Source organism: Pipra filicauda, unplaced genomic scaffold (assembly GCF_003945595.2).
Source record: "Pipra filicauda isolate LSUMZ 115617 unplaced genomic scaffold, ASM394559v2 scaffold92_size2517590_pilon, whole genome shotgun sequence".
Classification (NCBI taxonomy): domain Eukaryota; kingdom Metazoa; phylum Chordata; class Aves; order Passeriformes; family Pipridae; genus Pipra; species Pipra filicauda.
This window is the reverse complement of record NW_024105120.1, coordinates 1214285-1358463: the sequence shown is the minus strand read 5'-3', so window position 1 is coordinate 1358463 and position 144179 is coordinate 1214285. Positions and strand designations below refer to the sequence as shown.

The following is a 144179-nucleotide window of genomic DNA, read 5'->3' as shown; positions in this document are numbered from 1 at the left end:
GAGGATGAAACTTGGAAAGATTTAATTCTTTCAGCTGGACCATGCTCTGACACTGGACTACCATCCTTTTTCTTAGCTCTCATAGGAGAATACCTAAATCAAATCCCTCCTCTCAGGACATGCAGACTGGATGCATATGACACAGCTTGGGATGCCGAGACAAGACTGCTGGGGTGGTGGTAGCATCAGTGTTACTAATTTGTGAATAATTTTGTATTTCATGCACTGAGAATTTCAGTATCACCAGACTCTGACAGATAAATATCTAGAAATAGTAAGGAAGGGACATCCTCTATATGTAGGGGAAGCACGCATGCCCTCGTTACAACAGGAGAACCTTAGGAAGACAACACAGGGACAAAGATCAGATGGCGCTGTCTTGAAGGAGGTTTGCCTTTCCCCTATGTTCCAATTAAAATCTTGTTGTTCTGACCCTGTGTAAGTTGGGTCAGGATACATTGTATTTTATTTAGAAGGGCAAAGTTGAGGCAATAAAGCCACAGTTCTGTGGTTTTGCTCAGACCTGCTTAAATGAGAAGCTCCTAGGGATGCGGAAAAGCTGGCGTGGGAGCATTGTCTTCAGAGTGGCCTGATTTCTGTTGGAGGAAAGGTCAAAAGAGCTTTCAAAAGTGATGATTTTTATTATTTTCTGTCATTTACACAAGAATGTATCAAGGTATAAGTCAGCATCTGTTTTCACGGCACTTGACTGAAATGACTTAATTCACCTTCTCACCTGCTACCATTTTACCATGAGTTAACTAGTTGTTTTCACTTAGCAAGTTTACTTTTTTTTTTTTTTTTTGGGGTCTAGGAATTCTAACAACAATAATATAGTTGCCCATTTGTCTTGTGATAGAATAATTGAATGTTCGGTGGCTGAGTTATGAAGCTGGAGAAGAAATTGTTCATCACGAGTGAATTGCGCTGCCGCTTTGCAAAGCACAGGGGCAATGGTGTTATCGCTTAATTATATACTTCTAAGGTAACCTTCTCAGCCTTTCTTCCTTACCCTTCCTTAGCACAGGGCCAAATGTGGCCTTGAGATCCGTTGCTTGAGAGCAGCACTTCCAGCTCTCTGAGCTTTGTATCACTTTCGAGAAACACAGCTCGTCCACAGCAAATAACAGTCACTTATTTCCATTGTTTTATTGCTGGAAGCACATAAGAAAGTGCTGCATGCTCCCAAAACTATTATTCAATAGGAGAAAAGTAAATGCTGAGATGGATTTGCTTGCTTTCAAAATCCAGAAACATTTAAGATCTCTTGTAATTACAGTATTTTGAATGGGAAGAATATTGGAAACTCCTGCACTGACAATCAGAATTAATGATGGAAGAAAACATAAAGTTTTTCTAGGCTATTAGCACTGTCATTTTTTATGAAGAATTATGGACACAGATGCACACACACAAAGACACCCCCACACCTCCCCATGTAAATGAATAGGCAAATGATTATTAAAACTAACAGCTTTAATAGCCATGGTTGGTGGGACACAGACACTTTTAATGTTTTCCCTGAACGTTTAGCTGCCTTTTACTAAGACTACACACTCAAATACTCCCCCTACACACGCAAATATTTGAGATATTTTTGTCATCCTGAAGAAAGTGGCTGTCTATTACAAAATATATATCTTGCAGAATATAATAAATAGATTTCTATTTTTGACTAGATGTGGTAAAATAATATGGCAAAATCAGTTTGGGAGGAGATGTCATGTTTTCATGTACACCATAGGGACTGATGCGGTCTTGATGTGCAATGGGAGGAAATGTTTGCTGCCTTCCTGCTTCTGCCTCTTGGCAAATTGTTTCTGCTTTCTTGGTCGAGGTTCTCCTTAGTGTGGTGTAATAACTCAGGATTCTGCCTGAAATATGTACACACAGGTTTGGTAGTTCACATGGTTGTACTGGTATCATGAGGACCTTACAGAGTGTGTGGTGGTTCACAGTCATGGGTCTGTTTTGGAAGGAGAAGAAAAGCTGAAGGATAAGGAACTTGCCATAAGCATATCCTGCTATTCCTTTGAGAAGGTAAATCTTCAAAGGGCAGATTAACCCTTTTGATGGCAGAAGTTTTTGAAAATTCCTTTTTGATCTTTTGGTGCATTTTTGGGGCTGCAGGTCTTAAACCTTTCCCTGTGTAGAGGCTGAAATGTAGTGGAAGGATTTAGTACCTATTGTAACTGTTACTTAAATTGTACTTTATACAAATATTATATTACACTAGAAAAAACAGATCAGATTATATTTGTGCATATAAACCCTAGTTAAATCTTCTTTTGAACAATGCAAACCTGGTGTCATTTTTTCTGGGTATTTCTTTTGTGTTGGTTTTTTTTCTTTGCTTTTTCTCGCCTAAGCGTTAATGGATTGCCTGGTTAATAGTACCTGGAACTCTGCCAATCTCAAATATAAACCACACATTCCTTTTAACTAGCAAATTTATAAAGATTTACAAACTTGTTAGCTGACAGCTAGAAGAATTTTCAACAAATGATACTGTTTTGAATTCTTTCTGCTGCATAGAATTAATTTGAAAGGAATTCAGAAGGAAACATTTTCATCTTATTTAATTCCTGGAATATTTCAGCTGGCAGTTACTCTATTCAGTTTATTCCTTACTTTATATTCTAATAGGCTCTATGGCTTTTCTGACTTTAAAGAGCAGACTTCAAGGGGGGAAGTTGCTTAAAGAGGTACAGTTGTAGAGATGTTCAAAATTATGAGCTTGCTGTAAGCTTCAATGCTTCTTTTCCTCAAAATAAATGAAAAAGAATGCAGAAAGCCTTAATGGGTGTTTAAATAGAGTACCAAACTGAAGAGTATGAGCAATGCCATGTGGAACTTAAAAATAAAATATTAATTTAAGTGATTGTTACTCCTATCACCACTAACATGTTCCATTTTTTCATGTTTAAAAGACCCCAAAACAAGTCATAAACCAGTCTCAACAATGACTGAGCACTGAATGAAATATATGGGAAGAGGGATAAACTCATTAATGACAGTTCCATTACAGGAGGTTAAAAGGTTAAATGCTTGTGCGTGCAGCATCACATAATGTCAGTGGCTCGGGAAGGGCAGAAGTTAGGGGTTTTGATATGGGTCCTTTCACTCAGCCCTTTACTGCTCAGTCCTGCCTTCCCATCCTGCCACCCCATCCCTGAAAGTGTTCAGTGCCAGGTTGGAAGGGCCTCTGAACAACCTTTTCTAGTGAAAGGTGTCTCTGTTAAAGCTTGTTGGTTTTTAAAAAAAAAACAACAGCTGTTTCCTACCTTATAAATCAGGTTCATTTTCTAAAAAAAACCCTGTCACTTCACTCTTAGAGTAACAAAGTTAAACTCATGTAAAGCAGTAAAATCTGAAACTTTTAATATTGATAGAGAAAGAAAGTTCAGGTTTGCTTTAATTATGAGAGGATAGAATTATTATCCATCTGTAGTCTGTAAAGTGGCTCTGCAGATTGATGTTACCAACATGCATACCAACCCAGTAATAATCGTTCTTAATGCAAATATAACACTGTTCCTCTGTAATCTAGTCTTAGAATTCCCAAATTCGTGTGTTTAAGATGATATTGGCCATTTTGGCACATTGGCTGCTCCCCTAAATGTGCTTGTGCTTGACTGATTCTTTCCTACAAGTCTTGTAGGTCCTGGCATAGAAGCCAACCCCAAGTGATTCAGGGATGTTACCATCGTGTTGTGCAAAGGCACTGTGTCCCTCAGCACCCAGAGGACAGTGCCCTACCTTTCCCCAAGGAAAATTCCACTTCTGCATTGAATGTGCTTGGAGACTGAAACTTGCTCAGTGACAAGCTGTGAAAATTAGGCTACGGGAAGATTACACAAGAAAATGTTTGTTGTTGTTGTCAAAACTTTCTCAAGGAATATTCAGTGCGTGGCAGTCTCTCCTATGCTCATTGTAATAATTTTTAAGTTTCCTAATTTCAGAGAGCAAGCATGACTTTTGTTTTGTCATATATATTAGGACACTAATATTGCCTTACAAGAACTGACTTACATTTTTCTTGTTGCTAATTAGGAAAAAACAATTCCAATTACTTTGGTTTTTAGTTACCCAGCAATTAAGCAGCAAAATATTTGTTGCTTTAGTGCTTGTTCTTAGAAGCTGGAGAGCTTGAAAACCTGAAGATGGATATTAATCTTTTCTGTTATTTGTGAAATACATTGTATCTACCCCCACCATTTGATCTTTTTCTGGATGATGTTGTTTTTATTTTACTTTTTTTTTTAGTTGGACTGCTGGTTCTATGCTTTGAGACATAGCAAATAGACAGATGTGTTGTGCTGACTAGCATTTGTCTTCAGACCACATCCCTTAATCTGTATGGAAGAATGTGTTTTGCATGGAAAAGTATTTGTGTAACACTTCCAAGGCCTCTTTCCTTTTACCGTGCTTGCTGCCACTTGGTTTTGAGTGTATGTTTTGGATCATTGATCAAAAGATTGAAAATACTAAATCAACACTTGAAAGAAGAAGGTAAAGCCGTGAGTGGAAGATTGTTTGGTTTTTTCTGGATAGTATTCAAATTGGCAAAGCTCCAGTTCCAGTGCATATACTTCTCTCTGTCATCCAGTCCACAGAAGAAATGTCCTTGAATGGACTGGTTTGACTTACCTAGTATAAACTATACTAGTCAGCTTTCTCAAAGTGAAGCAAAATGTTTATGGCAGCCTGCTGAGAGGACAGTTTCAAATCCTGTTAAAGATCTTATGGCACAGTACTGCTGGCTGCCTAAATAAAAATTTGACAGGACAGCTCGGTTTATTTTTTTCTGGGGATTAGTATTGTGTCCCTGTCCCTGATGAGTTAATGTAAGTGATAAATGCACTTGGAAATCCCATGGTACTTTTCAAGTGGTTGAGCTCGGTCTTTGCAAGGCTAGGATTATGCTGAGATGATGGCTGAAGATGCTTTCTGGTCATTATTGGAATTAGGGAAAATTTCAGAAGGGTAATTCACACTGCCTTGAGTTCCCCTAGCTAATCCTGTAGTTCATGTGCCTGCTTTTGAACTTCTCTTTGCATTACTTTCCTTCTGACTTAGGTAAGGTGCCCACTCTGTGTGCTAAAGAGAAATCAGGAACCCAAAATTGTATGACAAATATACAGGAATGCTTTTAGTATTATGGGCAAGATATTCATACAGATTGGGAATGGAGAGGGGTTTGGTTAATGTGGTCTCCATTATAGGTCAGATAGTACCAAAACTGTGAGCCTGAAAAAACACCTGTGTGCAGCTCCAGCCTCTGCCTCTCTGGGCTGGATCCCTGGAGGTCACACGATTTATGACCCTGGAGGTCACACAGTTTATGACCCCAGCTGGCTATAATCTGTACATATGATTGAAAGCCCCTTTATTCCTGTTGCTTTTTGGCAGCTTGTGCCTAAGACCTGTCTCCTTGAAGGTATTTAATGTGTTTAGTTTTATCTGTTAGGTAGATTAAACACATCAGCACCTACCCAAGCTCAGTAGCCTTGGCTATTTCGGTACACAGCCAAAGGAGCAGCAGGTGTACTGTGGGAATACCTCACCTGAACAGTGGGAGTTAACAGCTGAAGTAATTACTAAAGATGTGGGAGAGCTGCTATGCTGGAAATGGGCTAAAACTTACTCCTTGGCACAAAGTCTTAACACGGTAAGGTTAGGAAATTAGAAGGAGCCTTCTATGTATGTGACTTGGGGAAACTGTTACAGCCGTAATTTCATTAGAGGGATGACAGCAAGCAAGAGTGGAGAAGAATCCCTTGTTATATTGTCTGGCACACCCTCCTGGGAGTCACTGGATAACCTCAGTACCAGGTTGTGCCTGTAATAAAGGTAGCTGTAGAGCTAATATTTTTCCTTTCCTGCTGAACTGCTTTGAGGTTTTGTTTTTGCTCACAGACACAGGACAGGGATCTGTAGCATGCATGTTTTCCAAAGCTGATCATTCATCTACATGCTTTCAGAATGAGGTATCTTCACCATTCTTCCCCTTGGGCGGATCCTGAATTTTTTGTATGGAGAGCAAACCTACTTATTATAAAACCACTGGTGCTGACAGAGGGGCTAACACTGGCTCACGGTGACAGAGTGGCATTTATTTTGGGTCACTGTGTTAGCTTGTTCATGTCTTTTCGAGTGCATTGTAAGCAAAACCTGCTTGATTAAATCTAGCCTTGCTGTTGCAAAAAAATTGTTCAGAGGCAAAAGAATTATTTGTTGTTACTCTTTGGACAGTACTGTGTACAATATCTCAGTTGAGTAAAGAATGCTCTGGTTGTACAAGGTTGTTTTGCACTGCTAGTGCCTTTGCTTTCTTACGTTTCAATTGTGAACAGAGTGAGTCCCACATACTGGACATAGCTGCTGTTATTGGTTTAAAATTGACTAGCATTTAGATTTCTTCTTTATGAAAGGCATTATAAAAGCCAGATTGCTGCTATTAATAACAGATGTGATCTACCTCTGGCACAATTCAGGGATTTGGTTCAGTAATCCGTGACATTACACTCTCTTATGTTGTATTATTCTTCAAGTGGAAGAATAAAGCACAAGTTGCACTTTATATTATGATTACTTAAATACAGGAAGCTTAACTCAAATGGTTTTTATATATATTAAAATACATGTTCAATGTATATATTAACAGGGATACATAGATATAGTAGGAGATATCTATAATAATAAAATATATATAGTATATATCTCCCACTATTGGGAGATACATATATGCCCATTTTTGTGATATGAAACAATGCCATATTATATACACTGGTGGTTATATCTCATTCTAAACAGTACAGAATCATATTTCTCTGAGGAAGAGTATTTTTAACTTGCCAAATGTTGAAGATTTCTGCTACTAAATATTTGTTATGAAATTGATCTCTTCATCATTTTCATTGGGAAAATGTTAAAACAAATGTCCGCCGAAAAATCTTAATGCTTACCCTATAACTATTGGCTTATATACCATAAATTACAGAGGAATATGTATTTCATAATAACACAGAAAGTGCCTTAAGATAAAATCTTAAGTGTGTCATTTGCACATACTGTAAAGTAGCATGGATTAAATTTGCATAGTATCACTGTGTAAAATTAGGGTAAAGATTTATTTTAGGCATCATCTTCTTTTACAATGTTTTCAGCGACCTGATTTTTCATTAAGGTAAGATTTTATTTTTTTTTGTCCAGGTCCTCCGAGTTTGAGGAATACAATAAATTATTTCTTGTAATCCATATAAACCACTTGACTTTTAGCACACTTTGAAATGTGTATTTTCTGATAATGCAATAAAGGCACATCCACTCATTTCCCACAAGATCTATAGATATGAATTGCATTTATGGGCAGAAAATTTCCAGTGGCAAGAAAAGAAAGAGATTTTCTTGGTTATCTCAAGATGTGGTGTCAAAGAATTATTTCTTTGTGAAGTTAATATCCAGTATAAAGGTCAGTGGTATCTGCACTAGGAACTGTATTTTGTGAAAACTATAACTGAGCAGTTCATTTCCAGATGCAAATCCTTATTTAGTAGTGTCATCTATGATATGAAACTGCACATGATTGGGGTTACCCAGTTCTTCGTTCCCTTTTTTTTTTTCCTGGCTTTTCAGTGCTGGATTTTATACACCCGTTCTTGTAAATTGTAATGCTGACCAGCATGCCTGTGCCATGACCTGGCGAGAGTGGGAACATGGTGGTGTGAGATGGTTATTCATGATGACACACTGCCACAGATGGCACTGGGACACGAGGGGACAAAGAGGGACTAGACTCTTTCCACCAAACTTTTAAAACCCTGCTCTCTACAGAAAGAGAAAAAGTTACAACATTGTGGTCTAGAGCAGAAAGTCATGGATAATGTGACCTTAGAGGAAAGAAGCAGAAAGCCAGGAGTCACCACTGTGCTCAGAAGAGCAGAATCAGAGGAATCCCATGGAGACAGTATGGGAAGGACTGACTTATCTGAATCCCAGCTGAGGGGTGAATTGTCTTGATAATCTAAAACTTAGTTGCATTATGTCTAGTTGACTTAGGTCTGTATTTTCGGGTCCAAGCAAGAGGTCTTTCTTCCTATGTTGATTCAGTTAGTTGTAAGGATGTCTCTTGAAAACTAGCTCAAAAAGTGAGTCACTTTATTTCCTACTGATGGGTCTTTGAACAATATGGTCTAGTGGAAGATGTTCCTGCCCATGGCAGGGGGGTAGGAACTAGATCATCTTAAAACTCCCCTCCAACCCAAATCATTCTGCGATTCTGTCTCCAGCATGAATTTAATTTTCAACATCATCCCAAGATAGATTTTGCAGATATATATTTGTGTCTGTGGGTACACAGTTTAAGAAGACATTACCCCCACTGGAAATTAAGCTATTGAATACTCTCAAAATGTGGAGTCAAATGTCTGAAAAGCAGAGTGATTTGTTCTTATTTACTAGATAGGGTGCAAATGAAGCATTTTAGATTAAGTGGTTTCTTTACCATTGAAATGTGAATGAAGTACAACTCATTGCACTGGAATTCTACATCCGGGTGTTACCTAGAATTAGAATTAGCCTTTACTGTGCTTTTTTGATATCATGGGAGAACAGAGGGAATGGAATTTTTTTCTTTAATCTGTTTTTCCTGCAGAGATCTACACTGAGGCTTTTTGACAAGCTTCACTACTGAAGCAGTATTCTCAGACATGGGCATAGTGTCTGAAAATATGCCTTGATCTAGGAAAGAAGTGAAGATTTGAAGTTTAACTCATTGACATTGAGTTATTTGGGAACTAAGCTACAAGATCCATCAAAGGTTTAGTTAGCATCCTTGGCATTTGCATTTTTAATAGCTAAAGTGACACAGATCAAGGAGTAGAGGGAACAACAGGATAAATCAGAGGAAGGAATGGAGAGCATGGTGCACTGCTTGTACTTTCTTTTGAAAATGATTTGCATTGTCTGTAAAAGAGTTTGGTGAGAAACTAAACAGACTGCTGAGAGATGTATGCAACAGTGACATTTGCTTTCCTAGAAAGATTAGAAATGCAATACAAAAAGGGATCTCAAGGACTATCAAGTAAAGTTCCTTGTCACCACAGGCTCTGTCACTTAATTCTTTCTAATCCTGTAATTAGGTTTCTTTTGTATTTAGAAGTTTCATTTTCCCACTAATTTGCTTAATTCATTGTTTGTCTCCCTGTCTGTAACACATTTATTAATGTCTTTTTAATATCATAGATACCATTTGATTGTAAATGGCATCAGGCTGCTGGGGTTTATCCTCAGAGATCTACACTTAATTTTTATTCAGCATTTTTATTTCTGTAGCATAGCAGTCATTCCTAGGAGGTATATGGAAAAGAATTCTAATGTCAAATGAAAAGAAGTGATTAAAATACGAGTTCTTTGTGCTCTCAAAGTTCTGCATATTATGAAACAATTCTGTTTAATTTGCTGAATTGCTTTGGAGAAAATTTAAATTTATAATATTTTCTCTTGATACTTAGAGCTCTTATATTATGCTTATCAGTTGCTGCTTCATCCCATCACAAAGTTGTGTGTACTTGCCAAACTCTTTTATTTTGTTAGCTGTCATTTTAAGGGCACTTAAACACAAAGCTATAATGGACAAGACAGTATCTAGAAAATCTTATTTCTGTTCTTTTGAGCAACATTTCTGACATTGTGTCCACTTGACACCATTTTCACTTGTGGTTACTATTTGGCAGGCACAGATAATTTCCATTTTTTGCTACTTGAAACTTATAATTGCTTCCTGGCTGGTTTTCTACACATCCTGCACTTATTTTGATATTGTAGGGGAACTTAAAGCCTGAGCAGAAAAATATCTGTGTTGAAAGCTCTTTCATCTTTTCTTTTCGTTGTTCAGTTAGTGAGCAGAGAGGCGCTAATGATTTGATGCTGATGATTACTAGAAATGCTTTCAAACGGAACAGAATATCACAGGAAAGTATCCACCAGTAAGGAAAGCAAGGAAAGAAGCAAGCAGTGAGGGTTCAGAAGGGTAAACAATAATGTGAACTGGCTGGGGCGAGGTCAGATGTCTCTACTTAGCGATGTCCTAATTAGAAAAGCTGCTGGTGAACTATGAGAGCAATACTGCCAGTCTGGTGTTAATCACATGAACCTAACTCACTTAATTGGATTGCATTTTGCCACTTCGCAAATCCTAATTATACAAAGAGGCTATTTAGCAGCAAGCATGCTTTAGCTCTACAGAAGGGTTTCTTTTTCCCCTGTCATATTCTTCTTCGCCAAAGTAAGTCTTTCTTGAGAAGTGTGTTTCTGCTCAGGTTGCATGGCTTTAGTGGACGGTGGTTACTGAGATTTTGTTGGTTTTCCTTTTTTTCATCCTAAATCAATGTTTACAGGTAAAATCTGGTCAATGGAGTGTTTCTAGAGAGGTGAGATTTAAATGGAAGAACGTTGTCACAAGGTAATGGCCTCCTGCCAGTTCAGAAAAACCAAAGCAGAGCACAGTTATTGATTGCAAGGCAGGGAGAGATTGTAAGATACTCTTCATTTTTATTAGTTCAAACAAATAATATGGATTTATCCATTTTGTTATGGGGGTGTTTGTGCAGAAGTGATTACTGCATCATTAGTGTTTGTATTCCCTTTGGGCTATAAAATTGACTGATTTGGGTTTGCAAAGGCAGAGGACCTAAGACTCTCCATTTTCAGTGTGTCACTCAGCAAATCAGGCTACCTCCTCCATAAGGTTGTTTTAAGAAATATATTATCATCTTATCTCTTTAGAATGTACATTTTGTGGCATTCAAGGATCAGAGGAAATTTAATGGACTTTCTTCTGGGTCCCTGAGCTTGTTTCCTCTCCTGCTTTGGATTTCTTATTGATCTGCATATCTTAACTTTTTGTTTCTGATCATTCTTCCCAGCATCTCTCACACAGAAACCAGTCCAGTGACAGCCTGTGGACTTTTTCTTTTTGATGATGGATAAAGCAATTTGGAGGGTATTCCCAGAGCCTGGTGTATAGAGACTACTTTCCTGACACTCAATGTGAAATCTCGTCTGCCAAAGTACTTCAATTTTTTTTTGTTCAAACAAATGTCCTACCTGGTGATTGTTACCTGTAAGGTACTTGAGTTGGAGCTGTCCTTTCCATCTTCTATTTTAAATTTTTATTTGCTCATGCTGAGTGTTTGGTCCAAAATGTTTGTGTTTGTAGGTTGTGCTGATTAAAAGCTGCAAGTGTTGGTATAAACCGGCTCCCACCAAAACATCCCACAGTGATGAAGCTTCCATAGTGGCACTGATGGAAACAGTTAAAGCTGCCTGGTAAATCATCCTAGTTCAGCTTCTCCTCTGACCATGTTTTCTGTGAAGTGACTACTCCATGCAATGCACCATGCATGTATGTGCTTACTGCTGAGCCAGAATAATTAGTTCAGCTCATCAACACCGTTTTACTGACTGATTTTAAGGAATCGTATGATTTTAGGGAAACCTCTGTACATACCTTACTGTGTCAGTGTGAACTTGCCCCAGAAAGCCAAGTTTCACCACTTTGATACCTGTTTGTTTCTGAATGGTATGTTTATTTCCACAAAAGGCAAATGCCTTTTTTTCTTTTCCAGAAAGAAGACTGAAGATGACAGCTGCCATAGACAGCACTCTTGATAGGCCTCTTCTGTTCTCTATAGTATCCAAATCTATCTTTTTCATACGCAAACCCCAGAATTCCTCTCTTAGATCTACAAAGAGAGCTTTAGTGGATTATGAATATTTATGAAAAAAAGCAAGCAACTGTCAGCAGGTAGAGAACCACAAAACCACTTCTGTTTCATTCCTAGCTGGTCAACACACTTTTTTTTCTCCCCCCAAAAGTAAAAAAATATTCTCTATGTTCAAAAAGTATCTCTAAAGTATTTTAAAACAAAATCCATTAAAAAATAATCTGATGATTTTTCCAGAACAGGAGTTCCCCATAAAAAAAATAAAAATTTGTAGAAGAATCAAAAATAGATGAAGAATTCCACCAGTTCCTTTATTAATAATTTAGCTTCATTCTTCCATAATTTTTGAAGGAGGTCCAAATGGTGCTTTTCAATGTGGTTCTTTCTCCATAAAGAAAGTGGCCCTGTACACACCTGTCTGCTTTTTCTTAGGTTCCTCTTTACTCGTCCTTGCTCACCAAGCTGCTTCTAATGGGATTGTTCAGGCTTTTGCTGCTGGAGATCCATAGCCACAGACACATCCCTAACTGTACCCTCCAGGTACCTTAGGCTAAAACAAAACTGCGAGTAATCTAAGGGAAGAGGAGAAAATAGTAAATGGTGGATCCCCAGTGTGCTCTGAAGTCTCTTTCCTGACCATGTACATCAGTCAGTCTTGCCAGGGAGTGCCTCTGCTTATTTCTAAGCCAAGAGTCTTGATTTCCTGTCCCTGAAACCTGAGCAAAGTGAGGATGTAGGGGAGAAGAAAAGTGTTTTCAGTACAGTGAGTCATTCACATCTCATCCTGATGGAAGGGTTTAGATGTTGCTTTGCTGTCTACTGTGTCTTAGTCCTCAGGCAGCTGCTGGGCACATGTGTCTTAATTTGATTTTTTTTCTCTTTACGCATCTACCTGTTATCTTTCATTACATATTACAAATCTAAACCAGTCCATGGCATTTCAAAAGAATTTCACACTGAAGCATTTGAAACACTTTACAGAACTAGATGTGAGTAACTGCCATGAGAGCTAACAGTGGAATGAGGTCAAGAACTTGCACTTCCTTTTTTTTTCATTTGTTTTATTCCATTTGTTATGTAGAGTCTGGTCTCTGAGAGTGAAGTGCAATAGAGCCCAGTGTGATCCTTACTGGCAGATTGCTCCATAGCTAAGGTCCTGCTTTTGCAAGTGGTCTGTTATCAGGTGATGAACATGTGATCATCTCCAGCTGTGGGATCTCTGATATGTATGGTGTGTCTGAAAAGCTGTTTCAAAAATACCAGAGTAACCTCTCCTCCAAATCCCCTCCTGAGGAGAGGAATTAAAAAAAAAAAGGTTTTGAAATTTAAAAAATATGTATTTGTGTGTGACAGTTTTATTGTAATACTACTTGGAAAGTCTTCTGGCCTTTTGAAAAGTGGCCAGTGTCAAGGAACTTCAGGTCCACATGGACTGGATGAGACTAGCTATGAATCCAGTGGTCAGGCTGGGGGGAAGCTGCTACAGCTGATATCATTTCCACCCTCAAGTTCAGTGCTGGGTTTGCTGCTAGATAGACCTTACTGATCTTTTAGGCTATTCCTTAAACTCTGGAGCAGGTTTAAGAGCAGTGGTGTGCTGAATGTAAATACTATGCCATAATACCTTTAACAGAGAAGCAAAAAATGCTGTGAAAGTATTGGATTTCTTTGATTAAATCTGAGTTGAAAATTACTGACATGACATAAGCTGCTCCTTCACTAGGTAAACAACCCTGTTTTCATACCCCCAAAGCAAAGAGTGAGAAATGACTTTTGGCAGAGAAGCTATAATCATTGGTAACATTTTTGCCTTATTAGTGTAAAAAAGGTAACTTATAGATAAGAGAAATGGGCACCCACGTAAGAGACATGTCCCATACTTTAGGAAGTGATGCAAATAAACTGGAGCATAGGAAAAGACAATTCAAAATTGTGGAACAGAAATAACTATGACCCTCACCCCAGCAGGCATCAAAAGACAGATATAACCTAGTTCTTGGGAACATGTATGTTTAGAAGTACTTGCCTAGGCAGAGTCTGGGTTTCCAGTGCCTCCAGGGTGAAGTAACAGCCTTTGTCTGGTGATGTCCAGGGACCACAGCCATGGGCTCTCTGAGGGTGGAGTGGTACAACATGAAGTACAAGAGACAGAACTGGAGTGTTTTGTTCAGTTTTCATCTCTCGACTGAATTCACTAAAATACATTGACTTACTGAAGTGTGACATGGGATATGAGGCAGCTAGGCTTAGCTCACTAAGGATGGGGACAGGGTTTGCAGTAGCAATGAGAGCAAGTGAAGTAGTGGGATATATTAGACAGTGACACAAAACAACACAGGAAATATTTAACTGCCATTATCAAAACAGATCTTTCTCTTAACTTTGAATGCTACACTCAATTCCAGTTGCATTACAGCAGCAGGACCTGGCAGAAATAGAAGCAATGCAGAAGGCTGTGGAAATTATTAGAGGCTAAGGGACTACCAGAGATTTCTAGGGCTTGCCTGACCTAGTTAAGGAAGGAGGATGCAATAAAAGACATTGGAAGTGTATGAAAAATGAACTGGTATGGAGAGGCTCAATCAAACGCTCAGCTTTTGCTCTTTCTCACAACAAAAGAACAAAGGGATATTGAAATTAAAAGGCAACAAATTTAAAACAGATAAAAACATCTTCTTGCAACATTTATTTAATCTATAGAAATTGCCAAGGCAGGACAATGCTGTTGCCAGTAGCTTGGTTTAGGTAATAAAAATGATGAGACACACATGAAAAGGAGTTCAGTTACACAGGCCAGGAAAAAAATTACATTATATGAACAATTAATCAGGCTTCAAGGGAAAAATAATGATCAATTGCTGGGTGTAGGAAAAAGTATCCGAGTCTTGAGTTTTAAAGAGACAAACTTCCTCTTAAATTCAGGAGAATTTGGTCTAATTAAGGCCTGTCTGTTTGGCTTCATGGCCCCTCCCCACAGGATGGTATAATTATGAACAAAAGCATATTTAAATAAATACTGCTTGGTGCCTAAACACAGGATTTGATGCTAAAATCTGCCTCTTTTTCTTCCATTCTTTAGGAAAATATTCTTATGAAAAAGTCAGCTAATGCTTGGCTTGACATGCCAGAGTTATGCTGCCCTGTGATGTTAAAGCCAGTTTACAGTCACAGCTTCGGGACAGTTTTGGGCAAGGATCTGGATATATAGTCCAGTGTTGATTCCTGCTGCTAGATGAGGCTTCCTGCAGGAATGCAAAGACACAGGGATTGTGTGGTAGAAGGAGAGTATTTATGAGCATATTTTTGCTCCTGGGCTGCACAAGCTCTGTCATGTTGATATGAAACCAACATTTTAATTACAAAATCCCAGAACGGAGGCTTTTAGCAGTTATAGACTGTTGTACTATGCTTTTATTAATATATATAAAAAATACATTTACAATTACCTACCCATGATGTAAAATACAGTGAAATTACATTGGAAGAATATAGACCTGCCTGCAATATGTTATTAATAGCTAGTGTTAAAAATTATTTTGAATGGAAAGCTTCAATATTCCAGTTTTTCACAATATGATTGGAACAAGCCCCTAAGTCAAAAAGACTGTCTCTTACTGTCTCAGATCTCCTTTATATTACCCTGCCTAATACATGTTTAAAACGTAGTTCCTTCATATGGTAGAGTATTTTTGAATTTAAGCTTACATCTGTAAATCATCTTGAAAGTTTTTAAGCATTTTTCTCAAGAGGATATCATTCTGGCTGTTTTGTATGCTGTAATGGTCAGTAGCAATTTAGCTTTCTTCCTTTAAAAAGATTTTTCAGGACCTCATTTTGCCTATACTTGTGAAATGAATGGATATGAAAGTTGTTTTGATTGCTTGTGTGTGAATATATCTCAAAGATAAAACAGTCACCACTGGATTTTCTGTGTCTGTAAAACAAGAAGTCTCACATTTGACAGGCTGCTTATTTGCATCTGATAACTGGCAGTTTCTTCTCCCAGCTCAGTCATGTCCTGAAGCTTTTATTATCCTGCTATTGTCTTGCAGGTCAGAGGCTATGGAACAAATTATTGTGATAAATGTCAATAGTTAATTTACCTTCCATTAAAATTTTCTGTGTCGTAAACCTTAAATTAGAGACTAATGGCCTCTCTTTTATTATTCTCCATGGCAGTAAAAACAGGATTATATCTGGCTTTGGCTCACAGGGAAAGAATGATGTGACCTGAAAAACTCCTGCAAAAATATAATGGCAGGGCATGGTGGCCTTCTGCTTTTTCATGATTACCTGATGCTCTGCCCAAACTCGAATTCATATTGGAGTCACTTAATTCCTACTGGAATTCTAACTCATTCACTGAGGCTGGACTGGAATCAATGTTTTAAATCGTTATTATCCATTGCCTCTGTGCAGTACCTGCCTCTGTTTGTAAGAACTCTTCGAGCTCTTTCATTCTTTAAAGGAAATGTGCTCTAAAAGAGCAATCCACAAAAACTGTGCAGAATACAGACTAGAATGCTTGTGTGGAGGAAAGGAATCTATAAAAAAACCCCACCTAAATTAAGGGAGCTTGAGGAGGTGGACAGGGAGCATGTTTTCCCATTGACACCTCTGATTTTGTGACCTCCCAGTAACTATAGAAAATTAGGAGTTTCCCAGAGAATGAGAGGTGCTTTTCTCAGTTGAATAGGTAATGTGTTAAAGAACAACATTAGGGTCTATCTGGTTTTATTGTTACTCGCTTAGAAAACGTGAATTTAAGTACGTGAGCAAGTAATTGTCTAAAAAAGTGCTTATTTTTCACTAAGTTTCCCTCACAGTATGTACTGTGGAAGACACATCAGTCTATGATTCAGACTGATCATGAAGCGTGGTCACAGGGCACTTTCTTTGATTAAGAAAGTGTTGTATGCTACTGGGAATGCAAGCATACAAAGGTGGATATTTGATGATCATCTGTCACGCTTACGGATTAAAGGACCAAATGGCTGTACAAGTAATGCAAATATTTCTCTATCATCTTTTGATTAGGTCATTAGGGTAGAGGTGAGAAGGCTTGTAATTAAGTTTCTGGGAAGTTATATTCACTTACTGTTAATTGTTGACAGATGCAAGTATTTTTGTTAGCAATTAACTGTCATCCAAAAGGAAATTTAAAGTTATCTATTTCTAGTTCTCTATTTTTCTAATGTGAAAGTAATTTTAGGATTTTATTTTTGTAATTAAAGGTTTCAGGTTGCCTACATTGACTTAAGGTCTTACTGGTTATGCTGTGCTTTATTTTTCTGCCTATCTTGATAAATAAATACTAGGTATAGACAAATATGCTATACCTAATATGTTTATGTGTTTAACGTTAAACTCACTAAAAATTTTGAGAATCCTTTGAGGCTTTACTTTTTAGAAGATAATAATTAAAACAAATGGATGAAAGCTAAGCAATGTTCTGCATTAAACCATCTGTCATATTAGCCTTTAAAGTGAATATTATTTTTTAGCAGGATGATTATTTTGGTAGAACTATCTCTCTGTACTAATAATGTTTTTACAAAGTTTGATTAGCTTCTTGAGGAAATCATACATATTTGATGTTACTGGGTTCAACTCAGTAACATACAATCTTGAATTTTCTTCTCTGTTGAGAAAGCTCACTTGTTAAAACACTGAACTTCAGAGATAAAGGTCAGCAAAAAGGAAAGAATACTGTTGTGAATGGTTTTAATGCCGCAAATTTGCTATAGCTGATGATCTGTTGTTTTCTTGTTGCCTCTGCAAATGCCCTGTGACAATGCAGGGTTTCATTTTTCTATTCTCCAAACCCACACATTCATTTTTTGTCAGACTGCAGCACACTGGTGAAATGAGGATGAAGCTCTTGGTGGAGTATTGATGCAAATTCATTTTGTGAACCCAGAAGGTCTGAAAGAGAGGAGCTTTATTTGGCTCCTTCCAACATGTCTCTATTGAGTTGCCAACAGGTCTTTAGTCAGTGTTTTTCCATGTCTTTTTCCGCCTTCAGTCTGTTCAGAAGTTCAGGGTAACCAGAGTACTCCAATTGATTCATCGTAGAGTCCAGGAAGGGTTGAAGAAAACATGAGCAGAAATCCATCCAAGAAAAATAATTACGGGATTTGGAGGAGACAGGTAGGGGGACCTTGTTTCCTGTATGTGTGCATCCCTATGCCTGCATCCCATTACCACCTTGGCTTTCTGCATTTTCCCTGCTCTACACGGAAAGCCTCATCAGTTGAGTCTCTTTAACTCTGGAAAGATTTTATTCTTAAGCTTATTACATGTGTAGCCCCTGTGTCACAAAGCCAAACTGATCTCAAACTGGTAACCTGGTCAGCTGTCTGCGGTTTGGATTTCATTTTGTTTTATTGGCATACAGGAAGAATTCTTACAAGGTGGAAAAAACATCAGTGGACTCAATGATATTTTTTTCTCCGTGTTTTAAAATGCAGCATTACGGTGCTATTAAATTTTCAGGATGCTTTAAATGTTTGATCTGAAAAGGGGAAAAACTCATAGGCTTCGGAATGAAAGTAACTGATACTGGAAGGGAATGAAAAAATAAATACTGCAGAAATTTTGTAATACATTTTAATATTCTGGATGAAATATATGTATGAGTAATAAGTAGGACTATAGGTATCTTGGGGTTTGAGCCTTTCATTTATAATGCATCAATTCTTTCTTCTTTTGAAATATACAGGGAAAGTGCTAAGGTAGCCACCTTCCTCCACAATCTATTATTTGAAAATAGGCAATTAGGAGAGCAAATAATTTAATATTAGTTGACAGATCATTAGCCTGTAAGACGAAAAGTAAGACAAGGCAGGAGCCTAAGGAAGTGGTAGTTATATTTGGAGTTGAGGAAGAAAAAAGGTCTTAATAGTGAAGCATGGTAATAGCTAGAGGATAGGCATAAGAAAGCAGAAAATTGCTGGTACACAAAAAATTTGGATTCTGTCTTGTCCCTGAAGCTGAGTCAGCTGCAATCTGAACACTAATTGGCACTCGTAGGCTGCTCTCTCTGCTATTCCTTCATGACCTGGACCTGTCTCGGGTGATGGTGTGTGCTGAGTACCTGAGTGAATGACAGCTGCAATGGGCAAATTTGAGCCTCATTTCCCAGAGGGCTGGGTCTTCATCAGGAAAAACGTGTTTTGAATGGTTGAAAATAGGGTCAAGTCCTGGTAAAGATAAAGTAGCTGGAAGATTTAATATGCGAAGATTGGATTTATATGTTCTCCCATTTCAGGAGGGAGGAACTGGGGGAATGTGTTGCAGTGAGAAGGTACAGACTGGAGCTTGAGGTTGAAATGACAATTTCATGGAACTGAAATAGGAAGCTGGACAGCCTCATGAGCCTCTTTTTAAAACTGAGGTTTTCTTTGAGAGAGTTACTTAGGGTGGGTTGTCACACCATCACAAATCTACAGTCAAACTTTTGGGGCTTTCTGGATCACGTAATTTATAGTATGAGACAAATCTTACTACAGATCTTTCATAACAAAGAAGAAAAGGTATGAGAAACACCTGTCCTGCATGTCAAACTACTGCCAGACCTGTGTGTGTCAACACCTACCACCTGTGTGAAAAACATTCCAGTAGGTAAGAGCACTAGCAGCAAGGGGATGGATCTCCTAGGACAGGGAAGAGCAAATTCAGCAGGAAGAAAAGGGGTTTATGTTCTTCTTTCAGGATTTATAATGAGATCCCAGCAAAGACTGGTCTGGAACTAACATGTCAGTCTAGGCAAATCAGTGCAATATATTCTGCTGTTAATTTTAGGAGGGTTAATATTATGTACGATAAATCCCCAGCTAAACAGTCACTACCTGAAATGCAGTTCACTAAATAATACCTTGTGGCTTTGGATGGCTTTTAATTATAATTAAATATAGTTAGAATAATAATTTTTCAAAGTTGGGTGTTTTGTACTTCCCCCCCCTTTTTTTTACGCAAAGGCAAAAAACTTTTTAATGAAATTAAACAGAAGAAAAGTTTGTTCTTCCCTTTTTAATGTTCATTCATTTAATGCTTACCTTTTGTCAGATTTTCTTTTCTTCTCTCCTCTCCCAGTACTAAAGGTTGTCTTTAATTACTTTCCATTTCTTCATGGGAAATTATTAGGAAGTAGAATCTGTAGTGGTGATTAAAACAAATGTAAAGTTTTCTGTATTCCCTAAGAAACCTGGATTCGGAATAGCTTAGAATAATATGCAGTTCTTGAATATTATCTAATTATATGTGTTGGGTTTTTTTTAACAAATCCCTAGGAGAATAAAATCACTGCTCTCTTTCTTTATCATTTAAAGTCCCCATTCTGCAAAGACATTTGCATAACAGTTTAATAGCTGCTCACAATTTATGAACTATATACCCTTCTGAGTTTGAAGAGCATTTTTAGACAGGCCATTTAAGATATCTTTTAGATTGCTGGTTAGATATCTAGTTATGTGAGATCATTTTATAGGACACAGTTTAGCATAGATCTCCTAAAAAATTATAACACACATCCTTCATTTAAAAATAAGGATATAGAATTTCAATGACATGCTTAGATGACTTTGAATTGAAAAATGGAGGTAAATAATAAACAGATTTATGGAGGAAAGACATCTTTCCTGCTGGAGAACAAGTAAAACAAACTTGATTAAGTTTTGGAGGGAGCCTGTCCCTCTAAAATCTGAATGTATTGTAAATATAATACAGTATTTGTAAAAAAAAAAAATGAGACTGATCTTTTAAGTCAAATGACAGCTGACAAGGCTAGGAGCTCTCAGCAACACTGTTCCATCTGCTTATTCTGATTTTTTTCCTTTGTTTTATCTTCTCTGTGTATATGTTTATGATTTCTGGAATCTGGGACTTTTCTCATACAAGTCTGTGATTCCCCTGATCTGTTTTCACTTCCTTCTGACCTATGCCCTGTTTCTATCCATCAACTCTAAAGTCCAGGAGCATATGGGATACCAGATATAGGTATATCCTTCTAGCCAGAGGAATGATGTGTTGCTGTATAGCAATTGACATTTTTAAAGGCTATTGTCCATGCATATTTCACAAACTGCTTTCCTTCACTAATACAGGAGAGTGGAGTAGAGGAGGAGAGATCTTGTAACGCTGGTTTTGGAGGAAATGAAATAATCTAAATAAATAGGTAAAGCAATAGTTTCCCCAAGATTTTAATTTGAAATTGAACTTTTAACACAATTAACTTGGATTGTGCTGCTTCTCAGTGGAGTGTTGCTTCTGTACGCATGTACAAACATATTAATGTATACAAAAATGGCATAAAAGATAAAATCCTACAAGTTCAATTTTTATGTGTGTCTGTTGGCCAGATTTTCTACATTATTTTGGGTTTTCTCAGCTACAAAGTATGGGTTGAGAGAAGTTCTGAAATTCAGGGTATGAACTGTAGCCACAAAACAGGGAACTGAGTTGGGATGGCTGAAATTTTCTAGTGAATGCAAATGAACAGAGATGCTCTGTACTTTTTAGTTTCAGTTAAGGGTACTCCAAACTTCTTTGCCTGTTAATTTGTGAGCTGTAGAACTATCTTATTTTTTTTTTCTGTAAAGAAAGGGAAATCAGACAACTTTGCTGAAACACTGTCTCAGTGCTGAAACTTCCTGACTTAATCTAAATGGTAAATATTAATCATGTGAGTTTTTTAATTTATAAAATTGATATTTCAGGTGTACAGATATTTACCTTTTGCGCCTGCAATGAACCCTGTAGTTTGTATTGAACTTAAAGACCCCTGGAGGGTACTAAAATTGTGGCTGTTTCTGGATGGCTTATGGCAGACTCCCTTAGAGATGCAATTCTCTACAATTCTCCACTTTTTTTTTTTCCTGTTGTACAGAATAACCAATTTCTCATGTTTTAAACATGGATTCATATAAAACTAAGAAACTATAGGCTAATTAAGGCTTATTGTAAATATCATTCATTGTGGCATCTTGTGTCCAAAGTAGCTTCACCACTGGTTTCTCTCTACCACATCAGAGAATTTCCTGGGCTGTTGACTAGTCCCAACATTTCATCAGAAACCTTCGCAGCTTTCTGCAAGCCCTGACTTCTGGAGGGAAGACACTCATTTTTGGTTAAAAAAAGAGAAGAATGTGTTTTAGATCTCTTGGCTCATCTGATCTGCATGGAAAAGCCTGAAAATATGAGCTTAATTCCTCCCCAGTGCCTAGACTACACAAATCAAAGGGATCTATCATGAGAAAAAGATGTTTTTAAAAGGCATGTGAGGAAGGGGATTGTTTCAGGAGAGTTAAAGGCTGACTAATGAATTTATAACGCCAGGAACTGGCAAGACTGTCTGTGTTCTGGAACTGAACTCAACCTGTGCAGCTGGAGGCACAGAAATGACTTCTCCCTTTTATCTTGCCTTTGACAGCTAACAATTTAATCTTCTCTGTTTGCTGTGCAGGTCTGATGCTTTTCCTGGTTAGTGGATTATGGGAACAGAAAGCTCCTGTGTGCTTGCAAGACAATTACTCTGATCCTCCTATTGTTTGTGTGTTATGAATCAAGATAACCTTTCAGATATTAAACATATGCAATTAGATACTGAATAATTTGATGCTGTTTTAATAATTGTGTGCTGTTCTAATCACTCAGTTGTGCACCCACATTTCGTTTGGAGGTCACCTTAACACAAGGAGGTGTCATTTGAACAATAACTCGGTGTGCCTCTTTGATCAGTCAGTTATGCAAAGTTTCTTTATTTCCTTTTTCAAAGAAAATTCAAGATATGAGAGGTTTGCAGGAGTCTTGGCTGATTCAGGGCTGGCTAATGTGTAAAACAGCCTTGGGCACAACCATAGTCTCTTCTGATTCTTGTCTCTCTTATACCAGCATGAAAAACTTGGGCAGGAATGCGTGAGAGGGGAGGAGTGGACTGGGAGGGATGGTATCTGCATTTTCTTCAGTGCCTGCTTGTCCCTGGATGACTGTTTGCAAAATGAGCATTATCTTCTCCCCTTTGACAAAGTGGAGATGGTAACTCCTTCTGTAATAAACACTAGTTTGTTTATTCACAGTGACATTCTCTTTGTCGCTTCAGTTGCCCCTTTCTCATCACATCTGTTGTTTTACAGGAGCTTCTTTTTCCAGTTTGGTGGTTAGTGGATAAAGGAGAGGAAATGACCTCTCATATCAGGGAGGGAGGCCCAGGCTGGCAGATGTGCAGCACCGCCAGCAGTGCAGATTGTCCAGGCACCATCAGATACTGCTTGAACTGCTGGAAGGTTTAGAGAGGCTGGTCCTGCTGAGAAGGACTTGTGGGGTGCTGGTGGGTGAGAGGCTGGGCAGGAGCTGCAATGTGCACTCACAGCCCAGAAACCAAATGTGTCCTGGGCTGCATCCAAAGCATCGTGGGCAGCACGGAGGGAGGTGATTCTGCCCCTCTGCTCCCCTGTGGTGAGACCCCACCTGCAGTGCTGCATCCAGCAATGGGGTCCCCAGCACAGGAAGGCCCCCGACCTGTTGGAGGAGGGTGACCACATTGATCAGAGGGATGGAGCACCTCTCCTATGAGGAAAGGCTGAGAGAATTGGGATTGTTCAGCCTGGAAAAGAGAAGGCTTCAGGGTGACCTAATTGCAGCCTTCCCGTATCTGAAGGGAACTTACAGGAAAGATGGGACACGACTGTTTGCAAGAGCATGTAGTGACAGGGCAAGGGGGAATGGGTTCAAATTGAAAGAGAGTAGGTTTAGATTAGATAGTATGAAAAAAGCCTTTTCAGAGGGTGGTGAGGCACTAGAACAAGTTGCCCAGAGAAGCTGTGGATCCCCCATCCCTGGGGGTGTTCAAGGCCAGACTGGGTGGGGCTCTGAGCAACCAGGTCTGGTTGAAGCTGTCCCTGCCCATGGCAGGGGAGTTGGAACTAAATGATCTTCAAGGTCCCCTTCCAACCCAAACCATTTTATGTTTCTATGATGATTCCATGGTGGTGTTTTACTTTAGTCCAGATGAAGGCTTAATATTCAGCGAGATGTGTGTTGGGGTGGTAGCTGAGGCTGTTCCTGACCTGCCCTCCTGCTACTTGAAGAGCCCTCAGGGCTGCTGTCACATGTCCCCAGTTTCCCCCACTACTCCCTGGTCCCTACAGAACACCTGCTCACATTGACTTGCACAGATGTGTGCTTGTGAAGGAGTGCAGGCCTCCTCTGTACCCCATCACCCTGTTTGTTTGGATTAGGTGCTTTAAAGGTAGGTGTGTTAGTATTCATTCACTGGCTTGTCCTCTCTGCATCTCATTTTCTTGCTTTTCTAAGGGTATCAACTTCTATGAGAAGAGGAAGTAGACAACTGGCCCCACTAGAATTGCTACACAAATTGGCACCATATCATTTCCTTGTTTATGCTCAGATAAACTTTGATTTCTTTCAGTCTTATTGCTCAGATTGTGTGAGTAAAATCTGACAGTGTAACAGAGCACTCAAGACACAAATAGTATGCTTTAACCTAGCTTGAATTCACTTGTCCGTTAAATAAAGGATCAAAAGAGCATGCCAGTCCAAAATCGAATTGCCATGTTTGTAGACCCTTGGTTGCTCTGTTGCTTATCTCTCTGTGTCCTTTAAGTCACAGGAAAACCTGTGCAACTTTTACTTGCACACAGTTTGGCTTCCTCATTGCTTTGGATTTCTAACCCCAAGGTAGCTGGAGCTCATACACACCAAGTCTAGGAAAACTCATTGTCTTTGTACCCTTGTTTATTCTCATTAGTATGTCTCTGATACAGAGATCAAATACTCAGATGGTTAGAAAGAGGCTCAGCTTTATGCAAAACTGTTTAATGGATTAATATTGTCTAGCTCCTTGGCTGGAACTATCTCTTTCTCCATCTTTTCTCCTCTGATATTGCACTGTCAGAAGAAAGAGTGCAGTGGGAACATCACTGATAGAGAATGCTTAGTCCAGATAATTTTGGTTTTGTGGCTTAACATACAGTGGTTTTAAGTCTCTGTATAAAACCAGTGAGGTATATAGACTGTTAAAGATTCCCAAGGTCTTGGGGTATGGCTTAATTATTCTAGAAAAGAATCAGTTTGAGTGTAAATCTCATTGGTCTCTTTGGTGTAGTTCTTGTGCTTCTGAGGAAAATATTTGACATTTCGGAGAAGAAAAAAGTAATAGGAAATGCAGGAAAGCTGTGTCTGCATATTATCTAGAGGATGTTGCAGATAAAGCAGCAACACAATCTATTTATATGTGTATGTTGTCATATTCATGTTAATTTTTTATCACTTTTGAAGTGGTTATATCCTTAAAACAAGTGTAATTGTTTCCAATCTGTTTGTGTTTTTTTTTTTTTAAACTGTGTTCAGTTCTTCTCTTCAGCTTTCATGCTTACACCTCAGACACGTTGCAGTGAAGAAACTTGCTTTGCCTTTGTTCTTCAGTTATGGTCAATTCAACATCAATTACAGCCAGGATAGATTTCTGACCTCACCCAGCATATATGATAGCTCTTGAAAAAGTACATAACACTCAGCTGCTTTTAGGAAGTCCCACTTATAGTTCCATTAAGTCTTTATTTCAGTAGCCTGCAATGAAGATCAACAGAAATCATAAGACTGGGATCAGCATTAGAAAGAATATTAGGAAATGGAAACTTTTGTTGTCTCTCTCAGTTGTACAGAGCTTGCAGGGAAGGATACCTTGCTGAGGCTGCTTTTCCTACCTACCTCACCAAAAGCAGTTCTAAAATAATTTTAATTGTTTTTGTACTTGGAGAGAGTGATTGAAAGCCTCTTAGCAAGTATATTTTTGTTAAGCAGGCAAAAGACAAGGCAAAGACACTCTGAAACTGCTTTCCATTTTACCATGGTAGGAGATGGAGTTGTTTAGCAATAAAGACTACTAAACAGGCAGCTTACCTTCACACTGTCTCTATCTTAGATGGCTGCAACTCATGGGAATTCACTGAAGTTATTCGAGGTTTACAGTACTGTAAGAGAAGAGTCAGAGAATACTTAGCTTTAAGAAAATGGAACAGGTTTGCAGTTCTCTAATACCTGGCATTACGTATTCTTAGAACCTTAAAATTATGTGTGTCTTGTAGGAAGGCATTTTCTTGGTCAGAATGCTGCTAATGAAATTCGTTTTAGAAATCAGGAATCCACACCATTCATAGAATCATAGAATCAGCTGGGTTAAAGGGACCTCCGAGATCATCAAGTCCAACCCTTGATCCAACACCGCCGTGGTTACTAGACCATGGCACTGAGTGCCACCTCCAGTCTCATCTGAAAAACCTCCAGGGACGGTGAATCCACCACCTCCCTGAGCAGCCCGTTCCAGTGTCTGATTACCCTCTCTGTAAAGAAATTCTTTCTAATATCTAACCTAAACCTCCCCTGGCACAGCTTAAGCCCATACCCTCTTGTCTTACTGAGAGCTGCCTGGGAGAAGAGACCAATCCCCACCTGGCTACAACCTCCTGTCAGGTAGTTGTAGAGAGTGATAAGGTCTTCCCTGAGCCTCCTCTTCTCCAGGCTGAACAACCCCAGCTCCCTCAGCCTCTCCTCATAGGACTTGGTAAGCTTCCAAGTCTCTGCCACATAAGTGCAGTGATGTCTGGACAAGAGTACATTTTTTTTTTTTCCAGCCTGTACTGTTTGCTTTTGGAGCTTTTGGATTTCCACTACCATGGCTTCCATGACACTGTTCATAGAAAAGAAACAGAGACATGCAGATGATATCCAAACTAGATGCAAAGTTGTTATGTGCCAATACTACTTATGAGAATGAAACTGTATGTGTTTTGTACAGTACTCAGTTCTTTATAGGTCTGGAAATGGTGGGATATAGTCTTTTCTCAACTACCATTAAAGCTGACTTTGTTAGTGGACATAAGCTTCCTTCAGAAATCCTCTATGAATCTTTTTGGTAATATCAGTATATATCTGGTAAACCAAAGATTGAATCAGACTGGAAAAAACTGTTTGGGATTACTGAATGGGATGGGCGGAATCATCTGCTGACCTGCCACTGCTTGTGCTGTTACTGCCACAGACAGAGAATCCTCTGCTCCAGATCTGCCTGAGCAACACAGTACAGATGCTCCCCTTACTTTTCTCTTTTCCTTTTTCTCAAGTTGTCTGGTTTGATTGCACAAGTTGGGGGGCCTTAAGGAAAGTCACCTGGCGAGATCATCAAAGCTCTGACTTACATTAATAACAAAGTAAGAACATTAGAAGATCTGTATTTTCTACCTCTGAAGGAAATGCATAGGGAGCAGAAGTTACTGAACACTTGGAAGGATGTTTAGCTAACAAAATTGCATCCTTTTCAGAAACTTGCTTCTCTGACTAGCATCTAGTAATTTCTTGCATGTCCCCAGTGTCCTACTGGTTATCTTGGTGTGTTTTTCCTACATTACTTGTCCACACAGTGCTCTTCTGTTGCACTGTTAATGGAAACCTTTTCCCTGTATGCTCTCTTGTTAGCCAGCATTAGTTTTTACCTCCTGGTCTGGGTTATCCAGGAGGAAATTGTCAGTGGACAAACTTGTAGCTTGTTTGGTGCCCCTTCGAGAATGCTGCTGTTGTTTTCTGATTATTTTGTTTTTCTACCTGTGGTAATTTACAACAACTGCTGCCCTTGAAAGTAGAGAACACAAAGGTGAGCCTATAATTATGGCTAAAGGCAGATCCCTGGAATGTTGAGCTTTGGCATAGTGCTGTGGTTTGCATCAGAATTTCAAACGAGGCAAGTTCATGATATAGGAGAAACAAGGCAGGACCAGGAGCCCATAACCAATCGACTAACCAGCACAAACCCCTGCTTGATCCAAAAAGGGTTCAGAGAAATGCAAACACAAAAGCTTTCTCTGGAAAAATATTTGTGGATGACAGCTAGAAATTTTCTTGTGCCATTGTATCTAAGCATAACTGGTTGATTGAAGTTTGCTTTTTTTTCTGTAGGAAGTGTATGACTACCTGTTCACCAGAGTTTCTTGAAAGGTAGCTGTCAACCTACTGGGAATTACAGATCAGAATAATAATTTCAGAATTATCTGATCTTTGCTAGATGATGTTCCTTTCCTAATGTTTCCCCTGAGCTTTGTTTGAAGTCTTTTGTGAGTCTTTTTCTTAGATGGAGAAAGGGAAAGAAATACTTGTTTTGCTCTTTGAGCAATCCCTAGATAGGAAAAGGGTTATGAGTATTAAATGTTCTATCTGGACATATTTTCACTTGTTTACTGTTGCTGTTTTCCAATAAACACTTCATTGTAATGACTGTTATTGAAAGCTCTGGCGTGGGATCTCTAGAATTGGCAATAAATATTTGGAGCTTAATGTTAAGCCAGTCTAATGGAAGACAGTGTTTCTTGTAGACTCCAGGAAGTACTGTCTCAGACTTTTGATATCTGCTCATCTTTCCAATGAAATCTGATGATCTCAGTGTAACTGAGATGCTGAAAGTGTTTGAAAAGTGAGAATAAAAGTGGGAACTGGGTTATAGATCTGATAGAGAAGGAAAAGAATAATGTTGTAGGAAAGAAGATGTAATCTTAAATATTTACTGCTCTGTCATCATTGTCTCTGGAGTGATTTAATATGGCATAAAAAATAAAATAAAAAAGGTGGGCCAGACACTTCCATTTTATATGAAAGAATTAATTCAGTTGCAATCTAGTAAATGTTTTGGAAAGTAACAGATATTGTCTTGTATAAAGGATCTAAGCTCAATATCACTAACTTTTTTATAAGGACCTAAATTTGTGCTTTTATTATATGTTATAAATAATTTTGTTCTTAGTATTGGGTCCACATACAAACAGAAGAGGAACACTTTAAGGAGCAGAATTTGAGATCAGTGTGCTCAGGGTATCAGTTCCACATACTTCCATATCCTTACTGTGTTTGAGTTTTTCTTCCCTAAAATGTTTAGTTCCTTTTTTTTTGGGATGTCTGCCTTTTCTAGGGTTACTTCTTTGGCTCTCATTCAGATAGATATAACTAAAGAACAGTCTATTGCCTTCAGAATATTCCTTTTAGAGCTCAGCAAGGATACAGTACCTGGGATACCTACAAAAGTTGTTCAGTTGTTTTGGTGGAAGAACAAAGTGTAAAATAATTCTTGTAATTTTATGTGTAAATGATATTATTTTGTGAGTGAAATCACATTGCAGTCCAGCCTTTTCCTGCTAAGCACACAGCTGTAGAAATGAATGGGTAGGTTGTAGTTTCTGTACTGCTCATGTACGATTGGAAGCATGTTTGTGTTCCAGCATTCTCTGTAGTTCAGTACAGAATTCATACTGAGGCAGAAGTGGGTCCTGAGTGGCTTTACAGCCACCAAGACTGTAAAACCAAGAGTTTTAATTCTGGCCAGTGAGTGGTGAAGAGCTCACAGCTATTACCACCTCCTTGGACCTGGGATTAGAGATTTTGGGCAAATAGTACCAGCCTGCCCACCAGTTTTTGGGCAGGACAAAAGTGAAGAAGTTGTGATTTGTTCCACATAAACCTGTTTCAGATGTTGAAACTTTTCACAAGGCAGTGGCCAGTCTAATTCAGTGTGCTGTCCCAAGAGCTACCACTGTCCAAGGCACCCACCAAACCCACTCTACCACTCCCCACAGCAACTAGACAGAGGAGAGATAATATAACAAAAGGTTCATGATTTGAGATAATGACTGGGAGAGATCACAAACCAGTTACCATCAAGGGCAAACCACACTGAACTAGGGGATATTAACTGAATGTATTACCAATCAAAATCAGAGCAGGATAATGAGAAGTAAAATAAATCTTAAAAAAACACCTTCCCCCCCACTCCTCCTTCCTTCTCAGGCTCTACCTCCTCCCCCCGAGTGGCACAGGGGACACAAGGAAGTGGAGTTATGGTCAGTTAGTTCATCACATGTTGTTTCTGCTGCTCAGGGAGCGGAGTCCTTCCCCTACTCCAGTGTGGGGTCCCTCCCAAGGGAAGGAGTGCTCCATGAACTTCTCCAGGGTGAGTCCTTCCTATGGGCTACAGTTCTTCATGAACTGCTCTGGTGTGGGTCGCTTTTCCATGGGATGCAGTCCTTCAAGAAGAGCCTGCTCCAGCGTGGGTCCCCAAGAGGGACACAAGTCGTACCAGGAAACCTACTCTAGTGTGGACTCCACTCTTGATGGGTCCAGAGGTCCCTGCCAGGAGCCTGTTCCAGCATGGGCTTCCCACGGGTTCACAGCCTTCCTTCAGGCATCCACCTGCTCCAGTGTGGGCTCCTCCCTGGTCTGCAGGTGGATCTCTGCATCCCCATGGTCTTCATGGGCTCCAGGGGCACAGCTGCCTCACCATGGGCTGCACCACGGGCTGCAGGGGAACCTCAGCCCTGGCGCCTGGAGCACCTCCTCCCCTTCCTTCTCCACTGACCTTGGTGTCTGCAGAGGAAAGGAGTGTAATGTTTTTTGCCAACTTTTGTTTCCATTTTGTTCCAAAGCATATTACTGTGCAAACTTTGCCCAAGCTCCTGCACATGTAAAGAAGACCTCATGTGTGCACATACAGACAAATACAAATTGGGGGGAAAAAGAAAAGCCCCTACTGTAGTTATTTTGAATAGCCTAATAATAACGTAAATAATCTGTGAATTTGTAGTAGAAATATAAAAAAATAACTATTAATATCTCGAAGATGCTTATTGAGACTCTAGTTGATGTGTGGATATAGATCAGTAAACATTAAATTTATTATTTCTGGTTAGACTTAGAAACACACCAAAACACTGCTATTGCATAAAACGACTTATGTTTAGGGGTGAGTTTGTGCTTGAAGGAAGGACTCAGCCTTTGTGTGGAGCTTAAATCTCCCTGTGCCCATGAATTCTCCCCCAAATCTCTGACCTTTTTGAAGCCTGGAGGAAATTTGCAGGTGAGACACAAATTGGACCTTAGACAGAGAGAGCCAAACCACCCCACTCTGCTGGGGCTTGCTTCCAGGATGGACCACTGCCATCCTGGTCCTTCAGCTGGCAGCTCAGGCTTTGTCAGGAATGCAGAGGTGAATTAGCATTGTACCCCTAAAGCTGCTACTGCCTGTATCTCTCTGCCCCATCCTGATTTTATAAACTAACTTTGATGTCAGGCTACCTTAAGTGCGGGGCTGGAAAGTGGGATGAGTTAGGAGTTGATTCATGAGTGGATCAGACATCCCTGCCTTGGGGGCAGCAACATCTGTTAGGCAGGTGGGGAGGAAGGCAGGGAGTGGTAGCAGCTTCAGCTGTCTAATTTTCATCTGCTGCTGCATGTCTTGTTGGAACCCTGCGGTCACAGGTTACCCTTCATTAAAATGTCCTTCCCAGACTGAGAGTTGCTGCTCGTTGTTCTCAATGAGGTTGAGGTTTACAGGATCAAAGGTTCTGGCTTTGCTTGACATGTGGCCACAGGCCATATTTGCTTATTGCAAAAGCAAACTCTTCCTACTAGATGAGCTTGAGCTGGGTGATGCTTTCTTCAGCCCTCAGCACATGAAACAGCTGCCTTTTCCTCCTGCATTTTCAGTTTTTCTGACATCTTCCCCACCTTACTGGGTTGGCACTACAGTTTTCTAACATGTTTCAGGAAATCTTTTCCCTGTTCATATCTTGAAGACAGCGCTCATTCAGCTGCAGGCAGCAGTGACCCATCCAAATGCTACAAGATGAGCCTGGTCACCTCTTTTAGGGTATCCCTATTGTTCGCAATGTAAGGATCAACTATCATGGACAAAAATCCACTGTATGCCAAATAGCTAACTTAAAAAAAATTAGCTGTAATTTGAATTTGTCTGGTGACTGGCTTCTATTTGTAGGAGTCTCTATGTGGTTTTATTAAAAACGATAACTGCCATTTATGAATGGTTTCCTGATGTCCTGTAGTCTACAGGCTGAGGAATGCCAATCATCTGAAAAGTCTTGCCAGCCTCTTAGAAATTTCAGTCACAGCCAAAGTCTTTATTGGTAAGGGAGAAGTTGCTGAACTTTGTGAGTTGTGCTTGTATTTTTCTTGATCAGCTTCCCAAATTCAAGTAAGATTGAAGTTGATTTGCCTGATGAAATTTATCTGGTGGCACACTTCAGGACTTTACCTCAGCTACATCTAGACTGTGTGCTGGGGTCAACTATGGTGTCCTTTGTACAGAAGCTAGATTTTGGGAGTAAAAGATGGCTTGGGACACGTGCAAATGCAGAACTGGGAGAGGGCATGCACTCCTGCCAGGCCTGGTAATACAGATGTAGCTCAAACCTCTTCTGTTTCTGCTTATGGTGACAAAAATAGCACTGCTAAATAGTACTGCCTGTCCTCCTGGTATGAAATCCATTAAAAAGAAAAGACAGATGCTTGTTCTTGTCTTTTATGCTGAAGAAGCTAGTTGTATTGGAAGTGGACCTGAAAGAACCTTGCTGTAGAATGTTGTGGCAGTACATGCTCAGCAAACATGAATAATAAGAAAGAACGTCAGAAAATGGAGGAGATATGGGTAAGTGGGACAAACTATATTGTGGAAGGTTTCATCAGAAACTGAAATTTTTCTCCTTGGTTCTCTTCATATTTTTTTTATTGTTTTCCAGCCATTGCATCTTATTTTTATGTATTAGCTAGTGAGAAGCACAGAGGTAGTACTACTGGTACTCAGCTCCTACCGGAGAGTAAAATCTGGAGTGCAGCTCCTGTTAACTCCCAGTCATTCTGAGCACTGGAAAAATAAAGATGCAGATGGCCAGAATGGTGCAAGGGGCGGAGGGGGGGGGGGTAGGGAAACAGCAGCAGTGCCAGTGAAGCACATCCTTATACTCTAAAACTTTATTCCATCAAAATCCCTATGCTTTTCTTACAGCTAATTCATATCCCAATATTTTAAAGTTATGAGATGCCATAAAGTTCTAAGTTCTAAGATGCCAGATCTCAAGTTCTAGGATGCCAAATCAGATATTCCTTGGCACAGAAAAATATTAGCCCTGATGTATCTCTTCACTCATTTTAGTCTGCCAAGAATGAGCCAAGTGGAAGTACAGGGCTAGATTCAGAGTAATTATGCACTAAGTACACTTGCACGATAGTTAGGAAAAATCTGTTCAAATCCCCCAGAAGAATTTGCTAATCTTTGAAATAACATGTTCCACTTCTCTATTTGGATCTGCTCACTTTCTCTTCTTTCTTTTGTAGAACTCCCTGAAGGAATAAGGGGTTATTTGTTGTCAGTTAATTTAAACTACTAGCTAGATTATTTCATTGTCCCAAATTTATTCAATCACTTGGCTTCTAGAGTAAGAAATATTTGATCAGGTTAGTAACTCAGGAAAGTCTCCATTTAATGTAGGAGTTGGCGTGGGTTTGGGCCAAATTTTATTTTAGATTGCTTTTTTTTTTTTAGTATGACAGGTGTGAATATAGGTCATCAGATATTCAGTCTGTTTCTCTCTCTGAAGTGAGTGTTAGACACTGCATTAGTCAGGTGTGGTGTCGGGGGTGTTCTTACTCCTTCCAGTGCTTTCCTTATTCCTATCCTTCCAACTAGGGTGTCTCTTTCTTGTTCTGCCTAAGATTAATGGATGAAGATAACCAAAACATCTGGTGCCTCCCATGGGCTTGCATAGTGTTTAGGGTGGAAAAGGCACCACAGCCATGGACAGGCTTGCACTAGACTCCCAGCAGACTCCTCCAAACCTCTTTTCCACATAACCCTTGTTACACAGCGAGTCCCAGCGTGTCTAATTACTGTACCAAGGGATTACAATCCACAATAATGACCTGCCTTGGAAGGAGAGTGGGGAAGAGGGAAGGCAATGCTATTCCCAAGTCCTGAACTTCCCAGCAATTCTGACTCGTTTTCTCCTATCAGTGTTCCCCAACTTTTGTTTTCATACATTCAGCTTTATATTTTTTCAGCTTCTTCTGTAAGAACTGAAGGGCTGCAAGTGAAGTTGTCAACTAAATGTTTTCTTTATCACCTCTGAAGCTTTGTTATTTCTATGCTCCATCCTTTTCCCCATTCAGATCTGTTATTCTGAGCACGTGCCTCAGGGAAGCGTTACAATAACATATTGACTTCTGCAGCTCCTGCCTCTCTCCTTTCTCTAACAAGCACGTACATAAGTGTGAGACCCAGAGCTGTCAAATTTTTGGCTGTAAACTGAAAGAGGGCTGGTTTCAGTTAGATACTGCGAAGAGGGTGGTAAAACACTGGCACAGGTTGCCCAGAGAAGTTGTGGATGACCCAACTCTGGAAGTGTTCAAGTCCAGGTTGGATGGGGCTTTGAGTAACCTTATATATTTGAAGATGTCCCAGCTCATTGCAGGGGAGTTGGACTAGGTGACCTTTAAACCCACCTTTCTAACCCAGACTATTCTCTGATTCCAATATGATTAAGCAGGAGGAATTTGGATTGTGTTTGTCTTATTCAGGAAAGAAGTTGTGAGCGTAGTGCTTTCAAAAGTCATGAAGGAACAATTATATCCTGTGCAGGCAGAACAGCAAAACTCTCAGTCTCTGATGGTTTAGTCTCTGTTGTGGTGTTTTGGAAATAGCATGGGTATTTCTGCTAAGCACTTTGCATCGTTAAATACTGTAAGCTCTTTGCGTTATTAATTGTCCTTGCATTCCGTAAAGCAGGAAAGCAGCCAAAGGTGCATAATCTTAATTCCCAGTCCTTTTATATAATTTAAATAGTATTCAGTGACCTTTAGCTGGAGAATGATTTTTCAAAAGCCTTTTCAAAGTCTATTTTTACATGACATCCATACTTTCAACTGAGATTTTACCAAGCTTATGGGAAGGTCAGGACATTATATAAAAGAGATCATCTTGCTTCGAGCCACACTCCAATAAAGAAATAAAGTAGATCAATAAAGCATGTTGAAACCATTATAATCCAGATTTTGGAAATTCCTGTTAGCAGAGCACTTGTGGGTATTAACAGAAAATATGTTTTCTTTAAGGATGAGTGGCTGCAATATCTGCTGTCACTCAGTGACTGAGAGCTTCCTCTGAATGCAGATATCATGCCCAACTCAAAAATGTGTCGTTCAGGTGGCAACCTTGATATGTGCTGTATTATGGACACACTGGTAAAAGGAGAAGTATGTCAAAACTCGAGTTGCCCTTCAACTAAGCTAACCCTGTTTTGGAAACTTGGAGATTTTTCACTCAGCTGTTTGTATCTATGTAGTCCTGATTAGAAAAACACATTTTCCCCTCTCTTAAGATAAAATGGCAAATTATTTAAACTCTATTTGCTTGAACATACCGATGGACAATAGGGGATACATAAATAAGAATAAAATCATCAAATTTGGTAATATGTTTTCAGTGATCCAAACAACAAAATCAACTTCTCTTCTTAATAAAACCAAAATCCTTTGTGTATTCCAGGAGCAAGGGAATTACCCAGGGAAAAGGAAAATCCATAAAGTGCTTAATGCTTGACTTGTTGTGGCGTATTTCCTATTATGATAATAAAAAAATTCCAATTTCCACCCGCTGTATTTTCTAGCTGTTCACCTTTTATAGACATAAATCTTCAAGAGTAACTTCAGGAAATTGATAGAAGCAACAAAAAAACATCAATATTTGCTTGCTTTTTTTTTTTAAGTTTTACTGAGTTTGAGTGGATCCTGTATAAAATATGGTCCATAAGTTGGACATATTGAACTACATCCTAGGCTGATCATCCATATTTCAAAGAAATGGAGAAGAGCATAGAAATGTGGATAAAAGTAATTGATTTACTGTTTTTTAGGAAAACTATTCTATCATGCGTTGCTCAGTAAGAAAGAGAATCCCAGGTGTGAAACAGTCGCAATACAGTGAAATTTCTTATCTAAAATAATTCTCGGGTTTTAAATGAGCTTAATTTTTTCTATAGAAGGTACTCTTTAAATTCCTCCCCTTGAGATGCTCACAGAAGCAAAACAAATGACTAATATCTGATTAATTCTAAAGTAGGTAGACAAAGCTGTTATAGCACTATACATTTATTTGTTTACAATGTTACTAGCCCAGAGTGTTTTGCTGAGCACTGGCCTGTTGGGTACCTTGTGTTGTAGGGCAGGTATTAGCTTCCTATAGCTCCGATAATTATAAGGGCATGAGGTCTATAAAGCAATAAAATTACTCCTCCTGCCAGGTGGGGGTTTTTTCTCCAGGGCAGATGTTACAGTTTGTTATGGTATTTAATAGCTGAAGGATCGAAGCTTCCAGAAGAGACCATTGGAAGTCTGTGAGTGGGGTCTCTGTGAGAACAGAAGGAACTCAGCAAATTGAAGTCAGCCAGCCCCACTTGAGCAGGTGGGCTATGGGCAGGAAGTTTAATGTATTTTTCTCTTCTCCAATTCATCCCATTATTCTCTCTCATTTTTCATTACTTCTTGAAATTTAACCATTACACGTAGGAGTAGTTAATCCTAGTGGACATCTCAAGGGTCAGGCGTTATATGATGTGCGATGTCAGACCTTGACAAGTGTCATTCTGTCCTTCCTCAGGAGACAAGAAGCACACGCAGTCCTTTTCTTTTTGGTGGTGTGCTGGGAACAAAATACATGACCTGTATGTTTGAGTTCTAATGCTAAATTTACAGGACTGACAGTTATTATGGAAGTAGTGCTGTTTGCAGAGTGATCAGACTTGTTCTGGAAACTACTGTCATGGATCTCTAGCTCAACAGTTTCTGAAGTTAATTTTCTGAGTAAAGTCTCAACATAACTGCAGCAGCCATTAACTTCCGAGGGGATTTTAACTGCCAGTGAATTTGTTACAGCTTGGAGACATTCCTAAAGTAAATGCAGTCTGATTTCACATGATGGCACATCCAAAATATATTCCCCGAAAATGGTCAGACTTTAAGTAGAGGAAACAAATACAGAGAACTGTTTTTTGTTCACCAGTTATTAATAATTTTAAACTCAAATCTCAGGTACTTAAAAAAAAAATCTGTTGAAGATCTCCAACAAAGATCCTCAAATAAGTATTTCTTAATAACTATTTTTCCTACCCCCATTAGCACCTAAAGGAGATAGAAATTAAGCTCATAAATGCCACAGAGAGAAGATCAGCAAAACCTTTCCTGTTTAAGTCACCAGTTATAAAATGTTTCCCTTTGAAATTGCATCCAAGCATGACAGCAGTTCCTTTCTCAATGGGTTAAGTAATCTTTTGTTATTTGAAAGACTTTATTTCACTGCATACTGTTAGAAGGTGATTTGTTACTTGGATTTTTTTTGGGTAGGATTTTGGGGGTTTTTGTATTATTTTTTAAAATTCATTTCCAGAAATCTTTAAATGTGAGGTCTTGTAAATTAACCTGTGTTTTCATAAACTGATAATTAGGATTGCAGACCTCTGTTTTAGAAGTGAGGTATAATGATCTATACCTGTGAAGTTAACAAGCTACCAAGCTTGTTAAAAAAATGAAACAGTAATTTACCTTTAAGTATCCAGAGATACCGAAATACAAGCTTTGCACCAGGTTTTAAAAAGTGCAATTCTGCAATCCAAGGGACATTTATCTACTTTTTATTGTAGAATATGTTTTTAGTGTTATGAATAATATCTTTTTTCTAGGTATTTAAAATATAATTGAAACTCAAATATACACCTGTAAGCATTCTGAGAGCAATTAGTCACTATAAATAGTACATTAGTGGGCCTCACTTGAAGTTGAATAGTATGAGGTTATTTATGTTCAACAAGTAGGAATAAGATGTTATTTTTTTCCTCCGGAGGAGTATTCCTTGTGATGGTGGCTTTGCAAGCAGAGCTGTCTGGAAAGGAGAATTTACTGTCCTGAGTGCAGCACTCTGCTGCTCTTGGGTCCCAGACTAATTTTGCTCTATGTCTCTCTGTCCAGCTTGGTAACTACTGGCTCAGGGACCTCCACCCAGCCCTCCACGGGGCAGTGGAACTTTGCCCTTTGCCTCTTTGGCTGCGATTGATTTGCTCAAACATAGAGCTTGGTGTGTACCTGAGTAAACCAAGAGACTCCATTTGCAGGCAGCAGAAAAAAGGATGAATGTCTGGGGCATGACTGATCTCATTGTAAAGGTAGATGTGTGAAAAAGATCAAATGGCCATGGCCCTAAAAAGGTCTTTTTTTCTCTGCTGTCTGTTTAACAGAGCCTATGATGCAATCTACAGTTGAATATTACGAAGCCTACCTTTTGTGACCCGCCAAAGCTTAGTCATCTAAGCTGAAATGTTGACAGATAAATATATGTTTTGGGGAAATTCAGAATGGTCATAAACCCAGGAGAAGTAGTAGCCTGAGGAACCAAAAGATGTGAATATGAACGTTCACTTACTTGATGTCCAGGCTTGCTTGAAAATGCTGGCCTTTCTTGGCTCGTCGTATTGCAAACAATTTGTGCTCTCCATAAGAAAAACCAGGTTTACAGCCACAGTCCTGTAAGAAGCAAACATGAAGGTATGGAATTAAAGGCAATTGGATACAAAACCTGACATATCCCAATTTTCCTGTGTGTCACTGTCTATACCTAGGAGACAAGTGAATATTAATTACTACGATAGCTACTTCTGAATATACCCTATTCTTTAAAAAGCATATTTGGTCCCTCTTTCCCTTCACTCTCTTTGAAAGCATGTATGTGTATTGGTCATAAATAGCTCCAACTACAGAAAAAGGCAGTGGGATACTCTGTTTTAGGATGCATCTGTGGAATAAGATTTACCTCTGTGTGTTATTTGTGTTATAATGCAGCTCCAATGTATTGACCTTTTGGCTCTAGGCAAGGTTAAAGATGTCTAAGAGGCTGAAATAAAAGAGGCATAAAAATGTCTAGGAGGCTGAATTGCCTCTTAGGTGCAAAACAGCAGCAGTGTCTCAAGCTGAAAGCACATCACTAATAAATGATCAACTGTTCCCTGTTAATAGAAGCAGTTTGAAGCCCTTTGTCCAATTTGATACCTGTAATAGAAGTTCTCAGTTTGGCCCTTGGTATCTAGATCGTGCAGGATGAAAACATGTTAAAAAATGGTGAACTAATACAGCTGCTTGGGATGGTGAGAAGGAAAAATTAATAAGAGAGTATGGGATCAAGGATGCCTCGCTGTGATTGAAAATTAGAAGTGTTGAGCACTGTGATTTCTTTGGTGGAAATGAAACAAAAGCAATTTTGAAATCTTAACAAGTCTGTCTCCCTGATGCTCTTTGTAATTCAAAGCAAATGTCTTTGCTGGTAATTTCTGCCAGTCTCTTGAAACCCCAGTAGTTAGGGAGAATAATTCTGTTTGTTTTCTAAATTCTAATCTTTTTCTCTTCTCACTTCTTCTGTACACAGGAGTCAGGGATAATTTTAGGCAGGAAATGCACTTTGAATGTTATAAGCAGTGGCATCTAGGTAACTTGCAGAGGAACTTTGCAGTGTGCCTTGGAGTCATGGATCTCCTTTCCAGATGCCTGGGGGAACATGCCACAGCTGCTGTCTAGTCCAGGTGCCTGGATTTCCTTTTGTTGGACGAGATGCAGTTGGAACACTGCCATGGAAGCTGCAATTCGGTTCTTTAAATTATGCCTTGTTCTGAAGCACTTTGCAATGAGATGTGTCCTTTTGATTCATAAATTTGAGGAACAAATACACTTACCTCAAGGACACTGCTGAAATGCTGCGTGCCCTTTTGGTAATACTGCATTATACAAGTGGAAGAAGAGGAAATCTCACATTTTTCTAAGACAAAATATTGAGTGTCCCAGTGCCAATGGACTGTGATGGATGATGCAGTATCAGGAGTAGTACTGCCACAAGGAATGTTTTTACAAGCTTGCAGTTTGCAGGCAGTGAAAGAGATAAAAGGGAAGTGATTCAGGTACTTAACTGTAGTAGACACCTATACTTGCTGATAAAACCTCTGTATGGTTGGCAGATGTGATACAGGATCTATGGGATACCCATGCACAGCTGGAACATCAGCTGAGGCAGAAAGATACCTGAAAGCATTGCATATGGATGAGACATTAGTGTCTAGGCCCAGGAATTCCTCTTAAAGCTGTGAGAATTTAACAGTGACCTCCCGGCCCTTCTTCTGCTTTATTAAGATCTTTTGTATGACAGGTTCTGATCTCCTCTTCCCTTACTGAAAGAGTAGTCCTTTATGTCTGCTAACGCTTTTGAAAAAGTTTTAAAACATCAGCAAGGCCAAATTTGGGGATAACATTTTGGCTATCACCATTATAAGGGAGGAATACCTCAGTTAACACACTTTAACTGTAGCCCACTTCAAACTCAGAACTCTAATTTCTGTAATAAATAGAAGATATTAATTTTGTATTGGTTTTCAGTTTACAAAGAGGGGCTATGTGTTCTTTAAATTGTTACGTGGGTTTTCTTAAGATGAGCCTAAGTGAATAAATAGGAAAAAATTACAGTAAGGTTTTGAGAAGTTGTTTAAATGGGCATCTCTTTGGTTCCATGTTGTATCAAAACTGTCTTAAAATATGACAGCTTCTACAACTGATAAAAATAGCAAAAGCTATGGTACAGAAAAAGGATGATAAGTTACCTTAGTACCTATACAGTAGTTAACTACTGGCCAAGAAGTACTGTCTGCCACAGGTGAGTAATAGATTAAGTGCATGGCCAACACAATCATTTATGCCTTTGTGTAGTCAAAGCAAATAATTCCATTTTATTTTCAGAAAAAAAAATGCACACATTTATGCCAGTTTTCAAATTAATTGTTTCACACTGGATTGTGTGTTTCAAACTGTATTGTTTCCCTGGATACAACATATTTTTCCCTCTCAGGACATCAGGATTTAGTCTTGCAAGACTGTAAAGCTTGGTGAAATTTTTCCATGAAAATGGGGGAATAAAGGGAATATGTGACAGAAATAATTCCTGGTTTTAAACAAACTCTTCATGTGAGGACTCCTGTTAGGCACAATGTAACCTGAAGTTATCACACAGGAAATTTAGATGTGTGAGGGCCTGATGAAAATACGGTAAGAACTCTCTTCCAGACCATTTCAGGAAAGGCAGAATTACTCAGGTAAGTGAATACTGCTTGGAATAATACCTCAATAACTCTGCTTGCTGATGAGGTGTAAGTTTATTGGTAATTATTGTTGTTGTGCTCTCAGCCCCCCCATTTCGAATCTTCTTTGTACTTCCCAGTTTTTCTTTTTAATTATTTCTCTTCTTTGGTCCTAACATGTAGAAGAATTAAACTAGGCTCTCCAGGCTGCTAGTAAGATCAAAATCTCTAAAATGAAATGAAAGATGGAAACAAAACTCAGTTTGAACAATAAAAAAAGAAAAATAATTATGAAGAAGATCATACAAAGAAGATGAATCCTCAATTACCACAGCGGTCTGGCCACGAAACTGTAATAACGGGAGGGAAATCCACCCTAGCATCTCATATTTTAATTAAACTGTGCCATTTTTAAGTGCTGCCATAAATTTTACAACCAGATTTGTAAATCCTGACTTCATGCCTAAGTCTGATTCCAGATTAGGTGGTGCTGTGTCCTCACAAGTTTCTGTGGATTTATTCAGAATAATTTTGATGTAGGAAAGGACTTTTTTCTCTTGTTCAAACCAAACCAAATATAATACAAAAAAGCACTGCAGTTGAAAGAAAGCAACTGCAGAACAACAGAGTATCAGTGAGTATCACAGGTGCTACTTTTTCACTTTATGCACCTTTCTTTAGTGTGTCTGTGGTGATATTTTGTTGGTAGGGAGGAGGAGGTATGTAGACATGAGTAATTTATGCTACCTCCTGGAACTGGGATGTGCTAGGAGCTCATGAGCTCTTCTGTCTGGAGCCCAAGAAAGGCTATTTGTAAAATTAGAATATTTTATTTATCTAATATTACATTACATATTCTATTAGAATATTAGAAAAAAACACACAGTAAAAATTTATGCAAGTTATCCTATTGGGAAATTGTCTTAGTTTACTGAAAGCTTTGATTTGAGAAAGAGAACAGTTGTCTACAGGACAGTCTGAAGATAATAAAGTGCCTTCTGAGAGAAAAAACTCATACTGATGTGCTTGCTTTAACTTAATGAGTCTCCACAGCACAGGGAAGGACTGAGCTGTACAAAGTCAACTTTGCCCACCCCTGAAATGCAATAGTCTCTTAAGAGTGTGTTAAGAAACTTGCATTGGCAAGCTTCACAGAAGAAATGGAGAAGGTAGGGAGGAAGGTGGGGGAGCAGGGGGCCTGCAGGAACTGCTGGTCATTGAGCCACAATTATCTTAGCAGAAACATAATTATGACGCTGTCACTGACACAGTTAATTTTATGAAGTTGCTACCTGATCTTTAGTGATCCTAACTGGACTTTGAATTTATTGTTTATTTGAAAGAATCGTAGAATCATTTAAGTTGCAAAAAGACCTTTAAGATCATAGAATTCAACCATTAACCTAACACTGCCTTCTACGCTATTAAACCACACTTTTATCCTGAGATCTGCTTTCAGGATGGCAGAACACGAATAGTCAAGGAGATTTCTAGAGGGCATCAAGAATAACTTCTTGCTCTAAGCACTGGAATGATCAGCCAGGGTGATGCACAGATGGATCTGCTCACCATTAACATGGAAGACGTGGCTTTGGGAACATGGTAATCAATCATAGAATGGTTTGGATTGGCAGGGACTTTAAAAATCACCTAGTTCCACCCCTCCTGCCACAGGCAGGGACACCTTCCACTAGACCAGATTGCTTAAAGCCCCATCCAAGCTGGTCTTGAACAGTTCCAGGGATGGGGCATCCAAAACTTCTCTGGACCATAGCTGTGGGGTCCACAAAACAGTGGCATTCAAGATCTTGAAAAGAGGGAGGAAGGAAAGCAGCAGAGAACAGATCTTGGACTCTGTATTAACTTTTTCATCAATTACTTGGATGAGGGGGTAGATTCCTTCTCAGCAAGTTTGCTGATGACACAAAGCTGAGAGGAGTGCCTGGTACCCCAGAGAGCTGTGCTGCCCTTCAGAAGGACCTCAGCGGGTTGGAGAGATGGGCAGAGAATTGTCTGAAATTCAACAAAGGCAAATGCAGGATCCTGCACCCGGGGAAGAATAAACTCATGCACCAGGACAGGCTAGGGGTGGACGTGCTGGAAAGCAGATCTGTGGAGAAAGACTTGGGGGTCCTGGTGGACAACAAGCTGTCTGTGAGCCAGCAGTGTGCCCTTGTGGCCAAGAAAGCCAATGGTATCCTGGGGTGCATTAGGAAGAGCATTGCCAGCAGGTCGAGGGTGGTGATCCTGCCCCTCTAATCAGCCCTGGTGAGGTGCATCTGGAGTGTTGTGTCCAGTTCTGGGCTCCTCAGTACAAGGGAGACGTGGAGTTCCTGGAGCAGGTCCAGCAGAAGACAACAAAGATAATTAAGAGACTGGAGCATTTCTCTTATAAGGAAAGGTTGAGAGAGTTGGGCCTGTTCAGCCTTGAAAAGAGATGACTGAGAGGGAACCTCATCAATGTCTATAAGTATCTGAAGGGAGGGTGCCAAGAAGATGGAGCCAGGCTAATCTCAGGGGTGCCAAGCAAAAGGACGAGAGGCAAAGGGCAAAAACTGGTACACTGGAAGTTTCATCTGAACATGAAGAAGAACTTCTTTACTGTGAGGGTGATCACGCACTGGAACAGATTGCCCAGACAGGTTGTGGAGTCTCCCTCGCTGGAGATACTCAAGGACAGTCTGGATACAATACTGTGCCATGTACTCTGGGCTGACCCTGCTTCAGGAGGGAGGTTGGACCAGATATCCCACTATGGTCACTTCCAGCCTTACCCATTCTGTGATTATGTGACTTCAGGAAAGCACCCAGCTTCTGCAGGAAAATGACAGCTGGGATGCCTTGGGAAGTAGCTAGAGGGGCAGAGGAGGTCAGGAAGAGAAGCAGAACCTGTCAGGAGATGTGTGTGTGTGGAGACATGCAACCCAACACTACTTCTCTTACATTTTTGCTTACGGATGAATGCACTGAATTGATACAGAGCAAACAGAGCTGGATGTCCAGTCTGTTCCTCCAGAGATTTGAAAAGGACATGATGTACCAGCAGCTGCCCCAGGACTGCGATCTAGATGTTTCCATAGCAGACAGGGCTGTACATGTCTCTTCCAAAGTGGTGCCTTGCCTGGACGAGGGAGGCAGGACAGCAGACAGGTTGAGGGCAGGCAGCTGGAGCCAGAGCTGTGATGCCCAGAGCATGCCCAGGGCTGGATTTGTGGTGAATCAGGTCTTTGCAGAGCTATGCTGGCTGTGGCTCCCAAAGCAACTAGCTGTACAGGGTGGAAATTTTCCGTCTTTCTCCATTGGATTTGAAAAGTGACACCATCTCTCCCTTGCATCAGTGATGAAAAAGCATGTTATAACTGAAGTGCAACTGCAGGCTTGAGCAATGACTTAATGAACCACCCTCATCTCCTGTTATATTCTTATTATTCTTCTCCAGAAGAATAATGTAATTGAACTATAACATAATTTTGGAAACTTATCAATGGGATTAAAGGGAAACCAGACATATTTTGGCTAGCGTGTGACTTTCAGAGATACTCCACACATTGCAGAAAGTTCTTCACAGGTTGTAGCAGCTATGGAATGCATTTTGAAGGAAAGCTAACTGTATAATTACTTGGCTTTTGTGAAACTGCTGCTGCTGTGAACTGTCTCACAGTAATCTCGATACTGCATTGAAACACAATGTAAATGGCTTTACAGTCCTACAACTTGAAATAGTGGTACCAGTATTGCCTGATATTACTCTTAACACAAAAAAATTACTGCCTGACATGGTTAAAAAAAAAAAAAAAACAGGCTGAATGTGTTAGACACTTCATTGTCAAAAGCTATCCACAGGATACAGGATTAGAAGTGCTTATTGCCATGCCCTCGTTGCAATGGTCATGCCTTAGCAGTTTCCTGTTCAGCCAAAAACCTAGCCTTGGCATCCCCTGCCAGAGCAGCAAGGTGACTGCACAGCTTAGCCTTTACTCTGGTTGCTCATACGTAGCTATTCCCTTGTACGGTGGATTTTTCTGTATCTTTTCTCACTGTATTTATTACACTTTTAGAAGTTGCTGAATGTTTTGACCTCAGTTGCAGCCTAAGCTGATCCTCTTTCTTTACATTCAGTTCTGGTAATATTTACTCTTATTTTGGTGTACTTTTGGGTTGAGGGAGACAATTTTAAGTACCAAAGGATCAAGAGCTGGGAATGTGACAGTGACAATTAAATGCTCTTTAGATTTTTCTCCTACTATTCTTTAAACTATCAAAGACATTTTTTTGAAATTGAAAATATTAATCCTAACATGACATGGAAGTAAAACTAAAAACTGCATGTACAGTATTGTTATCCATAAAGATGATGAATAACTCCGTAACATCATCATTTTGATTTTAAGTATGTTTGAGTGTGTGATGGACAAAGCACTGCTAGAAGCAAAGCTGGAAGAGGTAGAAATGCTTGCTCATGGACCTCAAATCTTTTTGACCTGGCATTCATGACATGCAGTGATAAGCAATTTCCAGAAAGAGGACCCGAGTATGAGGCAGTTAGGGGAAAGTGAGGAATGTATCACGTTATTCTCCCACCTTACAAAATGTCTGTCTCTCATACTTATTCATTTATAGAGCTTTCAGCAGAGGAGCAGTACAGAAGCTATGCAGTGACCAGTAGACTTTAAAAGAGAAATGTTAACTGCTGGTCTGTTTTATGTGTATTTTTGAAAGCAGACTTTAAACACAGGATGAACCAAGCTTTTAGCAGAAGATCTGTTCTGCAAAGTCATTCTTTAAAATCCTGAGGAATATGGTGCAAAGTTGTCTCAGTTTCTGTTAGTGTGTGATTGTGTATTCAAGATCAAAAGTAGGTGTGCAGTAGACATGGAACGCCACATCTTCATAAAGCTGCAAATGGTAATAGAAAGTGTATTTTTGGAGATGTTCAGTAATGACATTTTAAAGTGTGTTATTGAATATTCTTCCTCTGACCTCTTTTATGCATTGAGTAGAAGTTCCACTACTGCTCATCCGCAGTAACAGCGCAATTTTTCTCATGTATTTTGTCCTGAGGTGTTGAAAACATGGTAATTCATAAGAGAGCTGTGTTCATAGATGGCTTTCACTTAGATAGGTTTTATCTGGCACTGTAATGTCTCCTACTTTAGTACTGCTGTGACTTTGGAATTTGTTTTTTCTTATAATTTGTACTACTTCTGTGCTGTCAGCAATTTCCCCATTTTACTCCATTTCTCAATTCAGCAGTAAAGACAGCAAAGAGCATCAGTGCTATTACAACTGTATTGAGTTTATTGTAACTCAGTGATCTTCTGCCTTAAAAACTACTCTTTTTCAATTTTTAATCTGTGGCAGAACTTTCCTTTTATTTTTCTTAATTACCGAACTTACTTTATTGCATTGAATGGACAAAATCTGTAAAAGTCTTTTGGAAACTCTGAGTCTATATTCCAGCTTCTGCTCCTGTTTTAGGAATTTCTTGCAGTTTTCTAGTGGAGGAGGACAAATCTCATGCTCAGAAATTTCTAGTGAGAATTCTCACTTAGGAATTTTCGTGCTGTCTACAGCTAAAATGGTTGTCATCCTACTAATTTCAAGTAGTGTACAGTTGTGTTTTTATGTATATGTATATATCCTGTATTAAATACCAAGGATAGAGAGTTTGGATAGAATTTTGTGCACATGCTGGGTTCATACTCTAAAAAGAAAATATAGAGGATTCATTGCAACAAATTAATTGTCTCAGCATCTACCCACAGGTGAAAACCCTGCAGTTTTCTGATACATTACAAGTTTTCTCACTGTCACCTCTTGTTTTTCTGAATACATCTATGGCTGTTGTGAAACTAGCAGTGCTTATATGGGTAATGATGTTTTGGGGTTTTCTGCCACCAAGAGTAGCTTCTTGCATTTTTATTCCTTAAACAAGATCTGCCAAATTTTGTCCATCACAGTGTCATAGTAATACACAGTGATACTTTTGTGTTGCTAGAGGAGCTTGCCATAGACTTGATCTAGCATAACAGTGTCTTGACATACTCTAGAGTACACACAATTACTTCCACTGATAGTTAACAAACCAAAGCTTTTCCTAGAGGAGGTGGAGCTTAAAAATAACCAATGACTTCTGACTGTCCATATGGATGTACTTGGTTTAAAGCTGGGCTGTGTAACGATAGATAAGCAGAGGAACTGCTCCACCTTTTGTTGTGAGAGCTTTATGTGGCCCAGAAGGATTATACAGATGTGTCTGAAAAGCAGAGGAGCTCAGGGATAGGTCAGAAAGACAAGCACAAGAGGGGAAAATGATGACATTTTTCCAAGTTCCTCTTTTCCCTGGATTAGGTGTGCCCTTCAAACTCTCCACTTCTTCCAGTGTCTGTTTCTTCAGTTATCAATATTCTCTCCACCCAGAGATATGCCCATGCCAGTCTGTTTGCCAGACTGCTGGATTCATTTTAAAGTTAGGAGTTCTTATGTGGATTGGTGGTTCTGTTTCTTGTTTTTCCATTATCTGATGCTGAAGCTATGCAGTGGTTATACTTTACTTTTACCCTCCTTGAAGTGTTAAGGGGTAGTTCATCTGGCAAAAACCTCATTCTGCTGCCTCTTCTTCTGGAGCTTGCAATTTATCCCTCTCATTGATGCACATACACGAGTCTTAAATGGGTTGCTAGCTAATTGTTATCTTGAAGTGGCAGGTGGTAATTGCTATATTAAAATTCTGTGTAACTTATTTGCCGTGCAGGACTGCAGCAGAATTGTATGTACCTCACCATCAAGTTGATTAGAGATGCCTTAGGCATCATCTTTTCCAAGTTTTAAAAAATTAATCACACGTAGTTTTCATATTAAATTAGAAGAGGGCAAAGGTTGAAAATGAGACAGTTCTTGCAGCACGCTCTACAAGTTCTGCCTCTTTTTATGAGCCCAGTCTAACCTCTGTCTGCCTCTGGTGACCCATACCTGAAAGAAGAAAAGGAGAAATATTGTAATGAATCCACTTTCTCCAGGCAGGGTTTCTATTTCTTGTAAAAAAGATGCAAATGAAAAAAAAAAAAAAAAACATATACTGGAATTGCTGTGCGTTCGTGCTGACCTTGCCAGCACTGGAATGGCTTAGGTAACATATGCTGGCATGTGTCATGGTTTGAACATGGTGGAGGTGGTGATGCCATCTAGCAGAGGTGCAGAGTATCTGCATAATACAAAAAATGACAAGTGACATAACCTAAGCCTGCAAAAGTACTCGCCTGTTAGTGAATCTCTTTCTACACCAGAGAGTTTGCTATCTATATTTGGGCTGACAAAGTGATATATTCTGCCCTCCACTGCCAATGGGTGTGGTTGTAACAAAAAAACCTTTTTGTATAGACAGTGTCCTCTCAAAAGAACTGGAATACCTCTCAGAAGTACACAAATTACAGTGGTCTAAAGACTGCTTTTGTACATTAGTAATCATCACTCTTTACATAGCTGGTTGCACCAATTTCAGTGAAGATGTGGTGGTCTCACTCAGCTTCCCATGTTATTGAGGAAGTCTTTGGTTCAGGTCCCTCAATAGAGCTGGACAAGAAAGCGTGTTGTACCATGTGGCTTTGGGTCCAGCTGGGTTGTGAGAACTGACCAAGTCTTGTTGATGTGCTTCCATCATCAGTGGGAAAGGTGCTTTCCACATTGGCAAACAGCTGTGGATGGACACTGGCACTGGAGCAGCCACAGAAGCACGTGTATCCGGGATGAGAAGGTGCCTGGGTGTGCCCATGTACAGAGCGCTCTGAGGAATCTCTATTGTGTTTGGTTGATTTATATTAGTAAATTAAAGACCTAATCTGTGCTTTAAAGGGCTTGCAGCCTCGAATTCTGTGTTCAGTTTTGGGTCCCTCACTACAAGAAAGACATTGAGGTGCTGGAGCGTGTCCAGAGAAGGGCAACGAAGATGGTGAAGGGCATGAGTCTGCTGAGGAGCATCTGAGGGAGCTGGGATTGCTTAGTCTGGAGAAAAGGAGGCTGAGAGAGGAGACCTTATTGCTCTCTAGAACTAACTGAAAGGAGGCTGTAGCCTGATGGGAGTTGGTCTCTTCTCCCAGGTAACAGGAGATAGGACAAGAGGTAAATGACTCAAGTTGCACCAGGGGAGGTTTATATTGGATATTAGGAAAAATTTCTTCGTGGAAAGTGTTGTCAAGCATTGGAACAGGCTGCACAGGGGTGTGGTTAGGTCACCATCCCTGGAAGTGTTCGAAAAGCATCTAGGTGTGGCGCTTGGTGACATGGTTTAGAGATGAACATGGCAGTGCTGGGCTAACAGTTGGACTGGTGATCTTAGAGGTCTTTTCCAAGATAAATGATTTTATGATTCTTAATACTGCTGAAATATATGGGACTAGCTAGGGGATTTAAGCTAAGCATAGGAGTGAGACTTGTAATGTTAGCTGCAAATACAAGAAAGGGGATGTCGCAGGTGCTGAAAACAGAAGTTGCAGGATCCTCCTATGATCCACAGTCATTTGAAGGCTAATAATTGTTTTCCTCATTTTAAAAGCAGAGTGAAAAAAATCCCTTTTTTTGTTACTTACATGAGGGAGTTTTTGAGAAAATTACAAAAATTTTGCATTAGAAAACCTGACACAGTCTGAAAGAAGCCTTTTTTACTGTTTATAATTCACTAATATGTAATGATTTTCATAGCAAACAGTGATTCCACAAGCACAAGATTATGATGAAAGTTATGAGAAAAGCGATCAATATAAGCAAATTACTTATTAATAATGAGTATGCTGAACCCAACAGACAAAGGAGGATGGACTGTTTCTGTTTAAAACAAAATAAATTGCTTGATAGTCATGTAAAAACAGTGATCAGTGCCATCAGTGTCTCTGCAGCTACATGCTGAGATTAGTCAGTGATTATTTCACAGGATGAGATTTTGGAGTAATCATAGTTAAATCACATAGACTCAGACATGCATTTCTTTCTGCACTGCTGTGCAGAAAGTAAATGTAGTGATTACTTACCTTTTCTTCCAGGCAGCTTGTGCAGTATGATAAATAAATTTATGGTGTTCCTGATTACTGCTGCCAGCTGGTAGAGTCATTTTGCAGTGGAGGTGGTTTATATTTTCAGGTTCAGCATTTTCTTGATGGTTCATGACAGAGGTTGTCATGCAGCCAGCACATATTTCTTTTGAGCAACTGGATGCAAGAAGCTGCTTATGGACCTTCATCCCTTTCTCCTTCCAAGAGAACATGAAGCTGAATTTTTCTTCCTTTTTATTTGGTTTCCATCTCTTTTTCCCATGTAGCCTACATACTGGGAGTAATAGTAGATCTAGGTATTTCAATGTATAAACATCATTAGCTTCAAAATGAGGAATTGCCAGATTTACTTTGGTCCATAAAATCTGTCTGATTTCTTTTTGTTGTTTAATTTACTATGGGATATATATTGCAAAAGTTCATGGCTGATAATCTGCTGAATTGGTTCTTCTTTTATGTAGAAAACTCTACCTGAATAAGGAGTTTAAGATCTCTGTGAGAACTGAATAGCATTCAAATAGTTAAGGCTTTAAACACAGCAAAAAAATATCTTTTGAAGGATATTATGTGCTCATCAAGGTCTGAAACATAGATAAGCTCTCTGGTGTAAGGTAATTGAATGAAGAATATATTAATTATAGGAAATGGAGAAAAATCCTGCTTATTTTGTTATGACATCCAAATTACCCCATTTTTTGAGCCGTATCTGAGAGCAGAGTAGGCCCATATAAAGTTCACTTGCAGAAAGAAGAGGAAGATATTGCATCAAAGCATTAATCTGTTGATTTACAAGTGTAGCGAGATCAGTCTCTCACTGTACTAATGTACCACTTCCTCCTATCTACAGCTCAGATTGGCTCAGCCAAACTTTATACTTTGAGAGAGTTTTACCAAAAAAAAGCAAAACACTACTTATTTAAGGCTTTTCTGGAGGAATTAGTTTGAAATATTTAAGCACTACAAGGGTTTCTGACCTAAATGAACAGTGTAAGAGGCCCAGGGGTCTCCTTTAACTTTGGCTTTTTTTTTTTTTTTTCACCTGAGAAAACTTAATGTAATAGATAAAATGTGCTATAATCGGTCTCTCAGAAGCCCCATTCAGAAATTTATCTTCCTCATCTTTACCTGACCGCTACTTCCTGAGGAATTTGAAGGGGAAGTGTTGAAATGTTCATAGTTTAAGTGTGTACAGATGTCAAATTGCTTTGTGAATGATATTGAACAACGTTAATGGGGGGAAAGCTTCCTATGATAGAAATTAGTGAAGATCAAGATGTGGGGTTTTTTTTCCTCTTTCTTTTTTCATATATTTCCTTCAAGTGGTTGAAAAATACATCTAAGAAAACTTCCCTCTAAACTGAAAGGAAGCAATTTAAAGAGCAACAGAGTGTGGAGTTTTAATATGAGCGGATGGTCTAAAATAAAAGAAATTTTAAGCTAAAATAAAGAAAACATCTTTTTTTTCTTTTTTTTTTCTCCAGAGTTGAAGTATGTCTCAAAAGGTCTTATGCAAATTCATGGTGGAGGTGTGTTCTGGCAATTAAAATAGTGATAATTCAGATGCAATTTTTGTGTAAAAACTCTTGGGACTGCAGCTGGAGCCAGCTCTCTGTGTCCTGCAGGTGGATGGTGTTTGTTGCAGATCCAATTTGCCAGGCTGTGAAGAACTGTGATGGTGGCATTGAGCTGGTGCAGAGCAGTTAATGAGGGAACCAGAAATTACTTCTTTGTTATGAAAAGAGATGTTCCTAGAAGAGAAAGGTGAATAATACCAACTCAGCATTAACCTCAGACCTCTGGTCTCACTTTTTCCACCAGAAAATAAACCTTGCTATTTTTTCTTTCTTTTAACTTTTAGTTGAGAGTGCACCAAGAGAACATCAGGTTATCATGCACAGGCCTCAACATGAAGAAGTATGGGACTAATTGATTAAACTACTCAAACCTGGAAAAATGGTGAGATCTGCTAGTTACAATGTTTGTTTCTCTGATTTTCTTGCCATACTCAGACAACCTACTGTGTGTGAATAATACTTCTAGAACTGGGCCAAACTGTGATGCCATTAATGTTTTGGAAATGCAGATGAAGGTGAAAGCTGGCCAGCTGATGGAATGAAGCTGCACAGTGTCCAAAAGCAGTGGTGCTGCGTTCTGCCGTGATGAAGGTGTCACTTTGGAGGCTGCCTTTTAGTGTGATTTATCCAAATCCATTTGTATTTTATTTCTGTCTGCAGTGGCTTTGGATGCTAACCCAAAGGTGTTTTTAAGACTGGGGATAGGAGAGAATGGAGAGATAAGCATGCCACAGTTGAATTGTGTAAATGAGCAGTTGAGACCCTGAGTTGTTCCAGTGGTTATGTGATTTAATACTCTCTGCATCGAGTGAGATTCACTTCGCAGTCTGCATCCTCAGAGTCTGTTGTGCTAGATGCGTCTGTTAAATGACTTGCAGCTTCCTTTATGTGCTGTTCCAAAAGGGGGAAAATATATAGAATAGGAGGGGGGAAAAAAATATTTTATTACAGGATAGAAGGAAGGGAAGATTAAAAAAATAGAAAGAACAAACCTTGCATTTGTTAGTTGGCTGTTCATGCTAATCCTCTTTAACACACACGTGACTTTGGCTGGAAAACCTCTCGCATTTTTCAGTCTGTTGTGAAGCAGCGAGCTTAGTGACAGTCATAAGAACCTTTAAAAATCTTAAGCAGTTTCTAGACCTTCTCAGTGTCACTCTCTGACTCTCTAGGCTGGCAGACAGGCTCTGCTCAGAGACCTAGGACCAAATGATAAATACTAACCCTGCTTCTGCATATTTCAAGTACTATGACTACTGGTTCAAAATGACATGTCGGAAATGGATGCGTGGATTTTAATGCCATTTTTGAAAAGAGACTTGAACAGAATTTTTATTTTCGAAGTGGAATTTAATAATTTGTAGCATGTGCCATAAAAAACATACCCTGGAATTCCCTGATTTCAGCTGCTAAGGCACTTCAGGGGAGTTACTACAAGTCCTGAAAGGACAAAGCAGACCATAACGATGAAAGCTTTCCCTCTTGACTAACCACAGAGATAACAAATAAAAGAAAAAAATGTAGTACAATAGAACTTTATGTCTCTTAAATTGTCAAAGTTGGAGTAGGTTCATACATTGGCATTTTGCAGTATTTATCCAAATTAATTTTAGATGTCTTGATGAGCTGGATTTTACTACCATATATGCCCAGAGCCACAGACATGGGCTTATTTCAGTTATTTTTTCTTTAACTATGGGCTGACTGAGAACACTTTCATAAATAATTATGGTTGATATGGTCTAACAGTATGGACAAACTATATGACAAGGGGTTTAGACCTTAAAATGAAACTATTACCTTTTATAAGTCAGAGGAAAGAACAAAAACCTAGAAAAGGAAGAAAATGGTCAGCTTTGGGTTTTTTATTCCACCATTATTTTTTCAGTGTCATCTAAGCATAAGAACTGAAGAGAACAGCTGCCTGCTTGAAATTATACTTTATGCTGAGCTCAAGTGAAATTTATTTTTATCTCTTTGGTGGAATCATACTGTCTTTATTTTGCCTAAATTTTTAAAATAGTGATACTGATGAATTTTCATTTTGTATGATTCCTTTCATATTGTAAGAGATGAGATAGGTAGCTGTCTGGAAACACGAAAAAAATAATTTAGCTCTTCACAGATCTCATCAAGTATGAGACCTTGGGTTTTGCTGTGTATAAATGCTTCAGTTAGATTAGTTGGGAGTAAGCATAGTAAACCTATAGAAATTGAATGGAGGGTAAAACATGGAAAATATAACTGAAAAGATCTAGTTTGTGAGGTGGTTTTGAGACAAGATGTCGTGAATTAAGAGGTTGTATTTTGTCATGCCAAGGTATTGTCTTAAATCAGACTGATTAATTCATGCTGACAGACTCTTCTTGCTACTTGATTTCCAGGTCTTAGACAGTATTAATAAATTCAGTGGCAATTTTAAGACCGTGCTTTATAAATGTAAGTGTGTCATCTATAGTTTCATGCTCTGCTTCTTTATCAGCTCAAAAGGTCATATTTAAAATTCACATGTGCATATGAATTTAGGACAAATTTAGTTTTTCCATGTAAAATGATGCAGTGGGAGTGATTAAAAAGCATCCTGGCAAGTGAGACGTCATAAGCAGAGGAAAAGCACTTTGGGAATGTGACCTTGAGAAGCCAGGGAACCTGGTCCACAAATCCTACTACCACTAAAATTCTGATGGCAGGTAGTAAAACTCAGTGCAAATGTTGATTTGTATTTGAAGTTATTTTTTTAAAATGAAGTAACAGTAAAGCAGTGTATGATTGCACTGAGATAAACCTTCAACTCGGTGATATTTGGAAGATAAACCTTACAAAGGGACAATATATGAATGGAAGCAGCCAGGCAGGCTGGGGGAGTGGCCATCAATTTATGCACACAACTGCATTTTCAGCATAATTAGCTGTCTAATTGAGCATTATAATTTAACTGACACATTTAAACATGTAATTTATTTGAATGCACACTGCTTGGAATCTATTTATAATGTTTGCTCTTCAGGATGGCATCAGACTTAAGAAAATGAAATTATCCTTCTGACAGATGGAAAAAGACCCAAAATAAGTATATTGAGGAGCCCTGAATGCAAATAAATGTCTGTAATTTCAAGTCAGAAGAGGAGCATGGAAACAGAAAAGTCATGCAGAGAAAGTTAAATACTGAGCATGACTGTAAAGACATGACTTAATTTTAAATACAGTATAGAGATGTACTGCCCTTGGTATTATCAGGTTATTGTGCAAATCTGACTGGTTCAGCTGGCAACTGGGTAAGAAAGAGATTTTGGTCACTGAGAGGTTTTAAACTACACATCTGTCTTGTCCTCAGGAAAGAAGCATCCTTTTCTCAACATGATGGATATTGCTGTATAGATATGGCTGGCTCTTTTCATACCTGAACAGGAACAAGGGCATGTCATCCCTAGACTCTGTCAATAGAGAGAGAGAGTAGCCTGTCAGCTGCTTGCAGAGAAAGAAGCCAAAGTCCCTTCATTCATGGTTGCACACTCCCTGGTGAGACAAAATTTCATTTTCTGGGTGATAGCTAAGCACCTAGACCTTCATTATCAAGAAAAAAAGCCAAACTAATGCATAGTTGATTTTGTTCCCAGATTTTTTTTTATTTTTTTTTTTTTTTAGCTTCAGGCTTTATTTTCTGAACAAAATAGTTGTAGGTTTCCTTTTAACCCAGTAAACTTTTGTAGTTACACCTCATTATATATTTTATGGTGCTGAGTTTGAATCTGCTGCTTCAATTACAGAAACTGCCAATAAACATATGAAAATCCAGAATACAGAGGCTGAAGCATTCCTGCTTTGTAGCTTTGGAATTACTTCTGCATACTCTGACATTTTCCCCTTAAAAATGAAGCATAGTAATACCTACAGTTATGGAATGCAAGACAACTAATGCAGAAGTTTGCTGCCAAAATAGAGAAGAAAACTTTTTAAAACCTGAGGTTGGCACAATTCCTGGCTTTTCTCCTCACCTTTCCCTCTGCTCTCTGCCCTCCCAAGTCAGTAATTACCAGAAAGGAAAAAGAGGAATTAAATGCAAGGCCATGCAAGAGGAAATAAAAATGTGTGAGTCTTTTACCCCCAGAAGAGTTCACTTATTAGGAGATCTGGAAGTTTATAGAGGTGGATTTTGCATATCTGGATAGATGAGGTAGAATAAGCTCAGAAGATAAAACCAAAACAGGGTATGTAAAAGGCTCTCTCAAATCCTGGAGACACCCATCTATCACTGTGTTGGTGCACAGGTTCCCAAATACATGGTTGCTTGTGCATGCCATGCAGAAGACAAGAGGAAAGGGAACTCTTCCAGGAAAACTTCATTTAGCCTGCATGGGGAGATGAAGGTAGTGTTAGGAAGATGGACTGTGACTCAGAGCATCGTTTCTCATTTCCAGTTCTCTGACCGACAGTTGTAGGGACATTGAATTTCTATTTTGTTGCCCAGTGTGTTCAGAATAGCTCTTGTCAGGAGAAGCAATATTAGAAATATGATGCGAAATACATTATAGAAAATAAAATTCTTTACTACTTTGACCTTTCAGTCCTTTACATTGTGTTTCATGGTGATATCCTCCATTCTGTGAAGATTAACAAGGCTGGCCATACAAAGAGGAGAGTGCTTCAGAAAGCTCTCTGCTCTGGTTATGGGATTTGTTGGAACTTTTGGGTTAGTGCCTCTTCTATTCTTCCTTGATGATAAAGCCTTTCTCACTTAGAAGGTGAGGACCAGTGGAAGGAGAGAATCAATAGAATTACTCCCTAATTACCTGAAATAAAGTAATCATATTTCTCATTCTTACTGTGCTTAGAGAAAAATGAGAATTCCTGCCTTTGTACTTCGAGTCGAGTTGACTCTGTGCTGGTGGGAAGGAGATGCAGCATCCCCCAGAACAGGTTAAGGAATGGCACCAATGCCAAAAGGCAACCTGGGAACTGCTGCTTCCTCACCAAGATTTCTGCTTGTCTCTGCACTACTGTGGGCACACAAAGCTGGCTCAACTGACTGGTCATGTCCTCCTCCAAAGAGTAAAACTGGCCCGAGGGGCAGGCAGGACAGGAGAGGCTCTGAGTTAAGCTGCTTGGCTTGGTGTAGGCTTAGTTGAGCTATGTGGGATAACGATGGGGATCTGGGTCAAAGAGTGAATTCTGCATTATTCCTGGAGATTCACTGAGACCTGAGCATTCATTACCCCCTGGAAAGGGGCATGGAAAAATAAGGAAAAGTAAGAAGAAATTTGGAATGGCTTCTACTTTAGTTCAGGCTTTAGAGAGTGTGCTTTAGGTTGGAGAAAAGGTGAGAAATAAAGATCAAAAACTAAAATAAAGCAAGAATTAATGGCAAGATATTCTTTATGTACCAGATTCATTGCTGTCGTGTCTGAGGAGATGCCTTTAAATCTATGTTTGTTTTCAGAAAGCTGAATTGGGCTATTTTCCCTAGTTTCTCTGGAAGGGTTTTATAAACTGAAGTTGTTAGTAAAAAGTATACTCAGATGATTAGCATCATCTCTCTGCTTAGCCTATTCTCCTGTCCAAGTAAATATTTTTTTTCTTTAATTAGGAATAAATAAAACCCTACATTGGGTAACCTGAAGAGAAACTGATACAGGAGCAGCTCAGTTTCCCCTGATTTAAATTTCTGTGGTACTTTGACCTAATCATGTGTAAGTGTTCACATGATTTACAGTGCAGCATCTTTCTGTACTCCCTCTCTTCAAGCCTTCTGTATTGCCACAGGAGTGAGTACCTGTTATAGGGAGGTATTGTGCTACTTGGAAATGACCCCAGTTAACTTCATGTGCTGTTTTGACTCAAGAGGAGTGAGAGTCTTTTATTCTGTTGAATCCCTCTCTGCCACCATCCCTGTGAGGGGACAGTGAGGGGCCTGGACCCCCTGGAAAAGTGTGAGCAATACTGATTATATTCATTTATTTTAAGGCAAGAGTCCTCAAAGTGTGTAATTTTAGAATCTTCTCAACTCTCTTCTTTGAAGTGCAAGCAAAGTACTAACAAAGAAGAATAAAACTGAGGTTAGTGTCGGTTTTGTTGTAAAAGAGTCTTTGGTAAGAGTAGAGGCATTGGGTAGAAAAGCTTTCTGTCTTAATCTTTGGACTAGATTAAATGTGGGAGGGATGGAAAAATGCTGGAATTGGTGCATTATGCACAGAGTTGAGCTGTTGGCTGTTTTTAAGCTTATATGTGAAGAATGGGTTAGAAATATACTTAGAAATTCATGTCACTACTTCTTGTTGTCCTGGAGACTGGACTTCTGAGACGCTGGGTAAACTGGACCAACTCACTGGGGAGGGGAAAGAGGGCAGATTTCTGACATGGTAGTTGTTTTGCACAACATTTTAAAGTCCAGAGTAGACAAGTCAGAAATACCCTCATCAAGACTACACACAGTGTGCATCTGCTGTACATTGTCTTCAAAATCTTCTTACTAAATGTCACAAAACATGGTAAAATTGCTGTGCTTGAATAGACAGTGTCTCTGAAGAACAGATTGTGAACGTGGAAAACAGGAACTTCACTTTCAAAGAAGAAGCAGAGGCTGACCTCAGCACTAAGATGCTCCTCTCTATTGAAATGTGAGAATAATATATGGGGCTGCACTAGTACAAACCGCTGAAGCACCTTGGCGGCGCTCCAAGCAAGCGCTTTTTCTGATGGAGTTCTTAATACTTCAAGAAGACATAGTATGGGCATTTAGATGCCAATAAAATGATTCCCTGTAGGATCCATAGGCTTCATTTCAGTGCTAAATTACGATGGCAGTGTGAATGATTGACTGCCAGTCATTTCTGTGCACACATGTGCTTTTGCTTATCTGCAGTTTAAATCCCTTCTTGTGGTAAACTCTGTCACTGCTTCAACCCTTAATTGAGATGCTTCTGTCCATCTTTATTGATGAAGATGTTGTGCCATTGCTCCTGATGCTAAAGAAGCCCTGACCTGATGCTGAAGAAGGAGCTTATTGACTGGAGCCTGACCTTATTACATTCATGACCTGCACAAGGCCCCAGCCAAGACTTTTTTGGTTTCCAGGCATAAAAAACCCCTACATTAAATGAACAAAAAGAGAAATCCATAGGTGCAACTATTGCTGCATATGGCAATTGTGAGAGGAGTGAGAACTAAATGGGACCTAAAAGTCCCATTACAATTATTCTTGGGTAAGAGTGTAGTTTTCTGTTTAGGGAAAATCAAATAACTTTGCATATATGCTCCATCTAATCCAAGTTTATGCAACAGAAGGGGAATGAGCTTGCTTAATATGATGGGAAAGACAGGTGACCTTCTGTTAAGGGTGGGAGTAAGGAACTGCAGTTCAGATCCAAGGGATCTGAAAGATTTCCCCATTGAGTGCTCAGTAAATTAAAACTTTGCTTAAATTCTTGAACTCCCTTCTCCAGAATTTTGCATGCATTATTTTCGTAACAGAATTCACTGGCTGAATCTGCCTGCCACACCCGTGAATTGGGATAAGGTAACCCTTTTAAAAAAAGAATGGTTTGATTTATAGTGAAAAAAAACATGACTCCCAGAAAGTTCAGCACTTGGATAAATAGAAGAGTAATCCAAATGGATAGATGATACTGTATAAATTGTATGAAAAATACAATAAGAGTGAACAAGAAGTGGTTAAAGAGCCAAGTTTAAACCTGATAATCTATGTAGCTGTGGTATGTTTTCTTTATAAGCTTTTTATCTAGTGTGAAGAATTCTCATACGAAAAATGGGAAAATGGGGTAGAAAGCATACTCAGTGCTAATTCTGTCTCTATCTTGATTTTTTCCAAAGACAGTTTTTTTCTGAAGTGCCAATTAATTCTGTTCACATGCCCAGCCTAGCCTGAGTCAGCCCAAGTAAAATCCTGACTCCCTGAAGCTGCCAGCAATCTTACCATCGTGCCAGGTATTCAGCACATGCAGTTTTGATGGAAATTTACTCTGAGGTCTTGATTTCTTGAGTGTCATGAGGTATCTCAGTGTTTTCATCCAAAAGCTGAGGAACAATAACATAGGGACTCTGAGAATTGTTGTCTTATTCTGCTGATGAGAAATGCAAACACAGAAAACTCAAGAATAATATTTATGTACAGCACTGCTTAGGTTATGAATACATATGCCCTGAATATGAAAAATGAGGTGGTATAAAACACACTCATGTTTTCACACACACAGGCCCTCAGTAAAAATCGTCTTTCTCTCACGAGGAGTTTTCTTGCTTGGTACCAGGTACTAATGATTCCTGTCTGCTTAAAAAAGATCCATTAAACTGTCAAACCATCAGGCAAAATCATCATGTCTTTTGAAATAGAGCTTTAATAGGGAGAAAAATAGGAAGGATTTCTGAAATCCCTTTTTTTTTTCTTTTCTATTCCAGCCGAAAATTGACTGGCAGCTATCAGCAAATGGGAGACAGGGAAACTTTCAGAAGTATTTGCCTTCTAGACTGCTATTGTTGTCTGCAGTCTTCTTGATACCAGATTTCTGTTTGTTTCCTGCCTTTTATTGGAAGCTTTTGACTGAAAATATAAGAAATAATATTTGAATTGCTTTTGGATTTCTTATAGTGGTTTTATCTTATTTTTTAAGCCTGTAAGCTGGATGTGTATTTCATTCCTTCTCAGTTTTTGTTTTGCTGCTAAATATCATCTTTGTATTCAGCACAAAGTGGAATGCAAAATAATTAGGCGAGTAATTTGTAAGTCTCCGACTACAAAATAACACTCCCCCTAACATTCTCAGTAATTCCATTTTTAACTAAAGCTTTGACCTGTAGTAGAGATAATAACAAATTGTTTCAATCTTCTCAGAGTTCTGTTTGCATTATAACTTAAAAAACCCATCCCAATCTGCTGAGATTTTTGTTACTTCATGATGATTTGTTCTCACTTAATTCCCAAGGACACCTTAGTTCTTAAATGCTTACAGATTATTTTTTCCCCCCTAACTCTAGTTAAACTCCTCCTCAGCACTACAAAGGGAGCAAAAATCCCCAGTCAAAACTTTTTGATGCTAGATTATCTACATGAAACAAATACTTTTAGGTATTTTGCCATCCTTTGACATTTGAAACCAGACTACCGCCTTCCTACAGGGCTGCTTTCCGAGGCTCACAAACAACTCGGCATTATACAGAGAAGACTCAGATCAGTTTTCTAAACAACATTTTTCATGCCACACCACCCACATAAAAGAGTTTGGGGCTTTCCTCGCCTCTTCAGTCTTGCTGTACTTCCTCTTTTATTCCCGTGTCTCCAGTCAGCGTGGCAATGTGTGGCCTGGAGGCCTGACTTGTGACTCCTTGGATTTGTTGGATGCAATAAGCTGATATACAAATGCCTGGAAGGATTGTCAAGGTATGCTCTCTACACCTAGAAATTGTGGGTTTTGTGGGCTTGAGAAGTGGGAACTCAAGTTCAGGCTTGAATTTTAGGTCCTTCACTCCGCTGTGTTTCTTGTAGCATTAGCATAAAAGGGAATGCTCTGTGTGTGTGTGTGTGTGTGTTAGCATTTCCCAGGGAAAATATCAAAATTATAGCTCCTTTTGAAAGATGGAGCTGTGTCCTGGTATCAGCACAAGCTCTACGAGTGTGGTAAATGGGGGTGACCCTGTGTCAGGACTGTTTGGGTCTGTGAAACACTGTAGTACCATTATTCTGTGTGATGCTCGAGCATTGAGTAGTGAGGTGCAGCTGACAGAAAGGTTGTTCACACCGTGACAGGTCCTGTGCACCAGAGCCCACCCATGGCAGCAGGCAACCAGCCTGGGGAGATGAACCTTTCTGCTGGTGGTTTAGGTCTTTGCTGGGTATAGGTGTAGGACGACTTGTATGAACTGGGAAAAAAAAAAACAAGTGGAGAGAAACAATAAAAGGCTGTGCACAATGCCAGCTGCTACAAGAGGCTGAAGGTTTATTTTCAGAGTATCATTTTTAGAAACATTGCTTCAAATAGTTTCAGTCTAGAGAAAACTGCACCTTATACCTTTTTGTTCTGTTTTTAGAGTGAGTTTTTATGGAAGAATGGGGCTGTTCTGGGTGTTGGACAGGTTAAGCCCTGCGTTTTCAGAAGAGCTCTCTGAAAAGACACTGAACCTTGTCTCTTGTGTTTGCATAGTGGTTCTCACTCTGTGGTGAATAATTCAAATAAAAGTGATGGTGGGCTACAAATAATCAGAAGAGATTTTGTGAGTATACTGTGTAATGGGGGCAGCAGACAGTTACGAGCCTCTTCCAGCTTCATGCCCTCCTTAGGACTGAGCTCAGGTGATGGAAAATTCTCATGAAATTTCCAGAATATAACAAATAATCCCCCAACACCAAATAAACATTCCCTACCCTGGGTGGAACCGATAATTGGAAGTAAAGCTGGAACTCGAAGGAGAAAAACTGCTCCTATTTTTCTTATTTTTAGTGGGTAGCATTGAGAAGCAGTGTGCACAACAGTACTCACGGGGGAGGCTACAAATAGCGAGGTCAATGAGTGAGCTGCCAGTAGTTAAGAAAAAGAGTCTTCTGCATCCAGCCTTCCTCAGGTCCCACCTTCTAAGTTCCTCTGGGAATTTCATGTGGTCCTAAGCTTTGCATGCATGCCATCTGATACCACAGAAGGAGCAAACACCCTTTTCCCTGCGTGGGAGAGCGTTAATTGCTATGTCCGAAGGGCAAACATGTATTCTTCTGGCCAGTGATCAAATGATACTTGAAAGCCATTATACTGCCCAACATTTGTACTGGATGGCTCTTGCAGCCAACTGGATTGCTGGGAGCTGCCTCAGGATTGTCTGGTTATTGAGCTTTAAGTTTGATCTTGGAACCATCTTCCTGTGTAAATAAAGGATAAACACCAGTTAGAAATGATTACCTCAAAGTAGTAGATGTTTGAAGATGTCATGTGTTTCTTCATTAATGAGCCTTTGAAAATTAAAGGTCATCAGCCCAGTCCATGTCTGTAGTTAATGCTTTTTGCTGGTTTGATTTGATGTAGTTGCCTAATCTTGTTGGGGGGCAGTGTGTGAAATGTGCATCAGGGGAAAACAACTTGCCATAGCGTGCCACCTGGTCCTGGCTTTGCATGTAACTACTTCCTCGAAAACCGGCTGTGAGAAGATCCCGCCTGCCGTCGGTCTGTGCAGTCACCAATAGCACATACTGGAGGGACGGTCACTTCCCAAAAAGGTTGGGCACTCAGTGCAGTGACAACAGGAGTGTGGGCTGTACAGGGAAGTGGGGGATCAGCTGCTGAGCATATCAGTAGATGAGGGAGAAGTAGATATGTTCAGAAAACAGGCAAGCACTACTTGACTGCTACGCAGTCAAAATCTACAACCACTTTGCTTTTTACCTGTGTGCATTTAAACCAGATAAGCTTTTTTTTTGTGCCTTCTTTTATCTCAGTGCCAACTATTACAGGTGAGTTATAACTGAAAATACGAGGCTTTAAAAACACTGAAGTTTTACAGCTGCAGCGTGTTGATAGTCCTGGATTTCCTCTTTCTCACATGAATTTGAAAGCACAGTTGTGCTCTGAGCTCAGTGCCTGCTTTTTGAATGATAAAATGGTTTAACTTATCTTATTTTCCCTGTCAAACCTGGGTACTAATTAAGCAATACCTGTAAGAGCAGTAACTGCAGCAGTAATTTCTCACTTCACTGATCTAATCTGAAGCCATGAGCAGCTACAATAGCTATATGCCAGGAAGGATTTGTCCCCTCTGACATACATTGCACAGCCTGTCCCTTGATTAGGTCACAAGTATTTGAAGACTGTAGATTTTTGCGTTATTTTGGGGAAATGCACCTCTTTTTAACAGTTTAATTGCTCAGGTTTGAATTTGAATGACCAGGTCGTGAAACAAATGTACGTATGCATCTGATTACCTGTTTATGGGCTCAGGGAAGCTCTGCGACAACAAAAAAATCCCATGCTGATTCCTGAGCTGCTGGAGATCCCGTGCTCTAGGGTGTTGCCCTCCTGCTGCCGGATCACACGCTCGAGTCGGCCGTAAACTTTAATTATAATTTTTTAAGGAGAAGTGGTGTTGCGGTGCTGCTTACCGACATCCTGGAAACAAGCTGCGCATATGAAAATCACCCTTCTGTGGAAGTAACCCCTGGCTGTTCTTTAGGCTGATTGGGGGGTGTTGCTAAGCAACTCGGGGTAACACGGGGGCTGTATTATCCTTTAGGTAGGTCCTGGTCCCAACACAGATTTCCGAATAAGTAACATAGACGTGGGGAGAGACTGATCAAGGGCAACACAAGAAGTTCAGCCCCTGCAAACTTAACTTTTTTGTTAAGAGTTTTTCGAGAATGAAATTGGATTAGACCCAGAGATGACGTATCCTGTTTGATTTCTTTTCCCCTTGCGCTCTGACGAGCTTTATGTTTAGGCAGGCTTTTGTTTCTGGCTGCGAGTTGCTTTAAAAAAAAAAATTGGGAGCGTGTCTCGGGGTGTCGAGGGTGACGTGCTTAGCTTGATTGGCCAGGTTTGGCTCGGTCTGCTTGCGAGTCCTTTGTTCTTCCCACCACCCTCAGGTCAGTTGTGCAACATGCCCCTACGGTTCAAGAAGGAAAAAAAAAAAAAAGGAGGGGGGGTGGCCGGAAAAAAGTGAAATGCTGAGTAATGCCAGAGTTTTCTCAAATGGCTGATGCAAACCTGGAGAATTTGCATCATCATTCAGCTGGAGTAACTTGGTATGACAAGAGCTTAAATACAAGTCCACGCGGAAGCTGAGCTGGTTTCCAATGATAGGGCAGTACCAGCTCACTGTGTGAAAGCGCAGGTGTTCCTGAGCCAGGCTCCGATCGCAGGAAGGGCTCACATACTCTTTAGGAGCTTGTTACCTGTGCGTAGGAGCAGCTGGAAAGATAAGAGAGGACAGAGGAAGAGACAAAGTAGTTGGCTACACAGAGAGGGGGGGAAAAAAAAGCCTTGAGTTCCTGCTGAAAACTTTTCTGCCTGTGCTTGCCGTCAGTGTGCTGGTGGCACTGTAGCATGCCTAGGAAAGCTGCTCTGCCCACGGTCTCTAATGGAAGCTACTTGCAGGGGCAAGCTAATGGCAGGTTGTCCTCTCTGGACAGCGGACAGCCAGCCCTGGAGGGAAAAGTTGTGCTGAAGAAGAAAGTGACGCTTTTGAGGGGGATATCCATCATAATTGGCACTATCATTGGAGCTGGCATCTTCATCTCTCCCAAAGGCATCCTGAAGAACACAGGCAGCGTGGGCATGTCCTTGACTGTCTGGACAGCATGTGGTATCCTCTCACTTTTTGGTAAGTCCCTGCAAAGTTTCTAATTGGTCCGGAGGGGCGGCCGGTGGATTATCGTGATTATTTGTCTGATTTTACTATTGGATAGCAAGTCACAGAGCAGAGCTTGAGGACCAATGGGGCTACAGAAGGTTTGTGGAGGGCGCAAAGATCTGCAGCCCCTGCCCACCTCACCCCCAGCACCCAGCTGGTGAAAGTTGGAAGCGTAAATTATTGTTTCTTATGGGTCCCTAAAGGAACAGGAAAAGCAAATGTTCGTTTTATGCAATAAAATGTGCTGTATGTATAATATTTTTCTCCTGTCTGTAAGAGGTAGTTTACGTTTGACTTGTAAGGCCCCCAGCAGCTGGAGATACGGGTCATGTGGCTTGAACACCACTGAAATGTTTAGACAGCTCCACTTAGTTCCCTAGAGGCTAGAGCAAGGTCTGAGAGGAATAATTCCCACTGTATGTAAGCTGTATTGGCATGAAAGGGAGCAAAACAATAACACTAATAACCCCTCTCCCCATCGCTTTACTTCATTCCTCACTCATGATGTTGCTTTCAAAGACTGGGCTACCACAAACAGTGCGTTGGAAGCAAATTTGTCATGGGAGTTTTATTGCCGGCCTGCTTATCGTGGGAGTTTTTACTAATTCTGTGTATTCTTGAAGAGTGTTAAATTCTGAAGAAGTCCAGTTCAGTTGTTCAGTACACAAAACCCCCATTCAGAGTGGAAAACCCCACCCCGGCCTCTGCGGGACAGAGGGTTCATTGACCTATTTAGTGAGTTAATCTCAAAGAAGCTGAAGAGCTAACATGAATATTGGCTTTATTTAAAACAGAAATGAGCTGTTTACTGGCAGGAGGTAAAGAGGACAAATAAGGACTAACACGTGTCTGTGTCTGCTTAATAGGTGGAACAGGCAAATGCCACCTTGTGTAAGTTGGCTCTGAGTTTTAGGAAGACACAGATGGTTTACAGGCTGAGCCCACCCAGGCCAAACAGACAGTGTGAGTTAGGACCCATTTGGGTCAAATGTTAAATGTGTTGGTACAATGTGCAGCATAATCTGTTGTATGAACATGGAAGTCCTGCCTGTAATCAAAATTCTCCTATCAAGAAAAGCCTCAGAATCAATTTGAAACTGTCAGAAGACCTTGGTCTTTTGATTTAGTCAACACAGAGTTTGCTTAAGCACCGCATTTTTGGCTGTAACTGTAGTAGTAGTGATTTTCTGGTTGTGAAGTAAAGTCTGTACAAAAAAAAAAGAAAAGAAAATCTCTTTTATGAGACAGAATTTGTAGCTCTAGACCTCTAGATATGAAGAATGTAATTTGGCCCAACAAAAGATACTATCTCTTTCTCAAAGTGGATCTCTTACAATTTTGTTTTTCTCGTGTCTTTTTGTTTTTGTTTTTTCCCCCTATGGTTGTTTTTAATTCCTCCATGACTCAATTATAGTTAAATCACACGTTAAGGTCACTTAAGGTCTTGCTGAGGCTGTGTGTATAACAGGTATTGAAACAATTTAACTTCATCCTGAACTTCCACAGAGGAGCCTGGCGAAAGAAAACCCAGCAATAGCTTTTTTTAATGTGGCTATAGGGATTCCTTTAAGTACACTTTCAGGTAAGCTGAAGAATAGATAAAAGCTGCCACGTTTTTGCAAAGCCCCAAAGCAAATGAGCAAGGATGGAATTTGTCATTATGTGGTTCAGCTTTAATGGGCTTGTACGTGTGATGTTTTGACAACTCTAGTTTTTATCTAAAAGTGTTGTGGCATGAAAGCATGCAAGGAACAGAGCTGAGATGAATTTGTATATGTTGCTGAGCTTAACTCTGTGTTGTACAGTGCTTACAAACTTTATTACTATTTTCATCTGGCTTCTCAGTCTCTTCTGAAAGGTCTACCTGTGTTTATCAGCTTTGGTACACTTCTCTGTTGATGCAGCCCACCCGTGGACCTGAGAATCCCCTGGCTTGGTGACTGAATGGTGGGTCCTGAGCTTTCACTGCATTTGTAGCACACAAAACCACTCCACTAGTGTTGAAAAGCCAGGGCTAAGCCATCCCCTGAATTTTGTATATAGTATATAAGGAGTACTCTCGAGGAAAATTCTTAATTTGCAGTTCCTGCTTCCGAATTTTTGTCAGTTGGTTGCTTTTGCCTGTGGCTGAGAAGAGGTAATACAGTCTTCAGGATTTTCTTCAGAGGTTGAACGAGGCATCTCTAAAGTTGAAAGGAGCTGAGCAGCCTTTGACAACAAGCAAATGTGTCAGAAAACTTTCACTTAGTAGTGGAGTCTGGCTGTCTGGGAAGTAGGGTAGCTGGTGTGACACCCTGCTTTGTTGTCCCTCTTCACAAGATGAAGATGAGTAACAATGCTTGTTGATAGTAAATAGCTTGTCCAGTGGCTTTACAAATAAATGTAACTTTATATATGTACAGTTTGGTCAACTGCATGTCTAGCTGAATGAATTGGGACTTACAAAATTGATTGGAAAAAATAAATCTATAAAAAGTAGGTATGATACCATGGCAGCTCTGTTGTTTGGCCTGTAAATGTTTTGAAAGGTATTTCTGGATGCCTCTTCTGATACCACAGTTTAATTCTCATAGGTGCCCTCTGCTATGCTGAACTAGGAACATGCATTAAGAAATCTGGTGGTCACTACACCTATATCCTGGAGGCCTTTGGCCCATTACCTGCTTTTGTGAGAGTCTGGGTTGAACTACTCATTATTCGGTAAGTGTAATGTGACTTTTCTGTTTCTTTTCTGATAGGAAAATGCTTTTCAGTCATAAAGAAAAATGTCCAATACATGATGGGCAAAACAAATAAATTATATCTTGATCAATTAACTGTGTTCTTTTAGTATAGTTGCTTCAGAGAGTTTAGAAATGTTATTTTGCTTGTCAGTATTGAAACATTCAAGAAGACGTGTATGAGGGAAATAAAAGATTCTAAGAAAACTACCTGCCACACAAATTAAACTACTTGCTTTAATTTTGCTAAGCTTACTGTATCCATTATTGTCACTAATAAAACCCATACCTAGATATAGTACAGTGGGAGAGGGAAATCACCTTTAAATTTTCTGAGTTTTGGCAGTAGCTTTTAGAGCAGTTGCTGTTGTCTGTGGACAGAGGAATAACTCCTGATGAAGCTATTGCCCAGCAGTGTTCAGAGTCAGGAGCACCATGTGTGCTTTATATGTCAGCCTGGATCCCCATTTTTTGCTTTTGTGGGGTGTTGGAGAACTTTTACTGTGAAAAGCACTAGCTGACCAAATAAAGCGACATTAAGTCTTCACATATCTAAAATGTCCAAAGTGGTGTTTTGGTTTGTGAGCCTTTGACGTTGTATAAACATAATGTAAATGGATCTTTGTATCAAACTCACATGTGGCCCTTTGAATTTTTCTTTTTATTTTTACAGTATTGCTGACGTTGGAGAGCTTGATACATGTAGAACAGGGCAACTCACTTATGCATAATGACTTTGGGAATGCTCCATCCCCACCTCAGGCTGGTTAGCACTCCTTTCCCCTCTCTTCCTCAATCAGCAGATTAGTCACAAAAGCACAAGCTTCATTTCGGATCACAACTATGTTTACATAACATTAACAAGTTCTAACGTAGATTATTGAGTTTAAAAGTGCTGACAGTGCTGAGTCATTGTGAATACATAAATCCTTATGTTGTTTCCGGAGGAAATAATTTTGTGTCAGATGGTCCCTCGCATCCTCCCCACCCACACATAACCTTTGAATTAACTGCGTAATTTCCATCAAGTGTGATGAAAGGGCAAATGTCTCAACTGTATTAACCTTCTGCCAAAAATGAAAATCAGGCAGAGGAATGAGACCTATGTTTTCACAGTGCTGTGAACAGCTATATCATTTCACGTCACAGAATCAACAAAAGAGAGCAGTGTTACAAATCCCCTTCTTAACCTGCACCTTGTTAGGCAGAGGGACCTTATTAACCCAGGCACAAACACCCACAAGAAACCAGGCTTCGTGAATTCTTCTCCTCACAAAATAATTATTTTTTTACGTATGACAGTGTCCCAGGAATGTAATGAAAATACTCTTAGTCATCATGATCTGCCCCACACCCAGAAAATAATCATCTTGCATGGGAACGAACATCAGTGAACTCTTTAATCAGCCAGAGAGGCAGCAAGGGAGGTGTACATGTTATAACTTGTGATGATCAGAGCAGCGCTGCCGAACCTCTGTGTAGAGTTTTATACCTGACTCCTGCATCAGGAAACTAATTGGCTGCTGCTATCAAAGAAGCTGAGACCAAATATCTGTCTATATTTGTTATCGGCAGATGAAGTTGTGCAGACACTTCTCAGCTAAGCTGTGTTTTCCTCTCAAAGATTGCAGGATTATCACACTCACAAGCTGGTGGAGCAGTTGCAACCAAAGTAAACATTTCCTACATATATCTCTACAGGCACTACTTTGCTGTGTAGAACACACTTAAACTCTGCCCACATACTGATTAAACTGTGCCTCACCTGCTGTTTAGTTATGCCTTGCTCCTCATCCAGTGCAAGTGTGAACTTTTTTTCTCCCCAAAAGTCAGGTTTTGAGTATTTTATAGATATACATACCTTGAAAAAAGTCCCAAACAACTAGTTTTCGAACAAGTGAAGATGACCATGTGACTGCATTGTCTGTAGTCTGTGGTGGTTGCTAAATGCAGGCTGGGTAAAAGTGCACTGCCAGGTGCCTGACTCACCTGTGGTATTTGTTGTGGCGCTGACCTGCTCCTCCCTTGGTGGCATTTTGTGTCCTTCCCCCTCAGTGAAAGCTGCTCATGTGCTTTCTATCTGCTGCTGAGCACAGAGCTATTGAGGGCTGCCAGCCTGCCTGTAGGATTGTAGTCAGAAGGAAAAGCACAGAATCACTGAGGTTGAAAAAGACCTCCATTAACTCAGCACGGCTGAATCCACCACTAGGCTGTGTCCCTAAACAGCCCACCTGCACATTTTTTGAATATTGCTCCATTCTTTGAACTTCGACATCCACTGATTTACTGCACTGCCAGCAACATCTCCTCCCAGACATGGGAATGCCAGAGACAAAGCTATTTATTAGAGGTGTAATTTGGGAGCTATGATTTTAGAAACAGAGTGGTGCAGATAGCAGCGACTGCTTTTTTAAAAAGGCTTTTCCTTAAAATGGGAGGGGAAAATCCAAGTTCTGGGAAAAGGAACTGAGACTGAGGAAAAAAGTCTGTGACATCTCCAAAGATGTGACCTTTCATCTGATCTAGGGCACTTCAAACTATTTTTGGCAGGCTGCAGTATTTAAAAACTGGAGGCCTGGTGATTTTCTTATGTGAGTTAGAAATATTGCACCGAGGTAAAGTCCATAAATGTCTGTAAAAATCTAAGCAAAATTTGCAAAGCCATTTACTGGCCGGTGGGAGGAACATCCTCGTGCATGGGAGATGCACATGCAGCAGCCCTTGCTCATCCATGCAGAAACTTTCCGAGGAAGATACTTCTGCTCTTTGATGCTCTGCAGCTTGGTCCAATATAGCGTGTGACTTCTGGGTTGAGTGATAACATGAAGAAAGTGGGTTTTGTTTCCAAGGTGAAACTCCCTTGTGGAAAATTCCTTTGTTGTTCAATGGAGAATAACAACTTCTCTGCAGAATTTTTACCCTGCTGCATAGCATTTTTATCAAAGTGAGGTATTATTTTATTAAATGCTGTATATTTTTTCACAAGACATTTGCATGGACTTTGGTTTAACTCAGAAATCCTTTGAGACTGAATCATATGCCCTTTTGTCCTTACAGTGTGTGAGGTGTGTAATAAAGCACAGATGCCACCAGCTGTCCTAAGAAGGGTGAAAGTGTCCTCCCAAATGGAACGTGAACAGACCACTGGAACTGTAATATGCAGACAGTGTCTGATTCAAAGCTAATTTGCTATTAATGCGTGTCAGTGCTAAGGCTTCTGGCAAACAATTAGCTTGTCTCAAGGAGAAAGGCTGTATGAATATTATGGGCATTTCAAATTTGTAAATCCAACAACTGCTTGCTTTTCTTGACATTTCTTGATTTTATGGTAGGTGCTTTCTGTGCTCCATGGATTTTTGCTGTCACTTGCAGTGCTAGGAAGTTGTTCGTCAATAAAAGGGAACAAATTCTGTTTGTATTTTAGGAAATCCCATTTTAATTAATTTTTTTTCATTGTCTCAGAATTTCATAACAAACTTGGGTGGGTTTTTGGTGCTTCTTTCAGTAAACCAGAATTCTCGACTTGACTGAAACTAATTTCCTTGTGTCTCTGAGGGACGAGATATACCTAGCCACTAAAATTCAAACTGACTTTTATTCAGGGTTTCGCCCATGTAAGCCAGTTCTGGCTGTGTTCACTTCAAGCAAGTGAATAAAGATTTCTGTCGGTACTTTTCCTTTCTGGTTATGGCTGCTTTGCAGCATGGATGTAAGAAGTGGTCAGAGGTGTTGCTGTCAAGACCAGAACCTCTGAGCGATGCTACATTGAGAAACCACGGGACATGTCAGCACAGTTACCAGCAGGCACCAAAATTAAGGTCCACAGTTCAGTGATAGTGAAGTTACAGCATGATCCCATAAGAATAACATCTGTGGACTACTGCAGATTAATTTTGTTACTTTGTTGTTTTTACTCTAGCCCTGCTGCCACAGCAGTGATATCGTTGGCATTTGGACGTTACATTTTGGAACCTTTCTTTATGCAGTGTGAAATCCCAGAACTTGCGATTAAACTTATTACAGCTGTTGGCATCAGTAAGTATCGAATTTTAGGTTTCAGGGAAGGGTAAAGATTATAGAAATTGGGGGAAAAAAAAAAAGTAGTCGCTCTCTGAACAGGTAGTTGTTTGATGTGAATCATTAATGACCAGGCATCCAATGCCAAGGGCATCCACATGACATTTTGCCTGGTTATGTGTGTTTGTGAACAAATGCATTAGTAAAAAGAACAGCAGACTTTATTAATGGCAGGGAAGATCTATTGCCAAGGTTGATTCTGTTGCCACTGGAATTAATGGCTGCAGTCTCATTATTTTTGTGGAAGCAATTTCAGTCCCTAAAAGATGGTGAGCCGGTGCCAGAGATATGGAAGAATGATTACCTGCTTTTAAGTGCTTTGCTGTACCTCTGTTTTAGGAGGCAATTGAGTGCCAAGTATGATGCCATGAAGAAATGTAGTTCTCTTGAGTGCAGACAGGCGACATGAGATCATCTTCCCTAGTCCCACTCTTTCTGTCATGGCAGTAATCCTTGTCGAGGTGCTTGTGATTCAGGAAGCGGCAGCCCAGCTGTGGGAACAGGACACACAGCTTGGTGCACGGTTGTTACCAGCAACTTGTCCTATTCTTGCTAACTTTGCAGTTAGTGTAAGAGGGACCATTTAGGGTGACAGAAAGCTAATATTTGTAGTGGAAAGAGGGAGGCTGCCCTGAGTGCAGGAACTTTACGGTGTACCTGGGATGGTGTGGAGGGGGCATGAAATGAAAAAGCAGAAAGGGTGATGGGAATGGGACTCTGGAGCCTGCACCTGTAGCATTAGAGGCTTGTTTCCAGTTCTGTTTGGTCACTGGTGAGGATGCTCCTTGTGGGCACATATTGGCATTCAGCTGTGCTGGGAGGGGAGTGCAGAGTAGACCTGAGTAATTAGTAACAGATTGTTCCTTTCAGTTTGCTCAGTGCACATAACAGAAACAAAAGGACTGGAAAAAGGAATTAAGACATGCAAAATGATCAAAGGCCCACAGGAGACCCTTTCAGTTTTGCACAATAATAGGTTCAGATGACTTTTTCTTTCTTTGGGGTAAGGAGTTCAATTGACATTGAAATTTCCAGTCTCCAGGTTACTGTGGCTTTTTGTAGGAACTCTCTTGATAAGTTTTCCCTTCTGCTGGGAGTATTAAAAAATCAGTATGTGACCGCATTTCTTTCTAACTTAATTATGCACAAACTATAGGTTTCATAGGAATAATTGAATTAAGGGTTTGAATTTTGAGGTCAATGACTTTTTACAGCTACATCTGTCTAAAACATTTCAGTGCAGGATAAGGGTGAAACAGATGTTCAGTAACAGTCAAGGTCACTGAGACAGAAGGAATGTTAAGTGAGGACTCCATCAAAGCATTTTGTTAAGCGCGTGTGATTCAAGCACAATAGGTGAACAATTTGAAATATGTTTTTATTGCTTTTAATTTAAGTGAAAAAGAGGTCATAGCAGACTGCTCCTGTACAGAGTAGGTCTGTGGGGTGAGCTGACACTTCACTGAAAGAAGGGATTCTTGTAGAAAGCTTGCAATGATGAATGGGACAAAGCTAAGGAAAACAGTGGCATGACAGACTGAGGTTTTATCTTTATTCTTTGTAGTATGCTCTACAGTGGAGTTTCATTTGTAGTAGTCATAGAACTTCTGCTACACTTAATCTCAGTGTCTGACTGTTATCCTTGTATGGTAAGAATCAGCTGTTGTGGTGGTAATTGTTATCAATGTTTGGTATTGTGCATGTAGGCAGAGTGATAGGTAAGATTAAGGTGGTGAGCTGAACAGACACTTTGGAGCCCTGAAGATCTTATAATCCAATTTAATGGTGCCAAAAGTAGTGCTTGCTTCCCCTGCAAATTTTAAGTTAATCAGAAAGTGAAATGACATGTCTTTTGTCTTCTTATCCAGGCCTGGTCCCTTCTCTCTCCTTGCCTGATGAGCACTCGTGTATCTGTCTTTATTGCATGGGGGAAAGGCAGTGGGAAGCACCATTAAATTCTGTCCTTGGGTGGGACTTTGTTCTAATGTTTTAGTTTGTCGTTTCTCGTTATACTAGAAAGGGCAGGGAGAGATTTTGAAAAATCTTCAGGTGATCCCCGATCTCAAATACAATCACTACTATCTAAACAACTTCTTACAGATATTTGTCTAAACTGGTCTTAAAGTTTGCAGTGTGGGAGTTTTTAAAGCCTCACATATTATTGCAGCCCAGTTTTTTCCATCTTATCACAAGACAGCTTTTCTCTTTCCTTCTCCCCCCTCCACCTAAATCTTCTTTTATGCATCTTAAGCCTATTATTAAAAGGTTATCTGAGGTGGATGTGCCAGGACTGTGCTGAGGAGTGGCAAATACTATTGCTTCTCTACCAGCTGAGAAAAAATATTTCTCATAGTGGGGCTACAGCCCATTCTCCTTCCCATCATTCCCCTTCTGTGCCTCTACTGTGAAGAAGGAATGGTGATGCAGGGAAGATGTAGATCAGATGAGATTTAAAATGGAACTGCTGGAAATGATGACCTTTAAAAAATTCCTTATTCTTGCTTTATTATTTATAGAAAAAAGCATATGCTTGGCACAAAACACCCCTCAAAACCATACCTGTTCAGAGCAATCTTGAACAATATGTAGAGGCAAATTTTCTGTTCCACAGTATGCTGCTTTCATTTTTAGTTGTCATTATTATAATTATTTTTTTTTAACAAAACCAACCAACATGTCCAAACATTTGTATCTTGGTAGAGAGAAGGATACTTATGTGGAGTCACTTTTCAGATGCCACAGCCTTCTGGACCTCTAAAGCAAAACCTGCCTGTTCTTTTCAAACTTAGAAATCACTTAAATTCACTTGGTGCTTCTTAAGCAAGTCTTCATGAGGAGGAAAACTTAGTCAGATACTGGATATGCATATCACAGTCTATCTGTCGATCTGACAGAAACTTTTGCTAAACTCAGTCAATTTTAACTGTACCTGAAAGAAGAGGAGACATCTCTAAGATTTTTATTACATCATACATTTCATAGACTGTTAGAGTCACAGAATGGTTTAGGTTGGAAGGGATGTTAAAAATCACCTTGTCATGGGTGGGGACAACTTCCACTAGACCAGATTGCTCAAAACCCCATCCAACCTGACCTTGAACACTTCCAGAGACAGGATATCTAATTACTACAATTTTTATGAAAATAAATGGCGAGGTAGAGGAGAGAGAAGTTGGATGTGCCCCAGCACAGGGAAGGACAGCTGAAGAAAATGCAAGCAGGAGACCAGCCCTTCTAACTGCCCAGCTTTGCTCAAGTAGGGCGAAACAGCCCCAGGACACAAAGCAAAAGGGATGTTGTCCACCTTTGTTCTGACGCTGAAGATAGTCTTTTTAGGAGAAAGAGTTTAAAATTAATTTTTCTCTTTCAGTGAAAACTGGTAGACTCCTACATATTTATTGTTTCTTCCAATGAAGAAACATCCTATCACTGTGCCTATCATTGCAAAGCATGGTGGCAGTGCAAAAATGCCCTATATTCATATGTTGCTTTATTTGTATCTTTGAATTCTTCTTCTAATGCTAAACTTAAATATAGTGGTAACAGGAAGGGATAAATTGCACTGTGAAAGGTATTAAACTCTTCTATCGATATATAACCTGAGTAGAAACACATTAACTGAGCCTGTTCCAATCTTTCCACTTGGCCTCCGTATCAGAAAGCAGATAAAGAGGTTTCAGCTATTAAAAACTGTGAAACTGAAAGCTGGTTGCTAACTCACACATGTTTTTACACTCATTTATGTGTATTTTAGGCATTTTATGTAGCAATAATATATAATTTTCCCCTTTTTTATTTTTTTGCGGAGTCTGCCAAAAAAACTCAAATATCCTCATCTTTGGCTGTTCGAGGTAAAGTTATGCTCGAAAACTGAGGTCAGCTGTACAGATCTATCAGTGCTTGCTGGCAAATGGTCCAGCCCCAAAGTTTACAGGCATGTATATGAGTCTACAGTTAGTTGCCTTTTTTTTTACCCCATCATGGCAGATGTTACAGATGCCGCTCTCTACCGCTGACAATTTTCAGACAAGCAGTTTAAGTTAAAACATCTCTTGGCTTGCAGGGATAGCAAAAACTGCTCTGATAGGTGCTTTTGTGCCTCCTGTGACCTTTAATTGACGAATTAGGATCTGCAAATTGAGGGTATTATTCCCGTTTTTTAAATGCCTTGGCCCTCAAAGTCTGACAGGTTAAGGCAGGGCAGTTTTCTTGGTCTCCTGCTGAGGCAATGGTACATATATTCTTGAAAAGTAGGCCAGGATGTAATGCTTTCTACTGCTTCTCCCATTAGATTTTGTTATCTATCTATAGCTGTGGCTGTGAGAAGGAAAGAGATTGTGAAAAGCAACATGATCAGTGTTACCATTGTGTTTGATTGTTCCTGAACCCCATTTTGTTCTCCTTCCATACTCCTCTGGGTTAGCATCCATCTCATTTTTAACTAGGTGTTTAGTTTAAGGTAATTTTTTATGCTCCCTATGCAGTTGGCGGAGAAAGAATGAAAGAGGCATTTCCTGGAGGCATCTCATCTTATCTGGGATAGGCATCTCAAAGAGGTGTTTTTATTCATCCTCTGGAGCTCTTTCTTCACTGAGGATGCAGCCACACTAGATGCCGGACTTCTAGTTAGCAAAGTTAGACTTCAGTCCTCCTTTCACTGCCCTTTTCCTGGGAAACTGCTCCTTCCTTCTCATCATTGCTGTGATCCTGTATCCAAGTGTCTGCAATCAGTTTCTTTAAATATCTCCATCAGGCTTTATTCATAAATGAGGGGTGTTGAATGATGGCCATAGTCCCAAGATATAACAGGACTATGTATGGATCCTAGCACAGTTGTCATATTCTTTTCCTGCTTTTTAGCAGCTTTCTTTGTGACTCTGCTTCCCTGTTGCCTTTCACTACTCAATTGCTAACACAACTAGTCTGGTGCTGGTACATGATAGCAGCATAAGCCTCACAATTCTAGACAGCTGTTATGCACATACAACCTTAAGACTAAATATTATATTATAGAATACTAAAATTATTAATCATAGTGTATAATAAAATTAATATATTTATGTATTATATTTCTCTATATATTTATGTAGAAGACTGTAAATTCTTATACCATAATAGGTACAATAAGATGAAATTCCAAAAAATATAAAACTGGTCTCAAATATTCTACGCACTTAAGTGTCAGCCCTGCAACCTGAACTGATACTAGTACAGTCCTCTAGCTCTGCAAGGGACTTAGTCCTGTGGAGGACCATCTAAGGACATTTGCATCAAGGGAGTTTTAGTGATAGGACAAAGGGAGATGGTTTTCAAACTGAAAAAGGGCAGGTTTAGATTAGATATTAGGAAGAAATTTTTATGATGAGGGTAGTCATAAATACTGGTGCATGTTGCCAAGAGTTGTGGCTGACCCATCCCTGGAAGTGTTCAGGGCCAGGTTGGATGGAGCTCTGAGCAACCTGATCTAGTGAAAGGTGTCCTTGCTCATGGCATATGGCTTGGAACTACATGATCTTTATGATCCCTTCCAACCCAAACCATTCTATGATTCTGTAAAAACTAACAGCATGTGCCCAAGGCCGACTGCAGGTGTAGCATCCTTTCCGTTTCCCGGTTAATGAAGGTCCTTACAGTGTCCCTTTTGCTTTCACCATCTGATTAGAAAGCCTCAGATGAAATGTTTAACTGACTTGAACTCATAGTTGGGGATGGAAGAGATTTTAACACAAACTGCTCACAGGCTTCTTTTTCTTTCAAGCCAGTGTAGCTCTTACACAGAGTTGATGTTTGTGATCTGTGTGTGGCTGGCCAGCAAAAAAGGTTATGAGTTTCCCTATGAGTTGAGATTACTGTTCCTACTGGTTCACCATCCTGTGGCATTCTCATATGTGTATCAGGAAGGTGAAACCAATGTGTTAGAAAGCCTGAAGGAGGTCTCTCTGAGGGCTGGATGCTCATGTTACCTGCTCTGACCTGTGTAAGGTAACAGACTGATTGCTGCTGTCAGAACTCCAAGTAAGCTGGATATCAAATTGCAGATACTCTTACACAAAAAACTCCTCCTTGACATTTCCTTGTGTCTGGTCCATGCCTGGACTTCACCTTCTGGCCAAGAAATCTGTATCTGGTGAGATACAGAACTGATTAAAGATTTTGATCTTAAAGATCTTTATTTTGTGGAAAATATCATGCTAAATGATGTTGTGAGTTTATGTTGGCTTGCTTTTGAGAGTGGGACTCTCTCTTTCTGAAATAAAACTTCCAGAAAAAGCCTTTTTGTTTCTTTCCTGGAAGTTTTATTTTATGAAAAATATCCAAAAAATACATTAGTATCTGGATTACTTGGAATTTTCTCCCTTTTCCATTGGACCAAAACTACTTTAAGTTTAAACTGAGAAGATTTTTTTATTATATAGTTTTAGCTTTGCCAGTGAACAGAAAATGTATAAAAGACTTGGGATAAATCAGTGGGGTTTGCTTCCAGAAAGCCTGTACTGTGCCAGATCTACAATGACAGCTCATACAAAGTAGCAGCTTGTGCTTTTATGCATCCTGAGATGTGTGATGTGGCTGATGATACAGACAAACTTGTGCTCTTGAGAGAGCTTGAAGTAGGGGAGGATTGAGATGAGGAGCTACTTCATTAGCTCCATACGACGACAAGAAAGAGATGATGAGTGAACAGGCTTGACTACGTTTCCCTTTCCCTGAAGCAGAGGGGGAAAGGGGCTTTTTATCTAGTGAAATGACTCCCATTTTACATTCTTTAGGTAAAATTTATTAACTATGTTTTGTCAGGGTAATTGTTTAAATAAACTAGAATAACTGACCCTCAAATGATAAGACCTACCATCTTCCTGTCAGTCAGTGCTGTAGTAAATGCAAGAAGATGCTGTTCCTGACCCAGAAGGAGACACAAGCTGAGCAGGCAGGATGTAAAAACCCTTCTCACTTATCTCTCCACATGCTGGTGAGGTGCAAACCTGGGCTTTGTTTTCAAGAAGGAAAATGTCTCTATTTCTTCATCAATTCCCGAGAATGATGGGCACATCATTTGCACTCTGGCCCTCCTGCATCTCTGGTGGTACAGCAAAAAGGGAGGAGAAAGTGTGGAAAAGAAGAGCAGAGGTAAATAAGGTAGCAAGTGACAAATTTATGCCAGGTCTAAAGAAGGCTGAGAAAATTTAATATTATTATTAATTATTACTGTTTTGTGAAAAATGCAAATCTCCAACCAGCATGGACAAAGAAATCTGGAGTGACAGGCGTTGGGCAATTAATTTCTTTCATCCAAGGCAGGGTCCTGCCAGCCCATTGTCTACCAGAAGTTGACAGTTCTGGGTCAATGAAGCTGTAATTTGGTGTGAAGGGAGCCAGGCAGAGAAGGGACAGAGAGACGGGCCATGCAGTGGGTCAGGTGGAGGGGCTCAGCTCAAGCCTTTCATGCGGCACGTTGTAGTGGAATGGGAGAAGTAGGAGGATGACAGGAGAAGGTTATTGGGGTGTATTTCCTTTAATGCATCAGGATCTATTGGGTATGTGACCTCTCTGCTGGCAAAGAGTTTTGTGACAATTATTTCTTTCTGACTTTTCGTTTTCCCCTCACAGCACTGGTGATGGTCCTGAATAGCACAAGTGTCAGCTGGAGTGCCCGCATTCAGATGTTCCTTACCTTTTGCAAGCTTGTAGCAATTCTGATAATTATAGTCCCTGGAGTTATCCAGCTAATTAAAGGTATGAAATGAAAAGTAAATGCTTTTAAAGAGCTTTTATCTTTACCCTCCCCAGTCTTTCCCCACCTGCCTCCGCCAAATAATGCTTGTAGCAGCAAAGTCTCTTAATTAGTCTGTGCTTGCTTAACTGAGGCTCTGCTCTGTCATGTAATTGATTAGAAGTGGAACTACACTGGGGTGAACTGGTGCTTCCTTCAGCATGCCAATGAGTTCATTTCAATCAGACTCACTCTCAATTGAGCAAATGGACTGTTCTTCTCTGTAATTTGCCTTTGGCATGAACTTTGTGAAAGGGGCAGGATGGTTTTTAATGACAGATGGACATACGTGCCTAGTCCAAGCAGAATGTCTCCTTTAATTGTGCTGGTCCCTAGTCATGGTACAGGGTATATGGTGGGAGAAGGTCTCTGATTTCACAGAATCACGCAGTCATAGAATGATTTGGGTTGGAAGGGACCTTAAAGACCACCTAGTTCCAACCCCCTTCCATCGGTGGAGATACCTTCTGCTAGACCAGGTTTCTCAAAGCCCCATCCAGCCTGGCCTTGAACACTTCCAGGACATGCACTGCTTCTCTGGACAAGCTGGTCCAGTGCCTCATGACCCTCACAGAGAAGAATTTCTTCCTAATATCTGTTTTAAACCTGCCCTTTTACAGTTTAAAGCCATTCCCCCTTTTCCTGTCACTACATACCCTTATAAAGGCACTCTTTTCGCTGACAGATGCTCAGCTACCTGCAGAGACTTTTGCATTACAGCTCTCTCCACAGTTGGTGTGACATGGTGACAAGCCCCAGCTCACTCTCCTTACAACAACTACACAGAGCACAAGCAGCCACTCAGTACAGAGGGGCAGAATAGGGAGCACTCTTTAATGAATTGGTGGCAGATTTTATCTAACAAAAACTGTCACAGTTGTTGGCTCTGTCCCTGGGGATGCTCTTCTCTGATGACTCACAAACCCATCTGAGTGAACAGCACAGCGTTGGTCTGTGCAGTGAGCTCCATTACTCAGGGACAGACAGCTGTGGTTAATAAAGACTCTGAAATAAAGGTTTTCCTGTGTAGCATTCTGCTGGTTCACTGTTTTTGTTTTCCACTTACGCTCTGGCAGTTGCAACACCATTTCCTATTGCACATTACACATGAAATGGGCAGAATTTCTCTCCGTTCCCATCCACTCCACTTTTCCTTTGGAACAGGTCAGGCCCAGGTTTGGTTGGGGTTGGATGCCCTGAAGTAGCACAGATAGTGTCCCTGATTCTCCACTGGGACCTTTTTGTGGCCGCAGCTTTTCCCTTAACCAAAAAGCCTCTGTTTCAGTGGGAAATTTTGACTGAGAGCTCAGAAAAAACAGAGCAAAGGGTAGAGGATCTGACCCATTGCTAGTCTGAATGAATTCGGCTTCTTCCTGCTCCATCTCTGTGGAGGATCATTGCTACGCAGAAAATTTGGGATATTGTAGGGGCGTCTTACAAACCATAAAACAACTTGCAAATGAATAAGAGCATAACATGAGTCTTACATTTTTGCATTTGTATATATGTATATATATGACATATACAGGTAATTCTTACTTGATGAAATATTAATACAGTATTAACTATCATGTGGTAGGGAGTAACTAACTTCATTTTTCAGTAGTAGAAATGTTTAATATTTTGGGTTTATTTATCTTATAAATGTTGCTTCTGAATGAAATGTCAGCAAAGTTACTTCTGATTAAAATGTTGAACAAGTGAAATTTTCCACATCAAAAACTACAGAGCTTGTTCTGCTCTTTCATGTTGATGTAAGTCATTGCTGGAAATGCCAGAGTAGTGAATGTCATCAAGCTCAGAATGCTCTGAAACAAACTAATAGGTCAAATTCTGCTATTGCATGGCTACGGATAGCACAAGCCTTTTACAGTTGCTGTCAGATTATGACGGCAAGGGTTGGGTCAGAAGTTAAGGTCAAGGGCAGAACTTGATGTCGGTGAACTGTAGGGTGATTAAATGTTCCATGGTGTGATATATTTATTTGTTTAAAGTAGTAGGTGACCAAAGAGCTTATTTTTCAATATTCTTTTTGTTGATGTTGTAGGAGAAACACAGCACTTTAAAAATGCCTTTGCGGGGAATGATGCCAGTGTTTTGGGACTACCACTTGCTTTTTATTCAGGAATGTATGCCTATTCAGGCTGGTAAGTGGATGAAACTTATAAGTGTTTGTCTTGAAAACCAATACTAGTGTGCTCTAAGAAAGACATTTATTTATATGAAGCGAGTAGCACATTCTACACCTTTTTAAGGGTAGTTCTTACCATTGTTCCAGATGCTCAGTGATTATTGTGCAAGCAGCTCTATAAAAGAAAGATTTTTCTTCTCCTTCAGATAAACACGTACTGAACACGAAAAAATCAGACCACAAAATTAAATTTTCATTAAGTATTTAGATAAAAGGATAAAAGGGATAATGAAGATTTAGTTTTTGTTGAACAAGTCAGTAATTACATGAAAAACAAATCTATGATTCTGTTACAAAGTTGTGTGGCCCTTAGCTTTGCTTTGTAAAAGCAGTATTTGAGGAATAAGAAGCAAACTATGATAAGATCAGTGTGGACCAAAAAACAGGGTAAAAAAATAGATTCTTATGCTTCTTGCTCTGAGAGAATTGGACCTCACTCGACAAAAAGTGCAACTGGCTTCCACAGAAGTCAAGTGTGATTGACTGTGAGCAAAGGCATGAGAATCCGCCTTCAGGTATCCTGTTCAGAACTTTCAAGTTATTTCTCTCTTTCCCCAGCAAAGTACACAGCAGCTGGTTTGAAAGGTGCTGCTGCTCTTCGAATCTACCTTTACAATTTATTCATGCCTGTGAGGGCTCCACATTGTGCAGTGCCAGAGGGCTTTTACAGCAGCAGTGTGGGGGGAAAAAAGGAGACTACAATGCACAGAGTGGGCTTATTTTGAGATAGCTTTGTCTGCAGGTCTTCCCTTTGCTTTCCATAGCCTCACAGGCAGCCAAGTTCTTTACCTCAACACAAAAGGAGAGGGCTGAGAGATAAGGGGTTTATTTATTTAATTCAGAGGGACAATGGGCCGAGCATTGGAGTTCTTTGCCCCTCTGTAACTCCCTGGTTGCAGGAGGATTATAAACATGCACACTGAAGTATGATCAGAACTTTATATATTAAATGGCAGCAGGGGAGGAAACCCAAGAGAGTCCAAAGCCTTTATCTGGCATAGATATGTAAGAAAAGAGCCTGTCATTTTGAAGCCTCAAAGAAATGGAACTTATTATGCGGACAATCTCTACTTTCTTCCCTCTCTCCCCTATAACCGCCTCTGTCCTCTCATATCTGTACGTGTGATGGTTTCTCACATTTAAAATATCAACCTAAGTGTATGCTTTTTATATGAAAGCAATTTTAAAAGCTCTTTAATATTATTCAGAGTTTGATAGCTGTAGAATGTTGCAACAGAATAATAGTATTTTTGATGTTTCTTTCCCATTTCTTTCCATTTTCCACATAACGGTCCAAACCTCTGCAATAAAAATAATCTTTCTTTTTTTACTTTATACCTTCTGACTTTCATTTCAAGGTCCTTATTTGCCACTTATAAAAGAAATTACCAGGAAAAAGACCTAATTTGGCTAGTGGTTCTTCCCAGCTGCCTATTTGTCTTTGTCACCAGCTCAAATTGATTGCCTTGGAGCACAGAGGAGCAGACCATTAAGTGGAGTGTCAATACCCTTGCACTATCAGTTTCATGGGGCTAAATCAATACGATAAGCTGAATGTGAAGGAGTGTTGCAAGTGTTGGTGGCATGTCCCAGGATGCAGGCAGAATTTTATGCATAGCTTACAAGACTATTAGCTTTTAATGATACAGCTTTGAAGAAGAAAACAAAGGCAGTATCTCTTCTATTTGTGGATTCATCCTGCCAAGAACAAGCGTAGACTGTTGGGTATATAAAATGCTGGGTGAAAAAGGACAAGTGAAGAAAGGAATGCAAGGCAACACTTCTTTTCATCAGTAAAAGGACTGATGCTGGGCTGTCACAGAATCGTAAAATCACAGAATGGTTTGGGTTGGAAGGGACCTTAAAGATCATCTAGTCCCCCCCCTGCCATGGGCAGGGACCCTTCCCACTAGACCAGGTTGCTCAAAGCCCCATCCAGTCTGGCCTTGAACCCCAAGGATGGGGTATCCACAACTTCTCTGGGCAACCTGTTCCAGTGCCTCACCACCTTCACTGTGAAGATTTTCTTCCGTGTTTCTATTCTAAATTTCCCCTCTTTCAGTTTGAACCCATTACTCCTTGTCCTTTCACTACAGTTCCTGATCAAAACCACTTCTGTCTAGAAGCAGGACAGAGACCAGAAAGAAGTAGCTGAACATCTTACTTGTCAGAAGCCATCTCTCTTTTGAAGTATCCCAACCTCTTCTTTTGTGCTTTGTGCACTAGAAAGTTTAAAAACAAGTACTGAGGTTGTTGTATAAGGTGGCAACTCTGGTTTTACAGAATTTCATGCTCAGTCACAAAACCCCTTTTTTTAAAAACCGTGAACCAGTGCTAACTCATTCTGCTAACCCAGATCTGCTCCGAGACTTGTGATGGAGCAAAGCTTTCTGCCAGATCAGTTACTGTTTGTTTATTCACTGTAGCACTGTTGGCTCAGGTATCATTTGTCTTTCTGTACAAGAGCACAAAGCCAGCATAAGCACTGTATTGACTGCCCTGTTTAATTAGCCAGGATCTGACTTTGTGCCTGTCTCCAAGCCAGGCGCAACTGTGATCCAGCGATGCACAGACCTAGTGCTAATAAATGCAGAACAGAGGGTTCAGTGACCTTGAGGCTTATGTTTGCTTTGTATGCAGGGCTGTGCCCGGTGAGTAGTTCCTATGAATTCCCATGCAGAGCTGTCTCTTGAGTGCTGCTGGAATACGACTAGAGTGCAACCTGTGCTGGAGGTTGTGCAAGAGCATGCAGGGTTAGCAGCCTGGGTTTGTGATTCTATACAGCAGACTAGTGTCAAGGTTCTTGTTTCAGAAGGGTTTCTTCCAGGGTTTTGTTTATTTTTATTGTTAAGAAGTCCTTGCTGAATACTCTGATGAGACTTTTCGCCAATATAACTTGAAATAGTAAAGGCTACAACCACAAGTGGAATATGAGGCTTGAGGGTGCATGTGTGTGGGTGTCTCTGTGTGTGTATGGAATTAGGGTAAACCATGATCTGCCTAGAATGTCAAGGGAAAGAAAATAATTTAGTTCCACACTAACTTTATATAGCTTTTGTCTTTTTTTTTGTGCTTTGCTGTCTTTTCTGAAAATTCCCTTCCTGAGTGTGAGGATGAAGGAAGGTTAAATCTCACACTCTCTGTAATCCAAATATGGGTCTGCAAAGTCTACTGTGATTAATAGCTGTGCTTAACTAAAAGCATCTTCCTGATTCTTTGTGAAAGAAATATAGAATAAAAATCTACCAAGTCCTTATAATATGTTTTATAATTCTTTTCTAGGTTTTACCTCAATTTTGTTACTGAAGAAGTGGAAAACCCTGAAAAGTATGTACCTTGACTTTTGAAAAACAGTCATAAAATTTAAAATGTTATAAAAGTAGTGATCTTTAGAAATTCTGCATGCTGGTCAAGCTTCTTGCTTTCCAGCAGATCTGGTATCTATTTGAATTGCACCTGCTTGAAGATTTACTGGTTTTGGTCTGTTGTGACCTTGTTATGTATTCTGCTTTTATGTGCACAGAAAGCAGCAAACTAAGTAGATCTCCAGGGCTCCCGTTCTCCCCCTCAGGATACAAGTAACTATCAGTGGCTCCTTTCAGTGGAAGTTACTGGTATCCTGTCAGGGAAATCTTGCCCAAGAAACTTATCTGCTGCAATATTTGTCAGTTTTGCTGTGTTTAAATATTAATCAAATACTTAGTTCTACTTGTTTTAGATGTCTCAGAGATGCGGGATCTTGAATACACATAGCACAGCATCCGATCCAATTAAACCGAACAGGGGATATGAGTTGGAGTCTGTTTCAAACCAGAGATGAATAATCTCACAGCACCTGTCTGTAAAATATGGAAAGAAAAGTTGTCCTGTTAGGGAGAATTTGATTTGTCCTGTCTATTTTGGTAGGTATGTTTTGGTACATGGGGACAGTAATAAAAAAATCTATTAACCTTTTCTAAAAATTACAGAAAATATACCTTGTCAAATAAATTTGTTTTCTTTGAGGAAATTAACAATTTACTTGGCCAAAAATTTATGGCTAAATATAATTTTCTTAGGTTTTTAAAATAAGACAGCTAATAACTTATTGTTTAAAAGGACCCCCAGCACTGTACACTCAGGTAATATGAACCCGAGACGAGTAGAGAAAGAAAACCCCAAACAGCATTGACTGGGAGCACGCAGAAGGTTTTTCGTTGGTTTCTTCAAAGTCTGAACCAAACCTGGTGCTGTTTCATTGCAAGGAAATTGATGATAAAACATGAGGATGGCATGAAAACTGGCAGATTTCCACTGTTTCAGTGTCTTTGAGGTGTCTTGGGTGTTAGCAGGATCTTTAATATGATCAGGATATGTAGACTGAGGACTGTATGACTGGAAGCTGAAACCAGACAAATGCAGGTAGAAAATACAGCACTAGTATTTATGACTAATCATTAGCACAGATACCTATGGGTGCAAATGGGTTTTTCCTTGTTAGTCTTCAGTTCTGACAAAACACTTTTTTTTAAACTAAGCACCCCTTGAAGCATAATGTATCACAGCTAAGAAAAGTCGTGTGGGTTCAATTTTAAGTTGTTTTTTTCGTTGCAACTGGGATGTGAGGGAAGACGACTCTGTGTCTTTTCTGCCTCTGTCTCAGGAGAGCTTCCAGGTTACTCCGTTACTCTTGAAGTTATTTGGGCTGCTAGTGAGGATGTAGTACTGGAGGACAAACCACATAACCTGGCTGGTTTGGTGTATTCCAGGATGGCTCTGGAAAAAAAGCCCAGCTCAATGCTACCTGTACAGTGTTATCACAAAGCTGTTAAAGCTTCCCTTTATCATTCTTCTTCTTGGGGTTGCACTTGGAGAGGATAAGGAAGATGCCCAGTATTTACAATCTCCATACAAATGTACAATATAGAATAGAAAAGATCAAGATTTTAAACATTGCTAAGTAAGTGGCAGGTGATATAGCAGGGCAAATGGATTGCTACAGGCTGTGCTGGCAGAGACCTCTGCACCACCTGTAAATGGGGATTCTGGACTCCCTTAATCTGAAACAAGCGATTAAATGACAGTTGGAACAGTTTTTTTATCTGGTTGCCACCTATGAATGGCTCTGTTGGAAAGATGTCCTGCTGAGCCGGGGCCTCCTCCACCGCTGTTCCCAAAGCTATAGGGCAAGGGAATAGTGTGGATTAATCCCAGTGGCAACTGTCTCAGCTCCCACCAAACTCAGTACAAATGTGAGGTGAGCTACTAATCACTCTGCTGTCGTAGGCATTTATTAGGACTCAGGTGCTTTCTTTTAATTTATCTCTTTAACCTAAAATGCTGTCTTTCCTTTCATTCTTACTGTGTTAAAGGTTGCACTAAGCAACCTGGTCTAATGGAAGGTGTCCCTACACATGGCAGGGGGCTTGGAAATACTACTTCAAGGTCCCTTCCAACCCAAACCTTTCTATGATTCTGTTGTATAGTGCTGCTGTGGAGGTACGGTGTAGCTGTTTTTAAAAGGGAAGAGGGAAGTACAGGCTTGAACCACTTAGAGCCTGTAACAGCTCCAGGTGTGCAATTTGCAGTGTTTGTCAATGGTTAGGGATGCAAATTACTTACAGCAACAGAGGTGAGCATGGTGACGTCTTCTGCCCTGCACCTGCCAAAGTAAATATTTGACTGAGGATCAGTCACAGCTCTGTATTTCCAGGTGTGCGGCAGCTTTGGAAGTAACTGAGATGAATGATCAGCTCCATCCCCGTGTCAACCAGCCTGCTTCAAACCTGCAGGGAATGTAGCAGAGTTGTGGGGAGGACAGCACAGTTTACAGCAGAAGGAAGGCAGGAATGCTCTAGCAGAGAGTGGGGTTAGGGCTTTGCACAACCTGGTCTAGTGGAAGGTATCCCTGCCCGTGGCAGGGATATTGGAGCTAGATGGTCTTTAAGATCCCTTCCAACCCAAATCATTCTATGATTCTGTGGAACTGGGCCCTAGAATATATCCTGAAATAATCTACTTTTAGACATTAAAGTTTTCCAGCTAGGAATTGCATTTCTTCCTGTGGTGTACTGCACCAGGAAAACCTGCTGGCGTACATTGGGAATGCAGAAGAGGGGCAGGGAAGGGGGAATGCTTGTGCCCTTGCCCAGCTGACAGCCCCCTTTATGCTCCAACAGAGTGGCTGTTTGTAGGAGGCTGTGGGAGTCTGTGGAGGTGCAGCAGCCTGTCCCGGGTGCAATAAATTGCAGGCTTGGGTCTATAAGTAGGATGAATACCATGGGCCTGAGGCACTGGGATGGCGATATAAAACCCTAGATAGAGAGAGCTGGCATGGAGATGCTGGAAATGAGCCAAGCAGGGAGGAAGCACCCTTTAAATTATAGAAGGGAGAATAGAAAGTCTTTTAAAAAAAAAATCTGAAAGTGAATGCCATAACTTTCTGAACAGAGTTTTGGAAGTAGTGTTGAATTCTCACTTTGGAAATGCCACAGTTCCTTCTTTTGTATAAAGACATTATTATAACCCCATTATCATAAGATGTAAAAATAGCTGTTTCCGTCTCCTGCTAAACCCCCTTTTGATGTCTCATTTTTAAGCCTGAACTCGTTTCTTTATTCCTCTTTGTTCAAGTGCTCCCCTCCTGCAGCATTAGTAGGACCTGAAGCAACATGAAGTTAATGTTTATTTTACAGGGAGCTGTGGTTGCAGTGTTCACTGCTTTAATGTTCAATTTTTTAAAAGAACCTCTAATAATTTTATTATCAAGAATATGTGGAACAACACTGATGGGTAACAAGAAATTTCTTTTGCTTTTTTTGAAAACTATGCTTTGCATATGCGTGCTGGCTCAATAGGAGTTGTTGTTTGAAATGAAATAACTAAATAATCCTTGGAGCAGCACTTCACCTAAAGAAACTTGTGCAGCCATATCACGTGCACCTTTGATCTTTTTGATTTTCTAGCATCATAAGGATCAGCCCTATACAAACTGAGATCTTACTGTATTGTCTAAATAATAAGTGAATGAAGGAACAGCTGGGTCTCTGAGAGAGAATTTGTCACCTGAAAATTGACAGGAGCCGTGTTGTCTGGAGCAGTAAATTTAGAGGACAGGAAATCAAGCGTGTTGAACTTTCAAACTCATTTCTTATACATAGTCTTTGAGCTCATCTGTATTCTTGAGCACCCACTATGTTCTCTCAAGAAACAGACCCAAGTTTTTTCAATCAAGACCCTAAAAGCAGCTCATGCCCAAACAGCACTTCCCTCCTCCCTTCCCAGGCTGAGCAGAGACCAGGATCAGTGCTCTAGTTAGTGAAGAATTTTGACTGTCTCCAGATGAGAAAATAGCAGAAGAGTGTTTTCATATTACAGCAACATCTTCAGAGCCTTGTCAGAGCCAGGGCCAGATTGTGTCAGATGCTGGCCAAAGAGAATCCAAAGAGAATCTTTAAAGAAATAGTGCTGCATTCTCACTATGAGCAGATGATCAGCCTGAACACTTCAAGGTATGAAGATTAGGCTCTTGTTGGAAGAGAGATAAAAAATTATTTCACTTTAAGGGGAAGGAAACTAAGACTCAAATTCCTTAATGATTTCAAGCAGTCTGTGATTGAGTGAGCAACTAGAGAGAGGTATTAATTTACAGCCCTTGTTTAGCTCAATCACATTATTTCTTTGGCAGTGTAAGTTTCTGTTAGTGTTGTTGAACTTCGGAAATATTTTTCATTTAGTGGTCTTCAGTGTCAGTGGTACAAAATGATGAACTTTCAAAGGATGTGGATTCTGAAAACATTTTACTACACAGATTACTTTGCAGTTGCAGTTAAGTATAGCTGCTATTTGGCATAATCCTTTATTTTTACTCTATTTTTTTCCATTTTTTCTCCCCTGTTATTGAACCATTTCATTTGCAAATATTCTATTTCTGTTTGTAAAATAACTTGGGTCCAGCCCAGGCGATCTATCATTGTTTAAAAATTTACACAGCGCAAAGAACATATTATTGAGATGTATAGTGTTTATAAGTCTGGTCTCAGATTGATAAATCATGTCTTGGGCTGTTGAAAAGCCAAGAAATTAATTGCTTTGCTATGACCTTGGGGTCTGAGATTAGTCAGTTTGTCTATTAGATTTTTCCAGTGTTCTTTTCACTTCATTTATTCCTTCTTTTCTAAGGAACTGAGAAACAGTAAATGTATAGCAAGTCACCAAGTCTTGATGTCATCAGACATTTTGTAAAATCAGGATATCAAAATGTTTTATGTAATCTGCTTTTATATTGGTTTTAAATAATGTGAATGTCATTTCTAATTAATCTGATGTGTACCACCCATTTGTTCTAATTATAGTTTAAAGTCCACTTTGCATCTATGAGGACTGAGTGAGAGAAATGTGGTATTAGAAGTGTTTCTTTCAGGATATCTAAGCATTATAGACATGCAGATGGATGGGAGGGGAATGGTGACTATGATGCTACAACTCTTCCAGCTTCCTTTTTTCTTGTAGCCATCTGATTTTTGGCACTTCGCATTAGACTGCAGCCCCCTTCCAAAATCCATCAGAAACATGAATTGCACTGTCACTCACTGCCAATCTACCCCCTCATTTGGGGTCAGATTCCCAGTAATCAAAAAACAGTAAAAAATATTTTCAGTGTTAATTGAGAGAATGCAAACCTTTGCCATTTCTGCCTCTTTGCTTCTTTCTTTTTTTTTTTTTTTGTTATTTTATAATTTAATGACAAGATTTACTCTGAAGAGGAATATTAATATTGATATCAGTAATCTTAGGCACTAGAAAGGTTTATCTGCCTTGAGTTTGAAATCTTTCTTGCCTTATTATACTGCACTTATTCATAAAAGATACATTTGACTCCAATTCATTTTCTTCATGTCAGCCTACAGTGCCAAATATTCAGTGCAGAAGTTACAGGATTACATTTTGATATTTTATCTGAAGATAATCAAATGAAACAAATGCTAATCTTTCCAGTATTTTTCAAAGCCCATTTGCTCATGTGAATTCATCAGATTACCTTAAAGGGAAAGCCAGGTCAGTTAAGTGAGAGTCAAGTGAATTGAGTGAGTTTTCCCTCCATATATTATTTGTGTCTTGGGTTATTTTTGTATTTGAATACTTATTCTTCATCATAAAATGATGATATTCTAATTAGCTTCCTCCCAGCTATTTTTATGTTGCTTTAAGAAGTCTTATTCCTTCTAAATTTTACTGTATCTTAACAGCATAACAATCTGCCTAAATTTCCTCAGTTATCTGTGAAGTATCTCAGATGAGGTGTCCAAACACTGGTGAATTCAACATCACTTTCTATGGTTTGTTTGTGCCCTGTGTAAGGGATAAAATCATGTTTTCAAATCTATAAAATACTTTAAGGGGGAGGTGAATCTGCCAAATAAAGAAAACAAAGTAATTTACTTGCTCAAATGTACTTATGCAAAACCAAGCATGGGGTTTGCTATTTGTAAAATGGATGAAAAGCATTTAATTAAGAATATAATTCTGTAGTATTTGTGTGTGTTTGAGAGGGACAAAGACAATTACTAGCTCAGGGGAGCTGACTCACCAGCATGAAACTGTTCTTGATAAAACAAATTTTACTTTTGCTCTCTCACTGACTTTATTAACTCCTTGCTGTTTGCATGTCTCACATCTTCAGCTCATTCATTACCTTTTTTTTAGAAATGGCTAATAATTAATTTCTGAAACTAAATATTTCAGTCTTGGATGCATGTTTTTTGATGGGTTCAGATTTCTGAAATCTCAGCATGGGAACTAATTTTTTCCCCTTCATAAATTTCTTTTTTTTTTTTTTTTGGTTCTTGATGGAAGTTGGAAATTCTCTTATGAATGGGACATGAATGTTCTGAGTTGCTTTGCCTTTATTTATAGTCTATTTTCACTCCTAGTTTGGGAGATTTTAATTGTCCTATAGTTTGGTACACAGGGGTTTCCCAAACTGTGTCGCTTGAAGACCATGGTATAACTTCAGACTGACAAAACATTATGTGGGAGGCAATACAAGGTGTTATCAATGACATGATATGCTTCATAAATACAACTTGCTAGTAAGAAAAAGTAATTATTACTTAATTTTGCACCTGATCTCAGCTAATCTTTGGTGGTGGTTTGAGGCAGCTTGGATTCAAAATCTGTTGCAAAACTAGGGAGCTGGAGCAGGTAGTGGTGGAGAGAGGAGGAACACTAAAAATAGAGTCATAGAATGGTTTGGGTTTGAAGAGACATAAAAGATCATCTAGTTTTGACCCCGTACCACAAGCAGGAACACATTCCCCTAGACCAGGCTGCTCAGGGCCCCATGCAACCTGGCCTTGAACACTCCTGAGTTCTGGCTCCAACTTATTCTCTCATCACTCTCCATCCCATCCACCATAAGATGTGCCATAAATGCCCTAATCTTGACAATCTGTTGTTTGTGCCAAGAAATGATACATTTAAGTGAGCCACATGTGAGACATGCAGACAATTCAAGGGGTGCAACTTACTTGTGAGCCATAATTGGAGTTTGTTTGTGATAGGATTTGGTGAAGGTCATTGAATCAATAAAATATTTCCAACCGGATGGAGCAAAGAACAGAAACTGTGTTAGCAGCTTGAGTTAAAATGGGAAAGGGGTCAGAATGGAATTGAAAATGCTAACCCAAGTTAAAACCCAAGTAATTTGTTGCCTTTTTTTTTTTTTTTGCTAACGTCAATTATATCAAACTGGATTTTTGGATTTAATAATGTGGATTATCCTGTACTCCTGCAGTGCAGACTTTTCTTTGGCCCTGCAATTTTTAAGAGTTCCAACATTGTAGCTACCATATGTAATATCTCATAATTAACTGAGGATGCAGATTCAGTCCTTCTGTTCTTGTTTTTGTCACTCTTGGCTGTTGAACACAGATTCCTCCTACCACACCTGGGTGTCCCTTGCTCCACAAGTGCAGTGGGTCCTGCTCAACAGCAGTTCTGTGTCACAAGAGAGAGGAAACAGAGAGAGCACAGCTGGAAAGCACAGCAGCTTGAGACTGGAGTGATCCAGATGTATGCAGAAAGACACTCTGCAAACCTGAATCCCCTACCTCGTCTTTGACAGAGGCACTTTGTGTCTGAGCAGTGCTCAGTGAATTCACCAGAGCAATAGATGCAGACAGCAGAGGGGCTAGGAAGATGGCTCACTGCATGAATTCACCTGTCATCTGGAATAGGGATCACAGAGACCAAAGGCTTCTGCACAGGGAGAACAAAAGGGCTGCAGATTTCATTGGGCACTATTCCTTCTCCTTACCTTCGCAGAGTCAGAGGCAGCTGCTGTGTGTGCTTACTGCTTTCCAGAGGCTGCATGTTTTACTTACGCATTTAGTTAGGGACTGACTTAGTGGATACAATCTACAGGAATTTGTATGTGACACACATTCATCACATATTATTATTTCTTTTTCCTTCTTCCTTGTGCAGTTGCCTTTTTTAATTTTCTCCTACCCCATGGGTGTTTTTTTTTGTGTTTATATCAGTGCTGAGTCCTCTGGTGCAATTTTACACCATGAGAGAGACAAGAGATGACCCTTGGGTGCAGTTTTCAGACACCAGTATCTTTGTCATTGGAAGCTGCTTTCTAAACACCGATTTAGCATTTGAATTGGTTCGGCTGCCTCCCAGTCTTTCTATCTCCTGTTTTCACTTTATTATCTTTCTATTTTAATGTTAAGAAAAAAAAAGTGATGTTCTGTTTAGAAATTGACTGTTGTGAAGAGCTACCTTTGACAGGGCTTAAACTGATATGCCAGTCAATATGTGTAAATTAGAAAAGAGACTGATGTAATCTATAGTGTCTGTAAAGATTTTGAAGATGTACCTTGATCATTAATTAGGACAATAAGGATGTCTTATAAAATTGCAGTTGAGAAGACTAATAATTCACTATCGAATGAAGCAAGGCAAGGTCACTTGTATAATTACCTGTTCTAACATTTATATTCCTTGTATGAAATGCTCCTACTCACATAAAAGTCAAGCTGATGGCCCCAGAAATATTCAGGACTAGGAAATGCAGATTTCTTAACTAAGCTTTGAGGGTATACTAAAGAAACCCTGTAGTTTCTTTTATGTATTTGTTTGATTTTTCTGGACTGAATTATTATTTCATACAGTCAAAATTAACTTATAGCACACACCTGGCATAGGTGCTTGAGAAGAGTGAATGGAAAAATGGAAGAACAAAAATGAATGTTATAGATGTTGGGTAGATACAATATTACTGTGCTGGATTTTAGCTGTGGATATGTTTATGGAAATTAATAGTGCTGTCTTTGCTCTTTTTTTCTTAAATGTCTGATATAGAATCTGATTCTAATTCCTTTTATGTCTCATAAATGTAATAAGGATACCACCAAGACATTAGTACAGAAATCAGGAAGGTAGTCAGCTACCTGAAAAATCAAAGATATTCAGCAAACATAGGTGGAAGATGGAAGGAAAAAGAAAAATTTCAAGGGCAGACTGTAATACCATAGTGATATATGCCAGGACACAGGGTTAGTAGTGGTTCTGTGCCTGTGTGTGCGCTTTTGGGAGGGAGGACAGTAAGGCAGGGTGGGAGGGCAGGCTGCCTGCATGATTGTCTCCCCACTAAGGCAGCATCTACTTTAGGGTAATACTTCAGAAGCTATTGCTTTGAAATGTTTGTTTCTGTTTATGTAGACTCTGTGGTTTAAGATAAAAAGGACCAACTTGAAATGAAAATAACTGAATGAATTCCTTCAGAATTCTGGAGACACTTGAAACTTTTTGAAGATTGTTTGTTAGAACTATTAGATAGTTGTAAAAATGCATTGTTTGGGCAGGATCTCACCGCAGGAGAATGGGTGGGAGAGGTTCCTGCAGACTCACTGGACGAATGGACATGCAGGCTGCCATGGTGCTTGGCCTTATTTCTTCTTTTATCCAAGGCCAGTGGAAAAAGGGGATCTGGTCTAATCTCATCTGCAGAGGATGAGGATTGAACAACCTGATCTAGGAAAGGTATCCTTGCCCATGGCGGGGGTTTGGAACTAGATGGTCTTTAAGGTCCTCTCCAACCCAAACCATTCTATGGTTCTATGATTTCAGTCTTTTGATTTTTATAAGTGACTGCTTTTGTCAGTTTAACAGTGACAATGAGAGGCGTCATGGCCCGGTATGGGTGAAGTTATTGCTTGCAGTGTACACGGAAGGCAAACATCTACATGAAAGTGGACACTTAAGAGACTAACCCTCAAACAGGTTTTCCTCTCTCAAGCCTGTGGCACCTCCTTTGAGGAAGCAAAGTCCAGGGAACTCAGCTGGAGCATCCTGCCCTCCTCCCTCCCCCAGAGCGTTGAAGGTGTCTCCCCAGGGTGCCAGGACTCCCACACGTTTGCAGGAGCTGTGGCTGGCTGCCACAGGGTGTCCTGGAGCACCCCTGTCTCAGAGATTCAGAGAGGTTTGGTGGCTCCAAGGTGTAAGGATGTGATGAACCCACATGCTGGCCCCATCTGTCCCTGTGGTGGCTGTTTGGTTTGTGGTGCACAGCATTGCGTCACCACGGAGCTCATTGCTCCTTTCCAGCCCTCAGTGCTCAGTTTGTTTGCTGATGTGATAACCTGTTGAGTGTAAGGTGTGTTTGCTTTCCTTTTGCTGTTTTTTTTTTTTAATTTTATTTTATTTTTTATCATTTTCTGTTTGTTTATGTGAATCATGGTTACTATGAATCAGCTCCGCTAAGGAAGTAAAACAAATGTTTATCCACAGTCTCCCCTGGGGTTGCTGGCAAAATCCTAATCTGCTTTACCAGCAGGGTAATGTAATGTAACACAAAACAGTGTAACCTTCGAAGTTTCCATTGCTCTGCATTTTCCTTCATTTTCACCAGCTAAAACATATGAAAGACTGTTATAACATCTATTTCTGTTGCCCTGAGGGACGTAGCAGTACCTGTACGGAAGGATGACAGTATCTTCTTTATGGGAAGCCTAAGCAGCTCAGCAGAATATTCATTGCAGGAATAAAAATCTCTTGCAAGACTGATGTACTGCTGAAGGTCCAGAGCTGTAAAACAGACTGTATTTTACTGGAGAGATGATGGGTCTCTCAGGGCTAGGCAGCTCTTCTCTTGGCCACAGCGAAGGTCCCATTTGACATTTTCATTCTCTTTTGATGGTTCATTAGGAGATGGCCTGGCTGAAATTGCTGGAGGAGAGGTGAGACAGCAGTGTATTAGTGGTAGAGAGAAAGACGAGTAAATTCACCAGATCAGTTCGCAAACCCAAAATTGTGTCGGTAGAGATCAGATAAATGTCTATCTATGTGCTTAGAATGTTAGCCACCACGCTGAGTCCTTTGGGCCAAACGTACCAGGCCAAAACAGCAAACGTTTTGTCTGCGTAAGATTTACTGGCTCAGGAAGCAGTTTTTCATTTAACTATGGTGCATTGCCTCTTTGTATGCTGATGCAATGCCTGAAAGCCTTGATTGTACTCGCTGGTAACTGGCATCAGACCATTCTTTGGGCTGACAGCTGGGTAAAGGTGACAAGTCCACGTGAGGTGGTTCAGAACAGTCACTGCAGCTCCCTCACAGCCTCCACATCTATCACCTTGGGTCCTGGGGGTGTTACACTCTTTGTGAAAGCAAGCAAATGTGGTTTATACAGCTTCTAGTGTGGGTGGAGACAAACCTCTCCTGGGTTTTTTCTTTCCCACTTTAAAACTGGAGCCTGGTTTCCTCTGACACATGTGCTTTGATTTCTGTATTTACCCAACAGCATTAGCTCTTGTGGAGGTGACTCAAAGCACTCACCTTAATGTTTTGGTCTGAGATTTAAATCTGTGTTTCAAATAGCACCGAAATCTCACTGTAAAACCCAGTCAAAGCCAAGAAATCCCGTATGGAATTGCAGGGGTGTAGATCAGCCTTTGCTTATGGGTACTGTCACTGTTGGCTACAGCCTGTGTATAGAAAAAGGGGTCTCACAGACATTTCTCCTGTTATTTGTAAAAGCAAGCCAACCCCCACTACCTATGGGTATATATATGGCAGAGATGGCTAGTTTAAATCACTGTGTGATGTTCTGATCTGTACTGAAGTGCATCCTTTCCTGGATCCAGAAGGGCATGAGCCTATTTTTCCACCTTTTATTTCCTTTTCCCTTTAACGCTGAGCCTCAAAAATGAGAAAGAGCAGGGTGCTAAGGTTGTGTTAGGTAAGCATGATGTTAGATCAGAGCAGGTAGCAGTATCTTGCTTGCCATTAACAGCAACTTTTTATTACAGCACCATCTAAAACTGCTATAGGCTGATGCTGGCACCATCCGTCTGACAGGGGTGGTGAGATAACAGACAGAAAGACAGACAGCATTTTTTAGTGGTATAATATACAGAATGGGAGAATAAAATACAAATAAAGCAGTGGGCAACTAAAATTGCAAGGGTAGTATGCTCTTTATTGCACTCTTGCACATCAGATTGGAGTTTTATAACTGCACAAATGATTGCTAACACATGCCATGTCATCATGAATACTTATTCTTTAGAACAGCACAGTCAAAATGCCAATAGCAATGGTATTATCATACACAAGGAAACAAATATCTTCCACTTGGTTCAGCCAGCAGAATAACTTACTCAACTCTGACACAGTCTTTTTGGATGAAACATTCAGTGGGGTTGTCTCATTTGATTGTTCAGCTTTAATAGGTAGTGAAATTGCTGGCTTGTATTTAAGATACGTAATAGTCATATCAAAACAAGACAATTTGGCTTTGTACATCTTTCCTGTAGGTGAGTACATCCTTTTCTGTGTGACAGAAGAATTTCCATCAGAGGAGGATGTTTGGTAGCTAATGAGTGCCGAGATTCTTATTCTCCTGCACATCCCTTCCCTACATGGTGGCTGTTTTATGTGAGCACTTATGGGTGTACAGATGTTCTGGAAGCAGGTTCTAGTTGCTTACACTGTAGCTTATACTTTGGTATTTGACTGTGAGTGTTTTGGAATTTTAAACACATAGTGACAGTGATATTTTATTTAAGGAAAGACTATTGTTAACTAACAACCCATAAGGGTTTTCAATCATTTAAATTACAGTACAGCCTATATCCATGAACTGTAAACTAAGAGGATTTATATAAGAGTATAATGGCTCCAGAGGAGCTGTGAAGTGAATAATCTGCATTTCACAAGTTGCACTGCTGTGGTCTATTATGTCAATCCTCATTGACTTGTAACACTTGCTGTTGAGCAAGTGCAGTTATTTGCATCTTCACCTTGTCATTATGTTTTGTTCATTGTGAAAAAATGGACTATATTATAACAGTATTTAATTTTTTAAAGTATGATGGAATGGAAAATCCCTTGTGAGAGTAGTTTTGATAGTATCACTTGAAAAGACTCAACAGCAATAGAGAGATCTCCTCCATATGTCATGAGAATGGAGAGTGAACAGGAGTACTCTGGTGTGACAAGAGGTTCAACATCTGTGTGGGGTTATTTTAGAGAAAAGAAGAATTAGATTCATTCTGTGGTGTAAAAGAATGACAGGTGCTTCTATTTTTTCATATTTGTTTATAACAGGGAAAAAACCAGTCGCCAAGCAAAACCAAATAAAAGTAAAGAAGACCAAGACATTGGTCTTCCTTGGGCAAATCTCCCATTAGAGAATAATCTGCTTGTGTATCTAAGGATGAAATATTTCAATAAGTGTGAAAAGTAAGCAGAATTGCTTTAAGATTCTTGCTTGGTGATTGTGAAGGCCATGAGCAGAGGGTTTTTTTTAGTTGCAGGCTATTCCAGACATGAATAGATCCAAGCTGCAGGCCACCATGGTGTTGAGCATTGTCAGAGTCACGATGCTGTGCTAGAAGAATGGCCCTGGAGCGTAATGAATTACATATTTTCTCTGCTTCTAAGAACATAATTTTGCCCACAGTGGCACAAATCCTGCCATCTGCTTTGTGCTTATTTTGGTTACTGAAAAAGCACCTTACAAGCACTGTTGCTAAACTAACACATAAATTTATGCTGTTCCCCAGAGCTGGTGTTGTTAAAGGGGACCTATAAGAAAAACGGGGACAGAATTTTTAGCATGGTCTGTTGCAATAAATAGAAAAAGGGGTTTTAAACTGGAGGAGGGTAGATTTAGATTAGATACATGGAAGAAGTGTTTTACAATGAGGGTTGTAAAACACTGGAACATGTTGCCCAGAGAGGTGGTAGATGCATCATCCCTGAAAACACTGAAGGCCAGGTTGGATGGGGCTCTGAGCAACCTGATCTGGTAGAAGGTGTCCCGATCTTTGCAGGGAACTAGGACTGGATGACCTTTAAAGTCCCTTCCAACCCAAACCTTTCTATGATTCTCTAGGTTTACTTTCAGATTCAGATGTCACAGAGGCTGGTGCTGGGCAGGGTGCTATGGAGTGCCAGGATGTAGGGCTTTTTTGATGGCACAAGTACATATTTTTTAATAGGTTGATTCTGTGGGTCAGGATAAGAGGTAGTATGGTACGTTCTGTATAAACCCTTGTTATCGGTTTCATTTTGAGATTTTAGCATGGAAGAGTAGTGCATTCAGGTTACATTGAACAGTGTGCAATTGCAAAGATGAGTCAGCCTTAAAATCCCGAGTCTCATTGATTATACTGTCCAAGATAATTAGAATAAACTAATAATTCTGTCTATTTCCTGTTGCTATCCAAACTGAAGGGAACTTGATTTGCAGAAAGGTTTCAGGATTAACTCCCTAAGGTTATGTTAGGTTATATTTAAAATTTCTCAATTTGGACATAGAAAAAGGAAAATCCAACCTTACCGGTGATTTTGAAAGTTGTGCATGTTTCACTTCATGACATCACTTCATCACTTCTTAAAAAAAAAAAAAGGATAAGCTCTTCTCATGTGCATATGATTGTAGTTCAAGCATTATGAAGGCTTAGTGAGAGAGGATTTCAACTTACTGATATTCTCTTTCTCAAAGCACTGAAGCAATGCAACAGTAAAAGTTTGATATTCCCATTTGAATTCCATTCAAGTGCCCCCAGTTACTGCAGGCTGCAAAGGCATATTTCAGCTCACATTTGGAGTTTTCTGGATTTCTCTTCCACGTCGGAGCTCCTACGGAATTATTTCAGTGTGCTGTATGGGCTGTCCCACATCCATGGGCAGTCTGCTGGGCTGTCCTTAGCAAAAGCCTCATTTCCCTGTGTTCTGCAGAGAAAACAATTTATCTGCCAGACAGCCTCCTTCATGGCAGTGTAGTATTGTTAAGACATCTCCTTTTAATTTCGTTTACACCTTTTTATATCTTTTAAAATGCTAATGCTTTGAGGCACTTGCAGTTACCGTTTTCTCATTTTAAATTCCTTCAGAAGAAGAGCCTATCTTGGTAAATGATATTTCAGTTTCCATGGTGCTCCCTATTACAAGTAGCTGCTCTTTTCATCACCGAATGGTGCAATTTTCATTCATGCTGAAATATCAATGGTAACATACGGCAGCAAATTGTTCCTGTATGATCCTTGGCATTGTGGAAACTCTCCTGCTCAAAATTAAATGTCAGGGAATTTAACAAGTATGAGAAATCTAGCTCTTTTTATGCGCGCACACGCAGAGAGACATACGTTTCTCCTTCCATTCCTCTGTGCACCTAAGCATTTATCTTCCTTTATTACTGTAAGGAGTCATTAGTATGCTATCAACATGTTTCCTAAAAAGTTTGGTTGAGGGGGCGGTGTTCCCTCCTGTACTTTCCCCTGGAGTCGAGTGAGGTGTTTTGTATTCAGGCTGCTTGTTCCCAGACTCTGAACTTGAGGGGCTCATTTTGGGAATGATAGCAGCCTTGCCAGCCTGCTCCCTTGCATTACTCAAAGTGTTGCTTTGTCATTTGCAGATGACCTAAAATCAGAAACATAAGTCCTCAGTACAGACAATAGAAATACACACAGATCAAGGCAGGATCTGCTTCCACCCCAGTCCGGCTGCCTGAAAACACACAGGTACTTGCAGGAGTGTGGGGAGGGTGCTGTGACAGGCAGCATTGTTTTTAGTGGGATTTCTCTCATAACCACCATAATCTCTTACCCTGTCCACGATATTATTGTTATGTTGTAGCTGATGGCTTAGGTTTCTCAGCTATGTGACCTGATTGACCACATTTCCCTTGTTTATAATTCTAAATATCCCTCCCCTCACCCTGCCAGCTACTGCCAGTGCTCAGTCTTCCCTGAGAAAATGATTCTGCCTGGAGAAAGTAGACCCTGTTCATAAATCACGTGCTCAGGGAACTAATAATTTCAAATTCCCAGGAGAGCCCCCTGTAATAAATAAAACTACTTTTAATACACAAGTACATCACTCCCTTCTTTTTACATTTATTTTAAGTCTGTCAGTGTGGTATCTGTCAGTGTGGAGCAATTAAGAGGAAGTTAGACTCACTATCCCATGCTAAATAAAGCAACTTGTAGGAAGCTCTTTGAATTGAGCCTCTACCCCATTCCCATTCATTTCCATACAGGAACTTGGTGCAGGCAGGTGTTTTGTTTTTACAGCCCTATGTCAGGTTTGTGGTTATGGCTTCCTTGCCTTCAAGCAAGCACCATGATTTACGAGTGCTTCTCGCTGTGATCTACGCTGCTGGCAGTGCTGTGAGCACTTCCAGCAAATAGATCTTGGAAGAAAATAAAATGCTGGAGCTTGTGAAAGAGCAGAGGTGCTCCTTTCATCTTCTGGTTGAGAGGGAGCTGAGCAATAAATGTAAAACCTGAGGTTTTGCATCTCTGGTGGAAAAGGTCACAAACTTCATTGAGTACATGAAAGTTTCCCACAAGTGAAATACAGCGAGGGTGACGTTAAATAGTGATGTTAGGTAGAAACATGGAAGTCGTTCATCAAACTCAAGAGTGACAATATATTTGTATTTGAATCCTCTGAGTTCAGGCTCTGTTGCTTTTTAACAGGACCACCTGTGTGAGAGAGGCAGACACCCTTTTAGTTACAGGTCCAGCCTAAGCCTCACCTTTATTGCAATATCCTAGTTAAACAAGCATTGTCTTCTGAGCATCTTCACTGCCATTTCAGGTTCTGAAAAATTAAATGCAAATCCTTTGATAGACATCCTGCTGAGCTGGTGCCCACATTTCCAGGCACCTGGCTGTTCTGTGGTTAAACCTCCTGGACTCTCATAATAACCACACCTGAGTTCCCAGGATAAGCCTAGCTCCATGCAGATATGCCTATTGCAATAGGAAAGAAAAGCCAGAAAAGACTTTTATGTTCTTGGGAGGGATGTAATTTCGGGTCAAGTTACAGTACAAAATAAAAGCTGGGTTTGATTTTTCACGTCTTTTGGAAGCAGTTGTAAACTTTGTACTATAAGTTTTGCAACAGAGTTAACATGAAGATGTTGAATACTGGCACTTGTTGGACATATGGAAGCAGAATTGACTGAGAAATCATAGGGGATGACTGATATTTTATGTTTCAAGTCTGTATTTTGTGTTTCAAGTCTGTATTCCATTTATTTTTTAAAGAGATTTTAAAAATTAGCCCCCGTAGTAGCTCTGTGTGCTGCCTCTTGTGCTCAGTTTCTGGCTCCTAACAGTGCTCACGTGCTTGCTAAACAAAAAATGGCTAAACAGAGACAGCATGAATAATATTTAGTGCTGTAACCTCAGAAGTTCTTTGTGGATTTAGCTGTCATCCTTAATATCTTTTGTGTTGGCTTAGTTTTCTTTGGGAATGCCAGAAATGCTGTGCAAAAAGATTCAGGACCCTGCTTGAACATGAGGGGTGTCTCTGGCCGGTAGTCCAAGTTTTAGAGGAATCCATTCTGCTCTTCAAAGAAAGGTGTTTCATAAGAGGTATTGGCTTGACAAGGTAAATGAGTGTGGCACTCTGATGGCATCTGACTTGCCAACCTGAGTTTGTACACAAAGAGATCACAGCCAAGTTTAAATCTCTGTTAAAATAAAGCAAATTCCCTTTTGAATGTAACAACTACTCTCAGTTTCTCTAGGGCTTTGGGCAGATTTGCTTCTGTTTGAGAATAGCTGGGAGGGTTTGCCTGGAAGAGATGTTATGGAGAAGAGGTTACATTGTGCAATTAATACATTTCTAAGTCTTAAATTTCAGACATAGGAGTATTTATGCTAATTAAGTTTTGAGGAAAGCCTGCTGGAAGGAGTACTGAAAACATTTGAGAAGTTGATAAAATTTCCTGCCCTTTGCAGCACACTGGCAATGCAGTTTGACCCTTTAAAGTCAGTGGGTCATGGAAGACCCTATTTGTGAACTGTAAGCAATTATAATCTGAACCAGTGAAGTCAAACAGCAGGTAGAAAACAAGTAATTAGCACAGCAGAAGCTCTTTTCTTCTCTTGCTAGATGGTAGAAGGCAAGAAGGTTTTTAAATGCAAACTGTGGCCTGATTCATCACTCTGTTATCCTGGTGTAATCCTGCTGTGTCTCTGCAGAAGTCAGAAGTATGGAACCAAAGCATGGAAATGAAGAAGGGAGCCCTTTGACACTCACTCCAGGAGTAACATCCATGGAGCATGTGATGGTGTAAATGAGAGTGCAGCTTAATAGCTAGGATTTCCTTGTCATCACTTCTCCCCTCAAAATCAAGAAGATCAAAAGATGATGAAGAGAAGTGATGTAATTGAATAGTGTCTGAGCTGCAAGCCCACAGGCAGCAGCTCTGATCTGGAACATATTGGGTGGCAGTGAAGGGGGGAAGGAGTGATCTGCTGAGGGGAACCTTTACTACAATAAACAAAATAATAATAATAGCTTATTGTTGAAGTCAGCTGTTGCTGAGACACTTATTAGCATTTATAAATATGTGGATTTGAGAGGTGCTGTGATGATTCCCATCCCTTTTGCCTCTATTCCTGGCTTTGATTCAATCCTTTTAAGTTTTGCATCCTCCTTTTGTCCTAACAGATGGATGAGATTGCAGTTTTTTCATCTGTTGACCTGGTGAGAACTATTTGATCCCTTCGGTGTTGTGTTCTGTCTTGTAGGCTGCTTTTTGCATGAAAAATACGTGGCAGGGAAAAGTAAGTTTATATCAAAATGTACTGCTTTGCTGTCCAGAATTTGGAATTGCCACAGCTCACAGAATAACTACCTGGTAACAGTGAGAGATATAGGTTGGACTCTGGAACACAGCCCTTATTAAGGCAAGCCTATATGTCTTCTAGTCTTGCACTGAAGTCCTGGGAATATTAAATAACCAGGGTTCTCTTGCCACTTTCTGTGTTTGGTTACTTTTTCCAGTGTCAGGTTATTAGGATAAATTTGCTCTTGTGACTTCTTCTGCCAAGATTTGGCCTTATGACCAGTGCAGTGGATGATTAGATTTTTTTAAGAGTGCCAGAATCTGGAAAGAGTTCATTTGCAAATTTGCTTAGCAGATTGCAAATGGTGAATAAATTATTGCACAAGAGAACTATTGAATCTTCTCTGGTGGTAAATTTTCAACTAAAAAAATATAGCATATACAGCCTCTTGCTCATGAAAACCAAGTAAATGCTTGCCTGGAAATCATGTGGAATTAGGACTTCTCCTCTCTCCTTTTTTACTATTTTCTTTTTAAATTTGTATGTAACAGAAAGTGTCTTCCACTATTTCCCTGGTACAGTAAGGATGTAGTTCAATCAAACTTTATCAGTAATTAAATGCTTTATTTAGACCTTCTCATTTATGCATCCTGGCTGGGTACCACCAGTGTAGCTTTGTCCAGGACAGTTTACTGGGAGTGAGCATCTGTAAAAACTCGGCTTTGAAATGGATGGAAGGAAAAGATTTTGGAAAGGCCTCTAAACAACAAAGGATGTGGCGACAGTGGGTTTCATCCTTGTGAACTCAGCTGGCTTGGTGGGGTGTATTTGATTGTGTGCTTGTCATTTTATAGAAAGAACAGCCCTCAGTGATCACAACTCTTAGTGCTCACTGTTGTTATAAAAGTTGTCATTAAACTGGGATATATGCTGTAGATTTCTGGGAATGTTCAACTGATTTATTGACATTGTTGCTCTTATCCCTGGGTTCTTGCTCTGACTTTCTTTCTCTTTTTCCTTTTATCTTTTTTTCACTTTTTCCCTTCTCTTACTTGCTCTGCTTTGTGTTTTTCTTTCAAAAATATTTGTGGGAGGTAGAGATGTACTAGAACTGATTATCAGAAGATCTACGATTCTGCAACGCTGAAGGTTAAATCCAAACCCCAGTGGTTATCCTGATTAACTGAACCGTATTCCCTAGCTCTTGGGCCCTTTACAGGGTCTAGAGGAAGGAAAATTGCTTCCAAGCCATATACAGCATTGCTTGGCAATGCATTTCAGCCCTATATAGCACAGGATGGGCTAGGTATATTCCCACTGCTGAATTTCTCTGTGATGGTAGGCTCCTTGGTGACTCTTTTTCTGGGAATCATAAGGTAGATGTGCTCTTTGCTCAAGCTGTTGCAATTCTTCATTACAGTTGCTCTGTATATAGGGCAAAAGGGGAAGATTTAGCTTTGAATAGTAGCTAGGAATAGCTACTAAGTCTTAAAAGGTGTAGAGATTCAGTTCAATTTTAGTCAACGTTCAGATGCATGGAAATTATCCTAATTGTCTCTTATCTGCTTTTATAAAGACTTTTAAACTATATTGTCAATATTTGCCTGATTCAGGTTTCCTCAGATTCATTTTGTTACTGGTTTTCCTCAAAGCTTTGGGAGAAGAGATGAATATTGCAAAAAGACTTTCCTGGCAGCAGCTTCCCCTTCTAACCAAGGAGCAGTGTGCTTGAATATCATCTTGACAGTAATGCTCAGGACATTTCCAAATAATTGTATAAGTTTGGATCTAATATTAAGGCCAGGCTGGATGGGGCCCTGAGCAACCTGGTCTAGTGAAAAGTGTCCTTGTCCATGACAGGGGGATTAGAACTAGATGATCTTTAAGGTCCGTTCCACCTCAACCATTCTATGATTCTATGATGATTCTATGATTGGCACCTCAAGGTCTATTCAGACAAACAGCTGTTTTGAAAAGAATTGTTCTTGATTTTGAAATCTATTGAGATTTAACTCTCAGATGAGTGCAAAAGGAAAGCACTGCCCTATAGTAGCCAGTAGCCACTTCAATGCAAGTTCAAGTCCTGGACATGTTTTAAGTAAATGAGGTATTGCAGTCTCCTGTATCTGAGCACACACAGTGCAATGGTTTTTAAGCCATTGACCATTCTGAGGTCTTTATCAGTTGGATAAGGTTTCTGTTTTGTTCTAAGATTTTTTCCTTAAGAAAGATCTCACTGATATGTTCAAGTTCCTCATCAGAAGCTTTAACTTCGATGAATCAAAGTCTTAAAACAGTCTTAAAGTGGAAAATGTGTTTTTCTTGAATTTTCTGTCTCCCTCTAGTGCAAATCTCTCAGCTGTGAGGCAGTTGTGAATTTGCATTATATCAGAAACATGGCTTATCAGTGTTCTGATACCCTGTGTTGTGTGTGATTCACAGGATGTAGAAGTGAAAAGGTGAAACCTCCATCAATAGAGGCAATTTAATGGAGAGCAGAACTTTGGTATGGTTTTTCTTATTTACAGAGAAGATTTGGATGTCTTGGAGAATATCTAAAATATTCCAAGAGAATTGGTACAGTGATCCTCCAAGGAAAGGAGGTAATCTTTATTGGTAATGGCATTACAGTTTTTATTCCAGCGCAGTGACTGCAGTTCATTGCAGAGAGTCTGATAATGGGATCCTGTTGCAAATTGGGAACTGCCTCTTAAATTGGATGGATAGAAAAGATGCGGTTAAAGCTCTCACTTAGTGGTTTTACATATGGTTTGTGCCTGTCTGTCTGTGCTCTCGGGTGACTCAAGGTCCAACTCCAAATACGGGTGGAGGTGTCAGTGAGAAATGAACCGTACTGTGTTGCTCATCCCTGAAATCTTGAAGCTGGCCTTTTATTTTTGTCTAAGTCTGTCACTGAAAGCAGTGGCTAATAAGCAGCACTTGGAAGGGTTGTGCGGGCGTACGACAGCCCTCTGAAGGCTCGCTCCTGCCAGGAGACAAAAGGAGGTGCAGCCTGGGAGCTCGCTTCCCTCAAAAACAAGGACTCAGGAGCTTAGAAGTCACAGCATCCCTTGTGATGCTCCAGGCACTGAGTTATGATTTGCAGGCTTTTTAATGAATAGCGCTTGCTGACTAGTTCTGTCTTGTTTAGGAGTTTTATTCTTCTCCTGAGTGTGTTTTTTATTGTTGGTATGACTATCCAAGGGAGTTAGTGCTCTTCAGCATAACAAGGTAGGACCTTCAGTGCTAAGAAAATGGTCATGTTTGGAAGCATGATTTTCTTTTTCCCCTTAGTTTTGAACTGCTATTTTGTTTTATCAGAAATTAAGACTGTGATTTAAATTAGATATGAATACAGAATGTTTGGTAAGAGTTAGAATGAACAAAAATAGTTTTTAAATTTAACAATGTGATTACAGTCATTTAAATGGTGTTAGTGAAAATAGTCCAAATTTGCTATCTTTGGCTGGAAACATTCTTTTTAAGGTTGGAGTAAGTGCAGATTTATATAATAGCTTGGTGGTTGAAGCGTTCATCTGTGATGCAGAAGATATAGTTAAAATCACTGTTCTGAGAGGCTTTGCATCCATGTATCCCTGCCTTGAATCAGATGCTAAGAGGATTGAATTCAATTTACACCCAGGTCAGGTAAGAAGCTTAACCTTGCTGGTTGCAAAATATCTGACAACTGACCCACAAAACCTGTTTTTGCCCATAGTATCAAGACAGAGAGCTGCAGTATTTCTTGAGTCCGTAGCTTTGTGGGTTTTCCAGCAATACAGCACCTGCATTCTGGGCTCTTTGCTCTGGTCTTTGCTATCTCCTTCTTCATCAACAAGTAAATTCTACAAGATGACTGGCTTCCCTTTTTCCAGTTTCTTCACCTGAGGATGTGTGCATGAGGTAGCCATGGGCTAATGCAGTATCATGATGTCTACCCAGATTTGGTGTTATGTTACAGCATGATCCTCTTACCTACCTGTGTGTCTGGGTTAATGGGAGTATTTGACACCATGGTTTCTAAGGTGGGCAAGATGTGCAACAGTGATACTGTCCTTCTTTACTTATTTATAAATAAATGCATTTATTTAGTTTCAGTAAAGAGTTTCTTTTCAGCTCTTTACAGGCATACTGATGTAAAGGATTTATTTGAGAAACAAGGACTGGTAGCAAAGAGGATCCTTAAATTCTGACCAGGCTGTGTTTCTTTGAGATCAGAAAAGAATGGATCTTTGTGTTGGTTTTCAGAACACCTTTTCCTTTGATGTGATTACAACAGTCCTTTAGGGCTGTTCTTGTGATCTCTTCTGGAACATCAGAATTCCTAATTCTGTCTCTCCTTTCTTCCACCTGGTGGGGTGACCTTCACAACGAAGTTTTCTAGATATGGCAACCTCTCTATCCCTTCAAAAGCAGCCTTAATATAGACAACTGGACGGAATCAGACGTGAAGCAGTGAGGGAGTTTGCATACTGCAACTCTTAAGCTTGGCATTAAAGGATCAAACATTAGTTTCAGATCTGAATCTTTTCTTGGTGTAATGCAGATATCAATAATATTAAGTGGAAAGAGACTAGAGCAATACTTGAAGCATCTGGTTTTTTCTCCTGACTCAAATGTATGCCTGCAGTGTGGCTTTGGACAAATTCACTGTGCCTCTCTTCCTGTTTTTTAAAATTGGAATAATTCTGTTCTTTTTGACTTGCAGGACATGCTATATAAAATTTTGGCATTATTATTTGTTTGTTGTTGTTCTGTCTTTTAGCTATCAGGGGGTTTGTGCTATTCAATACTGTTTGTGCTGTGATAACAGTACAAATTTGTGCTGTTTCTATTTCTGTGTCATATTCTGCTCTCATATTCCCCTGAATAGTGAGAGAGAGAACTAGGATATGGTAAGGTGTGCGAGGGAAGAAATGCACAGAGGAGGAAAGGGCAGAATTTCAGATGCTGGATATTTTGGCATCCAGGGGAGGATGTCAAACGCCTCCAGGTGGTCAGTGGCCATGGAGTGCCAGTGGGTATGTTGGAGATGCCACTGTGATTGCCCTCCTGATAGAGAGCTGGATCACCTGTATCTGTCATCTCAGCCTTACTGCTGGTTCAGCCAGTGACACCTTCTGCCTTCCTGTTGGGTTCAGCTTGCAAGTCAGTCTGAGTAGGCAGCTCAAATGAGCCATACTTCTTGTATGGGAAGCACAAGGATCACAGCCTCTCGGTGTCCCCAAAGGACTCGTCCCTCAAACGTTTTCTCACCTCTTCATTATAAACCTCTTTGCTTTGTCTAGATAGCTTTGTTTATTTTTTTTTTACTGGTGGTTTCTAATTATGATATTTTGGGATCACCAAATGTGCATTCACCATCATTAGTGGCTTCTTCTCATGTCATTTGTTTCATGTTCAGGGACTAGCAACCAGATTGCAAAATAATGAGCTACCTTGTGTATTTCAGAAACATACCCCTCGCAATATGCATTTCAATGATTATCGTCACAGTTGGCTATGTGTTAACAAACGTGGCTTATTTCACTACAATCAGTGCTGGGGAATTGCTGCTTTCAAAAGCTGTAGCAGTGGTAAGTTACAGAAGAAAAATACAAAGCTGTATCCCTGCTGCAGTTGTGTTTGTTGATATATTCTTATTTTCCAGGGGAAAAAATTGGGTGGACAGATCCAATGAGGTTTTTGTATGGCACCACTTATTAGCCTACTGGTGAAATAAGTCTGATTTTTGACTCATGACTGGGATTGCACTTAAGACCATCAATAACATTTATAAACATAACATTGGACTGTATTTATAACAAACTCAATAGGACTTAAATTTTATAGCTGAGTACATGCTTGAAAAATTCAGTGCTAAATTGTAAGCTCGGCTCCTGGGAAGCAGGAATCACAGATATTTGTGGAAGTGGGAGCTCTGAACTATCTTGTGTAGCAAGACAGTCAGGCTGTCTGCACAACCTGTGTCCTGAGTATTTAGGAAGGGGGTTGCTGTGAATACGGGAGCTCATTTGGGAAGGAGTTGCAAGGCAACCTGGCTAGGCAATACTGCTTTGGTTGTTCTTGCTGAATTGTGGTGATGATACCGATTTTTATATTTATGGTATCTAAGTCACAATGAGGAAGTAAAAAAATTCCACTTCCTTTCCAGTAGTGACACTGCCTGTGGTTATTTCGGTTGACATGGCTTTTGAGAAATGACCAAATTCTGCAGCTAATGGGAGACTTAGAAAGAAAACATTTTGTAAACATGAAGAAAATTGTGCATGTCTCCTGTGGTACCCCAAACTCCAGTTAAGTCTCTTCTGCTAATGAGATGGACTATACCGCTGGGTAGCATCAGCTGAGTACAATGAAGGCTGTAGAAAAACAAAAATTAGGTATGCAAATCAGACCTTGATCCATTCAGACTGGGTCTTCTTCTTTAGAGTCGTAATGGTCTAAAAAGACATAAGTTAGGGCCTGATTCCAGCTCCTCAGCGTTGCTTCGACTAGTGATCTTCCAGACATCCTCAGCAGTAAAGGTGGAAGAGCTCAGCTGGTGACACAAAAGAAGAGGCCACAGCGCAGCTTTCAGTGAGGGATGCAGAAAAGGACTTTAATTAACACCATAATAATTTGCTAATATAGTACAGTTACTTTCCTGTTTTATGAAAAATCACTGTATGTTTCTCTCTCCTCTGACAGACCTTTGCCGAACGGCTAATGGGAAACTTTTCTTTAGCTGTACCAGTATTTGTTGCTCTCTCCTGCTTTGGATCTATGAATGGTGGTATTTTTGCGGTCTCCAGGTGAGCATTACTGATATTCCTGTGGGTGAGGGCTTGGGATACACAGCAAAAGAAAGCAAGCAAGGGGAAGGGAGAATAGGGTTCATTTCTTCAGCAGGATATGCAAAATTACTTGATTGTTTACTAGGTGCGGGGCTTTTTCTCACTTTGTTCCTGTTGACTTTAGTGTATTATTGTTAAAATCCTTTGAACGGTTTGGAAATTAATCCCTCCGAGGATACCCCTTAATTAATGGCTACTTTTTTACCTGTGGAGGAGGGAAACTGGAGAGAAAATATTAACTAATTCCAAACGCCAGTCAGGGGACACATTCAGAGATCACTTTGATTTCTGTATATGGGTTTCTCCTGCTAGTGTTTTCATTCAGAATACCTCAAACAAGACTGAGAAGTGCTGCTGTGCTCTGTGACTTTCATGAGCCACTTTGCGTAGTCACAGTAATGAGCACATTTAAAGTCTGTCCACATTTATTTCCCACCAGGATGTTCTTCGTTGCATCCCGCGAGGGTCACCTTCCGGAAATTCTCTCCATGATTCATGTCCGCAAGCACACTCCTCTGCCAGCTGTCATTGTTTTGGTAAATCATACAAACAAATGTTCCTGCACTAGAATTCATATTACAGACTTGCTCTGGAGAATTCCAACAGAATCTGGGCACTGCTTGAGTCTCATTTATTAATGTGTACATGGGCTTTTGGGCAGGACAGAGAACAGGAAAGAGAGGAATGAGATTTGGGAGTTGTTCTTATTTTATCATCTCCTCCTTGCTTTCTTGTCAGAGCACTTGACTGCCTATCCCTGCAACGTAATTCATGCCTTATTGCTCTGTATTTCTAAGGAGCTGCTAGTGATGAGCTGGTTCCCTTTCAGAGAAACAAATTCCAGTTAAACAAACAAAAAGGGTTTCAGTTAACTGAAAGTGCAGCTAAATACCAGCATCTGGAAACAACACCCTTAAGGGTCTTTATACTACCTTATAGTGAAAAATGCAAACAATTATGCACTAAGATAATGGAGGGGGAACCCTCAGCAGTGCAGTGTAGTGGTGATTAAAAAATGAGAGAACATGTGCCTGGGAAATAGTCTGTGAATTGTCTAAGGAAAACTACTGGTGTTTTAGTGGAAATCCTAATACTGATTTCTAAAACAGCAGCAGAGGTAAATGTTGGCCGTGTGTTTGCATTGCAGACTGATTTGTATGGTAAAATGTTAGGACTAAATGTCAAAATACCAACCTCAAAGTTCAGTTTGCATAGTGCCGGGAAGATTTTCACTTATCATGCAGTTTTCATAAGCATGGATGTTCAGCCCCTCGTTTGGGTTCAGTGGACTGTAATGGATCTGGACAGACCTCTACCTCTTTAGGAAGTTCCAGCCACAGCAAAAGATGCATGTATGAGTCTATGCTAGTAAGATCAGATGCTTGTACTGGAGTTTAAATCATTTTTTGCCTATAACTCACTTCTGAAGTGTTGAATTTTATATGTGGCCATACAAGCGTAGGCTTCCAAATTTTGAAAATTAGGCAATGTGATTATGGTGAAAAGTTTTAATGAAATTAATTTTCCATAAGCATTCAGTTTTCATTTTATTTCCTTAGGTGAAGTAGTTATACCTTTTGGGTAAAAGACTGACTATTTTCCATGGAATGAAATGCACAAATGTATTAATATATGATTTTTTTTTTTGTTCTGAGAGACATTTTCTGCCTTTGTATATGGTCCTGTTACACTAGTGCATTGATTTCCTTTGAAAAAGTCAAATTCTCATATGAAGAGGGATCTCCTTCAAAGATTGCTATTTTTTATCTTGCCTTATTGCAAATAGAGCAGTTGCAGGATATATTCTGCATCAATAATCTGTGTTTTAGCATTTCCCTATTTTATTTCTCTTGCCAAGGTCTACACACTGTAAGAAAGGAAAGAGCTCTTGAGGGTAAACTGAGCACGTGTTTGAGGCTTGTTAAATAAAACACCCCACATTTTTAGGAATTAAGAAGTCTGTTAATGTACGTATGATGATGTTAAAGAAATTTCCCGGTTTGACCATTCACGGGACTCTCTGGCAGTGACACAGCACCGGAGACTTTAACTGCTGGAACCGAAGCCCACTCAGTCAGACCAGGTTTCCTCACCGGTTCGACCGCAGGTTTCCCATATTAGAGTCTCAGATGTCTCATTCCATAAAGCCACTCACGGCCCAGCAGCACAGGAACAGCTCAGCCTGGTGCCGCTGAGGAGGGACTCCAACAAAGGAACCCCCTCACAGTCAACTCTCGCTTCCTTCCGAGTCTTCGGCTCCTGTCCCCCCCTCCGAGTTCATCCACTTCGCTGGCATCCCCCATCTTCATCTCCTTTGTTATGCAAAAGGTCGGCAGTTCCCGGCTCCTGCTGTGTCTCACAGTGTTCATTCACCTGGCCGGCAGTCAACCCTCTTCGTCCCCTTTGTTATCCCAAAAGTTGGCAATTCACGGCCTCTTGTCTCAGGCTCCCACCGAGAGCTCAATCTACATTTCAATCTGCATCTCAACCTGCGTCTTGCAAACCGAGATACCTGGACCAGATGTGTTCCTCAGCAATGCCCTGGTATCCGATAGATGTGCGTGTAGCAACTCCAAGAAATCATGCAATCTGATTGTAAACCTACTTTATTTTATTTTTTCTTGATAGCTCTCCTTCACTTACATTATCATTAAAACTTGCATTTTAGTTATAACTGATATTTTAAACTTTTAGGGCTGAGTCTATAGAGAAGAAATCTTGCCCAATATAATTCAGTGGTAAAATTTCCTTTGGCATTTACATAGAAGCAGTTTGCTTAATGTCTGTGTGTAAAGAACCAACTACTTTATAAGTCATTAGGGGTTGGAAAACAGAGACCCACATTTGAAATATTGATTCTTCTGGTTCAAATCCATGTTGTCTTCACTTCTTCAAAAACAGGAAAGAGAGAGAGGCTGTGAATCTAGATTATTAATACAAATTAGTTTTCCTTATGTAAAGATTTAGCCCAGTGTTTTACTGCATCTGCAGTTGATTTCAACTGTTGCCTTGTTATAAATCTAAATACTCTCACCTCCAGAATCTTCCCTATTGCTGAAGAATAAGGGCTATGGGGAATTTGACTCATTCCTTCATCCTCAAATGCAAGGACATTTTTTTGTCCAGCTATTACTTTGAAATAGATTCTAGTAGGCTACACTAACCACCTAACTCAAGACACATCACTCGTTTATACGTAAGCTTTTGCCTACCTCACAGACGACTTGTATCTCAGAACAGCTTTCTGATGAGAAAACATATTTATTCTGGTGTCACTCTCCTTGTTCTTCAGTTGCTGCCTGAGTGACAGCTGAATGCTTCTTTCTGCTTAGGAATGTTTGCATTTACAATGTGCAAAAAGTCACCTTTTTCCTTCCACAAAACACCTACAAACCTCTGCTTTCATATGATCACACGTGACCAGAATTTAACTGCTCTTATTTGCATCGGTGATGAGCGAATAAAGCTGCAGTGGGCTAATACACTTGTCAGGTCCCATGGGAATGCTGCCCAGGATGCTCAAGCATTTGGGTGATGCAGTGGGCTGTGTGCCTGTATATTTGTCTGGGTCACAGGGGACACATTTGTATTGACCATGTGTGGCCACCCAGGACAGATCTATATTGATCCACCATGGTCTCAGGGGACAGCTGTACATCGATTGCATGACAAAGGCAAGCCTGAAGTCTGTGGCACTCAGGTGTGTGCATAAGGCTGTGCTGCTTGTCCCTGTGGAAAAATTTGACATCACTGCTGTAAAATAATAGAGATTGATCTACTAAACCCCTCTTATTTCTTTTTCAGCATCCTCTCACAATGATAATGTTATTCAACGGGGATCTCTACAGCCTCCTGAATTTCCTCAGTTTTGCCAGGTGGCTTTTTATTGGACTAGTAGTTGCTGGGTTGATTTATCTCAGATATAAACGTCCTGATATGCCTCGTCCTTTCAAGGTAACCTCTGCTCTCTACTCTTTTACATGAATTCTTCTCCCTTTTCTCCATTCTGCAGTCAGACAGCAAAGGAGCATTTTCTGATGTAGCAAGCTAACCTCTGTTTCAAGAAAAGCAGAGTTAAAAGAAAATAGTGTTGCACTGAATGCTCTCTGAGTGTTTCCCTGCAAGCTCCTCAGCTAAAGGCCTGAATAATTTTGCTACCGAAATTCATGTCAGGCGTAAACATTAATATAAAACATTTATGTCATTGCCTATCCAATATCAGATACGCCAATTTTCCGTGCAAATGAGTGGTTAGTGCTATCATTATAATATTTGAGACTTGCAGTGGATTTGCAGACACAGTGATTGTGAACCCAGAAAGAAAATACTAAATAGTCCAGCCCATTGAACTGTAGCTGTTTTGGCCTTGATTCTGCCATTCTTCTTGCTTATTTCAAGTACTGTCTTACAAAGTAAGTTGTCCCATTGTGTACCCAGAAAGATAATGTCCATCATCATAAAAATGGAGGAATATATTTCTGTTTAGATGCTGCCAAGAAGTCTGTTTTGTGAAGAGCTAAGAATGTGCGCTGTTGCATTCTTGTAGGTATATCTATAAATAAGGAGGTCAGTGACACAACCTGCTTTGCTTTGATTAAAAGAAAAAATGCTTTGACAGTGCACTAAAGAGGAACAGTAATGCTTTGAGGCATGAAAGGAAGAGAACAATCTCCAAGGAATTCTCCAATTCTCCATTACACTCATAAGCCATGCCTGTAGGCGGTTCCTTCAGAGAGGTGCTAACAGAGTGATTGTAATGGTGTTCTTGAAAACTGAGTAAATAAATTTGATATTGTTACTTTGTGTGCTTTCAACAGTGATGCTGATAATGCTATCAGTCATACAGTCAGAAAGGGCTTTTTCAGGGGCTATCAGTTGCATAACACTATCAAATATCTTTATCCTAGTCAAATTGGTGTTTAATTTGCTCTCTTCCTGCTAGATTTTGATTTTTACCTTAGGAAGAAAATCAATATGTTCTTAATAGTTTTAAAAGGTGACTTGAGCTCCTGGTTGTGTTTTAAAACGTTTTCTGATGGGTAATTATCAAAGTGGAAATCTTTACTGTGGTTAGAGCTGCTTACTTATCTGCTGGGGAATTAGAGAAAGGACTTTTACAATGTAACTTATTTACAGTCCTTGCGTTTTAAAGGATGTAAAACACTGAAGTATTTTAGAGTGTAATTAAGAGACTTCTGTGGTACTCACTGCACAGCGCTCTGCAGGGCTGGGCTTCTGCAGTCACTGGCATTTTGTGTGTATGTTCTAGACACCCATATCTCTGCAGAACTGTCCTGTTGTGCTGGGCTTTATCCAATTTACATTTCATGGAACATTAAATGCCTTAGTCATTACTTTACATTGACCCTGTTATCTAATGATTCTTCGTGTGGTTATGTTTCAGGTTCCTCTATTTATTCCAGCATTGTTTTCCTTCACCTGTCTCTTCATGGTTGCACTGTCACTTTACTCTGACCCAGTGAACACAGGGATTGGATTTGCAATAACCCTGACTGGCATTCCTGCCTACTACCTCTTTATTGTATGGGACAAGAAGCCAAAGTGGTTCAGAAAGCTCCTAGGTAAGTCCTGGTGGGACTCCTCTCCTTCATGCTTACTCCAGGAGTTTCTCAGGGTTCTCCCTGTGTTGTGAAATCCTTCTGGTCAATCCTCTCAGCTGCCATGAGCTGGGGATGACAACACAAGTTTCTTTTCAGCACATGCTCTAGCACTGCTCTGCCAGTTGCAGTCAATGTCTGCTGACTAATGAGCTACTTTACAGCAAGGCTATTCTTCCCCAGTGATTGATTTGAAATGACTGACACTTCTCCCACTGTCCTCTTCCTCTCTCCCTCCCCTGCAAACATCTAATTCCTTTTAAATCACCCGACCCCTTCCCCTGACCGTTGTTCTGTGCTAATAGAGACAGTTCTGCACTTCTTGGAGAATCAGTTTGGAGCCTCGAGCATAACAGTTGTGATGATAGGATGGGCTTGGTGCTCCCTGCACCAAGCAGTATTGGAAGCACTGAGGAGTATTGGAATAGGCCAGGTTCAGGCAGGTTAGTTATGGGGATATTGTCCTTAGCAGTGGCTCCTGACAAAATGGTAGCAAAATATAACATGCCTGAAATGCTTCTGTGGAAATTGTTTCTGTGCTTCTTCAAATGACTTTTTTGTGATTTGTCTGTACTATTTCACGCACTGAGAATCGTTTGTATACCGTTTCTGAAAGTTTTTGAAAGCATATGCGGAAGTTCTGATGTGTTAGAGAAGGATTATTTGGAACATTTCAATTAGAAGTCGGTATCATTTATTATAGCTACCCCTTCTTCTCTCTATTTTTTTTTTTTTTTGTTACTCAGGTGGATAGGTTTCCGAAATGAAGGGAATTTTAAAAACATGAAACAAGACTATTGGCAAAATATTTCAGGAATGCTAGATATTTTATCAAACAAAACCAAAAGAACATCTCTTTTTCTGCAAAACTATAACTCAACCTGTGCAAGTTTCTAACTAAAAATAATTTATTTGTATAGATGCTGAATCAAAAATGCATATTGTCTTCTATGCTGCAGTCTTAAGCAATGATTTAAAATGAGCTGCTCACAAGAAAATAGTAGTTTCTATATGTTATTACACTATAACCAGTTATATGTATTTCTCTACATAAATACGTTACATAATTATATCCTATCTGTTGTAGAATCTATGAATTTCCCACTCAATTCATGCTGGGAGGTCCATAGACAATAGGGCAGAAAGTATTTACAGAAAAATATGTTAGTTTAAGGCTAGCACACTCTTAATTTTATATCCATAAAGTTATAAATTATTTGCAGTGTCCTGGGAATGGGTAGAAACCTCCAGTGCAAATTAAAGCAATTGTATGCAAAAGGACATTCTATTAAATAGTTGGAGTTTAGTCTGTTAATAATTTCTCAGTCTTGACATTTAGGACTGGGAAATTTTCCTTTATCAAACCCCAGGAGTTTTTTGGTGTTTTCTATCGTGTCTCAGAGGTTTTGGAATACAGTTACTTGAATCTTTGGCCACAGGATGCCAGTGTTGGACTACATTACTTGGGCAAGAGAAAAAATATTCTCTTTAAGGTAGACTGGATAAATGTGAAGATTTTTCTGCCAGCTGTGACAATGAAGGTGAATAATTTCTAGCTTTTGAGATAACACAAAATTCTCCTCCTAGAAAGGAGGCCTGGTGCCTGTGTCATACCTATGGATGGGCACGGTGTACTGCCTCAGAGGGGAAAGCAGCAGAAACCAGTCAGTGGGTGAAACAGCTTGTTTGCTTTGCAATTATTATCCCCAAAATAAGAACAGTAATGGCAGAAAACTGATGCTGACAGTTTTGGGGTGAAGCAGAGAGGAGATTTACTCGTTAAATAAAAAGATTTTCTTTTTCCTCAGAAGAAGCAATAAACCTTCTGTGTGGAGTCATTAAACTGGCATTATTTTGTGAGTGTTAAGGGACCCCCATTGTATAGCCTAAGAACATTTTCTAAAGGCATTGAATGAGGATAAATTCACTTAAGGTACCTCTGTGAGATATAGAAAAGTCATTGACCAGCTGCAAGCTTGATATTCTAACCTTGAAACAATATGCATTAGATGTACATAGGCATGAAAGTGTAATTCCAGACATGAGGTAGGGGACAAAACAAAAGAATGGTATTGTTGTTTAAAAGGTAGCTTTTTGCCAGATTAACTAGGTAGCTTTCTTTGAGAAGATAACTAGTTTTTCTAGATGAAGAAGAATGTGAGGAATACAATCTCCTTAGATTTCAACAAAGCATTTTGTGTAATACCAGAGGGGGAGTGGGAGACTGTTAGTTTGCACACAGGACTGTGCTACCAAGACTGTGCCCAGGCTGCTTCATCTGCCCAGATCACTGCATGGGCAGGCTGGGGTAGGGCTTTACCCATTTGCTAAGTCACCTTGTTGAGGAACTGACAGGTTCAGCTGCCCCGCTGTGCTGTGGCAGGAAGAGATGACTGCTCCTCACTAACCCTATATGGAACATGTGTTGTTTAAGCAAAGGTCAGCACTGGTGCAAAAACACGTGGATACAGACCAGCCCCACATAAGATCAGGCTCAGTGTCCTGAATAGGCTTTGCAAAGATCAGAGGAGAGGGATGTTGAACAGCCACAATGAGTAGCGGGATAAAATACCCAGCCTGAAGATACATACATTTCTGAAAGGGGTTTTAGGCTGATTACACAAGCAGAGTCCCCCATGGGTTACCCAAGGAATCCTCTTCCAAGGTTGAATGTCTTCTGTATGTTTTGACTGCCCTCAATGGCATTTACATTGCCCATTCTCCATATGAAATTACTGTATTTGACAAAAGGTGACTTCACAGTTCGTGGGTCCATAGGTTCTGGGCGGTATTTTGCAGCTGGAATAACATTTTGTTCTCTCCTTTTCCAAAGAAATTTTGCTGTAGCACCAGATGTGCTGGGACAAATAATTTTCAGCTAGTACAGGCTTCATTTGACCTCTGCTTTCTTGCTTTTTGCAGAACTAATGTGAAAATGAAAAAAGTCAAGCCTAGCAAATACTACAAAGCAGATCAGTGTGTAAAAGGATGCGGCATCAGCACAAGAATGCTTCTATTTGCACTTCCTCAGTCAAAAATCCAACCTCAGACTCATATTTAAAACATCTATTTCTTTTCAGTGGATTGAATTACAGGGAGCTTAAAAGTTAAATCCTGCTTTTTTTTTTCATAGCCTGAGCCCTTGCTGGAAATGAGATCTCTTTATATAACGAAATGTCTCTGTCAGGGTTATTTAGCAACACCAGAGTATCACACTTGCTCACTCAGGACAAACTGTGATATGCTCAGTTTCCTTCTCTTGGTTGAGTTTGTGATGGGACACACAGGAAATTATCCTAGCATTTTGTTGTCACAGATTTCATGTCCAGTCTTACATACATGCATTAAACTCCTGCTTTCTTTCCTCACCCAAACTTTATGTGGTGCTTATGTAGATACCAGGTCTGGTTTTTTTTTATGAAGGTGGTCCCCTGATACCTATTTTCAGTGAATTCTCCTCTTAAAAGGGAAAATTAGGGTTTAAAGTGGAGTGGGGAAGTTATGTGTACCATCACAGTACGTTAAATTGTATTGTGACAAAAGTGAAGCTAGTCCTTTAACTCCAGGTAGTACTCTGAGATACTGACTGGAGACAGGTTGGAACATTCTTTAGGGGAAAATACTCTGTATACTGATTTATTCTGAGTACATTGCAACCAAAAAATGCAAAGAAGACCGCCAGCTTGTCTGCTCCCCTATGGCTTCATCCCAGCACAGAGCAAAACTGCTGCATGGAAATGGAGGAGTGGGCAATGTCTTGCTGCTGGTGGCTCTGTCCACTTTGGAGAACAGGATATTAAAATCACAACACACTCTAGAGTTGCCCAGGCTTTCCCTCTGCTGCCATACCCTTTTCCAAGAGCTGTTACACCATTGCTCAGCTTCATAAAATTCTGGTTATCCCTTTGTTCAGCCTCCAACTTGGAAGAGGTGGGATGGCAGGAGCGAAGCCCTGCTGTTTTTCTGCTGCTGGCTTTCCTCCTGTCTTTCATCCCAGCTGCGCTCAGCCCAGCTCTGACATGCCCACTGTGGGTAGGGAAGGCAGGTGGGAGGAAAATGAAGTCCCTGGAGACTCTCAGCCCCTTTGACACTATCAGTTTATAGTCTAAGGGCAAGCTGGCTTTGCACTGAACTGGTGACATCCAGAGAAAAGAGCAAAAGATGGTGGAGTCTGCCTTAGACAGGAGGTCAGAGAAGTGGTTTCAGTTCATATCTTCTGTGAGTTGCACAATTTTACCCTCCTTGCTTTACGCTGGTGTCAGTGTTGACATTTCTGTGTCTTACAAGAACAGACAAGGAAAATCAGAACTTTCTTTTACAACAATTCCTGCTCGTTTAAAATAGGTTACTAAAAAAGAGTGACAAGTGAAAGGAATAGTAAGAGAATGCTCTTTTACTATTCTGTATGTAAATTAACTGTGCCATTTATGAATCATTACCCTAAAAGGAAAACCAACAAAAGCAGTAGAAGGAAATAAATGTCCAGCGTGACAAAAAGACAGCATGAAGTTTCTTTGGATATGTGATATTCTTAGACCTGTGAAGCTTTGTAATTATTATTTCCTTTAATTTTAGTTTTTTTTTTTTATTTTTTCTTTTTGCTTAGGCAGGTTTTGCTACAGCTAAATTAACTTGTTTGAACTCTCCCAGACATTTATTTCAGCACAGCAAATTGGTTAAAACTAAGCTGTCGTGCAGAGTAGTCATGTTTCAAAGATAGCCTTTAAATGCTTGCAGACATTTATTGAATAAGATTATACATCCATACCTTTCCATTATTATTGTATGTGCATAGCCTAGGATCAGAGGCAAAGAAAACATAGTTAAAAAGAAAAAAAAATTTAATTTAAATTATATATGTATATGTGGAAATAGGCTGTATAGCAGCTAAGTTTCCTGTCTGCTTCTGCCTGCCCCATCTCCCCCACAAAAAATCCCCAAACTTCCCATGTGTATGCTTTTATCTTTGCAGACAGGGTAACCAGAACATTGCAAATCCTCCTGGAAGTCATCCCATCAGAGGAAGACCAGAAATTGTGATCTTCATGTACAGCTTTTGGCTTGCTGTTTCATTTCAACCTGAAATCAAGAGAGCAGGGAGATTTATCCCCCTTCTCAACATCCTGCAAACTGGAGGAACAAGTCACAGTCGAGATGGAAACCGAGCAAGTCACTTACCAGAACTGTATTTTACAATGCTTTTGCAAAATATTTTTTAATGTGGTTGGTTTATATGTAGAAAGCAAGAACTTGTGTTATGAGGGAACTCGTCTCTTCAATAGTTCTTTTGTTACAGAGTCCTATTTTAACAAGCTGTAGGTTCGTCAGGCTAGGATTTTCGTTGCCTTGTCACTGAAAACAGGTTTAAGTGATGTGTAAGTAGTAGTGGGGTCTTCTGTGAAGAATGTGTCCTGCTTGCTGTCCCTGGAGTTCCCAGCTCTCACCAGAGAAAGGGTGAGAGAAACCTGCTGAGTTTCACATAATATGTTCTTCCTGTCAAACTGTTTGGCAGCCTGATTTGACTTCTCTTGTCTTGCTGGAAGCCCCAGCACACTGATGATGAAGCACAGCGGTTTTCACACCTTTGTGGTGGCAAGTTCAAGATTTCTTCATTCCAGAGCTCTTATACTATGGCTGACAGGAACATCTTTTGAGACTTAATATTTCTGCCAGTGGGGCAGGAAGATTTTAGCATGGGAACAGTAAATTTATGCGTGTTTAAGTTTTTCCCAGTCTGGAGATGATTACTGGTTTTACCAGTGTTTCTTTGTGTACATGTACACAGGAAATCCAGCAACTTGAGTAATAACCTTCAAAACAGTCAAAACATTTGAATGTGATCTCTGTTGCTGTATGAATATTTCCTATCTGGAAGCGTAGGGTCCTGCAGTTATCAGTCAGGCAAACCCAATTTAAAAGTTTTATATCAGTGTTGGTAGGCAGAAATAGATGTCACTGGTGGGAACTTGGTATAGACATGGCCATAAATGCAGTGCCTTTTTATGAATAAGGTATAAGGCAAGCTACAGCACATTTGTTGATCTGAGTAGGATATGCGCCTGATCTGTGGGCTTTTCACTCAAGCACACTCCAGTTAACTGGGCTTTGGAACACTGAGGAACAGGTGCTCTGCCTGCAGGGGTTTTATCTCAGCAGAAACAGAGAAAAGCCATCAAAACTGATAAAATCAAATTAAATTCACCTTCAGAACTGTTTTTGAGCTGAGCTCTGGCTCAAGTATGAGCTGAAGTTTTGCCCTTTTTTTAAAGAGAGTTGTAGATAAAGAAATTTTTTAATGCTTAGAAATTCAGTTTTATATTGTTAACGACTACTCAACCTTAAGATTAAGGTTTGTTATCATTCTGTTAAGAATATAATACTTAACTATTGAATGCACTACTTTTTGAGCTGCCTGCTGTCAGCAAATCATATGTTTCATGAAAGCTTTTATGGAACTAAGCAGCATTAAACTTCCGAAATTGGGAGAAAAGCACAACTCGTTGCCAGACCACTACAGTAAAGGGAGACTGTATTGTATATGTGTTGTATATATCCAGAATATCCTCTGCTTTAAGGGTGTACAGTAATATGTCTTAAATTTATATATGTTTTCCTTTTTTGTATCTCTGTGGTGGAATATCACAGAAGTAGAGAAATGCAAGTAATGTAAAAGAGCAGTAATTTAAGACACAGAAAACATTTTGCAAACAATTTTTTCTTTAAATGTTTTCTGTTTGCAGTAACTTAAAAGTGTTATTTGAAACTTTTTTTAGGTAGACATTTTGAGACAGGTTTTTGTGTTGACAGTAGATGTGTTTAATTAGTGCTTATGTTTGGGTCAGAGTTCTGTCTTTGAGGTCATCTCCTGCCACCCCTGTTTATCAGGGTTTGGCCTGTGTTGTCATGGAATGTCTTCAGAGTACACAAACTCTAATTCTCTCTGAAAGAAATAAATTATCTGGCACCCTTCAGGAGTGCACCTAACCCCTTCCTCCACTGACAGATACTGAGTGCATGGGATCCAAAGCAGAACTACCCGAAGAGTGTGTGGTGTGTGATTTTCAGCTCTGACTGTTTCATCCCATGTATTCACCCCTATTGTGCCACGTTACTTGAAAGTTTAAATGTAGGCAGTGTTAACTTGTAGAAATAAATGGGCTCCATAAATATGACTGAATGTTGCTTTATTTTCCCATCGTGGTTTTTAAAGTTTAGAAATGTTTCTGAAGCCTGATTCAATGAACACATTTTTGCTGGGTTTATTTCATGTAAGGGGTTAATTTGTCCCAAGGGATATCTTATGACTCAGTGACTGTGAAGTTGTATATTTTAGGAAAAAAAAATACCTGCAAAATAAAAAACTATTTTCTTGAAAGTGCACAAGGATTCTAATTTCAGGCTTAGTTTCTTTAGTACATGTAATCACAATACAAAATAATGTAATTTGGTTTCCACTGTATTATGAAAGTCAGTATTAAGGACTTTCATTAGACCTGGAATTATATCCTCACAAATGGAGGAAAACGAGGATACAACATTTTTTTCCATCATCAAGTTACTTTTTAAGACTTTTAAATATTTTCTTCATAGTCATAAAGGAAATTCTTCTAGAATAAAAGATACATTTTATATATAATATTTCTTATTAAGGCCTGAGATGGTCAGAGACTATTTCTGTGGAGATTTTCAATGATCCTTAATTTTATTTTTTTCTTACCTTACCTATATATAAATATAACACTTTGTCTGAATGTCTGTGCTCCTTCTATTTGATTTTCAGAGGAAAATCAGCCTTCAATTTAAGAATGTTTTTCAAATATTATTCTACAGAAGAAGATAGAAGTTACTTATATCCACAGGGTGGGTAACTAATTGTGTTGATGCAACAAGATGAAAAACCTTTTCCATTATGTTCAGTACCTTCAGAATTTTTGATTCAAGCATTAGCCATATATCAGGATTCAGACAGATTTTAATCAGCATAGCTCTTAGAGAAATGGGTGTTGATCTTTTTTTCAGGAGGAATTAGATATTTCTCTTTTCCAACATACCTATCAAATATTGTGTTTAATGGCCTGCAGAGCACAGATGGCTCGGACAGCAGAGCATGGAGCAGGTAACACACTGCAATCCATGGAATCCATGCAATCCAGTGTGTGAAGTGTGAGTATGTCTGGGAAGGATACAAATGCCAAAGTTTGAACCCAGGAGGGAGTGGTCAAGAGGAAGGGCAATGTGTGATAACCCCTGTTTGGTTACAGGGCTGCTGCCTGAGGCTGGGGATTCTTCTGCAGCGACCACAGTGTCCGTACAGCTGCTGGCACAGGGAAGGCCAGTAACAAACACCAGTTTGGGAACATCATCAGAACTTCAGTCATTTGAACTGGATTGTACTCTTAAACTTACTCACACTCTATACATAGTCTATGCAGGTGGTTTTTGTGCAAGTGAGGACAGCCATCCTAAAAAAGTACACTTGTGCCCACGCTGGCTCTCCCCTTGGCAGGATAAGGCTCAGGGAAGGCTAGTGCTGCCAAAGGGAGATGACAGGTATCTCTGTGCCCAGAAAGATGCTCTTGTCTGTAGAAGACGTCAGTTGAGATTTTTTTTTTCCCTCTTGAACATCCCCCTGCATTCTTTGAACCAGTCCTCTGTGGTGATGAGTCTGGAGTAACTGCAGAAAGCCTCCTTACCTTAAACATGAACTGGGGATTCGTTGAGACTTGGCAAACTGATGGAGTTTTCTGCTTGCCTTCAGAAGCCTGTATAGTTTTCTTGTATGTTAGTTCATGTTTAATTTGTTTTCTGTTGTCTTTTTGCCAAGGAGCTGTTGGGGAGCATGTCAACAATTGACACCAATTCTGTTTACATTTCCTTTCTTGTTTCGTTTTTATTCAAAGGAACTTTTGAAATAATTTTTTCCTTGAAGTGCAAAGACCCAAATGGATAAAACACCTTTTCCAACAAAGGTTTGACTTTATCAAGAGAGAGTTTGGATCCTCTTTTACATTCCCTGTAACAAGAATGTCTACGGTGTTGTGATCTAAACCAAAGCTTTGATATTTTCTAAATACCATATTGATGATGATCCAACATGGTTATAAAAGTGCAGTAGCTGCAGTCAGTTTTATGCTTCTGTAGCTCGTTCTCTCTTCCCAGCGCAAGCTACAGAACTCTCCTGCTGCTAAGCTTTTTCTACAGGCCTTTTTTGGATCCCAGGAATTCACCTACATCTTTGAAAAGGAAATGCCATCCCTTCCTTTGTGGTGCACCTCAGCACCAAGAGCTGTATGTTAACAAGTGACTGTAGCTCGAGGGGTGCCTTGCTGAGCCGAGAGGTTGTTCAGGGAAAATTGGAGTCCCGGGTTTTAAAAAGTAGCTGGCTTTTGCAATCACCTCTCGTACTTACAATGTTACGTAAAAGTGTTACCTAGGAATTTTGGTGGATTTTTTTCTTTTATGTAATTTTTTTGTGTGTGTGTGTTTGATGTATTTTTTTTCCCTCCCCTCCCTGTTAATTATGAGAAGTTAAATGTTACGGGATCTTTTTCTAAATTTACCCTGTGCCTTTGGCTCTGCCTGGAAGAAAGCCATTCGATGCAGTTTCAGCTGCCAATATCTCTTTGCCATTCAGTCATTACAGAGTAATTGGATCTAAAGTACATGTACAATTAGCTGCTAGTAATGCTGACTTGTCTTAATTATGACTTCCAGCTAATTTCTAAGGATACTAATCAATGAATATGCATAGCACAGCATAGCAGTCAGACTGGTAAAGATGGTTAAATCTTCCTGAGAAGCTGAACTTTCATGGTACCTACATATCAAGCTGTTTAAAAGCATCCAAGGCAGGATCTCTGGCTTAAAGTGAATTGAGGCTTTCAGAAGGGCTTGTGACACAGCCCAGGTCACAATGTGTGCAAAGCCTGAGAGGTTTTAGACTGTATAGATGTGTGCATTCTGCCAAACTTGGCAAAATTTCTGAGAGAAAATGAAGAAAATCTTAGAGGTATAAACATGACCTCCTGGGCAGATGATTGTTCTTTCCATTTCCTCAGTGCTTTCTCCTACATTCACCTGACTGAAGACTACAAATAAATTTTCACTGAAAGCATTGCCTTTCAGTGCCTCCTTCGCAAGCCAGCTTTTTGAGGCATCTGTGTTTAATTTTAAGCTGGGTGCTCCTCTTGCCCATCTGCTTGAGAGTTTTTTAGGCCTCATATTTTTCCTCATCTGAAAACTCTCATGTCATAATCTGAGAGACTTGGAGAAAATGATTGCTGGCTCAAAAAAGTGTGTGTGTGTGGAGGGGCATAGGTCAAGTTCAGTGTAGGTGGGATGGCACTCCACAGCCCCCGGCCCTGGAGCCTCTAATCCAGCCCCAGAAGGGCTATTAGCCCCTGGCACACCAAAAGCCCCACCTGTCGGGAAGGCCCTGCAAGACCAGAGCAGATAAATGCAATTGCAGAGGTATACATGTGGTCTCAGCCCACCGTTTAGATTTTATAGTAGCTGAGATAGCGCTGGAATTCAAGTGGTGATTATTAATCTTTCTCTGTCCCTTTTCTCTCTCTCTCTCTGTCCCCCTCTCTCTCTCTCCTGTCCCCCCTGATCCTCTCTCCCCCCACCACAGACTTTAGTTGTTTTGAGCCAGTAATCATTTTCTTCACACACAGAAAACCAGTTTTCCAGGCTGTAGCAGTACTTTAAAAAAGTAGCACAATCACAAGTTAGGGTCACATAAAGCTCTAAAGTGGTTCCAAGCAGCTCCTCCCTTACCAGCTCATACAGTCTTGTTTGCAGACTGGGGCTGGAGGATCTTAAAGCTTATCACGGCAAATACTCAGCTCCTCTTGGGTATCCAGGATATGCTGTAGCATTTTAAGAGAATCCTTGCACTCCAATGCCCAATGAGAGATCCTGACACAGCCAACCTGGTGGTAGAAAATTTGGGCACGTGACACGCCCTGCTTGAGGTTATGGAAACTCTGGGGGGATACTGAGAGATTTGGACACTATATGCACAACAAGGAATTTTATGATTAGACATCTGTGTATACTTAATTACCTACATATTTTCAATTACCAATGGCTTCATTTAAAAATATCTGTTATCCATTTCTAGGGGGACATTTCAGATTTCCTGAGTTTTTTTCTTTTTCAATATTCTTTTTTTTCTTTTCTTTTTGAGCATTCAGGACAGTTCCCTCAAGTGTTCTGCTTGAAAGCTGGGGCAAGCAAAGAAGCTTTTAAGGGAATTCTCTCTGTTTTCACTTGACATACTGCACAGTGCAATTCAATATTCATAAATTACTTTTGGCTGCTGTTAGTATTTCACATCTCTGTTTGCTAATTCATGTGCCCGATATATTTAAAATAAATCATTAAATGCCAGGGGATTTGATGCTTGTTCCACATGCAACAGCTCACTATTGAACAAAACTCCAGTACTTTGTACTGATGCTAAACCCTAGCTACCTTTGATTTTATAATAAATATATGAGTCAGAGGCAGGATAAATCAGAGCCTGTACTGTCAGGTTGGCAGAGATGATTGATCATACCTTTATGAAGGCTCTGCATTTGACTGCAAGTCTCATACAGCCCCAGAGATCATACAAAGGCATCTGTATGATGAAAAGCAGGCTAGCTTAGAAGACAGCATACGGTGCTGCACCAGTGTCATATTTATCTAGTGGCGTATGTATGTTGAAATGCTTCAGGTTGTAGCTCATGGCAATAATTATCTCTTGTGTTGAATCGATCATGACCCATTTTTATTCCTTTACCCATATTTTAAACAAAAATTGTTTTCAAAATCCTTTCCAAAATGGAAATGTAAAACCTTTATCTAAAGCAGACACATGTGGGTAATAAAACACCTCATCTCTGCACTCACTCAGAGTTGCTGTTTTTAGAAATGAAATCATTACATGTTAGTCAAAAGGTTAGGTGGTCACCCAAACACTCCCCTTCTTCCTGCTTAGAAAAAACCTGTTTACTCGGGTATCAGAACCACTTTAGTCCTACAGATTTGGGTTTGATTTGTTGCTGTTTGGCTCTTGCAATGGATGTTTGCACCAAAACTCTGGGCTTGAAGATTGAATATTGGTCTGAAACCCAATAACTTACCTGGGCAGAGGGGGCAAGAGGCAGTAGCACGTGGCTGTTTCCCTGTCCTGGCTTTGTTGGTGAGGGGTTTGTGAAGCCATCGTAACAGTGGGACTCGTTTGGGAGCTGCACTCTTGGGGAAATTGAATTTCATTTGTGTTATGAATGTGCCCACATACAAACCACAGACTGGTGCAGTATGATGTGCTGGGTTTTTTCCTCACAATTTTTCCAAGATGTTATTTGACATGTATTTATGTTTGACTTGTGTGGCTTTAATTTGGCTTTCTCTTCTATTATACAAATGTTTTTCTGTACACACATATACATATATGTATGTGTGATTTAGGGCTAGTGATGGAGAGGTGCATTCCTGTGTTCCAAGTTTAAGAAAATCGATGAAGTATTATTTAATGCACGTCAACTTAATTTTTAATACTGTTTCTGAAGTAAATTGCAGCAAGCACATAACCATCCACCATGGAATAATAAATTGGTATAGAATGTGTGGGGAAAAGGCTATATGCCAGAATCATTAGAAAGCTCAGTTCCCCACTCCAGCAACACAAAGCAGTCGTAAAGCTGAGGTTGGAATTACACACGGCAAATGGTATACACCAGTAAATCTGGCCCTAGTAATTTTATTGCAAATGACATACAAGGCAGAAAAAGCATTTAGATAATTGAAGTTAACACTTTTAACAATGATCTATTAAAGCAGTGTATAATAATTAAGAGATTCTTTGAAACTCTCTGTAATAAATCTATAGTACTTCAAAATCTGTTTTTCTCTGATATAAATGAGATAAAATAAGATGGACCCTCTTTTCCTTTAAGCATGGAACATCTTTTTGGTCAATTATCATACCAGTCCCTAGTTTGCCAAACACTACAATTGTGCATGGACTGAAGGCTTGTTATTTTGGTCTTGGAACAAAGCTAGATAGAAATGGAAAAGATAATAAAAGGGAGCTACTGGAAAAACATAAAACAGATTTTTCTTTTCTTTTTTATTTTTCTTTTTTTTTGATTGATGCCAATCTGCACCTGTGTTTACTCACATCAAAGTGGCTGTGCATACTGGGTCATGGGAACATAGCCCTTGGGTAAGTAGAAAGGCTGCTGCAAACTATGAAGTCCTTTGGAGTCCTTGTAAGCACTAATGTAAGGTTTTGGGTAATCTTCACTGATACTCTAAGAAAGAAAAGTTTTCTATTTCGTGTTTCATCCATACCATGTTTTTCAAAGTTGCTCTTAAAATACAACTGTTTCCTTTCTTTCTAACTAAACTGATGAAAGGGAAGATTGAATCTGTCAGGCAATAAATCACCTTTTTAATCTTGGATCAGTTGTTTGAATCATTGTTTGACCATATTATTGGCCACTGTCTGTCATTATGCTGCCTCCCAAAGCCACCAAACATGGAGACTGCTGTCTGACAGAGCCCCATCCAGGGGGCAAGCCTTTAAAATGAACCTGTGAAGAAATCTGGGTGTCAGTGGAAACACTGCCCTGCATGATGTTATGCACATGGATAAAATGTTTCCCTGTGGATTATAACTAAAACTCCATCTGAACCCCTCTTAAAACTGAGCTTCCTCCAGTATCCGTTGCAGCGGGTCCGAAATAAGTTTTGCTATGTGTGTTCTGTGGAGAAATCTGGCCATCATTTTCCAAGCTATCAATCTGAGCTCTTTCATGAATACCAAATTCATTTCAAAAGAATCAGATTCAATAAAACAATTTCTGTAGGGAAAGAAACAGTGTTGAGAGAGCGAGTGAAATATGGGTTTGCATTAAATTCCCTTTTTTGTCAGATGATAGGGATGCTTCAGAAGTACTATTGCAAACATTTTAAAAATAAAACCCAATCCTCCAGACCTACATAAAACATTTTTTCTCTAATAAAAATAGATAAGCATGTGTGTGAGAAAGAGGGAATAAAGCATTACAGGTGGGAGAACACATAAGAGCAATGCTCTGTGTACTAATGCTGAGCCTGTGGGGAAGGAGTGCCTGCAGCAGGGGAGTTGGGCTACCGAAATTTTGGGATATCACTCCAATATTCATGTTTTTTCTCCCAGGCACCTCCAGCACCAGTCTTTCAGGTGCTGCCACCGTGGAGAAATTTGGCTGGAGTGGCTTTTTCCTGTCTGGGTGGTGGAAAAGAGAGGCATGAGCTGCAGAAGCAATGCACCTGGGAAAGTCATCAGCCCCTATGGAGATGTGGCCCGTGACCTACACTGTGTGGTTCCTGTCCTCCCTATACCCAGGGGGACTCTTGAATTTAGTGAGAGCCAAGGCTGGGGAAAAATGGGTGGCTTTTGAGAACCCATCCAGAAACCACTGTTTGTGACAAATGAGAGCTACTGGAAGCTCTCAAACCATGAAGTCTTTTATACTGAGGTACAATAGACCGTATAAAAGAAATAAAGCCCCAAAGCGAACATATCAGTGCTGCCAGTGTGGTGAGTATTTCTGTGCTCCTGTCTCTGTGGGGGATAATTAATTCAGCTCCCTGAAGAGGCAAACACATCTCAAGAAAAAAAAAAAGACCTCAGTTCCTGAGGGCAGTTACAAATGCTGGCTTATTTTAGGAGGCTGGAGAAAAGAAGAAAGGTAACAGCAGGGAGACGGGCTAAACTGAGGATCAGGAAAGTATGCTAACAGAGTCATCACCTGTAAGAAACAATGAGCAGAGTTCTGTCCCTATGAATTTCCAGTCATGGTGTCTTCCCTATGGAAGAGGCGACTACAGGCGTTAAGTCCTCTTAAAGGAGGATGTCAGAGAGACAGACTTATCTCTCTTTTCAGAGAAAACTGATGGCTAATGGATAAAACCTGAGGGCAGGTAAGAGGTGCCTGGGACAAGTTATATTGACTAGGACTGAGCTGAAAAGTGTCCATGCTGCTGTGGCATTCCTTTTTATGAGCACAGAATGAATGTTCATATAAACCTTTCGAGTTCTCTGTTTGCCTTTCGTATTTCCCCCCATGTTTACATTCAGGGAACAAATGCATTTGAGTTTGGGTGACTTCTGCTATGAGGTTTGGTTCATGTGTGTATGTGTGTGTGTGTGTGTGTGTGTGTGTGTCCCAGGAGCCTCCAGCCAACAGATGGGATCAAAAAAAGAAGAAAATTGAGACCCAGGAATTCATGTGACAAAGGGGACACACAGCCCAAGACAGGTCATTTCCCAGACAGGCACCCATCATATTCTGCTGTAGGTTCTTTGAAGTGGTGCAGAAATAATTTCCCTTCACTTGTAAATGTGGGGTAAATCTCTGGGGGAGGGGAAGGAGGGGGGAAATATCCCTGAAGTACTGTGTTTTTAAAGTTTTTCTGTCCTGCCTTTCTTCATTATGAAAATTTAGTCTGGAAATATTTGTGACTTCCCATCCTGTGCTTAATGCACGTGCAGTTTATGCAAATTAATTTCCTGATGTGTTTTGTGACTAACACATGGACAATGCATTTTTTAATGATGTTTTTGAAAATTGCATCTCCTTTTTCTGCTAATATTGTAGTAATTAACAAACGGTGGTTTTTTGAGCATCAACTGGTATTCAAACATATTCAAGAAATATGGTTTTGAAACCTTCAGTCTACAATTGAGGAATTATATCCATAAAACAATTGTGATTGGTTAAGACAGGCACATGATACTGATTCTGTTCTGCCAAGGCACCTATTGACGTTGTGGATGTCCCATCCCTGGAAGTGTTCAAGGACAGGCTGAATGGGGCTTTGAGCAACCTGGTCTAGTGGAAGGTGTCCCAGCCCATGGCAGGGATTTGAAACTAGATGATCTTTGCCAACCCAAACCATTCTTTGATTTCTGTTCAAATCAGAACAGAACAGAAGGACATGCAAAGTGCTTCAGTTACAATTAAGCGTTTGAAGTAATAAAATAATATATGAAAAGACAGCAACAGGTTTTGGTTTTCTGTGGTTTGAAGCATCTAATTTGATATACTTTGAACTTAATATTCAAATTTGAGAGTAGCTTACAGAGCCCTAATTTAGAAGTTGTGGACTCTATTTGGGGCAGTAAATTTATTTATTTTTTCCTCTTAACTGTGTTCATATTGCTCATTGGGTTCCAAAAGTACTTTGAAATTTTTACCTGCAAAGCCTACAATTCAAGTCCATTCCTGAAAGATTTTGTTCATTAGAAGATCCCAAAAACCAAACCAAAAAACCCACTTTGTTTTTATTTTCTGCACTCTGGATACAGTTCATATTCTTGTATTCTTGGCAATGCTAGGAACAGACCAGGGACTATCATTCCAGAGGCAGCTATCTGAAATCTAGGCAGAGTTATGGATTTTACATTAACAGCCTATTTTGCAGAAATCCTTTACTCCTCATTAACAAGAGGTCTGATAAGTATCATGATACTGTTGCTTTTTTATTTATGTTTCTGTTATTTCAAAAATTGATTGTAACTCAGTTCAGTTGATAGATAGGTTTTCCTATCTATTATAATATGCCATATTCAGCATGCTTTTTTTTAGACAACAATTTATGTTTAGAAGTTGTAGCCCAGAAAATCTTATCTTTCTTCATTTCTTTCTGGTTTTCATTAAATATATTTGTATTAATTGGCAATGCTCAGAGTCCTACATTTTGGTCTGCAGTTGTCTTACTGTCAAAAGCCTTCAGTGTTGTTCTGCTTTTCTTGGTAGTCAGTGTTTGTTCTTGTACACTGTTACAGGGTTTCCTTACAAAGAGATTATTGATAGGACAAGGGGGAAAGGCTTCAAGTTGAAAGGGAGCAGGTTTAGCATAGTTATTAGTCAGAAATTTTTTACTGTGAGGGTGGTGAGGCCCTGGCACAGGTTGCCCAGAGAAGCTGTGGATGCCTCATCCCTGGAAGTGTTCAAGGCCAGGTTGGATGTGGCCCTGGGCAACCTGAGAAACATCCCTGCCCATGGCAGGGGAACTGAAACTAGATGATCTTTAAGGTTCCTTCCAACCCAAATCAGTCTATAATTCTATGATTACCTCAGCAGAATACTTTTAAAAATGTAATTATTTAGGAATTCCATTTTCTTAATGATATATAACTGATTCTACAATTAAAAAGAATGGATGATCCTGTTATGTATTGCTTTATAAAAAAACATTAGGAAAGGCCTGTTATTTTGCTGTGTTATAATGTCATCTCAATTTTTCCTATTTATTGTTCTAAATGTCATACTTTGGGATATGAATATTCAGCCATCTTCTCTCTGTGGTGCCAAAAGTCTTTTGGTAACTAATCCCAGAGCAGACTAAATTCCTTACTGAATATCTCCATATCAAAATAATTGGTATCACTTCACAGATGATACACCAGCTTCAGGCTGGGTTACACCAAAACCCAGTATCTTTTGTGCAGTGATGCAGACAGTACCTCTTCACATGACCAAAATTTTGCATAGTCAAAACTCATGGGGGGCTTTTTTTGTCTACATACTGTACTGTCTTTTTTTTTCCCCCCTCATGTCCTAAAGCACAAGAAGATTTCTCCTGGCAATTCCTTTTGTTTTATTTCTTTTTATTTTAGGAGTCAGATAGAGAAAGGTAAAGCTGTGCAAGGGCTCTCTCCTTTTTGAATATATTTATTTACGCATATATAAATGGCCAGGGAAGTACTTTCTTTTGCAGTTTTTTTTTTTCCTCTTTTAAATGGATCAAGCTGCAGCAAAAAAGTTATATTCCAGCTGCATGAGCAGCCTTCCAGGAAAAAATACTATCAGATTAAGAGCTAACTTCACAGCTGTGGATGCTGGATCCTCAAAGCTGTATTCGTTTCACTTGCCTCTAACCATCCGAAAACTAAGTATTTAGTGAGTGCAAGCGTTGAAGATCTCTGCAGTCACTGGAGACAAACTGGTTCTTCCAGGAGGTGATGTGAGCTATTCTGGGGTATGTGGGATGAATTTCTATCTGCCTGCCTTCTGCTTGTGGTGGAGTTGTATTTTCTTGTCTCTCCAGCCCAGTTGGACTTTCCTTCTTTCACATTATATTTTTTGACACATCTCAGCTCACAGTGTTTTGAGCACAGTGGTTTTTCTCTTTGCTCCCCCTGGAGGAGTCTGGTTTTCCCCACTGACCATGGAGAGCAGCCTAAGGCTATAGAAGAACATAAGCTACACATAGAACTTCAGGGCACCTGAAAATAGAAGAGGTAAATCCCACTCTTTGAAGCAGTAGTGATAAACCCAACAAGATTATCCCTCCAACTAGCAGAGCATATGCCTGGGTAAGAAGCCAGGATAGTGTGCAGAGGGAGGAAAGCATCTTGCGAGCCAGGGAGAATGCAGAGAAAAGGATGCTTCAGCCCCACTCCAGAAGATGGATTGGTGCCTGTCTCTGGGGCAGATGAGGTGACCTGCCTTTTGCAGATTTTATAGACATAGAGTTAGGGGAAAATAGTTTTTTTCTTTTTTTGCAGAAAACATCAACCCCAAAATTTTAAAGGAGAAGGTGCCAAATATACAGTGGCCAGTGCCAGTGAGGGAGCCTCCAGTTCATATCTTCTGCAGTGCGGCTGGGGGCTCTCTCCATCCCTTCTCCTGAGGCTGCTCTGCTTCATCCAAACTCCTTACGTGGTCACTGCAGGCAGTGGGAACAACAAGGGCCCCAAGAGGAACACTTTTACAATCAAGGCCATAAGGGATTTTTATTCCCATTCTCCTTTTCTCAGGTCCCGTTCAGTGCAAAACGGTGCAGACAATGAACCGATGGTTTGTTTTCTGAAACAAATAAGCACTTCAGAGAGAAATCTACTGCTTTGTGCGGAAGAAAGGCAGAATTAAAAATATGCATGCAGTAAGGAAAAGAGGAAAACCTACTGTTTGTTAGAAAAAGAATGCTTTGCAGCCCTAACCCGTTACTAAAGGTTCCCATTCATCCTTGGCCATGAGATCAATTTGTGCTGAAAATTTAGTCTTATACGTATGAATTGAAAGTGATCTTATTAGTGTTTTACTACATCAGGTCTGATAAACTCCCTTATCTATTTCAGTTAAGCTTCTATTGATCCATTTAGAAGATCAATTTGACTTTCATTATTTTTGGGGGGCAATTTCATTTGTCTCAGACTGAAGTTATGAAAAAAGTGTAATTTAGCAGCTAGGGGATGCATGCACTCTCTCACATATGCGTGGAGACAGAGACACCTACATATTTTTGTAGCAGAGGTGCATCTATGATGTTTTGAATTTGCCCTCTTGGTTCTTCAGTTCCTGATACTGTAGCTGGGTCAGACTTTGATGACTGAACTGCAATATTGCTATGGAAAGAAGTTAATGGGTAACAGAGACTTTCCTAAGTTCAGCTGCAGTCAAAGCTCCATCTGCAAGTTGGAAAGGGCAGTACAAGGGAAAGGTTTTCTCTCCAAAAGAATGTGAACGGTGCTGAAGCAGAGACAGACAGGTGTGAGGTCTAAGCCCTGGATAAATGTCAACTGCAATAAAGTAGTTGTTAATAGGGAGGTTGCTTTCTTCTTTTCTACACAAAAATAGTCAGAGGGAGGGAGCACCTCTCTTGTGAGGACAGGCTGAGAGAGTTTGGGTTGTTCAGGCCTGGAGAAGAGAAGGCTCTTGGGAAACCTTATTGTAACATTTCAGTTTAAAGAAGCTTAAGGAGGACCTGTAAGAAAGATGGGACAGACTGTGAAGACTTCCTCCAGAATAAAGAGAACTGTTGTAGTTTCTCTCAAGGTTTGCTTAGTTTTGTTCATAAATGAAGGGTATCACCTGTGACCAGGATTTAGTGGCATGGTTACAGCAATTTTATACTTTTCAAAACTGTTAAATTAAAACAGATTTTGTTTAGATTAGATATAAGGAAGAAAATTTTTATAAGAGTGGTGAAACACTCGACAGGTTGCCCAGAGAGGTGGTAGAGGCCTCACCCCTGGAACCGTTCGAGGTTGGACTGGGCTCTGGGCAAGCTGATCCTGAAGAAGTCCCTACTCATTGCAGGGGAGTTGGACTAGATGACCTTTAGAAGGTCCTTTCCAACCCAAACTGTTCTAAGATATTTATCGGATATGTTAGGCAAGGCCCATAAGTGGAGGGGAATAGGAAGGGAAGGACTGTGAGAAAACTCCCTTTCTCTAAAGTATCTGCCAGTGCTTTTCAGTCTGCCTTACACCAGTGAAAACAGAAATAGCTCCTGGAGGTGTGGAATAGAGACAAGGTCCTGGCCCACATGAGGGTTCATGTCTTCCACTCATATGAGGTATGTAGTCCCCATTTCCCATTGGTAACGCACGGAGCAGGACTGTGCCTCTCATGGCCACCAATACCAGTGGAAATAAATTGTGCAGGCAAGAAAGAGACTACATTCATAGTGAATTGGAACCATTTTTCAATACTGACATGGCAACTGGGCATCTCTGCACTTCTCTGAAGTGCATGAAGTTAAGTCCTTGAATAATCACAAAAAGAGGCATGAGAAAGGCCATAGGAAGTACCCTTGCTGTGGTATTTTCCTCTGTAAGGATGTCATAGAGTAGTCCCTTTTATTTATAGCTATATTAGCATAAATTCAACTTCAATTTTTCAAAAGCTATTTTGCTATAAGACTACTCTGTGTCTTTACCATTGTCATTCGCACTCCATAGTCAGAGGGAGTTATTAACAGAAGGCCTATAAATTCAAGTCATTAAACTGAGTATCTGTCATTAAACTGAGTATCTGTCATTCAACTGAAAGTAATTCAGAGTAATAAATTGAAAACATTAAAAACTCTTCCAAACTGAGAGACGACCTCTGGTTCAGAGATCTGAAGACTCTGAGTCACCTAGCAAAGGCAACTGGCACCCTCCACGCACTGTCTCATTTTGTGAATTAAAAACCATGATCATATTTGTCATGGTTTCCACTGTAGCAAAAGAAGACTGGTGGGAATGGAGTATCTCACCCAATGTGCAAGGCTCTCAAAAGTTTCTAAGTGACTCGGCAGCTGACTCGCTATGGTCCATCTCAACATTTCCGTGGATGCAAGTATTCTTGCCCATGCAATATGGTTGAGTTAATATCATTGTCCTATTTCTAAAGACAGCAGATGTTACAGTTTTGCAAGCTGTCTTCTCAGCTTCTCAGGGAAGTTGGGCATATAAAAGCCAGAGTTTCCTTGTGGAACAAGCTTGTTTGTTGCTACAATCTTTGCTACAAGGCTTGTAAAACAGCATACAGAAACCTCTCTTTTTCAGGAGAGCCTGGCACTGACACAGATGCTAAATTCCTTGAAAGTTGCTTATTCACCACAGTAGATGAAAAGTCTGAAGAAGATTGTGAAATTTCTCGCTTTTCCAATACTATAGTTCCACTTGGAGAGACTCCTAGTTGCAGACCTGAGCGCGATCAATGCAGCTGCAAGGACTGGTCATGGATTCAACAGGGAGCAGGAGACCTCCTGGCATGGGATCTAGCAGTGCCACCTCGCAACACCTAGCAAAATCATACTTGGATGAGCCTGAACTGTTGAAATAACTGATGTTTAGAGCTCTTTGAAGCATGCATTAAGCCTGCCTTCCTTCTTGAAATATTGCCCTTTATAGTGCAAACTTTTGTCAAACACCTAATCTCAGGAAAAAAACCCTTTCAAATCAAAACACTGGGGTTCATTATTACTAGTTACTCATAATTTCCATTGATTAAAATACTAATAATAGTGATTATCATCACCCTGCCGTATCTTTCCTTTCTGGTACCATGGCAATTTCTGCACCACATGTGTGCTGTTCAGACAGTTCCTTCCGAAATACTTAGATTCACTGATAAATGTGCAATTTACAAATGCAGTTCCCAGCTGAGTAGTGCTTTCCAAGTTAGAAAACCACTTCTACCTCTTATAAATAAGTATGTCCTTAAGTGCTTTTCCAGGTGTGATTCAGACATGTGATATTGGACAGAGCAAGGGTTTAACATAAGTGACAAACCAAGTTAGCAAAAGAATGTTTCTGTCTTGCACTGCTGCTAGAGTTAAACTTTGCAAAACTGGCTTTTTAGTTATCAAAAAAAGTGTGCAGATTAAGAAAGTGAAAGGGAAGAAAGAAATGTTGTAGGACTATGCAAAGATAAGTCATGTGGCTGCTATGAAAGAAGAGTTCTCTTGCTGGAAGTCAATTAAAAAAAAACTAAAAAAAAAAAGAGAAAATCAATGAAATAAAGTCTAAAAGCCATCTGGTCCCTGTATGGGAGAAATTAGTGTATAAATGCAACTATCTCTCTCAACCTTTCATCTCTGTGAAAGGTGGAATTTTAAGACATGATATCCTTCATTACTCATCTCATTAGTCATCTTACTATTATAGTTGGTATTGCTAGGCTGGATGCCCTCATTCCAGCTTTTAACCTATGCTGTTGAACAGGGAGTGACGTTAATCAGTTCTCTCAGGGCTGGCTGTCCTTCTGTGAAATGTCATAAAAAATCTGAACATATTTTGTGAGAGGTGTGTTATAATCTGGTTATTAAAATTATTAGGGAGATGTCTCTCCCAAATTAAGGTGCAAACGACACTGTATGCCCAACTCAATAGTATGGATTTTTATTTAACAATAAATGTGAGGTAGAGAGAGATAGAAAGAAATAGGAAAAAGAGAGGGGGGAAAGAAGAGAGTTACAGAGAGACAGATTAAGTAGAAAAATATCCCCACTCTGTGGATTCCAACAGCATTCTCTTGGTCCTCTTCTTGTGATCTTGCTGATGAGGGTCCCAGTCTTGTCAAGGTGATGGTCACAGTCTTGATCTGTCAGGTGGTAGGGGAAGCCCGTGAAACACAAAATTCCACGGGTTATATATGCTCAGGTTCAGGTGGGAACGCCCAAGTACCTCCCCTAGGATGGGGAGTTTTACACTGGATGATGTAATACTTTGGATCACGGGACACTTTGGGAGTCTTTGATGGATGAATATCTTCCGGCTACATGTGAATGTCCAGGTACTTCTCTAGAGGGGAGTTTTCACAGCTGAGTCACTTGTGTAAGGACTTAGGCATGATAAAAGCACTTATCCCACTTTGAAGGATTTGCCTCTTATGAGCCTCTTCCCTTATCTTGTTCAACCCCCAGCTGTAGCCTCCAGTGAGGGGTTCAAACACCCACCTGGGTGGTTACTGCAAGTGGTGGTTGATTGCTTAGGTCATTAACCATTAACAGTCCAGTCTTTCAAAAGGGTAAGGATGTTGTTCTACTGGACATTTCCCTAGTGATGTTTATGAAATTAACCATCTCAAGTGGCATAGAAATTCATCTCAGGATTAACACTGCCCTGGTTTCTTCCTTTTCTTTATACCACTACCTGTTTATTCCTATGTTGCTCCATTTCTTTGTAGGGCTTTTATATTTACATACCAGAATTACATTAAAAAAGAGGGTTGAAAGGTACCGCTGTAGATTGTTAGGTCCAGCCTGGAATCTGGCTTAAAGGCTGATACTGAGTGTGTGAGCAGGACAGGGAAGTGGGGATGTTAGACATTATTACCACTTAAGGTCTGTGAACATTTAGGCAGTGTTTGCAGTGCTCAAAGAGAAAGCAAACCTCTCCTGCTGCATGGCATGCCAACATGCACACGGCAAGCAATAAGAGGATTAAAAGGTCAGAAGTAGCAACTAAAGCTCCTATCAGACTCAGGATAATAGAAAAATAAAAATTTATTTTTAGGATTTGGTATGTATAAGCAACCTTCTCCCACGTAACATACAATAGGACAAGAGGAAATGGCCTCGAGTTGCCCCAGGGGAGGTTTAGGTTGGATATTAGGAAAAAATTCTTCATGGAAAGGGTTGTCAAGTATTGGAACAGGCTGCCCAGGAAAGTGGTTGAGTCGCCATCTCTGGAGGTATTTAAAGGATGTGTAGATGTGGCACTTAAAAACAAACTTGAAAACATCAGTAGTGGGGTTAATGGTTGAACTCAATGGTTTTAGAGGTCTTTTACAATGTGATTCCTTAGTTGTCTTAAAAAGGTGCTATTGCTGATGGAATAGTTAAGGAGAGTTTGATTCTTAAAACCGAAAGAGACCATAGTTTTATTTGTAAATATGCCTGTAAGCACCACCCCCTCACTGCAGTATAAGGCAGATTTTCACATTTCTTGAATTTTTGGCTCATTTGAAGGCTTTTTTTTTTTTTTTTGAACAGAGACACGTGTATGTTTGTGTATATAAATAGTGAATTTTTTTTATGGAAAAGTTTTATCAGGAACAATGAATTACTTTCATTCCAAGGCACTACTGTAATGACCAGGTGTAGAGAAATGTAGAACCTAAACTTCTGGTGCTCCTCAGCAAGAAAAAGTATGCATTTTATCACCAGTTGTTAAGATTTATGGCATTGAAATTAAGAGCTAGCTAAATGCTGACTCAGCAGAATGTACTGGGGGCTTGGGCAGAAGAATGCCTAAGTTATTTTTGAGAGGGAGAGTGTGTCACCTAAATTAATACAGAGGAATTGCCTCATAAGTCTTCTCTACAGCTGCCCTGCACTACGCTAGTTGAGAACCAGAGTTCAACATTACACTCATTTTGCAGGTGTGGTGCCGATTCATCTGGTTTGGATCTTCGTGTCATTTCACCCATGTGAGTTTTAATGGCACTCAGGTTATTCAGAGAACCACACTAGCTAGGCCATTAAACTCACCATTAAATCCAAGCTCGCTCTTCAAGGACCCTAATTCACGTTTTATGAGACTGTCCAGTGTTGCTGATGACTCCAGTGGAAAATTTGAAATACAGTGTATTCCATCAAAAGAGAAACAAATCTGAGAAATACATAAGAGCAGGTAACATTGCACAATTATTACTGTGGTTTTCCTCTACTTGTAGGGAAACAAAAGCAACTTAATTTTAAAGCACATGCTCACCCTGAGTGTAGCATTGTGTAGACCTGCATTTTAGCCTACTTACTGTGAGCTCTCTAGAGAACTCAATATTGTAGAGTAGGGCAAGTAGAAAGCAGAGAGTTCTTTTCACAGTCTTGAGATATTCAGAAGCCTTGGAGCTTTGGAGATATTTATTTATTGATTGATTTAGGGAAAAAAAAAGAAGATATATGTTAAACTTCTAATGAAAAAAAACTAGGAACACCCCCCCCCCCCCAGAAAAAAAACTACAGAAAAAGAAAACTTCTTGAGGAGTTCATGGATTCCCTTACATGTGGCATCCTGCAAGTGGGATCTGGTCCTATGCTATGAATCATATAATAATTTCTGTGCTCTCAACAACAAAGGTGCTTTCAGGACAGACCCTACATTCCTGAGGATTACTCCATCTGGCTAGAAACCACTCATACTTCTTGAATCCCCTCTCACAAAAATCAGCATGTTTAAAGAAATTAATCTGAAATTAATAAAGCTAATAAAAATTAATAAAAATTAATATTATATGTTTGAGAAACCAAATCAATAAAACCTTACTTTGCTGGATTTTTTTCTGGCTTGTTTTGCTTGGGAATTCTCTCAAACAAGCACTGGTATTTATTAAGACACTTCTCTGGTCTGGCTTTGCTCCAGCAAGGCATGGCCTCGTTCCAATCTGCTGTTAATGACAGTATTGGAGTGACACACACCAGTCTACTCATTATTGTGCAGAGGAAAGAAACTGCACAGACTAGTCTATTTAACAATGGGGAAAACAGGTAAACTTGACAGGGTTTGGAAGCAGACTAAATATAGTTAGGCACTGGCAAGTGTAAGAAGCATAATGTAATCACAGCACAGAATTAATTTGAGAAAGAAAAGTGGAGAATGCTTCACTCCTAAGTGGTATCTCTTGTAAGGAGATAGCTGATTTCTCCAGAGGGTTGCTTGATGAGGGATTGATATTTTGTTCCCTCAGGTTTGGTTTTTTTTTTTTTTTTTTTTGGTTGGTTGTTTTTTTATTTGGTTTGGTTTGTTGATAGTTTTTTGTTGATAGTTTTTTTTCCTCCAACAGAAAGTCTTGCTGTTACAAATTATAACCTTCCTTTCCTAAGCAGATGTTTCATTCTTTCTGGTAGGTGTTCAACGTTTTAGCACTCTGTGACAACGCTTTGAATACTAAGAGCATTCTCTTTAGCTCCCAGCATATCTGTTTTGAAATTCATTGCTTGCACTGTTTGTATGCTGAGCGTAACACTACCAGAACAGAGCTGAGATGCTGTTGACACGCTTGAGCAAAAGGAAATCATATAACCCAGGATACTCTGTACAGCCCTGAAAGTGACTGAAATCCACCAGAGAAAGCAGCAAGCTGTAGCTCTCTTTTAGAAATGGCTCGCTTTTGAGGCTCCTTTTCTCAAAGGACTGAGCTGCCGGAAGACCAAGAAAAACAATATTATGAGTCAAAGAAAAGTCATCTCTACAGCAGTTCCAAAAACTGGACTAATTTCTGTGTGCTGCTTTGTGAGCTAGTCACATAACAGTAGTTTGAAGATGTTATTTAAATATTATAAGAAGTGCACAGAAGGGCAAGAAGTGAGTGTACCGCAGGGAATTAAATGAATGTGTTATGTATGAGAAGATTGGATAGTACAGTATCTCCAGGCCTCGAAGGAAGGTGACAGAAGGGAGCCTAATTGCATTATATAGTCCCTAAGGAAATTCATACAATAATGAATGACAGAATGTGTTCACACTTGAAGAGAATGGATAAACAATCCATAGACCTTGTTTTAAAGGTAGAAATTAAAAGTTCAGACTACCCATAAAATGCCTAGTATTTCTTCTAGAGGGCTCTTGGCATAAAAACAGGCTAAAAATGTAACTAATGATACCACATTATATACATATGTGTATGTAGACATGCATATAGGCATATTTCAACATTTGATGTACTAGATGACCAGAGATGAAAACTATTTGTTAATCTATCATAAATGAAGCGCAAGCTTAGGTATTCCTGTTTACATTTATCAACATTTTTTCACTTCTATTGTGCATGACTTTCCTACTTTCTCCTCTTTAACTTTCTTAAGCAAGGGAAAGGGAAGAGGAGGTTGCCCTTCCCACATGACACAAGGTTTCATGACCTGATGTCCTTTTTCTGTTCTAGTGCCTTGGAAATGCTGTAGTACTGCAAGAGAGGCCCTTCCTGCCTCCAGGGAGAGGAGCTGTGTACCATGGACACCAACAGTCTCCAGAGGAGGCTCCCCACTGCCTGGAGCAGGAAGGGAGACCTCCTGGTCAATGGTGACAGTCTTCTTTGTGATGATCGTGCGTATCCATGCTGTTCTTCCAGTGCTCCCAGGTGAAAGTCAGTGCCTAAGATAAAAACAGACCTGTCCCTCTGAACAGAAGCAGTACCAGTTGAGTTCTAATGGCAAGTTTGCCTGAGTAGAGTAAGGTCCTCAGGACTGGCAGAAGTTTTGTTATGTGCTCCTTTTGTTCTGCCCAAGAGGAAATAAAAGAGCCCAAACATGTGTCAAACATGTTCTGTGGAGGAGAACAATGGAACCAAGGCACTCCGGGACAGTGAGGTCACACCGTTACAAACTACACATTTTTTTGCAAAGTGTAGACAAATTGCTGTGTAATTATGTTCAGCTGCAACAATGACAGATATGCTTACAGATGAGATAACAATGATTGCTGCAAGCAAAGCAGTTACACAGTTGAGATTTTTGCACTGTGAGGTTATCCTGACTTTGTACATACCAATGTATCCCCCAAAGTCCAGCTGAACCCAGCTGCTGGTACAGTGTGTTTCAGGCAGAACAAGTGCTGTAGCCAGAGGCACACAAGGGGGCAATTGAACTTGGCATGACATTTGCTTTCAGTTGCTTTCCAACTTAAATAATCTTTTTAAACATCAACCAGGTGGACCTGTGCACTGCAGCTGTGATGCCTGCCCCTTCATGAAGTACAGTAGAGCTCAGTGGCAGGCTGCAGCTGCCTGGCTTGTGCTAGGGGCTGTGCTTGCTCAGCTCCTCTGGTGGCCAACCTCCTGCAGCCCAAACCTCTCACTGCTTGTGAGACTTGCACTTCAGCAATGCCTCTCTTCTAGAATCTCAAAACACTCACCCGGTGTTAGTAAGTGTCCTGGTTCTGGTTGGAGCAGAGTTTGGGTTCATCTTAACAGCTGCTACAGTGCTGTGGTTAGGATTTA

General features: G+C 39.9%; 1 protein-coding gene and 2 long non-coding RNA genes across 5 annotated transcripts in view; 2 read left to right on the top strand and 1 right to left on the bottom strand.

Moving 5' to 3' along the window:
* Positions 1–51401: 51401 nt before the first annotated feature.
* SLC7A11 (solute carrier family 7 member 11) lies at positions 51402–122114 on the top strand. Of its 2 annotated transcripts, XM_039391270.1 has the most exons (14): positions 51402–51537; positions 51635–51732; positions 64433–64658; positions 67262–67388; positions 71328–71443; positions 79094–79219; positions 81304–81403; positions 84730–84774; positions 108982–109105; positions 110220–110323; positions 110805–110901; positions 114170–114319; positions 115770–115947; positions 120956–122114. In XM_039391270.1, the coding sequence occupies exons 2-14, from the start codon at positions 51730–51732 to the stop codon at positions 121021–121023; spliced, it is 1464 nt and encodes a 487-aa protein (XP_039247204.1). In that variant the 5' UTR covers positions 51402–51537; positions 51635–51729; the 3' UTR covers positions 121024–122114. The 2 variants fall into 2 exon arrangements, with proteins under 2 accessions (XP_039247204.1, XP_027585444.1); XM_027729643.2 differs by lacking the exons at positions 51402–51537; positions 51635–51732 and having other exon boundaries at positions 63558–64658.
* On the bottom strand, positions 61278–63405 carry LOC120325304. Its single transcript, XR_005567230.1, has 2 exons — positions 63265–63405; positions 61278–62208 (listed from the first exon to the last, which is right to left on the bottom strand). It is a non-coding gene; the product is annotated as an uncharacterized LOC120325304 (long non-coding RNA).
* Positions 122115–136072: 13958 nt separating the features above from the next.
* Positions 136073–144179, top strand: part of LOC113992412 — a 10575-nt gene continuing 2468 nt past the window's right edge. The window contains exons 1-2 of one of the 2 annotated variants that reach the window (XR_005567231.1): positions 136073–136329; positions 143127–143287. This is a non-coding gene — a long non-coding RNA (uncharacterized LOC113992412). Of the gene's footprint in view, positions 136330–143126; positions 143322–144179 lie in introns of both variants that reach the window. The other variant, XR_003542241.2, reaches the window with a different exon arrangement.

Excerpts from the sequence above, each read along its gene's own strand:
- SLC7A11 (XM_027729643.2), top strand. The coding sequence starts at position 64,382 with ATGCCTAGGAAAGCTGCTCTGCCCACGGTCTCTAATGGAAGCTACTTG. Across the intron at positions 67,389-71,327 it reads GTTGAACTACTCATTATTCG|CCCTGCTGCCACAGCAGTGA; the intron begins GTAAGTGTAATG and ends TTTTTACTCTAG. Across the intron at positions 110,902-114,169 it reads TGCCAGCTGTCATTGTTTTG|CATCCTCTCACAATGATAAT; the intron begins GTAAATCATACA and ends TTTCTTTTTCAG.